The following is a 144179-nucleotide window of genomic DNA, read 5'->3' as shown; positions in this document are numbered from 1 at the left end:
TAGACTTGGACCATATGGGATACAGGGACTGAACGAGGTCAACCACATGCAAGACAAATGCCCTACTCACTGTGCATCATTCAACCTTTTTTTTATTTTGGAGGGGGTGGTCATATCCTCAGGGTTTACTCCTGATTCTGTGCTCAGAAATTACTCCTGGCAGGGCTCAGAATACTATATGAGATGCTCCGACTCTCATGATCATATCAGTATGTTGAAGGATGCCGGTCTTAGAAATTAGAAAAAGGAGCTGGAGCCAGACTGTTTTGGGGGTTTGGATTGGCTGAATCATTTTTTTTTTTTTTGTAATTTTTGGGTCACACCCGGCAGTGCTCAGGGGTTATTCCTGGCTACAGGCTCAGAAATTGCTCCTGGCAGGCACGGGGGACCATATGGGGCTCCGGGATTTGAACTGATGACCTCCTGCATGAAAGGCAAACGCCTTACCTCCATGCTATCTCTCCGGCCCCCTGAATCATTTTTTTAATTTTATTTTATTTTAAAACTTTACTTATTTATTTATTGGTTGGTTTTGGGCCACACTCAGCAGTGCTCAGGGGCTACTCCTGGCTCTGCGCTCAGAAATCGTTCCTGGCAGGCTCTGCGGATCATATGGGATGCCGGGAATCAAACCTGGACCCTCCCAGGGTCCATCCTGTGTTGGCCGTGTGTAATGCAAATACTTTACCGCTGTGCTATCACTCCAGCCCCTGAAATTATGTTTTTGAGTCCTTGTGGTTGATACCAAAAAGTGAGATTGTTGGGCTTGGAGAGATAGTACAGTGGCAGGATGTTTGTCTTGCATGCGGCCAACCGGGAGAAACCCAGTTCGATTCTCAGCATTCCATATGGTTCCCTGAGCCTGCCAGGAGCAATTTCTGAGCACAGAACTGGAGTAACCCCTGAGCGCTGCCAGGTGTGACTAAAAAATAAAAACAAACAAACAAAAAAAACCCCAAAAAACAGAACAAAACAAAAAAAAAGTGAAAATGTTGGGTCATATTTATTTTGTATTTAGTTTTGGTTTTGGTTTTTGGCCCATACTTGGCAGTGCTCAGGGCTTCTATTTTGTTCTGTGCTTAAGGAACACTCCTCATGATACTCCAGAAACCATACGTGGTTCTGGGCTTAGAATTCAGGTTGGCTATCTGCAAGGCAAACTGCTTACCCACTGTACTATCTCTCTGGTTTCTGGATTCTTGGCTTTTTAGAAGACTCCATTTTGTTTTCCAAAGAGATTAGTCAAGCTGGCATTCCCAAAAACAGGGTGGTGAGGGTTCATTTCACCATATTCACACTGCACTTATTACTTTTGTTCTTTTTTTTAAATGCATGTCAGTCTCCGTGACATGAGTTATTCCTTATTGTTTTAATTTGCATTTCCCCAGTGATAAATGAGACAGCACACATTTTCCTATTCCTATTGACCATCTATCTGTATGTTTTCCTTGGGGACATTTCTGTCCATTTCTTCTACCCATTTTGGATGGAATTGACTTTTTGTTGTTAAGTTTTACAAGTGTTTATATAGCTTTCGTATTAACCCTGGTCAGATGATTGGTGGGTAAATACTTCTCCCCAGTCTGTAGAGCGTGCTTCTATTCCAGGCATCATTTATTTTGTGGTCCAGAAACCTCTTAATTAGATGGAGTTGAGCACTAGTCACAATAGCCCAAATCTGGAAACAACCTAAATGTCCAAGGACAGGTAATTGGATTGAACCAAAAACCAAAAACCAAAACCATTGTATATCCAGTGAGACACTACTTGACTCTAAGACAAAATAATGCACTTGGTTGCTGTGGGGATGTAACTAGACGGTATTATGTAAGTGAGATTCAGTTGCAAGGTGAGGGACAGACACAGAATGATCTTTCTCATATGTGGGATAGGAAGAAACCTAGTAAGGCGGTTAACTAGGACCACCCAGAACTTGGGAACTGGCCTATAGACTGGGCTTTCCAAGGGCAAGTGGAGGTCTGAGAGAGGACCTGGGGACAGTGGTGGAAGGAAGGAGACACCCGGGTGGGAGAGCCGCATACATGAAACTGTGCAAAGCAGTCTTTGAAATCACTGGGAAGGTGGCCGGGACACACACCACTTGCCTCACAGATGGGCCTTTTTCTCTGTAGCTCATGCTCGTGGATACATTTGGCTTGGGGGAAGCAGGGGACCGGCTGGCACAGAATGGATCGTTCCAGCAAAATGGAGTTCTTCAGGAAGCTGGGCTATGGCCACCACGACGTGCTTCGAGTGCTGGACAAACTGGGCGAGGGTGCCTTGGAAAACGACGTGCTGCAGGAGTTGATCCAAACGGGCAGCCGGCCAGGGACCCTCGAGGCCAGCGATGTGCCCCGTCTGGTGCCCCGGGGTTGTGGGGCTCCAGCCTCTGCACCCCTTGGGCTGAGGGCAGACCTGGAAGAGGAGAGTGGAGGCCCCGCTGGTTACCTGAGACCCATCGTGATTGACGGCAGCAACGTGGCCATGAGGTAGCTTTTGGGACCCTGGGGAAGCAGAGGAGGGGGTTTTGGATTCACTTCTTCTCTCAGAGTGTGGCTTGCCCTAAGCCATCTAACTCCTGGCCACTCGCTCGCCTCTCCTCAGAAAGGGCAGGTGGTGGTAGCTCCAAGGAGCCAGGACAGCAGCCTTAACATCTAGGTATCCATTGTCTGAGTATCTCAGCAGGGCCACAAGGAGCCTCAGGCCTCCTGAGACTGTTTGGGAGGCCCCAAGAATACAAAAATATCAAAACACCCAGGAAGAAAGCTGGAGGGTGCACAGTATACTGAGGAGAGAGGGACATAGAATACTGAGGAGGGAGTGGGTACTGTGTACTGAGAAGAGAGGGACACAGAGTACTGAGGGGATTAGTGGACACACTACTGAGGAGAGTGGGCATGGAGTATGGAGGAGAGAGAGAGAGAGTGAACAAGAAAGGGCACAGAAATCTAGGAAAGGGACCGGAGAGATAGCACAGCGGTAGGCCGTTTGCCTTAGATGCAGGACGGTGGTTTAAATCCCGGCATCCCATATGGTCTCCCGAGTCTGCCAGGAGCGATTTCTGAGTGTAGAGCTAGGAGTAATCCCTGAGCGCTGCCGGGTGTGACCCAAAACCCCCCCCCCCCCCCACACACACACAGAAAGAAAGAAATCTTGGAGAGAGGGCAGACATGGAGGAGAGTGGACACAAGAGATGTGTTTGGGACAGGGATTTGAAGGTTGTTATTGGATGTTATTGGTCATTATTGGACAACCTCTCCCCATACACTCTCTCCTCCACGACTTTCTCCTTCCCCACACACTATCCTTCCCACACTCTCTTCTATCCCCACAGGCTCTGTCAGGATCTTGCAGGGCATCTCTTCCTGGAGCAGTGTCCCAGAAGCAGCAGCTCTGCGCTCTCTTAGTTACTATTCTGGGCTCTGTTTTCAGTTGCTGGGAGCAGCCTATGACTTTCAGGGATTCACTACAATTCCCCCTCCCTCCACCCACCCTATTTCTTTTTAGGCACTGTTTGTCATACTGTTACTGAAGGACTATCATGCATATCACTTTGCTTCCTTTCAGTTCCCAGTTCTTGTCCAGAGGGATCATTTGCAACTATTATTGTCATATTGATCCCTTTGTCCCCTCATCGTTTATTTTGTCTTTGAGTATTATTCTCCTACTTGTGTTGTTGGTTTTATATCTTGTAGTAAGTGTAATTATTCTATGTCTGTCCCTCTCCCTCAGACTCAAGTTGCTCAGCATGAGAGCAGGAGACTTCTTTTTTTTGTTTTTTGGGTCACACCCGGCAGCGCTCAGGGGTTACTCCTGGCTCTATGCTCAGAAATTGCTCCTGGCAGGCTCAGGGGACCATATGGGATGCCGGAATTTGAACCACCAACCTTCTGCATGCAAGGCAAACACCTTAACTCCATGCTATCTCTCTGGCCCCAGCATGAGATTATGTCTCATATCTATTAATGTATAAGCAAATTTCATGACTTCATTTTCTCCTAACAGCTGCAGAGTATCTCATGTGTAGAAACACCACAGTTTCTATATCCACTCATCTGTTCTTGGGAACTTGGTTGTTTCCATATTGTGGCTATTGTGAATAGTGCTGTGATGAATATGGGAGTCAGATGGATTTTCTGCATTGCATTTTTGGGCCCTTAGGATATATTCCCAGGGACAGTATTGGGTCAAATAGAGGAAACTCAATTTCTATTTTTTTTTTTTTGAGGAACGTCCATATTGTTTTTCATAGAGGATGGACCAGTCTACATTCCTACTATCAGTGTATGAGAGTTCCTTTCCCCCAGCACTGGTTGTTCTTATTCTTTTCTTTTTTTTTGAATTTTTTATTTTTAATTATGAGAACAAAGATGCAAAGAAAGAGGACAAGGTAAAGTTATAGTGGAAGGACAATCACCCATAACATAATTCTCAGAAGTCTCCTTGCTGATATCTTAACTTTGAAATTTCAGCCATAGAACATTAAGATAAATAAGACAGAATCCATGTACAATTACTTTGTCCCTCAACTTCCCAGATTGTAACACATTATATTTCTTAACAGCATTCAAGGCAATCTAAAGCCATAAAACTTACGTAACTCCTTAAACATTACAGGCATAGTATTTTTCTACATTTCCATGTACATGCATATTAGCTTCAGTTAACCTCAAATTTTAAGTGGGTTCTGTTTAAAGATTAGAGTCAAAGAAGCACAGTAAAAACGGTGTTAGAGTGGCAATTGTTGTTCGCATAGGCCCACCAAAATATGAGGGACATGGAAAGGAATAACCTTGGCCTAAATACAAAGAGACCCGACCCCTGAAGTTTCCTGGCACAAGACCAACTCTAGGCTCCAGGCAAGTTAGATTGTCCAATCCAAGACATTGTAGTGCCAACACACTTTTATTTTTCACACAGTCTCTGTTGTTGGTATCGTGTTTCTGTATTAAAGATCCTGGAATCTGCATATCCTACAGTGAAGTCAGGATGTGGAGTGTCCTCTCCTTTCACGTCACAATCAAAGGGCAATGCAGGGAGCCCTGTCCTGTAAGCAGGTTGTTGTTGTTGTTAAGTCTTCTCAGTGTTAAGGGAAGTCTCTTTGAACAGGTCGATGTCTAAGCAGTGTAGGGTCTTCCGTGGTAGAGGATTACTTCCAGGTGATGTTATAGACAAGCCTGGATGTTTCGTGGATGGCTTCCCTGGTTCAGGGGTGAATGGAAAATGCCCTTTCTTCTGAGGTCTGTGCCAGGTCGTTCTTTCAATGTTCAGGGTGTAAGGTCCCTTTGCACTACAAGATTTGTGTGTTCCAATCTCTATTAGATAGGATCTTATTTGTATGTATAGTATTTTCCCACCTTAATGTGCCTATGCAAAAAAGGAGCAATGCCACGTGGTGTTATTGGCGCATATGGGAGCCATAAGAACAAGTCCAATTGATTCCCATGATACGGTTCAATCATAAGCATTAAACTGGGGGACTCTTTCACCAAAATTCCTTGTTAAACAGCTCATAAAGAGAAGATAAAAAGTGGTTAGAATCGTCACTGTATAAGACAACATTTAGTAAGAATTATAGCTGTCAGAGAAAAAACACAAAATATTCTAAAGAAATACGTGTCCATTTTATGTATCTTGAAACAGTTTGGGGTTGTTACACACAATGCACAGCTTTGGTCTGTGATTAGGATTGTACACTACTGAAGTTAAAAAGTAATGTAGGTTAGTGTGTTCTTATTCTTTTCAATGTGCACCGATCTCTGTGGTGTAAGATGGTATTTCACTGTTGTTTTGATTTGCATCTCCCTGATGAGTAATGATGTGGAGTGTTTTTTTTATGTGCCTTTTGGCCACCTATATTTCTTCTTTGAGGAAGTTTCAGTTCATTTCTTCTTCTTCTTCTTCTTCTTCTTCTTCTTCTTCTTCTTCTTCTTCTTCTTCTTCTTCTTCTTCTTCTTCTTCTTCTTCTTCTTCTTCCTTCTTCTTCATCATCATCATCTTCTTTTTTACTCTTCTCCTTCTCCTCCTCCTCTTTCTCCTCTTTCTCCTCCTCCACTTCCTCCTTCTCCTCCTTCTTCTATGAACTAAGTGTTCCTCAGTAGATTTTCTCCAATGCCATCTCTCACTCACCTAGATACTTTCACAGACAGTGCTGTAATATAACTTTTTTGTTTTGTTTGCTTTGTTTTGGGGCACTCAAATATTCTTGACAGGGGCTGGAGTGATAGTGCAGTGGTAGGGCATTTGCCTTGCATGTACCCACTCAAGACAATGGTGGTTTGGTTCCTGGCATCCTATATGGTCCTCCGAGCCTCCCAGGAGTGACCTTCTTCTTCTTCTTCTTCTTCTTCTTCTTCTTCTTCTTCTTCTTCTTCTTCTTCTTCTTCTTCTTCTTCTTCTTCTTCTTCTTCTTCTTCTTCTTCTTTCTTCTTCTTCTTCTTCTTCTTCTTCTTCTTTTCTTCTTCTTCTTCTTCTTCTTCTTCTTCTTCTTCTTCTTCTTCTTCTTCTTCTTCTTCTTCTTTTTCTTCTTCTTCTTCTTCTTCTTCTTCTTCTTCTTCTTCTTCTTCTTCTTCTTCTTCTTCTTCTTCTTCTTCTTCTTCTTCTTCTTCTTCTTCTTCTTCTTCTTCTTCTTCTTCTTCTTCTTTTCTTTTTTCTTTTTCTTCTTTCTCTTCATCCTCCTCCTCTTTTCTTCTTTCTTCTTCATTTTTAGGCTATCTTCTTTTTGATTTTTAGGCTATATCTGGTGTTCTCAGGAGTTAGTCCTGGCTCTGAGCTCTGAAATTTCTCCTGGAACCTGGGTTGGCCACGTGCAAGGCAACCACGCTACCTGCTGTGCTGTCACTCCATTCTCTTCTCATTTTTTGATGAGGTCAGATTGAATTTTTTTTACTTTTTTTTAAATTTTATTTTGGGCCACACACAGTGGTGGTCAGGGGTTACTCCTGGATTTGTGCTCAGAAATTACTCCTGGCAGGCTCGGGGGACCATATGGGATGCTGGGGATAAACCTGGGCCCATCCTAAGTCGGCTGCATGCAAGGCAAAGGCTCTACCGCTGTGCTATCATTCTGGTCCCTGATTTTTCTTGTTAAGCTCTATTAGCAGCTTATGTATCTTAGATTCTGAGTTTGTAGATACTTTTGTTGTTTATTGTTCAAACAATTTTGAAAACTCCCATTGGTCTGAGAACATGTCTGATAATTATGACTGATAATTCACGGGGAGACTCACACCTTCTCGTTCCTTCTCTGTGTCTGAAGAACTTTTGCTTTGCTCTTATAGCCATGGCAACAAAGAAATCTTTTCCTGCCGGGGGATCCAGCTGGCGGTAGACTGGTTCAGGACACGAGGACACACCTACATCAAAGTCTTTGTCCCTTCCTGGAGGAGAGCCTCCCAGATCTGACACTCCTATCAGAGGTAAGCTGGCGCAGGCATGTGTTCATGATCAAAGGCTTTTGCTGCTGAGACAGAGCTCCTCACAATGAGCTGTATGTGTTGGGTGTCATTGTCTGCTTGGTAGGAGTTGGGGTGTCCTCAGCTCTGTGAGGAACTATAAGGTCACAGTGCCTGATTGCACTCCCACACCTCACATCACTCCTGGCAACTAGGGCCTGAATGAACAAATGACTTCATTTTCTAGTAAAAATAATCAAGCTTCATCAGGGGTAATATCATCAGGGAAATGCAAATCAAAACAACAGTGAGGTACCATCTCATGCCACAGAGATTGGCACACATCACAAAGACTAAGAACAGTCAGTGCTGGTGGGGATCTGGAGAGAAAGGAACTCTCATTCACTGCTGATGGGAATGCCGTCTAGTCCAGCCCTTATGGAAAACAATATGGAGATTCCTCAAAAAACTGGAAATTGAGCTCCCATACAATTCAGCTATACCACTCCTAAGTATATACCTTGGAACTAAAAGCGAAATACAAAAATCCCTTTCTCACACCAATATTCATCGCACTATTTACAATAACCAGACTCTGGAAAAAAACAAGATGCCCTTCAACAGCTGAATGCTAAAGAAACTGGTACATGGGGCTGGAGTGGTGGTGCAGGGCGTAAGGTGTCTGCCTTGCATGTGCTAGGCTAGGACAGACCGCGGTTCAATCCCCCAGTGTCCCATATGGTTCCCTATGCCAGGAGCGATTTCTGAGCGCATAGCTAGGAGGAACCCCTGAGCATTACCAGTGTGGCCCAAAAAAAACAAAAAAAGAAAAAAGAAAGAAACTATGGCACATATACACAATGGAATATTATGCAGCTGTCAGGAGAGATGAAGTCATGCATTTTCCTAAACATGGATGGACATGGAAACTATTATGCTGAGTGAAATAAGTCAGAATGAAAAGAGAGACAGACACAGAATAGTCTCACTTATCTGTGTATTTAAGAAAAATAAAAGACATTATTGTAAGAATTAACAGAGACGGGGCCGAAGAGATAGCATAGAGGTAAAGTATTTGCCTTGCATGCAGAAGGATGGTGGTTTGAATCCTGGCATCCCATATGGTTCCCTGAGCCTGCCAGGAGCGATTTCTGAGCATAGAGCCAGGAGTAACCCCTGAGCAGTGCTGGGTGTGACCAAAAAAAAAAAAAAAAGAGAGAGACAGAGACAATAGACATGAGAGCTGGAAGGACCGGCCCATGATATGAAGCTTACCACAGAGTGGTGAGTGCAGTTAGAGAAATAATTACACTAACAACTACCATGACAATGGTAGTGAGTGAGATAAATAGATCGCCTGTGATGAATACAGGCACGGGGTGGGGGAGGAGGAAGATGGGGGGCAAATGGGGGGCACTGGTGACAGGAAAGTAGCACTGGTGAAGGTGTGTGTGTGTATTTATTATGACTGAAATCCAACTATAAACATGTTTGTAACATGGTCCTTAAATACATTATTAAAAACAAACAAAAAGGGCGCCAAAGTGGTGGTGCAGTAGGGTGTTTGCCTTGCATGCAGCTGACCCAGGACAGACCGCAGTTCAATTCCCTGGCATCCCATATGGTCCCCCAAGCCAGGAGCGATTTCTGAGTGCATAGCCAGGAGTAACTTCTCAGCATCACTGGGTGTGACCCCCCAAAAAAAAAACCCACAAACAAAAAAACCCTCAAAACCCAACATTCAAGGTCTTACAACCTTTTTTTTTTTTTTTTTTTTTGGTTTTTTGGGTCACACCTAGCTGTGCTCAGGGGTTACTCCTGGCTGTCTGCTCAGAAATAGCTCCTGGCAGGCACGGGGGACCATATGGGACACCGGGATTCAAACCAACCACCTTTGGTCCTGGATCGGCTGCTTGCAAGGCAAACGCTGCTGTGCTATCTCTCCGGGCCCTTACAACCTTTTTTTTTTAATTTTGGTTTTTGGGCCACACCCAGTGGTGCACAGGGGTTACTCATGGCTTTTTGCTCAGAAATTGTTCCTGGCAGGCCCGGGGACCATATGGGATGCTGTGGATCAAACCTTGGTCTGTCCACAGTTGTCCATGTGCAAGGCAAATGCCCTACTGCTGTGCTATAACTCTGGTCCTGGTCTTATGACTTTTACTTAGTACTACTACTACTATTACCACCACTACCACCACCACCACCACCACCACTACCACTACTGTTACTACTACTATGGTTTGGGACCAAATCTGGTGATGTTTCAGGAATTATGCCTGATGGTAATTACGCCTGATGGGAAACCAAAAGATTAAAGAAAAACAAAAGGTCAATAGGAAGACAGGCTGACAGGCGACTTTCTTTTTGCAGAGGAAAAAACAAAAGGCTGATGGGCATATGAAAAGCTGCTTTATCTTATTAGCAACCAGAGGCAAGTGGGGATTAAAGCTTAGTAAGAGGCGTCTTTCCATCTACCATATTGAGCAATATTATAAAACCAGAAACTTCCAATTGTTGAGGACCTAGTGAATTCAATGGGTGGGGACAGGCTTTGGACGTAGGAGGCCCAGATTCAATCCCTGGCACAGCATAGTCCTTCGGCACTGCAAGGAGTGATCTCCGAGCACCACCGGCTTTGGCCCCTTCCTCCCCCCTATTGTTCTCTCTCTACCAATGAGTTGGATTTCAGTCATAATATGTACACACACCCCTTCACCAGTGCTACTTTCCTGTCACTGTGCCCCTTCCCCCCATCTCCCTCCTCCACCACCCCTTACCTGTATTCATCACAGGCAATCTATTTATCTCACTCACTACCATTGTCATGGTAGTTTTAGTGTAATTATTTTTCTAACTGCACTCAACACTCTTTATGGTAAGCTTCATATCATGGGCCGGTCCTTCCAGCCCTCATGTCTATTGTCTCTGTGTATTCTTACAATAAAGTCTTTTATTTTTCTTAACGCACACAGATGAGTGAGACTATTTGTTTTGTTTTGGGTCACGTTTGGCAGTGCTCAGAGGTTACTCCTAGCTCTATGCTCAGAAATCGCTCCTGGCAGGCTCAGGGACCATATGGGATGCCGAGATTCAAACCACTGAACTTCTGCATGCAAGGCATATGCCCTATCTCCATGCTATCTCTCCAGCCACAACCTGCTGCACTTCTTACATTTTAGGGTAAGGGTGGTTGTGTTGGCCTTCATGGATTTATGGCTCTATAACTTAGCTAACCCCCCACTTCCAATTAAGCTCTTTTATAAAGGTTTGAAAGCCTTTTCATATAAGAAGGGTCAGGCTTGGCTAGAAGAGATGCTGAGTTAGTAAGACACCTGATCCCCTACATCCCAATATGGTCTCCTAAGCACCATCTGGAGTGATTCCTGAGTTCAGAGCCAGGAATAAGTGCTAAGCACCACTAGGGGTGTGGCCCACCCTACAAAACAGAACAAAACTGGCAGCAAACAGAAAGAAAAATAAAGGCTAAGCTTAAGGGAGAAACCATTTTTGGTGAATAAGTTTATATTCTTCTTCTGAGTTTGTGCAGAGTTCGTAGCATTTATTAGGAACATGCGGAATGTTCTTTTGCACAGTTCCATAGGCAAAACAGATCAAAGCACAGGGCTATAGGGATGTGAAATTTAGCTAGGGCTAAGTAAGTGCTGTAATATAACTTTTTTGTTTTGTTTGCTTTGTTTTGGGGCACTCAAATATTCTTGACAGGAGCTGGAGTGATAGTGCAGTGGTAGGGCATTTGCCTTGCACGCACCCACCCAAGACAATGGTGGTTTGGTTCCTGGCATCCTATATGGTCCTCCAAGCCTCCCAGGAGTGATCTTTGAGCACAGAGCCAGGAGTAACCCCTAAGAGCTGGCAGGTGTGACCCAAAAACAACAACAAAAAAATTACTCTTGGCAGGCTTGGGATGCCAGGGATTAAACACAGGCTGGCAGCATGCAAGGCAAATGCTCTCCCCCACCCCAAATAGCAGATCCTCTTGGACCTGGAAGGGAGGGCATATGCCTTGCATGCTGCCAACCTGTATTTGGGACAGTCCCAAAGGGGTTTGCTATTTTTTGCAAGGGGATACACCTGGCAATGCTCATTTCAGTCTCTGCACTCAGGAATTACTCCTGGCAGTGCTCGGGGAACCATATGGGATGCTGGGGATTGAACCCAGGTCGTCTGAGTGCAAGGCAAATCCCCTACTCACAGTGCTATCACTCCAGCCCCTATGGGGGCTGTAACTTTGTACCTGATCTGGATTCACCTTCTCAACCTCTTTCTCTTTTTATTGCTCTTCCTTTTCCTCTTCCACCTCTTCGCTTCACACACACACAGGGAGGTCTGAGAAAGGTCTGGGAGAATCTTTGAAAATGAAAGCCCCATTTCTATGAAAGGCAGAGAGAGGGGTCCGGAGAAGAACTCAACAGTCTGAGCACAGGCTTTGTACACCGGAGGTCTGGGGTTGGTCCTTGTATACACAGCTCCAGACAATGAGTGTGGTCCCATCTCTCAGCGATATAAATAAGTTAATAATGAGTAAAATACCACAGCAGAAGAGTCCAGGCCATGTACTCTCTACTATGGCAGCATCGCCTTGGGAGAACCTTGGGGATCTTGGTTTCCTTAAGGTGCTGTCCTGGGCCTGCTAGACTGGGCCAGAACCCAAACATTGGCCCTTCCCTCCATATCCTTCTGAGCTCCCAGTTATGGCTTGTCCCATCTCAAGTGTCGCAGGCAGACTCTGATTCAGGGATCTTAGGCCCTCAGAGAAGGCCTTCCTGGCTCGAGGGTGAATGCAAAGCTCCAGCAGTTCTGCAGCAGCAGGGCTAGGAAGTCCCAGAGCAAGGCCTCATGTGCCTTCTGTGAACCATGGTGGAGAGCGAAGAAGGGTCTCCTCTACCCCTCTGTGGCTCTATTCCTGGAACCCCTGTCCTGCCTCCTGGCTGGCCCCAAGCCAAGGTTGTGCTTTGCCTTCCCACAAGCTCCTCTCTGGTGTCTGCAGGCCTTTGGGCAGCTGGGCCACAGAGGATGCTGAGTGCCCCAGGAGTTCGGCATCGCCACAGCCTTTTGGGGTGCGGGTTCCATGCCATCTTGTCTCCCTCCTGGCACCCTAGAGCAGCACGTGCTGGCGGAGTTGGAGCGGCAGGCGGTGTTGGTGTACACCCCGTCTCGTAAGGTCCAGGGCAAGCGCGTGGTCTGCTACGACGACCGCTACATCGTGAAGGTGGCCTTCGAGCAGGATGGCGTCATCGTGTCCAACGACAACTACCGCGACCTGCAGAGAGAGAACCCCGAGTGGAAGAGGTTCATCGAGCAGAGGCTGCTCATGTTCTCCTTCGTCAATGACCGGTGGGTACAGGTCTGGGGTTCAGGTTGGGTTTGTGGGGCAAGAAGCAGAGCATGACCAGTCCTGGAAGCAAGCAGGCTTGACCCAGCCCCTGCACCCCAGACCCACATCCTTGCCTTTCTTCCTCAAGCAGTTGTCCCCAGCTGGACTGTTTGCTTTACTCACCTTGAGCCACACACCTAGGGGATGCCCACACATGAGTTAGGGGTGACCTTGATTGGCTGACTTTCTTGTTTAAGGGGCCACATCTGGTGATGTTTAGGGGATACGCCTGGCTCTGCACTCAGAAAGTATGCCTGGCAGAGCTCAGGGGGACCATATGGAATGCTGGAGATGGAACCCAGGTTGGCTATGTGTAAGGCAGATGCCTTTTCTACTGTGCTATCTCTCTGGCCCCTGTTTATTTTATTTACAGTGTGAGGATTGAATTAGGGCCTCACATGTGTAAGGCAAGTGCTGTTTTATGAGAGCATGTCACAGGCCTATTTATTTTATTTTATTTTATTTTATTTTATTTTATTTTATTTTATTTTATGGGAGTGGCAGGAGGGCCTGAGCCAAATCCAGGTTGTGCTCAGGGCTCACTCCTGGTTCTGTGCTCAGAGCTCACTCCTGAGTGACTCAGGGCACCATTGCTGCCAGAATTTGGACCAGGGTCTTGCTGTGTGCCAGGCCTTAACCTTTGTACTCTCTCTCTGACTCATATTTTTCTTTTTTTGTATTTAGAGTTTCATTTCTATTTTCTTGGTTTTGTTTTTGAGTTAAACCCAGTGGTACTCAGGGATCACTCCTGCAGTGCTCATGGGACCATAGGGTGCTGAAGGAGGGACATTTACCTTTGAGGAGCTATGGCAGCATTCCCTTTGGGAAATCTTGGGGATCTTAATTTCCTTAGGGTGCTATCCTGTACCTGTTATATTTCATGCCAGGAGGAGGAAGGGGGCAGCATGGATGGTCCAGGGCCCGAGTGCTGGAGTCCTCTTGCTTCACTGTGAATGATAGTTCTACCCTGAGATGTGGGGCCACGCTCAAGAGAAAGGGGATCTCACCTTTACTCACTCACAGTACCAGGCTGGATGTGCCTGTAGAAGGTCTCTAACCTCCCATACAGAGCACAGGCCCTTCCAGACTAGAACCTGGAAAGAGAGGCGCCATGATGCTTGGATGCTAGTGGATGAAAGTCACAGGGAGGAGCCAGGAAAGGTCCAGCTTTGCTTGTGGCTGACCTGGGTTCAATCCCCAGCACCATACAGCGTACCCTGAGCTTTAAGAGTGATCCCTGAGCATAGAACCAAGAGTAGGCCCTGAGCACAGATGGGTGTGGCCCCCAAACTCAACATTCCCACATCCAAATTACTGGGAAATAGCAGCTTCCAACCAACATCAGTTTCTTATTAGCTGGCTTGCATTAAAAAAACAAAAAACGGGGCCCGGGCGGTGGCGCTAAAGGTAAGGTGCCTGCCTTGCCTGCGCTAGCCTTGGACAGACCGCGGTTCGATCCCCTGGTGTCCCATATGGTCCCCCAAGCCAGGAGCAACTTCTGAGCACATAGCCAGGAGTAACCCCTGAGCGTTACTGGGTGTGGCCCAAAAACCAAAAAAAAAAAAAAAAAAAACCAAAAACACCTGCATTAAAATTTTTTTGTTTTTGAATTTTGGTGCCTGGGATCAAACTCAGGGCCTCATGCATGAAAGATTACTAAGCTGTATTTCTGGCCTGGAACCTTTTTTATTGGGGGGTTTGTTTTTAGGCCACACCAGTGGTGCTCAGGGTTAACTCCTACCTCTGCTTTCAGTAATTACTCCTGGAATGGCTTGAGTGGGAGGAGGGATGCAACATGGCATGCCAGGGATCCAACCCAGGTCTGTGTCATGCAAAGCAAATGTCATACATGCCCCCTCCCCCAGATCTTTCTCTCTGGCACCGGAACCTGCATTTTATAAAGTGGTGCTTGACTCTGAAGCTGCTCAGAAGAGGTTGCCAGGGGCTGCTCTGCTCTGGATAGTGGGAAGGAGAGCTGAGTGGCTTTAAAATGCTGTGACGGGGCCAGAGAGGTAGCATAGTGGTTAAGGCAAATAGCCCCGTTTCCAATCCTGGACAATGACCTCATACCAAGCTGGTGACCCCAGGCCATTCAGGGTATCTCCTCCCCAAACAGTGAGAGCTAGTGCTTTGTCCCTGTAGTCACCCACCCTGATGTTTGTTTTCTAGGTTCATGCCTCCTGATGACCCCTTGGGCCGCCGGGGCCCCACCTTGAGCAATTTCTTGAGTAGGAAGCTAAAGCCCCCCGAGCCATCCTGGCAGCATTGCCCCTACGGTGGGTGACGCCTGTGCACGGAGACCCGGTAGACATGCTGTAGATGTGTGTGTGTGTGTGTGTGTGTGTGTGTGTGTGTGTGTGTGTGTGTGTGAGAGAGAGAGAGAGAGAGAGAGAGAGAGAGAGAGAGAGAGAGAGAGAGAGAGAGAGAGAGATAGAGAGAGACTTGTATGTGACCCCAGAGACATATTGTGTTCTTGGTCAATGCTCATCCCACTGGGTTACTCTGAGGGTAAACTGACATCTCAGAACCTGACCTGGGGAAACTGACAACGGGTTGCTGGCTTGGCCACTGCGATCACACAGGGATGACCATCAAGCCTGGGGGAAGTTTGCACATCAAGCCCCACATTCTCAGGCCTCTCACCTGGCATTTGTACCTACATTGGCCCCCTACACCGGGTTCCTGCTCACTGCTGCTCATCCCCGAGAGTTAAGAATTTGGGACCCGAGAGTACAGCTGGTGGGCACTTGCCTTGCAAATAGGTGACCCAGATTAAATCTCTGGCATCTCACCCAGTTAGGATCTGCTAATGCCATCCCAGGAGGAATCCCTGAACACAACCATGTGTGTGACTCCCCCCACTCCCAGCAAACAAAACCAAATGGAAGACTATCTCGGAGCCCACTGAGACAAGATTTCCACTTTCATAACTTGCCCCATCAAGTTACTTTCTGACCCATTGAGTGCTGGGTCTCTGTGTCTGGAAAGTTCAGTAAAGCCTTAGGTGAGAGCCAAGCTCAGTGACACCCAGCGCGTCCCTCCTGCCCCCTTGTAGAGGGGCTTGAGTTTGGATCAGAAACCTGATCGTCTTTGGGAGCTCAGACTGGGAGGATGGTGGACGTAAGTGGAAACTGAGGCAGCCCTGGATGCACACAAGGTCCATGAACACTCAATCCCCAATCCTCCCTGGATGAGAGGCTGAAGGTTGCTAGCCCCAGAGATGTATGTGCTCGGAAGGAACCCACATCTTTCAGCACCCACCCTTGCTGGAGTTTCTGTGTCAGGGTCCTGAGCTCCAGGGATGGGTGCGTGCTGCATCTCTCAGCCCTCCTGCCCTCCAGGTCACCCCTGGACACCTTGCTGCAAACATGCCCAGTCCTGATGGGTCTAAATAAGTGTGAGGGATTGGCAGAGAGAGACAGAGACAGAGAGAGACAAAAAGATAGAGACAGAGACAGAGATCTCTGTGCATTCTCCCTTGGAGAGAGACAGACAGAGGGAGAGTCAGTGTGAGAGACACAGAGAGATCTCATCCTGTGCTTTCTCCCCATGTGAGAGACACAGAGAGAGACAAAGACAGGCAGGCAGGCAGACAGGCAGGCAGACAGGTAGACAGACAGACAGACATATTTCACCCTGGCTTTCTCCTCGGCCCCGCAGGCAAGAGATGCACCTACGGCGCCAAGTGCCGCTTCTCCCACCCAGAGAGGCCTCAGGGCTCGCGGCTGGCGGTGGCGGATGAGCTGCGAGCGCAAAGGGGAACCTTGGGGGTCGGGGGGGTCTCGGTGGCACCACCGAGGGGTGCGCAGGCAACGGGCCTCGCCCGGGACGCCCCTGCCCGGGACTGGGGCTCCCGCTACCTGCAGCAGGCCGATGTGGTGAGCCTCGGGCGCAGCTTCGCAGGGTTGGCCTGCAGCGAGGACTCGGACTCGGACTCGGGGGTCCTGCGGGCAGCCCCTCCAGCCACCAGCTCTGGGCCCGACTCCAGAGGCCGCGACCAGGGCGCGTCAGGCTGGTCCCCGTCTCTCTCCCACCTCTCCTGCACCCCGGGACCCCGGGACCCCGAACTGGACGCGCTCCCTTGGCACAGGACACCGCCTGCTACGTGGGCCCTGGAGAGCTGGGGGGACAATGTCATTGGGGGATCCACGAGGTCTCTCCCCAGCGCCTCCCTCGAGGGGGCCGTGCGCTTTGGGGCGCGCCCTGCGCTCTGCAGCCCTTTCCAAACGCAGCGAGGGGACAGATTCCTGGCTCTGTCCCCTGTGCTCAGAGACTTGGACAAGATCGTCCCCAGGTCTGGCCAGGCCCCGGGTGACTCCTGAACTCACAGCCAAACCTTCCCGAAGCCAAGTGCCAGCCTGGCCTTGACTCCACCATCACCCCCCCGGGCCTGGTGAGCTGCGCCTCCAACCTGGCCCACCTCACCTCATCTCACTGTGCCATTTTCCTTTGAAGATTGCCTGTTTTCTTGCCCTCTGGGGAGTCCAGGGAGCATGTGAAGACTTACCAGGACCTACCTGCCCACCACGGATGTGCTGGTCCTCTCTGAGGAGGACAGGAGACATCCTGCTCTGTTGTGGGCACCTGCATTCATTCCACAGGGAGCCACAGGAGAAAAAGGATGCAACTGGGCTTTCGGGGCACACAGCAATGAGGCCGAAAATGAGCCACCACTTACTTGGGGGATCCACGCTCTGTGCCTTCTGGCCATGTGCATCCGGGACGCAGGTGCGAGCAGGGACCCACGTCGCCAAATGGCATCTTATGGCATTACCCGGTGTTTTGACTCTCGACAGTTGGAGGGTTTGGACATCTGTGGGCTCCATTCACGAGCCATGGAGATTGTGTGAGATTGTGTGGTTGTGCTGGAGGAGGAGTGGCAAGGGGCATAGTGTTCCGAGGGACGGCTTTTCCCTGTGACCTTCGCTTTTCTCACACAATAATCACACACCTAATGTCACAGCAAACTCATAACCCAACTCATACCACCTACTAGTGTTACCCCTCACACTCATATACATGTACAACATATGCAGATATTGACATATTTCACCTACCATACAATGAATCCCATGCCCACCAGTATCACAGTGTGCACACACCCTTAGACCACTGGACTTGGTCCTCACCATGGTGCCTGGCACAGGGCCATAGCTCACAGAGTCTCAGAAGCTGGACTAAACCTTTGCCGTGGAAGCCTGTTGTTGTCCTCCAGACCCCTTTGAGATTAGGGCCAGAGACCCTTTGCAATGAATAGGGAAGGCCATGGAGCTGCCAGAATATGAATCCAGCTACTGGGGGAGATGGGGTAGAATTGGGGGCCCCTGGTTACTGAATTATGAGTTTAGCTCTGCAGGTCTTGGTTGGCATGTTCCTAAGGTGACTCAGTAGCTCTGCTCTTGGGGAAAGTACCAAAGACTGGCTGGAACTGTGGGGGCGTTCTTAGCGTGTTAAGTGCCAGGTGCATTATGGGTATAGGCTGCAGCTATGCATAGCATATAGCTGCAGAAGTCTCTTTCAGTTCTCTATATCCTGCTCATGCAACCATTGAAGACCTGTGTGTGGGTGCCTCTCTCATGTCTCCCTTTCCCTTTGAACCAGAAGTTTTGTTTTTTTTTTTTTTTTGCCTTTCTGTTCTTTTGGTATTACCAGGCATGTCCAGGGCCTACCCCTGGCTCAGTGCTTGTGGGTTGCGCTGGGTGGACCTGAAAATGAAACCTGGATCTTTTGTCTGTGAAGCATGTGTCCCTCCTTGAACCAGGTTCCTTTTGTTTTTGTTTTTGGGCCAGACCTGGGGTTATTCCTGGTTCTGCATTCAGGAATCACTTTGGGTAGACTTGGGGGACTAGATGGAATGTTGGGGATCAGACCTGGGCTGCTACATGCAAGGCAAGTGCCCTACCTGCTGTGCAATCACTCCAGCCTCTTGGATCAAATTCTTAGCATGGTTTTAACTTCCTCATTTTTTGGTTTTGTTTTTGACCAGTGCTTACTCCTGGCTTTGTTCTGAGGGATCATTTTAGGCACCCTGGTGCTGACACCGAAATTGGGTTAAGTGTGTGTAAGGAAGGCTGTACTATATCTCCATCTATTTCTCTTTTCTAAAAAGCATATTGTGCCCATAATTGGACCTTATTACTTGGGAACATCAGCCCTAAAGAAGGACATCTCATACTAGATTGGTTGCCTTTTCCTGTGTTTTTGATTTACATGACAATCTCTATGTTAAAGTTGCTTTTGTTGTTTGAATCTGCTGATGTGGGCAAATCACTCTGACTTCCAGTTAGGAGTGTTGAAACTGCTTTGAGGATAACTTTGAATGTTCGTAAGTGGTAAAACTGTTTTAATTAGTTCCCTCTGATTAGAACAGGCACAAAGCAAGTGAAGAAACAGATATTTCAAGTGTTATTCCCTTTGATATGTCTTGGTGACACAAAACATGGGACAGTGAGGGGTCCTTGGTTGTATAGTGTTACTCTATCTCCCAAATAAACTTCTCTCACTCATTTCTTTATCTGCTCCATGTTGCTTTTTGGCTTTTGCATCACACCCAGCCATACTCAGGAGTTCTACCTAGAACTTAGATAGAGGGCAAGAAGCCAGCGGTGGCTGCTGGGTGTAGGGACAGTTCCTGGCCTTCCAGGAAACCACCTTCTTGAGGATACAAATAGTTTAAGGCACACAAGTGTGTTATGGTAAGCTCTGGGAATTGCTGCAATTATCTGGAATCATAAATCCATGCTGTGGAGGGAGTGCTTGAGCCAGGACCAGCAACACAATTTTGTGGGGTGCTGTGAGGCTTTAAAAGGCCACACAGCCTTTTAAAGCTGTGTGGAGGACAGCACAGAATGTAGAGTATTTGCCTGGCACATGGCTGACCTGGTTTTGATCTCCCGCATCCTCAAATGCCCCTGGAGCCTACCAGTAATGATTTTTGTGTTTGTTTTTGGGGCAAACCCTTCGGTGCTCAGTAGTTACTCTTGATTCTGTAATCAGAAATTGCTTCTGGCGGGCTCAGGGGACCATATGGGATGCCAGGAATAGCACCAGGGTTCATCCCAGGTCAGTTGTATGCAAGGCAAACACCCTACTGCTGTGCTATCTCTCTGGCCTGCCAGGAGTGATTTCTAGTACGAGCCAGGAGTAACCTCTGAGCACTGCCAGGTGTGGTCCCCCAAATAAACAAACAAAAGAGTGAGCCCGCTGGCTCAAAAGGTATAAAATAAAAACCCACAAGTTGTGAGATCATCCACACACCATGTTTCTAACACCTTTTGGACGGGTCTGAAGCAGAGACACTGTATGAAATAACCCAAATCAGGCTGAGGGTAAACATAATCTGACAATCTCTACCTTCTATTCTTCAAGCGAGAGCTTCTTGCAAGAATTGTTGCTTTTATTGAGTACAGAGATCACCTCGGGTGGGGGAATAAGGACAGAGTAAGGACAGATAGCCCAGGCTATCTGAGCCAGTCCTGTCCAGATTTTCATGTAAGACAATCTCTGTTTTGGGGGTAAAACCAAAATTGTAAACAAACAGATACAAAGGAACCAGGGATGCTCTTTGTTTTGGATAATAAAGGTGTAACGTAGCAAAAAAGGATCCAGAAATGTAAGTCAACAACAGCAGAGCCTTTGGACTGAAACTGGGGTTTCCAGGACACTATTTTATATGATCCTCAAAGGTCTATGAAGTGACCTTGATCATCAGGAGGTGGTGGAAGTGGAGAAGATAGCACCTGGGGGAATCAGGACTCTAGGATGTCCTCTGAGGAAGCAAGTGTCCTTTCCCGCAGAACAACCCGCTCTGTGGCACTCTCCAGAAGGTCAAGACACAGTCTAGGGTGGGGTAAGGTCCAGTTCTCCTGCAGCTAGGCTGAAGTGAAGTGAGCTCCCTGTTGAAGCTCTGGAGCTGGCTGAGGTGAGGGGTTGAGAGGGACCAGGTCTGGGCAGATAAATACCCACAAAGGTGTTTAGCGTTGGACCAGGGGCTCAGGATGGCCCCTGCCTCCTTGGCCTCCCCAAGTCTGGTCTGGGGTAGGAAGGGGGAAGGAGCTGCTGATCATTGCAGATGCTGGGCCAACCTTGGCTGGCATCATGGAATGGAGGAGGGCACTGAGGGTTGAGCCCGACTGCCAAGAAACCCTGCAGGGAACCTAGGTGCTTTTCAGCGTCCAAACTAGCTCCCAACTCTCCCTTCGTCTCACTTCCAGATTGAAGGTCCTCAGAGCTCGGGGTCTGGCAGTTCTCAGAAACCTGTGCTCACACATTCCCTGTCCCTGCAGTGCAGCAGGTGATGAGGGACTGACCCAGTTCCCAGTTACTATTATCTATTATGGGGAGCATCAGGGCCTCTTGTCGGTTCTCCTATGCAACCTCCCGTGGGGGACCCCCGACCCGCGGGGGTGTGGAAATGAAGGTTGCTAGTTATTTGTGGGTTTGTCCGAGCAGAACCGACCTGTGAAGAAAAACTTGAGAAGTTAGTAAGAGAAGCCCTCAAGACAACACATGCTGTTCAAAAAGGGCGTTTATTGTCGGGTGATCAGCTTTTAAGGGCTGAAATATGTCAGAGGGTGTTACGAGTTCTCCACCAATTACGATTGCAAGCATTCATTAGCATAAGCTGGGGCAGGTAATAGGGAGGGGCAAAGAGGTAGACCTGAGCACATGTTTATACTAAAAGAGTTTATATTGAAAGCACAAGATCCAAACAGAGTCTTATAAATTTTACTCAGCAAGCATAAATAAAACATCAGCTGTAATCCTAATAATCTTTTGCTAACACAAAGGCAAGTTGCTCTATATTTTCTTTCTGGCTGGATGTATTGGGCTGCTTTGAATTACTTTAGTATTTGTCTATTTTCTTTGTTCTCAGGGCATGGGCGCCTTTGGTCACGTGGGTGACAAGACCAGGGATTACTGAGGTGTCCTAGTTCTAGGTTTTGTCAGCTAGGCTCCCCACACTCCTAGAGAAACAGCCTACCAAGAGGCTGGGCAGGAGCCAGAGAGGTAGGGCAGCTGGCAGGTTGCTTGCCAAGCATTAAGCAGACTTAGATTTGACGACTCCCACCAGGAGTGATTCCTGAGCTCAGAGCCAGGACTAAGTTCCGAACACTGCCTGGTGTTAAATAGCTGCCCCCTAACACTAACATCACCAAAGGGGCTGGGCAGATGAGCAGAAAGAGAAGTGGGTACAATGCTCAGGAGTCAGCTGACTGCTACATGTGTGTCCACGTGGTGATGGATTCACATGCTCAGACTCTGACTGGGACACAATGTTGGATGCATCAGGGACAGGGGTGGACTGTCCATGACTAACGATAGTTGATGATCCAAGACAGACACTGGCTGCTGACACTGTCAGAGCTGTTGGTGATAATCAGCGACAGACTCCAGCTGCCTGATGGATAACTCACTTAGTTGCAAGTGTGCCCAACATCTGCTGTGCTGGGAGGGACCCTTCAAAGAGCAAACTGCCACACTTCTCAGAGAACTGCCACACTTCTCAGAACGCTGCCTCTTGCAGAGTTGAGCTGACGTGCAACTCGAGTGTCTGTGTGATTAAAAGCCACCAAGGATGGCATCAAGGCTGTTCCAGAAAGAGACAAGACAGCTTTTAATTTACTGACTTACCCTAATCAATTTTTATAATCCACCCTAAGGTGTGATCTGGGGATGGGATATTGGATTATTCCCTACTTGGTATTCTTCTCCCACCCTAGGATGGGGCCTGACTGTTGTCAATAAAAGCAGAGGTCTGGGGAAGGCAGGGGTTCATTCTTCGGTCTTCTTTCACTGAGCTGCATTCCATCTTAGGAGCAGAAAGCTTGGGTGGTTGAATTCCTTGACTTGAGCACTGAATTTTCTGAACCCATTCTTGTACCTCTTCACTGTGTGGATTATTTCCTGCATCAATGTTTGCTTCCAGACCAATCACTCACCAGATCCTTGTTTTGGAGCCCTAGGCTCTACTAGTAGCCAATGGATCCTCTGTTCCTCATAGAGGGATAGGGAGGACTCCTCTATCAGTGATTTTGTTTCATTGACTTCCTTTCTCTGACAGTTTCTAGTTTTCATTTTCTCAAAAACCTTGCTTCACATAACACCTAGATAGCTTCAGGGCTCCCTCGTTCACTTGATCAGAAAGCAATTGGTCCCTAATCCTCGTCCATTTCTTGCCCCAGCCCCCAATACTTTTTAAACTCTAGCCCTTCATGGGGCTGGAGAGATAGCACAGCTATCGGACGTTTGCCTTGCATGGGGTTGGGGAGGGATCTGGTTCGATTCCTAGCATCCCATATGGTCCCCCAGCATGCCAGGGGCAATTTCTGAGTGCAGAGCCAGGAGTAACTCTTGAGCACTGCTGGGTGTGACCCAGAAAAATCAATGAATGAATGAATGAATGAATCAATTAAACAATTAATAAAGTTGAAAAAAATAAACTGCCCTCCACACTTTCCTCCAGGTCGACCAACCTGCTTCTTTGTCTCCTGCTCCGGGCTGAACAGACCTGCTCTACAGTGCTCTTGAAACTGTTTTCAGTCCCATGGGGAAGCTGGACTTCCCCAATAAGACCACATGGCATGGTGGGAGGGATTCTGGGAGTCTGTCTGTCTTTAACCTTGTCTCTCCATGAGATTGGAGGCCAGGCAGTCAGAAGCTTCTCCATTATGGGTTAGAAACAAGATCTTCCTGCATCCCAGTGGCAAAGATCTTTTGCTTTCAGTGGCATGTCTGAAATTTGGGATGAGGGATTTCCAGCTTTGCAAGTGTGCAGAAGAAACAGCACAAGAAAATATACTTTGGGTACACTGGCTTTCAAAGCTTCTGCCCATAAGTCATTGGCCAACACAAGTGACACCACCTAACTTCCTAGGGGCCAGTACATTCCCTCCTACTATGCACTCCTGTATATTCACGAAGGGGCCATATTTGTAGACTGCTACTATGACAACTTGCTTGTGTGAACTAAAGCAAAAGCATTTGTGAACAGTAAATCTTTTTTTTTTTTTTTTTTTTTTTTGGTTTTTGGGCCACACCCGGCGGTGCTCAGGGGTGACTCCTGGCTGTCTGCTCAGAAATAGCTCCTGGCAGGCACGGGGGACCATGTGGGACACCGGGATTCGAACCAACCACCTTTGGTCCTGGATCGGCTGCTTGCAAGGCAAATACCGCTGTGCTATCTCTCCGGGCCCGTGAACAGTAAATCTTGAATGATTGAGTTAAAGGAAATATGGCACATTGAGGGGAATAACTGTAAGCCACTAAAATGATGTTGTAGGATGATGTTAGTAGTATAGAATTTGTTTAGCATATATTTTGAAACAGAAAATCATATAAAAAAAGCTTGTCCCATGTAGTTTTAAAAAGCACATTTCTAGGGCTGGAGAGATAGGACTGTGGGTAAGGTACTTGCCTTGGTACCTTGGTTCAGTCCCTGGTAGTATATGGTGTCTCTCAAGCATTGCAAGGGCCAGTCCTGAGCAGAGTCAGAAATAGATCCACCAAAGGGCCAGAGAGACAGCACAGTGGCAAAGCATTTGCCTTGCATGCTGAAGGATGGTGGTTTGAATCCTGGCATCCAATATGGTCCCCAGAGCCTACTGGGGGCTATTTCTGAACGTAGAGCCAGGAGTAACCCCTGAATGCTGCCAGGTGTGACCCAATAACCAAAAAAAAAAAAAAAAAGAAAGAAATAGATCCATCAAGAAATAGATCTATCAAGCACCTGTATAGAAAAGAACCAAAAGAGGGGCCGGAGCAGTGGTGCAAGCGGTAGGGCGTCCTCTTTGCACACGCTAACCTAGGATGGCGGTCCCATCCCCCCGTGTCCCATATGGTTCCCCCAAGCCAGGAGTGATTTCTGAGCACATAGCCAGGAGTAACCCTGAGCATCAAATGAGTGTGTCCCAACCCTGCCCCCACTAAAAAAAGAAAAAGAAAATGTACCCTGAGGTGCCAGAGCTGTTGTGTGGGATTAATCGAATCCCATCCCACTCCATATACACCTTGTTACTCATTGGTTGGAAACATCTTTTATTTACTTATTTATTTAGTTTTGGTGTCACACCTGGCAGCGCTCAGGGGTTACTCCTGGCTCTACGCTCAGAAATCGCTCCTGGCAGACTCGAGGGACCAGATGCCAGGATTCGAACCACCGTCCTTCTGCATGCAAGGCAAATGCTCTACCTCCATGCTATCTCTTTGGCTCCCTGGAAACATCTTTGAATGTAGCACTTGGATTGGTGCTTAGACCACTTAATCCCACCTCCGGGTACTATCTGTTCCTCCCTAATAAATATTTCATGTTTCAGGGAAAAAAAACAAATAGCTTTCTTGCATTTCCTGACTTCCCACTGAACTTCCTGCTTCTTAGGAGCAGAAGGTTAGGTGCTGGAACTCCTGACTTGTGTTACCCTCTTTAGTGTGTGTGGATTATTTCCTACATCGATGTTTGCTTCCAGACTTGTGTCTCTCCAGTGTCCTGGCTTTGGAACTTGAGGCCTGATGCTAACCCTGTAGCATGTCAGGTCAGACATTTGCTTTGCATGTGGCTGACCCAGGTTCCATCCCCTGTGGTCTCTGAGCACTTCAGTGAAGATTCAGGAGTAAGCCTTGAAAATCACTGGTTGTGACCCAAAAACAAATAAAAAAAAAGAAAAAAAAAGAAGAAAGAAAGAAAGAAGGAAGGAAAGAAGGAAAGGGAAGATGGAAGGAAAGAAAGAAGAAAGAAAGAAGAAAGAAAGAAAGAAAGAAAGAAAGAAAAAGAAAGAAAGAAAGAAAGAAAGAAAGAAAGAAAGAAAGAAAGAAGAAGAAGAAAGAAAGAAAGAAGAAAGAAAGAAAGAAGAAAGAAAGAAAGAAAGAAAGAAGGAAAGAAAGAAAGAAAGAAAGAAAGAAGAAAGAAAGAAAGAAAGAAAGAAAGAAAGAAAGAAAGAAAGAAAGAAAGAAAGAAAGAAAGAAAGAAAGAAAGAAAGAAAGAAAGAAAGAAAGAAAGAAAGAAAGAAAGAAAGAAAGAGAAAGAAGTGCTCTGAGGGCCCGGAGAGATAGCACAGCGGTGTTTGCCTTGCAAGCAGCCGATCCAGGACCAAAGGTGGTTGGTTCGAATCCCGGTGTCCCATATGGTCCCTCGTGCCTGCCAGAAGCTATTTCTGAGCGGACAGCCAGGAGAAACCCCTGAGCACCGCTGGGTGTGGCCCAAACAAACAAACAAACAAACAAACAAAAGAAGTGCTCTGAGAGGTTCGATGTGCAGTCTTGGGAGTTGGGGGTACCTTCTCCCCATCCTCTGCTCTGTCCTAGAGCTGGCCCAGTCCAACAGGAACTTCTTTTGTCCTATCTGTGTGTCCTTCTTTGCCTGAGCTGCAGACATCAGGCCCTCTGTGAGCTTTGTTCTCTGTCCTGGCCATGCCAGGATCCTCAAAGGCTGAGTTTCCTTCCTTCCCCCAGCCTCTTTCTCTTCATGGCCTTCCCCAACCCTTTAGGGATACTCCAGAGAGAAACTAAAGGTGCAGCTCCTCCTATCTCAGACCCAGCTTCCTGAAGCCCCTGAAAGGCAAGCAGCCTTCCACATATGTGCTCTAGGAACAACTGAACGTGTGTGTGTGTGTGTGTGTGTGTGTGTGTGTGTGTGTGTGTGTGTGTGTGTGTGTGTAGGGGAGTGAAAGCAGAAGAAAGAAAACACCAGAAGACATTGCACTTCTACAGCCCAGGACAGGTGCAGACTCCAATCTGAAGGCCACCAGGGGGACCTCAGTAGTGATAATGACCAGGTTGCCTGCACTTTCTAGGGTCTAAACTGAAAGACCCACACCCCCAGGGAGCTCTGAAGGACTGGCCAAACTAAGCCACTTGAGTCCTCAAAGTCCAAGGTCTTCAAGGTCATCATTCAGGTCCGGAAGATTCCAGAAATGACTCCCATTCTTCTGCTTCCACAGTATCCACACAAAGAAGAGAAGGAGCAGGAAGAAACAGGGTCTTGACAGGAAAAGGAAATGAACTGTTCAGGAAGAACCAGTCCTCAGCCAGGCAGAGTGGGTCCCCTCAATCCTCGAAGGTGAGGCCTGCAGTTCAGTATCCAGGGGGTGCACTTTTCAGGGGTCCTGGACTCCCTTCATTCCTCTTCCCTCACCCAATCACCCACATTGGTTGTTGACAACTGTTGTCGCAGCTTATTGTTTCTATTTGACCTAATGTTATTCTGGATGTGTCTGGGAAAGGAGATTCTGGAGGAGATAAAAATATATGGGCAGAGGGCGGAGGTGGGGAAGGCCTGGCACCTTAGCACAGCGAGTAGGACATTTGCCTTACATGTGGCCAACCCAGGTTTAATCCCTGGCATCCCATATGGTTCCTGAGCCTACCAGGAGTGATTTCTTTTCTTTTCTTCTTTTATTTATAATTTTTATTGTGACCAATGTGAATTACAAGTCTTTCACATTATATTTAAGGTACATAGTGACAGTGAATTAGGGCCATTCCCACAACCAGTGTTGTCCTCTTTCCACCCCTGTTCACAGCATGCATCTGATACCTTTGCCCCCTGGATTGCTAGTGTAACAGGTCCCCTTTGTGTATAGTTTATTGTAGATTGGAGAGTCTTGGTTCTGTTGTCATTGACTTTGGGTTTGGTGTTTAGGTCTGATAGTTTATTATTTCCACTCAAATTTTAAGCAACTGTTTGCTCCTGGTATCATCACTCCCCCCAATTTATGAGGCAGAACAAGATGATTCAAGTTCTGTCGTTCTGTTGAAAAACAAAACAAAGCAACCAGCAAAGCAAAAAACAAAAACAAAAAACAACACAATAGTAACAAGAAAAAAACAACAATAAGAAAGAAAAAAAGAACAAAATTAGAAGGGCTAGTGTGGCAAGGTTTTTTTTTTTTTTTTTTGGTTTTTGGGCCACACCCAGTAACGCTCAGGGGTTACTCCTGGCTATGTGCTCAGAAGTTGCTCCTGGCTTGGGGGACCATATGGGACACCGGGGGATCGAACCGCGGTCCGTCCAAGGCTAGCGCAGGCAAGGCAGGCACCTTACCTTTAGCGCCACCGCCCGGCCCCCCCCCTTTTTTTTTTACACAGGCACAGTAAATATTAGGGATCTTAGAAAGGGAATTCCCTTGGCCTAAGAGATACAGAGTTTCTTCACCCTTGAAGCATACTATCATGAGACCGACTAGAGGCTCCTGATATGTTCATTGTCAAACCCCAATGTCTTTTTTTATGGCGCCAGGAAACATTCTGCTCAGTTGCAGCTGTCAAAGTCAGTCTTTTGTAATTAGAGATTTTAGTATTTGCACAGATTCTGGGATGAAGTCTAGGATAGAGTTTTTATAGTTCCATAAGGACTGTTCAATCATGGTTGTCAAAGTCAGACCTCTGGAATTAGAGATCTTGTTTTTTGTTTAAATCCTAGGCTGGAGCCTAGACTAGGGTCTTACTTATTGGTCCCAGGAAGAGTTCTGCTCAGTAGCGATTGTCAAAGTCAGTCTTCTGTAATTAGTGGTCTTGGGTTTTTTTTTTTTTTTTTTTTTTTGGTTTTTGGGTCATATCAGTGACACTCAGGGGTTACTCCTGGCTATGCGCTCAGAAATCGCTCCTGGCTTGGGATATCATATGGAATGCTGGGGATTGAACCCTGGTCCATCCTGGATCAGCCTCATGCATGGCACAAGCCCTACTGCTGCGCTATCACTCTGGCCCCGTGGTCTTGATTTTTGTATAGATCAAAGAATGGAGTGTCTTCTGACTTTATCTTACTGTTAGGTTATGAGGTAGGGCAGGGGTCTCAAACTCAATTTACCTGAGGGCCGCAGGAGGCAAAGTTGGGGTGAGGCAGGGCTGCATAAGAGATTTCACAAAAAAAAAAGTCCTCAAACGTCATTATTAACAGTTTTAATTATTTCTTCTGAACATGAATAGAACATTGAGTGAAGATCATGAACAGTTCTTCTGAACATGGCATCTTTTGCCTATTCCTTGCTGCCAGAGACTTGACAGCACTTCTCACAAATCTGAACCACATTTGGCTTTAGAGAGGAAGCAGTTGAGACCCTCAGTATGGCTTGAAGATGATCATCATTAAGTCTAATCCTGTACTTTGACTTATTGAAGTTCAATGTGGAGAATAAATTTTCACATATGTGAAAATATGTGCTCCCAAAAAAGGCACATGGTGCGCTTGAACATTCGGGAAAGCTCAGGGAAGCTGTGGAGCAATTCTCTCAGAAATTGCCCATGCATGTCTGCTTTTCCACTAATCTCCCTGAACTTGGCTTTGAGATCAGAGTTGCATTGCAGGTCAATGAGCTCCATTTGAAGCACAGGAGGGGCATCTTGCACATCAAAGGAAAAGGGGTCCACAAAAATTTGGAAAGTGGCTCTGTGCTTTTTGAAGTCTGCAAATCTGTGATCAAATTCCTTCTCTAGCTTAAAAATAGCATCAACATATTTCTCACCACTGAATGGTATGCCTGCATCCACAAGTTCCTTGCATGCTGGGAAATGGCAAAGGTTTGTCTGAGAGAGCTGGGATTTCCATAACATAAGTTTTGTGGAGAATGCTTTCACGTTGTCATAGGCAGCACTGATAAGCTGCCCCGGGCCTTGTAACATCTTGTTTAGTACATTCAGCTTATGTGTGATGTCAACAAGAAAAGCTAAGTCCATGAGCCATTTGTGATCACTCAACTCAGAAACAGCATTCCCATCCTTCTCCATGAAGGCTTTCACTTCTTCTCTCAACTCAAAAAACCTTTTCAGGACATTTCCCCTGCTGAGCCAACGTACCTCGGTGAAATAGAGCACATCTCCATATTCTGACTCCATTTCCTCTAAAAAAGCACAAAACCTCCTGTGCATTAAGCCCCTAGATCTGATTTGTTTGATGCATTTCCCAACAACAGACATCACATTGTCACACGGCAGGCATTTACAGCAAAGGGCCTGCTGATGGATAACACAGTGAAGAGCAATGGCCTTCTCTACACCCTCCTCTTCAAGTTTTTTTTGAACAAGTGCCACCAGTCCATTTTTCCTCCCTGTCATCGATGGTGCTTCATCGGTTATTATTCCAACAAACCTCTTCCATGGCAAACCTGCATTCTCAATGGCATCACACAGATGCTGAAATATCTCATTAGCGGTGGTATGACCATGCATTGGAATTATTGTGAGCAGCTCCTCTGTCAATTCCAAATTGCAATCAACACCACGGACATAAATTGTGAGCTGCGCAGTGTCTGTTATATCTGTGCCCTCTTCAAGAGCAACTGAGTATGCATCAAAAGCCAAATGACTTTCTCACACAGTTGATGATAAATCTCACTTGACATGTCAGAAATGTGCTCTGCCACAGTGTTGGCAGAAAGGCTGATTTTGCTAAACTGACCTTTCTTTTCCAGACAGATAATAGTTACAGCCTGTAACATGCATTTTTTTTTAACAAACTCTCCTTCTGTGAATGGTTTCCCTGCCTTAGCAATCATCTCACTAACCATGTAACTAGCTTCGACTGATGCAACATTCTCTTTGGTTGCTTTCTTGAAGAAATCTTGTTGCCTCATTAGACATGCTTTAAGACTGGCAACCCGCTTGGCTCCCTCATTTCCTTGATATTTTGCACATTCCTCAGCATGTTTAGTTGAATAATGGCGTTTCAAGTTGTATTCCTTGTGCACTGCAACTTTCTCTGAACAATAAGACATGTGGGGATGCCCCTGTGCTCGACAAAGAAATTCTGCGTCTCCCACTTTTCCTGAAATTGTCTGTGCTCGTCATCAATCTTTCTCTTCACTGCAGGCTTTGATGAAGTCATGATGAAGGTATGACAAAATCTAATTCTATAATAAACTTCTCTCCCTTCTCTTCCTTAGGCCTCCGATAATGCAAGGGACAGCAGGCAGGAGCAGCAGAAATGACGTCTGTGCTAGGCGCAAAGTATTTGCGATTATTCGCTTACCGAATATTTGCAATAAAAATCGCATTAGTAAGAAAAAAATCGCAAAAAATTGCATTAAACATTTGCACACCCCTAACGGAACTGCTCGGGGTATGCGAATGTTTAATGCGATTTTTCTTATGAATGCGATTTTTATTGCGATTATTCGGTAAGTGAATAATACGAATACTGCGATATTTGAAGGCCGGCCGCGAGCCACAAAATGTTGTACAGAGGGCTACAAATGGCCCGAGGGCCTCGAGTTTGAGACCCCTGAGGTAGGGCAACCTGCTCCTAGATCAAGCTATTATTTTTCTCATCCTCAGGATGTCATATCAACCTGGTACAAATTGATGCCAGAGCAGTATTAGGAACTCCCTGGGGGGAGATTGGTTCTTGGTGCTGTTGCAGGAAACTATATCGATTATTTTTTTGGGGGGGGTCATACTCTGCAGTGCTTAAGGGTTACTCCTGGCTCTATGCTCAGAAATTGCTCCTGGCGGGCTCGGGGGACCACATGGGATGCCGGGATTTGAACCACTGTCCTTCTGCATGCAAGGCAAATGCCTTACCTCCATGCTATCTCTCCAGCCCCCTTATTCTTTATTTGGGATCTGGGGTTTGGGGTTGGATGGTCGCTGTCTGAACGCATGGAGTCTAAGTTGAGTTCCCATGATAAGTGTTCAGGGTGGGAGATGACCCTGTATTATAAAATTTATGGGTTCTTATCCCTAGTAGAGAAGAGCTTGTCACTATACATAAGATTTCCCTTTCTTTAGTATGCCTATGCAAAAGGAAATGGTGTCATATTATATTGCTGGTGCTTTTGGGGATAAGAAACAGGCTATAATTCTCTGTGCCCTACCAGGAATGATTTCTGAGCACAGAGCCAGGAATAGCCCCTGAGCGCTGCTGCGTGTAACCCCAAGACAAATTAATAAATAACTGTATTGTTTACAACAGTGTTGAGGAACTTGACTATATTTGAGGCAATGTGTTCCAGGAAACCCAGAGTCTGTAGAAATGGGCCAAGAGCAGCGGCTATCAGAAGTGGGTATGGCTGCTAGAACTTTGGAAATATGGGGTGGTTGGAAAGATTCCAACTTTCATCCATCCAACTGGTGTACTTGGAGTTTCTTGTTTCTTGTCTTTGCAGAGCTTAGTCATGAAACTGAAATTGGGCTGTCGCCAGGGTGTGACTGTGGCGTATGGATGCTGCTGGTGGGGCTTGGATAGGTGGGGACTTGGCCTGTCCTCTCTACTGGGGATGACACGGATGGAGTTTTGGCATTTTCCAGAGCTTCAGACTGTGGACCTAGAAAGTGCTGGAAGAGTGTATCCCAGACAGAGGGAAGGTGTAGCTACATTAGTTCCCAAAAAGACACTTGAAATTCTCTGGACTAGTTAGGTGTTCTGTGTTTTGTGAGGAGTGAGGTTGCTGCTGAGGCTGATCATCCTCCTGTCACGGGAATCCTCTTTACTTTCTCACAGATATGCCTGCAAGAAAAGGCCATGAAAGCCAGTTGGTGGCAGTGTCTTCCGAGCCACCACGACACACAAAATCGTTCACTGACCAGTAGCTGTCGCTGTTGAACAGAAAATGTGTTATCCCGCCATCCTGGCAAGTGTCTGGTTCCTTCCTTTTTTTTTTTGGTTTTTGGTTTTTGGGTCACACCCGGCAGCGCTCAGGGGTTACTCCTGGCTCTACACTCAACTCAGAAATTGCTCCTGGCTGGCTCGGGGGATGCCGTGATTCGAACCACTGACCTTCTGCATCAAGGCAAATGCCTTACCTCCATGCTATCTCTCTGGCCCTGTCTGGTCCCTTCTTCCTCCAACCTGCAAAGGGCTTCTCTCTTGGGCTAGCAATGCTCAGCCCAAGGTCACGAAGGTAAAACCTTCAGACAGCCAGTTTGAGTGAATGGAGGTAAAACTTGAACTGCACCAGCACTCTGGCAGTTATCTTGCAATAAAATGCTTAATAATACGAAAAGAGAAAAATTTTCACCTTGTTTATTTTATTGTTGTTGTTATTGTTTTTGGTCACACTCGGTGATGCTCAGGGGTTACTCTTGTTTAACTTAGTAAATTCTAAGATAATGGCATAAGGACCCATTGTACGATATGAAAATTTGCACGGATTTTCTTTTTAATGGAGATTTGTTTTGGACAATTCTATTACCATTTAGTAGTAACAAACAATATTAAGTAAATTTTCATCCCTGCCAAGGGGCAGGCCTGGGGGTGGATGGGACAGTGTGGACAATAGTGGAGGGAAAGTCACACTGGTGGTGGCAGTGGTGTTGGAACACTGAATGCTAAAAATAAAACTGTGGGGCCGGAGAGACAGCATGGAGGTAAGGTGTTTGCCTTTCATGCAGGAGGTCATCAGTTTGAATCCCGGCACCCCATATGGTCCCCTGTGCCTGCCAGGAGCAATTTCTGAGCCTGGAGGCAGGAATAACCCCTGAGCACTGCCGGGTGTGACCCAAAAACCAAAAAATAAAAATAAAAAAAAATAAAACTGTTATGAGCAACTTTGAATTAAACTGAAAATTTTATTTTTTATTATTATTATTATTTTGGTTTTTGGGCCACACCTGGTGGTGCTCAGGGGTTACTCCTGGCTATCTGCTTAAAAATAGCTCCTGAGGCACAGGGGACCATATGGGATGCCGGGATTCGAACCAAGCACCTTAGGTCCTGGGTCGGCTGCTTGCAAGGCAAACGTCGCTGTGTTATCTCTCTGGCCCCTGAAAATTTAATTTTTATAAAATTTCTTTATGTTAAACACCATAATTTACAAAGTTGCTCTTTTTTTTTTTTTGCCATGTTACTTGAATATACATAAACATGACTCTTGGAGTGAAGTTTTTCTGATTATTAATAGATACTACAGCAAACTGGTAAATCGAATACCCAGATTTAAAATTCCTCTGCAACAAACAAACAAAAAATGTATTAGCTGTAAATTACAGATGTGAGTGCAACAACAGTGAACTATTTGGAGGTCACACCCAGCAATGCTCATGGGATCCTCCTGGAGAGTAGCTCAGCCATCAGTCTCTAGGGTGTGGGACGTGGAACAAGACGCTAGAATTTGTGCGCAGCCAGTGGGGCAACTGCAGCACAGGGCCTGGACTTTGTTCTCCACGACAGAGAATTGCACTGTTTTTGTTTGTTTTGAGCCACACCCTGTAGTGTGGCCAAATCCCTGATTTACTCTTGACTCTGCCTTCAGGGATCATTTCTGGAGGGGCTCAGGGGACTATGTGGAGTGCTGGGGACCAAACTCTGGTCTGGTGTGTGCAAGGCCTTAGCTAACTCTCTGGCCAGAACATTGCAATTCTTTGGAGAGACAGCCCCTGGGATGCTACTGGGCTTGATAAGACAACAGGAGGCCATATTCATACAAAACAGACAGCTAAGTGCTGGACTTGATGGGATCCATGAAATCAGAAAGGAAAACCAACTAGGTGGCCTGGTTCTGACACCTACTGTCCACTTATTTGGAAATGTGCACATAGATCTCCGGCTATGAGGCTGTGGTGTCCAGGGACCTCGGGACCTCGGGAAAGGTTTGGGTGACATCATCAGCACATTGGAGACCAGTGGAGGTGAGAGCGGAGGGTGCGAGGATGAGTGGGCCCAAAGCTGCATGCAGAAATAGGGGCTTTCGTTTGTCCCACCAATCATGAGAAAGGGGGGGCAGAGATAAGAAAGAGCTGCTCCCTAGACCTCAGGGAGAGGCAAGACCTCTGAAGTTCAAAGGTGGTTGGTGGTCCTGGGAACCAGAATCCATTGTGGTCTGCTGCGAAAGGACTGAGCTTGACCCCAGGTTTCCCATCAACTGTGCCCAGCACGGATGGAAATGTTTAGGACCCATTCATCTGCTCTGCTTGGGGACCGCCCCCTGCTCCAGCTGAAGCTCCGTCCATCTGTGCTGAAGGCTGAGTCAGCCCAGTTCTTCCTTCTGCCTTTCCTCACCAGTGCTCAGAACAGCCTGGGAGCTGGCAGACTGGCCCCACCTTTCCACACCCTCTCCTGATTTCCTAGTCCTAACCTGGCACCCCAGTCCTGAGCCTGCCTCTTGGAGGGTGTGAAACAGTCTTTGGAGTGAAAAGCTCTGCTGTGAGGCCCGGGAGACTCTAACAGTGACATGGAGCACCTGCCTTGCATGTCTTCAATTCAAATCCCTGGGATCCCACATGAGCCAAGCACCATTCCTGCAGCTTTGCTGTCTGTGGATCCTTGGACCTGCAAGCAATTTCCAGCTGTATCCCAGCCAGATGTGTGTAAGAACTTCAAAACAAAAGTGTGACCTCTGGCAAGCCCCACTATCGGGGTGGGGGAGAATGTACAAGTGCTATAGCTTATTAAATGCAACCCGGAGGGAGCACCCAACTCCCCAGTCAGACCTGTGTGTGTGGCAAGTGAGAGCATGAGACAGACGGACACACTGCAAGCACCCTAGGGCCAAGGAGTGCAGACCTTGGCAAGCGCCCTTCTCTGGGTGCAGGAGCTTCTCCGTCCTTGCCAACAGCAGTCACGTGTGCCACGCCCACCTCGGAAACATAGCACAAGAAGAAAATTGAAAGGAAAAAGGGAGAAAGCAAAAAAACTTCTATCATTGAATCATTTCTCAAGGGGGTATGTAAACAGATTCGAATACAAGCCAGTTTTTAAAACTTAATCAGCCTCACTCAGTGAAACTGCCACTCACACGGAATGGCTGGCTCTGCTTCTCTAGTTCCATTTGTACATGAGTGTTTTGGGGTTTTGTTTGTTTATTTTGGATCACACCGTGGAGCTCAGAAGTTACTCCTGGCTCTGCACTCAGAAATTACTACTAGAGAGCTCGGGGGACCGGCCTCTGGGATGCCAGGAATCGAACCCAGGTTGGAGGCGTGCAAGGCAAGTGCCCTACCGGCTGTACTTTTGCTCTGGCCCCTGTGACGGAATTTTGGCCAGTGAACATGCCAAGGAAACCGTGCCACCTTGGCATGCTCCACCTCTGCCACCAGAGACTCATGTTGCCTTTCCTGTAATTTCATGTATGTGAAATCAGATGGAAGGAATGCCTGTGTCTGGTTTTTTTCTCTTGGGCCGAAACAGGCATTTTTAGTTCAGTTATACCATATCAGATTCTTTTTTTTTGCTTGTTTTTTTTTTTTTTTTTTTTTCTTTGTGTGTGTGTGGGGGTAATCACACTTGATGGCACACAGGGGTTACTCCTGGCTCTGTGCTCAGAAATCACCCCTGGCAGGCTCAGGAACCAAATGGGATGCTGGGAATTGAACCACCATCCATCCTGGGCTGGCTGCATGCAAGGCAAACACCCTACCACTGTGCTATCTCTGTGTACCCCCCGCCCCCACCCCAGTATCAGCTTCTTTTTTTTTTAATGACAAGAAGCATTACAATGTGCGAACCACACCTGCCTCTCCCTCCACCTCATGATGAGCACATGACTTGTTTCAGAGGAGGCTGCTCTGAATCTAGCTGCTGCCAAAACCCAAGTCCAGTCTTCCCTGCTGTTTTAGCTGTTTCGCTAAGCCAGCATCTGTGGAGGAACTCCCGACCCAGGCTCCCAGTCTTCTTTGGAGCACACATAATCGTCTGCTTTGGGATCACCTTCTCACCTCTCTCAGATCACTCCCAGCTTCCCCTTGGAATGAAAGGGATGGAATCTTCACCACTTCACAGTTGGCTTGGAATTGAATTCGAGCTTGAGGCCGGCTCCTGAGGGATGTGGGTGAGTCAGAAACCCTCTCTGTGTCACTATTTCTATTCTGCAAAAATGGGGATAGATTGCTGACCTCTTTGGCTTGCTGATCCTCTTGGCGGATCATGGAGGTGTGTCCACCCAGGAATCCTACCATTTCACATGGTTCCCAATGTTTCCGCCCAGGAGAAGCATCTTGTTGGATGCTGTCAGTTGTCTTTGTGAGAGAATCAAACATGGCAGTTGGGCACCACCTCTCCCTCCCCCTAGGACTGCACTGCTCTGGCTACTTCGGTGAGTGCTCAGCTTGGACTCCCTGCATGCTTCATTGATTGTTTTATTTTATTTTTTTTTTGATATGGGGGTGCACATCCAGTGGTGCTCAGAGCTTCCTCCTGGCTCTGTGCTCAGGAGTTCCTCCTGGTGGTACTGGGGAACCCTATGCAGGAACAGGGATCAAATTTGGGTTGGATGCATCAAAGATCTAAGAACCTTTATCACTTTGCTATATCTCTGTCCCTCATTGATGGGTTTTATCCACAACAGGCATTGAATATGCAGTCTGTTCTTTTTGGGGACCCACATTCTACCCTCTGCTCCTTCAGATCTCCGAGACTGAATCATAGTGGACCTGAGGTCTTGAAGTAGTATGCTCAGTCTCATACATACCTCCCAAGAAAATACAACACCTAGAGAGGTATTAGGATAGATTGTTCACACAGACAAAGGGAGAAAGGGCATAACAATTTATTTAATTATAATATATTTAAGCACCATGATTATAAACGTTTGTAGTTGGGGTTCAGTCATAAAAAAGAACAGACACCCTTCACTAGTGCAACCTTTCCACCACCAAATGGCCCCTGACTCCTTCCCCACCCTCTGTCTGTCTTTGAGACAGACATTCTATGTCACTCACTATCATTGTCATGATAGTTGTCAGTGTAGTTATTTCTCTAACTGCACTCACCACTCTTTGTGGTGAGCTTCATGTTGTGAGCTGGTCCTTCCAGCCCTCCTTGCTATTGTCTCTGGACATTATTATGTCTTTTATTTTTCCTAAAACCCATAGATGAGGGGCCAGAGTGGTGGCGCGGAGCTGTAAGGCATATGTCTTGTTGGTGCTAGCCTAGGATAGACTGCCGTTCAATCCCTTGGCATCCCATATGGTCCCCAAAGCCAGGAGTAATTTCTGAGTGCATAGCCAGGAGTAACCCCTGAGTGTCACTGGGTGTGGCCCCCAAAACAACAACAAACAAAAAACTCAAACCCATAGATGAGACTATTCTGTGTGTCTCTCTCTCCCTCTGATTTATTTCAAGTAGCATAACAGTTTCCAAGTCCATCCATTAAAGGAAAATTTCACATCTTCGTCTCTTCTGACAGCTTCATAATATTCCATTGTGTATATGTACAAGTTTCTTTAGCCATTCATCTGTTGAAGGGCATCTTGGTTGTTTTCAAAATCTGGCTATTGTAAATAGCACTGCAATGAATATAGGTGTGAGGAAGGGATTTTTGTACTGCATTTTTGTGTTCCTAGGGTATATCCCTAGGAGTGGTATAGCTGGATCATATGGGAGCTCAATGTCCAGGTTTTTGAGGAATCTTCATATTGTTTTGCAAAAAGGCTAGACTAGTTGAAATTCCCACCAGCAGTGAATGAGAGTCCCTTTCTCCCAGCATCCATACCAGCACTGATTTTGTTTTGTTTTGTTTTGGGCCATACCCCGCGGCACTCCTGGCACTCTCTCAGAAATCGCTCCTGGCAGGCACGGGGGACCATATGGGATAACAGGATTTGAACCACCACCGTTGGTCCTGGGTCAGCCGCTTGCAAGGCATTTGCCCTTCTGCTGTGCTATCTCTCTGGCCCTCTGATTGTTTTTGTTCTTTGTAATGTGAGCCAGTTTCTGTGGTGTGAGATGGCACCTCATTGTTGTTTTGATTTGCATTACCCTGATAATTAGTGATGTGGAGCATTTTTTCAAGTGTCTTTTGGCCATTTGCATTTCTTCTTTGAGAAAATGTCTGTTCATTTCTTCTCCCAATTGTTTGATGGGATTCGATGTTTTTTTCTTGTTAACTTCTGTCAGTAACTTGTACATCTTAGATATTAGCCCCTTATCTGATGGGTATTGGGTGAATAGTTTTTTCCATTCTGTGGGTGGCCTTTGTATCCTCATCACTACCTACTTTGAGATGCAGAAGCTTCTCAGTTTAGTACAGTCCCATCTGTTTAACTCCTCTTCTACTTGTTTGGAGAGTGCCATTTCCTCCTTGAAGATGCCTTTAGTTGCAATGTCATGGAATGTTTTACCTATGTGTTCTTCTATGTATTTTATGGTTCCAGATCTGATATCAAGGTCTTGAATGTATTTGGACTTGACCTTTGTGCATGGTGTTGGAGATCTGAGTTTGCTTTTTTGCAAGTGGCTGGCCAGTTGTTACAACATCACTTGTTTCAGAGGCTTTCCTTGCTCCATTTTTCATTTCTTGTCCCTTTATCAAAGATTAATTGATTTTATGTCTGGGAAACATTCTCTGAATACTTAACTCTATTCCGTTGATCTGAAGTCTATCTTTATTCCAATACCATGCTGTTTATTTTTTAGTTTTATATATTTATATATATATATTTGGTTTTTGGGTCACACCTGGCAGTGCTCTGGGGTTACTCCTGGCGTGATGCTCAGAAATCGCTCCTGACAGGCTTGGGGGACATATGGGATGCTGGGATTCGAACCACCATCCTCCATTCTATCTTTCTGGCCCATTTTTAGTTTTTTTAACTTTATTTATTTATTGATCAATTGATTTTTGGGCCATACCCAGCGGTACTCAGGAGTTATTCCTGGCTTTGCATTCAAAAATCACCCTGGCAGGCTGGGGGACCACATAGGATGCCAGGAACAGAACTGGGTCCCTCCCGGGTTGGCTGCTTGCAAGGTCAAAGCCCACCTGCTGTGCTATCTCTCCAGCCTCTCATGCTGTTTTAATGACTATTGCTTTGTAGTACAATTTAAAGTTGGGGGAAGTGATGTCTTCCATTTTGTTTGTTTCTTTGGGTCACATCACCTGGCAGTGCTCAGGTATTACTCCTGGCTCTTCGCTCTGAAATCACCCCTGGCAGGCACGGGGGACCATATGGGATAACGGGATTCGAAACACCGTCCTTCTACATGCAAGGCAAATGTGCTACCTCTATGCTATCTCTCTGGCCCACCTTCTATTTTCTTTTTCCTAAGGATTGCTTTAGCTATTCATAGGTGTTTCTTGTTCCAAATTAATTTTAGTAGTGTTTGAGCCACTTCTTTGAAGAATGTCATGGGTATCCTAGAGGAATTGCATTAAATCTGTACAATGCTTTGGGTAGTATTGCCCTTTTAATGATGTTAATCCTCCCAATCCATGAACAGGGTATGTGTTTCCATTTCCTGTGTCTTCTTTTTATTTCCTAAAGCAGTGCTTTGTAGTTTTCTTTGTATAGATCCTTCACCTCTTTAGTTGACCCGGATATTTGAGTTTGTGTGGCACTAATGTAAATGGGATTTTTTAAATGTTCATAGCTTCTCTATTATTATTTGTTTATAAGAAGGCCATTGATTTCTGTGTTAGCCTGTCTCTTTGCTATATGAGTCTATTGTTTCTAGAAGATTTTTGGTAGTCTTTAGGTTTTCTAAAGATATTATGTCATCTGTAACAGTGAGAGCTTCCTATCTGAATGACCTTGCTATTTTTTTCTTGACTAATTGTTATGGCATGTACTTCCAGTTACTAGATTGGATAGGAGTGGCAAGAGGGCCAGCCTTGTCTTGTGCCGGATTTTAGAGGAAAGGCTTTTAGTTGATCCTCACTGAGAATATTTGCCATAAGCTTGTGGTAAATGGCCTTGACTATATTGAGAAAAGTTCCTTTCATTCCCATCTTGCTGAGAGTTTTTATCATGAATGTGTTTTGGACCTTATCAAATGATTTCTCTATATCTATATGATCATATGGCTTTTTTACTTTATATATGTATATATATATACATATATATATATATATATATATATTTTTTTTTTGTCACACTTGGCAGTGCTCAGGGGTTACTCCTAGCTCTATGCTCAGAAATCGCTCCTGGCAGGCTTGGGGAACCATATGAAATGCCAGGATTCAAACCACCAACCTTCTGCATGCAAGGCAAATGGCTTACCTCCATGTTATCTCTCCGGCCCCCCCCCCCAATATTCTTAATGATATTCCTACATGTTGGGGACCAGAGTGATAGCACAGTGGTAGGGCATTTGCCTTGCATTCAGCTCACACAGGACAAACCTGGGTTCGACTCCAGCATCCCATATGGTACCCGGAGCCTGCCATGAGTGACTTTTGAGTGCAGAACCAGGAGTAACCCCTGAGCACTGACCAGAAATAATTTTTTTTTTTTTTTTTTTTTTTTTTGGTTTTTGGGCCACACCCGGTAACGCTCAGGGGTTACTCCTGGCTATGTGCTCAGAAGTTGCTCCTGGCTTGGGGGACCATATGGGACACCGGGGGATCGAACCGCGGTCTGTCCAAGGCTAGCGCAAGCAAGGCAGGCGCACCTTACCTTTAGCGCCACCGCCCGGCCCCGACCAGAAATAATTTTAAAAATTCCTACATGTACTAATTCCAAAGGAATGTGTCTTATTTCAGTATTCAAATGAAAAATATACCAGTTAATTAGCAGGGTTTCCCGATAACTGACCAGACCACATGAATTGTTGCAATGGGAATAGATGAAGTTCAAAATGGTTGTCCACACTGTGTGTGTGTGTGTGTGTGTGTGTGTGTGTGTGTGTGAGTGTGTGTGTGGTGCTCAGGGACAATTCTTGGCGGGTTTAGCAGACGACATGGGATGCCAGGGATTGAACCCTGGGCCCTTTGCAAGGCAAACATCTTCCCAGCTGTACCATCTCTCCAGTTCTTGACACAGTGGTTTGACTAGAATCATTACAAAGTCAGACCTCACATATTCAGCAAGTACTCTGGGCTATACTAGGTAGATCTGGTGATCCTATCAATAAATAAATGGAGAGCCAAGTAGTAGTAACTGTCAAGTGGGCAGAAGACATAGCAAGTATTAGATGTAATTTGGGCAAGATTTTTTTTTGGGGGTCACACCCGGGGGTGCTCTGGCTACTCCTGGCTCTAAGCTCAGAAGTCATTCCTGGCAGGCTCCGGGGACCATATGGGATGCTGGGATTTCAACCATCATTGGTCCTGGATTGACTGTGCAAGGCAAACGCCCTTACCGCTGTGCTATCTCTCCAGCCCCACCCCATCGACTTTAAAAAAAAAAAGTTATCTTAAGATTTTACTTCTTTGAAGGTTTTTGTTTTTGGCAGTTCTCTGGGGTTACTCCTGGCTCTGTGCTCAAAAATCGCTCCTGGCAGGCCTGGGGGACCATATGGGATTCGAACCCTGTCAGTCCCGAATTAACTGTGTACAAGCCAGCACCCAACAGCTGTGCTATCTCTCTGGTCCCTCTTTGAAGTTTTAAGTAGAAGGGGAAATGAGTCAGACAAAAATACATTGGTGAGAAGTACAAGATTTATAAAGGATACACTATAGTATTTGCTTATTGTACTGAGGACTAATAGAATGCTATCGTTCTATTAGTTTTTAATCTTTATGCCTCATTTTTTGCCTTTGGACTAGCATCATTCTGCACTTTTAAACCACTGACAGAAACCTTTATAAATCTTTATAAGTTGCTGTGCTTCAATGGCCATTGGGGTGAGTCAACGTATTCCTGCCCCAGAAAGGGAGAAAAGAGGTGGTAAAAAGGGGGGAGTCTGGAGACCAGTATAGTAGGTATAAGCATGCAAAAGCTTACCAAGCTTAACTTTATTTCCTTAAAGATAATAAAACCCAATCAAATAGCCAATAGAGTAGTGAAAACCCTAAATTTAAGATTAAAACATTTCTTTGGGGCCGGAGGGATAGCATGGAGGTAGGGAGTTTGCCTTGCATGCAGGACAGTAGTTCGAATTCTGGCATCCCATATGGTCCCCCTTGTCTTCCAGGAGCGAGTTCTGAGTGTAGAGCCAGGAGTAACCCCTGAGCGCTGCTGGGTATGACCCAAAAACCAAAAAAAATTTTTTTAAAGTCTTTTCTTATTTTCTAATTATAGTTTTGTGTAAAAATAACAAATATTTGGGGGCCAGAGAGATAATTCTATGGGTAAGGTGCTTGCCTTGCACATGGCCAAGCTGGGTTTCTTTCCCATGCATCCAATATGGTCTCTAGGCTTGCTAGGAGTAATTCCTGAGTGCAGAGCCAGGAGTAACTCCTGTGCATCACTTGGTGTACCCCAAAACAAAAACCAACCATACCAAAAAAAAAAAAAAAAAAAAGAGACAACAAATATTCAGTCCTGAGCCTTTTTGAGTAAAATATATATGTAACTGTAGCTTCTGAAAAACAGAAACCAAAAGTGTCATTAACACACCCCCAACTATTTCAGAGACATAAAAAAGGACACGAATATATATCTTTTGAATATCTTGTATGTATTCCCTAACAGCTATAACCCTTACTGAATATTCTCTTATACAGTGACAATTTTCCCCACCGTTTTGTCTGTTCTTCTCTTTATGATCTGTTCAATAAGGAATTCTGGTAGAAGAGTCCCTAGATTTAGACCTTATGTTAGAACCAAATTACGGGGATTGTTGGACTGGTTCCAGCAGTCCCCATATGCACCAATAAGCCATGAGGCACTGTTCTGCTTTTGCATAGGCACATTAAAATGGGAAAATACATATAGGCAAATTCTTATCTAATAGAGATAGGAACACATATCTTGTAATGCAGTGGGACCTTACACCCTGAACATTGTCATGACCTGGCTCAGGCCTCAGAAGAATGGGCATTGTCCATTCACCCCTGAACCAGAATGCCATCTACGAAACAACCACGGTTGTTTATAACATCACCTGGAAGCAATCCTCTACCACAGAAGACCCTAACGCTGCCCCAGCATTGACCTACTCCAAAGAGAGGTCCCTTAACACCGAGAAGACATAACAAGAACCTGTTTTCAGGGCAGGGCTATCCGAATTGCCTTCTAATTGTGAAGTGAAACTAGAGGACGCTCCACATCATCCTGACTTCGATGTTGGATATGCAGATTCCAGGATCTTTAATACAGAAACCTGACACCAACAACTGCGACAGTGTGTGTGTGTGTGTGTGTGTGTGTGTGTGTGTGTGTGTGTGTGGTTCATTGGCACTACAATAACTTGGGTTGGACAACCTAGTATGCCTGAAGCCTAGAAATAGTCTTATGCCAGAAAACTTCAGGAGTAAGGTCTCCTTGTATTTAAGCCAAGGCTTTTCCTTTCCTTTTATTTCCTTTAAATAAATAAAAAAGAGGTATTTTGTAAGATCATAGGGGAAACTATGCTAAATCCATTTAAATACTAATTCTGAAATGGCTTTTGCTGTCACTATAGATTTGTTATATAACAGCAGTTTCAATAGTTAAATATTGTATATTACTTATGAAGCCTAAAATCAAAACTGTGGACAAGGAGCTGGGAGAGTGTGCAGGAAATCAAATGCTTCCCTTGCATGTGGCTGACACTGGTTTGAAGCTCCAATACCACATATGGTCCTCCAAGCATAGCCAAAGACTAGTCCTGAGCAGAGCCAAGAAACTTGGGGTCGGAGAGATGGCATGGAGGTAAGGCGTTTGCCTTTCATGCAGGACGGTGGTTCGAATCCCGGCATCCCATATGGTCCCCTGTGCCTGCCAGGGGCGATTTCTGAGCCTAGAGCCAGGAGTAAGCCCCTGAGCACTGCTGGTGTGACCCAAAACAAAAAACAAACAAACAAAAAGAAACAGTCGAAGAGCTTCTGTGACTATCCCTAAACCAAGCCCTACATTATGATATTAAAAAAAAACCCCTGATGGATTGAGTTACCTATTTATAAAGGCTTTGATTAAAATAAAAATAACTAATTTTAGACTACCTACAGATGGTTTTCTACACAGTTCAAATATTCCAAGAGTTACTTTTATTTATTTTTTTGTTTTTGGGTCACACCCAGCGGTGCTCAGGGGTTACTCCTGGCTGTCTGCTCAGAAATAGCTCCTGGCAGGCACGGGGGACCATATGGGACACCGGGATTCAAACCAACCACCTTTGGTCCTGGATCTGCTGTTTGCAAGGCAAACACTGCTGTGCTATCTCTCGGGGCCCCAAGAGTTACTTTTAATATTAGATTGCAGATTGACCCAGATTGTTTTGAAAAGGAGTGACTGGAGATATTGCCTTTTAAGTAACTGAACCTGACTTGATCTATCTCTAGCACTGCATGGACCAGGAGTGATCCCTGCGTAGTCAAGAGTAAGCTCTGAGCACTGTCAGGTGTGGCCCCCAAACTACAACAAAATAAAAATGGGATCCAGAGAGATAGTACAGGCTAAAGTGCACGAGACCTCTGAATACAGTCAGTTGAGGTCCTGGAAGGCCCTATCCAACTTGTCCAAAATAAAAAGGACTAGAGAGATGGCTGAATGAATGGTACAGCACACATCCTGCATGTGTGAAGCCCTGGGTTTCACCTTTGGTACTGTTCCCTCCAGTCCATAAAAACATCCATGAAGAGGCTGGAGAGATAGTACAGCTGGTAGGGTGTTTGCCTTCCATGTGAAAGACCTGGGTTCTACTCCAGGTACCTCATATGGTCCCTCGAGACTTCCAGGAGTGAACCCCGAGAGCAAAGCTAGCTCTGAGCAATGCTGGATTGGCTGCTCCAAAAAACAATACAACATATCTTCCTCCCCTTCCCACCACCCCCCCGCCCCCACCCCAAGACATTACTGTATGCAGAGCTTACTCCTGGTTTTGTGCTCAGGTATCACTCCTAGTAGTTCAGGTGACCATATGCAAGGTAAGTACCCTACCCACTCTACCATTTCTCTGGTCCCCTGCAACATGTATGTTTAGTAATGAACTAATACTTGGTCAGTTTTCCTTACTATTTGTTTTCAGAAACTGCTAATTTCCAAACTCACCTTTGAATAGGGACTATCAGCACCCACAGGTGATTAGTGATGAGGAAGAAAAGACTGTCTTTCCATCTGAAGGTTCACAGACCACCTGTAATTCTAAGTTTATTTCAGGAGTTCCCAAGGGGGTTTTCAGACCATCACCATGTCCAGGACTCATTCACTGGCAATACTATTTCTGTCCTACTAGGGTTCGAAGACCCACCAAGGTAAGACTTTCCATAGTATGTTATAAGCATGTAGGATTCTTTATTTTTCAGTCATAAAAAGCACACCCTCCTTCACCAGTGCAGATCGAATTCTAGTGCCTTTTTTTTTTTTTTTTTTTTTGGTTTTTGGGCCACACCCGTTTGACGCTCAGGGGTTACTCCTGGCTATGTGCTCAGAAATCGCCCCTGGCTTGGGGGGACCATATGGGACGCCGGGGGATCGAACCGCGGTCCGTTCTTGGCTAGTGCTTGTAAGGCAGACACCTTACCTCTAGCGCCACCTTCCCGGCCCCTAGTGCCTTCTTTTTAAGTTCAGAATAATTTCTACTCTTCAGTAATATTCAGTATGAAGTTCCCTTTAAAAGAAATATCGGGGGCCGGAGAGATAGAATGGAGGTAAAGGGTTTGCCTTGCATGCAGAAGGTCAGTGCCTCGAATCCCGGCATCCCATAGGGTCCCCTAAGCCTGCCAGGAGCGATTTCTGAGCATAGAGACAGGAGTAACTGAGCACTGCTGGATTTGACCAAAAAGCCAAAAAAAAAAAAAAAAAAAAAAAACCAACCCAAAACGAGAAATATCACTACCCCAGCAACTATACAGTGTGGGAAAGAGCAGAGCATATTAAATAGCCAGATTAATGAACTGAGCCATTCTTATTTTCAACAATGATGTCGACTTAAAACTACCAAAAGAAACAAAGGGAAAAACTACTTTTGAAAAACGGAAAACTCATTTTCTGGCTTTCTTCCTATTTAGTTAAAAGTAGCTTAAGGGAAATTTATAAAATTAGTTTATGAAATGCAGCTAGATGTAACACCATGAAAAAATGAAAGAGGACAAGTTTTTTGATTTTAATTAACTATCAAATGTGCTACTGAGGTATAAATAAATCTGTCCCACAAATTTTAAAATAAGTCACAAAATCCAAAACAGAATATAAGTTTTTTAATTTTTATAAATAACTTATCTGTTACAAAGATAGTTTACCCAGCTAAATCACAAAACCATCAACTCAAGATATCCAAATTACGTTTTATTAATAAAACAAGTAAAAACTGATTTATCAATCTTCACATAGAATTGCAGATGAAGCTGAAAAACAAGGCCTATTTTTAAAACAAAATGCATCAAATGTAAGGGCATTGGGTCTAATGTTTAATTAACAAGGATTGTCATATTTCTTCTCATATACAAAATGCAAAGCCAAAGTCAAGGCTTTTATATTCATCTAGGTCACCTGTAATACTCGTTATTTAAAAAATATCCATTTGCAAACATTTACAACGGGTGACACTCTACATTCTCTTCCATCTTCACTTTTAGCACAAGTCAGCACTTCCTTAGCCCCATTCTAAGTACTGATAGTTTCATAATTCTTTGAAATGTATACTGTTATTTATTTTTCATGATTTCATTTAGTTATATACATTCCTGATCATCTGAGTATTTATTTTCCTTATAAAAATATATCATAAAAACACAGAGATGTTTGAGGTTGCTTCAGTGTTCAAGTTTGCTTGTTTTGTTTTTATTTTTTCCAGCTTTTCTTCAGTTGTCCTAAATATGACTAGCCTTGTTTTATAAACACAAACAATGTTGCCACCAAGACAGATTTGGAGACAGACTAGCCCAACAGTGAAGCATTTACACTTCTTTCCTCAAATTGGGCCGCAGGCACCACTGCAGTGCTGGCTCTGATACTGTCCTTCCCTAGACAACTGTGGAAGTGGAAGTCCTGTGGGCCCTGGGCAGATGAAGCCAGCTGGATCTGCTGCTCTGGCTGTGAGCTACAATCACCTTTGGCTTGAAACCTGCCTGTGAAAGCACTGTGCTTTCTGTCACCCACTGCTGAAGTCAGTACATAGTGGGATCTACAGACACAGGACTGGTCATCTTTTCTGCAATCTTATGAAGCATCTGTACGTCTTCACAGAACACTGGCACTCATGAGGGCCAAGTACAGAATAAGTAGATGAAAAAGTTATTTGTGCACAGTTTCATTAATGCTTTTTTATTTTAAGGCATTGCTTCTCTCAGGTAAGGCTTAAAAAGGCACATGATCGTGCTTAATCACTAAAAGGAAAAAGAAAATTAGTTAACAAAAAGACTATTACACTATACATATAGAAATATAAGAAAATAATAAAGAGGAGAAATCACTTAGGCAGATTTGAGAGATCTGTACAGTAGGAAAAGCATTGGGATATTTCACTGCGTGTTTGTACAGATAATGCATGCTGCTTCCCTTTCCTTTACACTCCAGATGCTGGGCTTCACAAAATGGACACTTTCTGGGAAGACAAGACTAGGTCAAGAGTACCACAGGCGTGTGCAGTTCTTCCCCTATCCAATTGGCACTATGAGGCAGCAAACACTTTTTAAATAGTTGAACCTTGTTCCTTTTACTCATGTTCGTAGTGTTTCACCAAAAGCTTAAAAAAAAAAAAGCCAGTTTTATTCCTTCCTCCTGTCAAAATTCAGTAGTGACACGAGGGGAAAAGGTATTGGGAACACCTCAACAGATGAGTGATTCACAATTGGCTATTGGTAACACTGTCCGTGGTCAAGCAGCGGGCAACTGAGTCTCTCAGCAGATCACCTTCCATATGACAAATTTTAACTGCCCAGGACTTTAGGCTGAGGTATTACTCGCTCTGTGGCTTGATACTTAACATTAGTACGATGCCATCCTGTCACGCCTTCAATTTGACAAAATTCTGTGTAAAAGTGAAACTTTTCTCCTGATGATAGACTAGATCTTGAACTTCAGACGTGGCTTTAGAGAAAATACAGGGCCTTCTGGCTCAGAAATGCCTGGGCATCTCACACTGTTCACAGCGGATTAAGGCTGGATGGTTCAAGAAAGTACAGGCAGTACAATTCCATTGAGCCCCCTCATCATCTTCTGTGTCCTGAGTCTTTGGTGTTTTGGTGGTGGACCTCTGATCTGTAAGGAAGTCAGGAAATTATTTTAGAAGAAAAGTGAGTCATAAACTTGCTGACAACTAAAAAACCATTCATACTACACAGCATGAAGTAGCTTGTTAATGACCAAATGAAGCAATACACACGCTTAAATTAAAAACAAAAAAACCCCCTAGGGGCCAGAGCAGTGGCGCTAGACCTAAGGCACCTGCCTTGCAAGCTCTAGCTTAGGATGGACTGTGGTTCGATCTCCTGGTTTCCCATATGGTCCCCCTAGTCAGGAGCAACTTCTGAGCACATAGCCAGGAGTAACCCAAGCGACACTGGGTGTGGCCCAAACAACGCCCCCCCAAACCAAAAAAACCACACCAATCCAAATCCCTCCAAAACAAGTATATAATTAAGTAAACAAATGATAAAAACTCAAGGAAGGCCTGACAATCTTAGTAACCTCTATAATTACATTAAAATAAATGATTAGAAAAAAAATTGGCTTTTTAACAATCTAAACTTATTCCATACTCCATACTTAAGAAAATTTTAGTTTAATTGTAAAATACATTCTACTTACCTGAAGTTTGGTCTACATTTTTCTATTATCCATATCAGAAAATATTCCTACTTGGTACATTTTTAGTAAAACTATCATTTTTTATTAAATTCCAAAAGGTATTTTTAGGAAGCAGGCCATTTAATTTATATTAATATTTCTTATTATTAAATGTCACCATCATCACCAGTATTTTAGTAATATCTAAAGTAATTAATAGGGAGCTTAAAATCTTTAAAAAAAAAAATGGGGCCTGCAAGGTGGCACTAGCAAGCGCTAGCCAAGGAAGGACCGAGGTTCGATCCCCCAGCGTCCCATATGGTCCCCCCAAGCCAGGGGCAATTTCTGAGCTCTTAGCCAGGAGTAACCCCTGAGCATCAAACGGGTGTAGCCCGAAAAACAAAAACAAACAAACAAAAAAACTTTAAAAAAATGAAAAATCTCCAATGCTTTCCCAATATTTGCACTATTTTATTTGGCACTTCGAATGATAATTTTATTAGATTTAGGAACAAAATAAACACTAAAATTAATGAAGGAGGAGATGAGACTGCATAGTAATTTCCTTTTTTGGGGGGCCACAAGTGCTCAGGGGTCATTCCTGGTGGTGCTCGGGTGACTATATGAAAAGTGCAAAGCAAACATCCTCCCTACTGTGCTATTACTCTGGTCTGTAATTTCCACATTTCATTTTAGCTACTTAAGAACAGCACTGGAGGGGCCGGAGAGATAGCATGGAGGTAAGGCGTTTGCCTTTCACGCAGAAGGTCATTGGTTCGAATCCCGGCATCCCATATGGTCCCCCGAGCCTGCCAGAAGTGATTTCTGAGCGTGGAGCCAGGAGTAACCCCTAAGCGCTGCAAAAAAAAAAAAAAAAAAAAAAAAAAAGAACAGCACTCGAGGGTGGGGGAGATAATACAAATGGTTGGAATATATGCTTTACATGTGAGAGGCCTGGGCTTGATCCCCTGCACCCCATGATCCCTAGAGAAGGGTTGAGGAATGACCATTTCTTTAAAACCTGCATTTGAAGCTTTTTTTTTTTGGTTTTTGGGTCACACCCGGCAGTGCTCAGGGATTACTCCTGGCTCCAGGCTCAGAAATCGCCCCTGGTAGGCACGGAGCACCATATGGGATGCCTGGATTTGAACCACCGTCCTTCTGCATGAAAGGCAAATACCTTACCTCCATGCTAGCTCTCCGGCCCCTGAAGCTAATTTTAAGAATCAGTAAATGGGGCTCAGGGTTGGCTCAATGGCACGGCCTTAGAGGTCCAAGGACTTGCCTCTGATCCTTGTACTGCCCCACAGGCAGAGCTCGGTCCTGGAGCACTGTTTGGGATTCTCAGTGCCAAACAGTGTGCAAAATCAGGTGCTCTCCAGCCAAGTGTGTACCACACTGCAACCACAGTTGTGCTCCTTGGCAAGCACCACAACTAAGTGTGTGTGATCCCTAGTTACTGCAACAACAACAACAACAACCACAAAAACTAAATCAATTTCTGGAAACAAACTATTTTAGTTAGCAGAGAAGTGATCATTTCTCCAAGAATCAGTATGTAAGTTCTATCTTCTGAGAAAAGACAGAAGATCATTGGTTTTGGAATTTAAGCCATGGTCTCATATACATAAGGAATATATGCTACCACTGAACTACAACCCCTGACTCTAAGAGAATTCCAAATAATGCATTTGCTTTTTATCCTGAAAAAATTTGAAGATAAAATAATAAAAATGATGAAATACTTATCCTGCTTCAGCAATTATCAAGACCATCTTATCTGTATTTCAGTTTTCTCCTATGCCTAAGAAGGGGATTATGCTGAGACAAGGCAGGAATGTTCCTTTTACTTTTTTTTGCTTGTTTTGGGGTCATAACAGGTGATGCTCAGGGGTTACTTCTGTTTCTGCCTGCAAGAATTACTCCTGGTAAGCTTGGAGGACCAGATGGGATATCACAGATTGAACATGGTTTTGACTTCATGCAAAGGCAAATGCCCTCTGTACCAAATACCTGCGATACTATTGCTGACCTCAAATTAGGAATATTTCTGTAAGAAAAATTCTAAAAAGATAATTAAAAAAAGATCTTATCAGGGTGGGAGCAATAGCACAGTGGTAGTGTGTTTGCGTTGCACGCAGCCTACCCAGGATGAACCTGGGTTCGATCCCCGGCATCCCATACGGCCCCCCTCAGCCTGCCAGGAGTGATTTCTAAGTACAGAGCCAGAAGTTACCCTGAGCTCCACTGAGCTTGTCCTAAAACCCTAAACCAACAATAACAAGACTATCTGTTCTTACAGAGTGGTCTCTATACTCAATAAAAACAATAATTCTAGCAGGCAGCTTGCTCTCCATGAGATAAGACTGCCAGACTACATGTGTTTCAGCTCCAGCCTGGTCTGATTATTTCATGTGGTGACCTGATCCCTGCTTCACTTGGAGTTGCAAATACGGCATGTGGAGCATACTCACAAATAACATTTTCTTTTCTTTTTTTCTTTTTTGGTTTTTGGATCACACCTGGTGGTGCTCAGGGGTTACTCCTGGCTCTGAGCTCAGAAATCGCTCCTGGCTGGCTCAAGGGACCATATGGGATGCTGGTATTTGAACCACTGTTCATCCTGGATCAGTTGTGTGCAGGCAAATGCCCTACCACTGTGCTATCTCTCTGGCCCCAATATGTTCTTTCTTATTCCTTTTCTTTTTATATCTATTTAATGATTAGTCATTAAAGAAATAGACATCTCCTAGTTTGATGTACCAAATAGTCTGTGAAAATCAATGATATAAAATAGTATGTATAAATTTCAAAAACCACTCAACTCAAATTCAAAGATTCTGATTATAGAAACAACTAAATAAAGCAGACACCCATTACCCATTAGCTTCCCTAATATATCTATACTCACCATTGGTCTAAGATTTTAAAAAGAAGATTTTTACTCTGATTTTTTCCCTCAAGAATACATTTTGGGATTCTGTAATAAACCTGAATATAATTTACTTTTTCTTTTTGGTTTTTGAGTCACAACCGGCAGTGCTCAGGTGTAACTCCTGGCTCTACGCTCAGATATAGCTCCTGGCAGGCTCAGGGGATCATATGGGATGCCGGGATTTGAACCACCATCCTTCTGTAGGCAATGCAAACACCCTACCTCCATGCTATCTTTCCGGCCCCTATAATTTACTTTTATTTACTTTTTTGGGAAGTAGTGGTGCTGGGGCAATACCCAGAGCTGCTTGAGGACTATTTGGTGCTCCTGGCAGGCTGAAAGGGTGAGGAGGACTATGTGGGATGTTGGGGAACAAACCTGGGTTGACTGCATGCAAGGCTATCTATCCAATGTGCCAACGCTCTGGCTTGGCCTTATTTTAAAGAATTAAATTAGTGGTGCCGGAGAGATAGTATAGTATGGAGGGCGTTTGCCTTTCATGCAGAAGGTCGGTGGTTCAAATCCTGGCATCCCATATGGTCCCCTGAGCCTGCCAGGAGCTATTTCTGAGCATAGAGCCAGGAGTAACCACAGAGCGCAGGCGGGTGTGACCCAAAAACCAAAAATTAAAAAAATAAAAAAGAACGTCACACATTTTGCATCCTTCTCAATCCCAAGCATGTACAAGAAAATAAAGTATTTTCCTAATCAATCAACCAAGAACACCAAAATTTCAAACATTTTTTAGAGTGGTAGGTTGCTAAAAAATAGTATCTACAGTCTTGTTTTTCAAAATGTAAATTTTCACACTGAACGGATAAACTAACCTTTGGGTTTTGGTGGCACAGGACCTACAAATCCAATATTGTCATAAAAGTTATGAATAGCGCTGGGATTAAAATGTGGTCCTGAAATATATAAAAAGTAAGTAAATTAATGTTCATGGTTCAAAAATATCCAATTAAATCTTTTAAAAAGCAAATATTTTCTTTCTAAAATATATCACAGTATAACGAGGAGAAATGCATTTCATTTATTTGGTACCTCTAATCTTAAATTATACATATTTCCATATAGCTGAGGGAAAATAAGTAGTCTCAGTGACTAAGTGACTGGTAAACTGGGAAAGAAGTAAAATTTTAATGCTACTAAACAGTAACAGAATTAGACCTAAATCTCTAGTTCAAACAAGTTAAAATAATTTAACAATTTAAAATATAACTGAAAAACTATCAAATATGCTCTTAAGCACTAAATAGCTTTGAATTAAGTACAGAAACCTTGCACTGTGTATATAATGATTCAGATTTTAAACAAAACAAAGAAGCTCAAGAATGATGTTTCTAGAGTAGCATTAATTTTCTTTTTCTGTCCAAAATTATATTATAACATTTTTAATGAGTATTAGAAGAGAAGCAGCTTGTTAACATTTTAAGAGAAAAGAAAACAAATCATTTTTCAGTTTAATGGATTCTGGCACACATTCAGCATGTGATTAAAGCCTTCTTTTAGTCTCTTCCTTCCCTTGTCCTTTTCCATTTTAAATATTTCCACTATTTCCCTAATCTTGGAATTAGGTTTAAATGCTAAAATACCTTTTAGCTATATGGAACTGAATCAAATTCGTAAACTTTTATTTATTAATTTATTTATTTATTTAGCCTTTTGGGGCCACACCCAGTGACGCTCAGGGGTTACTCCTTGTTATGCGCTCAGAAATTGCTCCTGGCTCGGGGACTATATGGGATGCCGGGGGTGGGGGAGGGAGGGTGGGGTTGTTGAATCAAGGTCCATCCTAGATTGGCTGCATGCAAGGCAAATGCCCTACTGCTGTGCTATTGCTCTGATCCCCAAATTTGTAAACTTTTATTGATTTATTTTTACTACTCATCACTAGTAGTTTAAGTAAAAAAAAAAAAATTGAAAAACAAAAACACCTAAAATGTGTAAGCCAGTACTTTTATTCTAGTTTATTAAGAGAATATAATTATGGTGGAGCTATCTTTTAAGTTTTTTTTTAAAAGTACAATTCTTGAAAGGTAAAGAAAAAATATATATTAAATACATTAAAAAAATTTAATTTTTATGTAACAGATTTCACCAATATATCAAAGCAATATTGACATACTAATAACTGTTTTCCCTAACAAAGCTAAAGACAACTTCAAAGTTGTAAATGTTAACAAAGCACAACTATATACATACTTTTTCTAACAAAAATTGGGGCTAGGGAAAAAGAAAAACCATGGACATTTATTTATACACACATATATTTTGGGCATTATATCCAAAACCAAATCAAGTACAGTAAAACATGATTTGAAAATGGGGCCGGAGAGATAGCATGGAGGTAAGGCATTTGCCTTTCATGCAGGAGGTCATTGGTTTGAATCCCGGTGCCCCATATGGTCCCCCGTGCCTGCCAGGAGCAATTTCTGAGCCTGGAGCCAGGAATAATCCCTGAGCACTGCTGGGTGTGACCCAAAAAACAAACAAACATGATTTGAAAAATTATTTTTAGTCACAGGAAAGTAATCAGTAAATTAATGAAATGAATTTGAGCTGGATATGCACTGAACTTTACCTCGGGCTTGAAACAGGTCAATTTCTTTGGTTAAGCAGTCTATGTCGATCTGGAGCTGTCTATTAGAACTTCTCAACTGTTGCATTTCTTCAAGCTAAAAAGTCCACATGAGAAAAATCGACAGTGAATTCTCATGTCACTAGTAGGAAAGTCTGAGAAACTGGCAAAGGAAGGGATAGCTAGAAAAGCATGTCTGAGTTAACGAACAACGTTGTAATCTCACGTTCAAATATAGAGGTTATAAGAGTTCTAGTCAGACTTACTGAAGGTATTTGGGATATGGAATTGGACCTCTTTAGACGCCTTCGAGTTAGATTATTTTCCATTTCATTGACCTCAGATTTTAGTTTATCCAGCTTTTTCTTTTGCATCTCAAGTTCTCTTTGAAGTCGTTCCATTCTGGCCTTCTGGTGTACCAAGAGAGCTGCAATACATAGCAGTAAACATGAGGACCCACCCACTTAAGTCAATTAACCTTTAAGCAGTCTTGGGAAAACAAAAATATTTCTGTGACAAACGAGTTTGCCAAAAATCCCAAAGATAATTACAACAAAATACTGTGAGTTTAACTTTCTAAAGTCTTTGACTCGAAAATGGTTTTCTTCATTGAATTAGGATAATGTCTCTCAATTTCCTTAGGATCTGAATAATCCATGTCAAGGCTGAAGACAGCAGTTTCTGGGGTAGTGTATGAGGCTCCTAACTCGTGCTCAGAGGTATCTAGCAGTCACTCTGAGACATGTGACAACTGCTGTGGTGGCCTGACATAGGCTAGAAGATGCAGTGCTGCTTGAGCGCTATGGTAGTGGGACCACCAGCAATACCCCTCATAGCACGGGGTCAGGCTGATGCTAGGTATATGCCCTAATAGCTGTTGTTTCCTGGCTCCTAAAGACAACATTTCAAATATATTAATTCTTTAAAGGCTTTGATTTAGTCAATTAACCTATGTACTACTCTGAAATTAATTTCTGAATCTTCGAAAGAACAAATCCTTCTAACCCAGAAAGTCTGACATATTTAGACTATATGTAAGAAATTAAAATATAAACAATCTACAAATATATATATATATATATATATATATAAAATTAGTTTTTGTTTTGTTTTTGGGCCATACCTGGTGGTGCTCAAGAGTTACTCCTGGCTCTGCACTCAAAAATCACTCCTGGCGGGCCCGGAGAGATAGCACAGCGGCGTTTGCCTTGCAAGCAACTGATCCAGGACCAAAGGTGGTTGGTTCGAATCCCGGTGTCCCATATGGTTCCCCGTGCCTGCCAGGAGCTATTTCTGAGCAGACAGCCAGGAGTAACCCCTGAGCATCGCTGGGTGTGGCCCAAAAACCAAAACCAAAACCAAAAACAAAAACAACAACAACAAAAAAAATCACTCCTGGCTAAGGTGTGTCCGTCCTGGGTCAGCCCTGTGCAAGGCAAACCACTACCGTTGTGCTACCGCTCCAGCTCCAATTTACAAATATTTTAAAAGGAAATGTGGACAAGGCCATTTTGATATATGATGCAAATAGAAAGGATTTATTTTTAGTCTCCATAGAATGTAATATTAAATTGTTCAATTACAAAGTAAAAATAAGGGCCCGGGGAGATAGCACAGTGGCGTTTGCCTTGCAAGCAGCCGATCCAGGACCAAAGGTGGTTGGTTCGAATCCCAGTGTCCTATATGGTCCCCCGTGCCTGCCAGGAGGTATTTCTGAGCAGACAGCCAGGAGTAACCCCTGAGCACCGCCGCGTGTGGCCCCCCCCAAAAAAAAACCAAAAACAAAACAAAACAAAACAAAAACAGTGAAAATGATACTATTTGTAAAATTAATTTCCAAAAAAAATGCAAAGGATATATATACTCCTGCTTTCTGGGCTCTCTCTAGCCTTGTCTTCCAAGATTAAAGAAAAAAATAAAAAGAAAAGAAAAAAGCAATTAGTTTGCATCTTGAATGATAAACTGCTTAGAAAACTTAAGACAGCTATAAAAATTCTAGTGGACCATCGTTGGCAGTGTAAGTCTGAATTTTTAGGGTACTGAAATGAATTTACTTCTATATACAGGCAGTTTGAGATGATGTTACTGGGAGGAAACAGGCAAATTTGGAAAAATACAACAAGATCCTCTAAATAAAAAAAAAAGAATGAGGGGCCGGAGAGATAGCATGGAGGTAAGGCATTTGCCTTTCATGCAGGAGGTCATCGGTTCGAATCCCGGCGTCCCATATGGTCCCCCGTGCCTGCCAGGAGCAATTTCTGAGCCTGGAGGCAGGAATAACCCCTGAGCACTGCCGGGTGTGACCCAAAAACCAAAAAAAAAAAAAAAAAAGAATGAAAAGTCAGTAAGCAAATTGGATCAACAAAGCCATCATCAACTACACAAAAATGTCTATGGATCTAAAACAATAAAAAAAAAAAAAGGTTACAGCAAACTTAGATATGGGCAGGACATTCAAGGGCCTTAAGACAAATTTAATTAATTTTTCCTTCCTCCAAGGATAACTTACAGGTATGTCTTTGCTTCCTTCTTATTTACTCAAAAGAAATAGGATACATAAACCCTGGCTGATTTGGATGAACACTAGCCTTTCTTTTTTTTTTTTTGGTTTTTGGGTGGGTCACACCCAGAGGCACTCTGGGGTTACTCCTGGCTCTGTGCTCAGAAATCACTCCCGGCAGGCACATTTGACCATATGGGATGCTGGGAATCGAACCCAGTCCGTACAAGGTCGGCCATGTGCAAGGCGAACCCCTACCGCTATGCTAGCTCTCCGGTTCGCCTGGTAGCCTTTTCTCATTTCTAGTTAGGTGAATGAAGGTTGGTTTTTTGGGAGATCAAACTATGTTTCCAGTTGAAATCTTTGCATATCCTTGTCTAACACTTGTTTACTTGTTTTTCCTCTTTTTGAGATTTTTGGACTACACCTGGTGGTGCTCAGGGGTTACCTCCTCTCTGCACTGACAGGGCTCACTCCTGGCAGGACTCAGGAGATGATATGTGGTGATGGGAGTTGAACCTGGGTCAGAAGAGTGCTAAACAAGCGCCCAACTGACCATACTCTCTCCAGCCCCCTACCTAATGCTTGTTTGGTCCCTCTCTCTCTACACTCAGGGCTCACTCCTGGCAGGGCTTGGGAGATCACCTGTGGTGCTGGGAGTAGACCCTGGTTAGCAACGTGCTAGACAAGCACCCTACCCACCATACTCTCTCCAGTCCCTTACCTAATATTTAATAAGGAGACTCCTTCCCTTTAATAGTTTATTTGTTTAAAATAAAATCACCTTAAAATAAACATCTTTGTTTCTGCTTTTGGGCCAAATCTGGCTGTGCTCCAAGCTTACTCCTAGCTTTGTGCTCCAAGATCACTCCTGGTGGGACTTGGGACAACCTCGGGTAATAGGGATTGATTGAATCTGGGTTGGTCGCATGTTCAACGTAAAGCAAGCACCTTATCTTCTCTCCAGTCAGTTTAAAAAATTATTTAAAATGTACTTTTATTCTGTTATAAACCTTTTTGCACTAGTGTTTATTTGATATTCTCCAAAAGAATATGATGATGTGAGTTGTTAATTTTTTGGGCCACATCCAGTGGTACTTGGGCAATCATATGCAGTATTGTATTCCAGAAAGAAGTGCAAGGCAAGTGTCTTACTTGCTGTATGATCTCTCTGGCCCCTGAGCTATTTTATTTTTCTTTAAGTGGAATATAAAGAAATGAAATAGTAGACTGATGAAGAAAGGAGTAAAAAGGTAAGACCAAAGAAAAGTGGCAGTAATTTATTTTTCTTCATGTTTAAACTCTGACCACTTATCTCCTTAATTTCAAGTTTGTTCAAATTAATGTTTAATCTTCATTTAAAACATGGTTAAAAATGAATAACACTTGAGATTTTTCCCCTTTAAAGATTTTCTTGAGTAACCCCTGAGCAACTCCGGGTATGGCCCCAAAACAAAACAAAACAAAAAATAAAGATTTTCTCTAACTATGTTCTAAAAGTAAAAATAAGTCACATTAATTTAGTGATCCTAATGATCAAATGATGGCTTATGATAAAATTAAAAGATATATTTTTTTGGTATTTTTAATATACTATACAAATAACTAATATAAGAAAAGATTCCCTAGGAAACCAGGGCAGTCCATAATTGAGTGTGTCCAAATTTATACCCAAAGGACAGAGATAATACCAGTATAAGAAATGAATACCCCATGGGCTGGAGAGATAGCATGGAGGTAGGGCATTTACCCTGCATGCAGAAGGACAGTGGTTTGAATCCTGACATCCTATATGGTTCACTGAGCCTGTCAGGAGCGATTTTTGAGCATAGAGCCAGGAGTAACCCCTGAGTACTGCCAGGTGTGACCCAAAAACCAAAAAACAAACAAACAAACAAAAAAAAACCCAAACCCCCCCCCCAAAAAAAAAACAAGAAAAAAAAAAAGAATACCCCAGATATATATCATATATAATACCAATCTCTAAGAACTATTAATTACTCTATTAGTGCCAGGCTGGTGCTGGGCAAAATCAAATGTACAGTGCTCTTATTTCACTGCAGAGCTACACACACAGCCTTAAAGTGAAACATTTGGAAAACAGAAAATACGCAACTATAAAGTATAACCAAAAGAGAAAATGACCTACTCAAGAATCAAGAACCAAAAGGGGCCACACAAACTTAAAGGTTACATAATGATGAGATGATATGGACAGTTCTGCTCAACATTAATAGAGTCAATACAAGATCAAAAATATAATCAAACAAGGCACCTGAACTGAAGAGACTTGGAAAATAATAAATAAGCTCTAGAAATGAAAAACTGAGGGGCTGGAGATAGAAGGTTAAAGTGCTTGACATACATATTTGTGGCTAGCTCCAATATCCCCCACCCCATACATCTAATAATAAATCCTTTAACTCAAAGGAGATGGAAAAGAAAAGGGAAATAAAATTTAAAAAATGCTTGCTAAAATTTCTCCAAAACTGAAGATGAAAAATAATAAGACTCCTTAAGAAAACATTATGACAAATATATGGATATCATTGTGTTTCATTGCTTGTCATTATCTGAACGCTCTCCAGGAGCTCGTTTTATTCCTTTACTCCCTCACTCCCATCTCTTGTTACCCCACATTTAACCATTTTTCTGTACTAATGATTTTTGTTTTGGCCAAGGTGGACTACATATCTTTCATAGTAATTTTTTGGGTGGAGTCTGAAGCTTCAGCAGGCAACACTTCAAGGCAAGGTTTCATGCTGTAGGCTTTTTGGCCAAGATAAGATGAAGATGCAGCCTTCCTTGACTGCCCCCCACAGTCTTCTCTCTCCTTCCTCCCCACCCCCCGGGTTATTCCTGGACAAGTGCTCAGGGTCCCAGCAAGTGGGTTCCTGTGAGGTGCAATTTAAAGGAGACCCCAGATTCCTTGTTCCTGCAAGAGGCTGGGAAGGGACTGCTGAACTTTCAACTTCCAGCAAGAGGAAGGAAACACCTCTCGGGGAGTCAGAAGCTTCAGCAGGCAACAAGGGAAGGACATGGCTCCATGCTCTTTTCGCTTGTCTAAATCGCAGACCAAAGTGCTGTCTCGGAAACACCTCCCTCCCTCTTGACTATTTTTAAAACATAAAAGGGTCACGTGTATCTCCTTTGTATATCTCAGATGTATTCCCTTAACATCTATTACTCTTTTCGAATATCCTTATATAGTGACAATTTTGCCTACTGGATTTGTTAATTGTTTGATTTTCCCCCTTTGAGATCTGTTTTATAAGCAATACTGGTAGAAGAGTATCTGTATAGATTTCATGTATGTACCAAGTTACGGCGAATGTTGGACTTTATTCGTCGGCCCCCAGATGCACCAACAATATCTTGTGGCATTGCTTCTCTTTTGCATAGGCACATTAAAATGGGAAAATAATACATATGCAAACAAGTTCTTATCTAATAGAGATGGGAACACAAATTTGATAATGTAATTAATTAGGCCTTTTACCCTGAACATTGGCATATGATTTGGCTCAGGCCTCAGAAGAATGGGCATCGCCCACACACACCTGAACAATGGATACCATCTATGGAAACAACCACAAATGTCTATAACATTACCAGAATCCAAGCCTCTACCAGGGAAGACCTATCACTGCTTTGGCATTGACTTACTCCAAAGAGTGCTCCCAACACCCAGACCACTCAGCAATAGTCTGCATGCAGGGCAGATTGCTCCACATTGAATGGTATGCTGAAATCAGAGGATGCTCCACATCAGCCTGCCATCGATGAAAGAAATGCACAGAATCCAGAGTCTTTAAATATAAGAATCTGATACCAACAATAGCTAAAGTGTGAAAAAGTTTCATCGGGACCTTGAGAATGATTCGAGTTGGACGGACTGGTATGCCTGGAACCCAGAGTCGGTCTTATGCCAATAAACTTCTGGGGTGAGACCATTTTGTAATCAGGTCAAGAATTTTTTTCCGGGGCCGGGCGGTGGCGCTGGAGGTAAGGTGCCTGCCTTGCCTGCGCTAGCCTAGGACGGACCGCGGTTCGATCCCCCGGCGTCCCATATAGTCCCCCAAGAAGCCAGGAGCAACTTCTGAGCGCATAGCCAGGAGTAACCCCTGAGCATCACAGGGTGTGGCCCAAAAACCAAAAAAAAAAAAAAAAAAAAAAAAAAAAAAGAATTTTTTTCCATTTTTCCATTTTTCTGGACCTATGCAAACAATGGCGATTGCCACTACCACATCTTTACTATATTTTGCCACTACCACATCTTTACTATATTTTTTCACTCATCTTTTAAGGAAAAAAAATACAACTAACTGAACTTAAAAACAAATAACTGTAGTAGAATGCCTGTCTCGACTACAGATGGGAAGGGGGGAAGGGGTAATGTTACACTGGTGAAAGGGGGTGCTCTGGTTATGACTGTAACCCAACTATGATCATGTTACTTAAATAAAAAATATATTAAAAAAAAAGAAAACAAATTATTTTTGGGCCACATCCCATGGTATTCAGATCTTACTCCTGGTTCTGCATTCAGGAATCACTCTTGGTGGTTTTCAGGGAACCACATGATGTAACAGCTACAAGGCAAGTGCCCTGCCTGTTGCATTATCTCTCTGGCTTAAGGTACATTTTTTTTTTTTAAATCTAAATAATCAGTTTGGTTAAATAAAAAGGCATTTTCAGACAGGTTAGGGAAATCTACCAAACAATGGTTAGTGACACAAGTATTAAAGATTTGTTTTTGATAAGGGATACTAATATGAGAGGAATAAATAACACAAGCTAAAAAAAGTTCTAATTATAGGCCTGAGTGATAGCATAGAGGTAAGGCATTTATTTGCCTTGCACACAGCTGATCCATACTGCCAGGTGTGACCCCTCCCACCCCCCAAATAAACCTCTAACTATAAGACAAAGAAGAATAACTATGGTATTGGGTAGAACAGCACAACTAAAATGAAAAAATGGGGCCAGAGTGATAATAGGATGGTTGCCTTGCAGGGTTGATCCTGGGTATTATATAAGGTCCCTGAGCTCTTGGAAATAATTCCTGAGCACAGAGCAAGATGATGCCAGCACAGAGCATGCCAAAATAAAATACTAGAAAATAAAATATTGGAAACATTAAGATGAGAGATGCAGCAATTTGGGTCCTAATAACAATGAGAATGAATGAGGGAAGTAGAAAGCCTGTCTAGAGCACAGGCGGGGGTGGGGTGTGGAGGAGGGAGATTTGAGACATTGGGGATGGGAATGTTGCACTGGTGAAGGGGGGTGTTCTTTACATGACTGAAACCCAACCATAATCATGTTTGTAATCAGGTGTTTAAATAAAGATATTAAAAATTTTTTTGGGTCCTAAAACATTTAGATAGAATACTCAAAGGCTGCTAAGTATGGGGCCAGAAAAACAGAACAGCGGGATAGGGATAGGGTGTTTTGCCTTGTACACAGACCTGGATTTGATCCCCAGCATTCCATATGGTGCCCTTAATCTGCAAGGAGCAATTTCTGAGTCCTGAGCCAGCAGTAGCCCTTGAATAATGCTGGGAATAACCCTCCCCAAACATAAGCCCCCACACCGAACGAAAGTTGTTGGGCTAGAGCAATAGCACAGCAGTTAGAGCATTTGCCTTGCAGGTGGCCGACCTGGTTTTGAACCCTGTCATCCCATATGGTTTTCTCAGCCAGCAGGAGTAATTTCTGAACACACAGTTAGGAATAATCTGAGTGCAGTTGGGTGTGGCCCCCCTAAACCAAACCAAACTAAAAGTTGCTAAGACAAGCAAAAATTGTGATATTTTTATGGATCACTGCTTAATAACACAAAACAGAACACAATTTCTAATGTAAGACAACAAAAGGAAAAGTAAGGGAAACCTGCCTATAAAATATTTTGGGGGTCCATATTCAGTGGTGTTCAGGGATCACTTCAGTGACCCACATATGGTGCCAGGGATCAAAACCAGGCTAGCTGTGTGCAAAGCTAATATGTAATATACTATCTCTCTGGGAAAGTTTATAAAACTTAAGATGGCCAGAAAAGGAAGAAATTGAAAACAAAATACAGGAAGGAATAATTCCAAAATCACAATAACTGTAATGCAATTTAAACATATTGTTTGGATCTAACAAGAGATCAGACTACATTAAAAGAAATGTATGTATACTGTACTCAAAATAATTCACTCATCCATTTTGCTAATTATTGAGAGCCTATTATGATGTATCAGGAACTGTTAGAGGTATCTGGGAAATCAATGAACATAAAGGGCACAAACCCAAGACCTTGTGAAGATTCTATGAAACAAGAAAGGGCTTGAGACATGGCTCTGAGCACTGAAGTACAGGCTTTGAATGGGGAACCCTGGGTTTCACCCCCAGTATTACATGATGTCCTTAAACCTTAACGGGCACATAGCTGGGTGTGACCCAAAACAAAAACAAACAAATCAGAAGGAGGAGAGATGGGTGGAGAGAGAGGAGAGAGAACAAGTTTATTGAAGGGTGGCCAGATAAAGACCACTGGCTGTTTTGCAAATAAAGTTGTGCTGGGATACAGCCATGCTCATCTGCTGACTTTTTGTGTGAAGGGATCAGCCTTGCAAAAGTGGCGTGCAAAATTCTACATAACTTAATACTGACTTTATCATATCATGCGGGGACTTTTCAACCATATTAAGGACTTTGAGTACCTGGGGATCCACTGCTCAAAAAAAAGCTTTCAGAATAAAAGGACTGTAAAAAAGGTTTCTGTACAGAAAGATTCCCAAGTAAAAGGACAAAGTCAAACAATTACTACGCCACTTTAGGCAAATCTCTAAGAGATAAAGGTTCTTAATTGTAGAAAAAAAATGAGGAGGGGGAATCTAGCAAACAAATTTCACACTATATTAAAAACTATGAAGAGATTATTCTAATTTATTTTCCAATAAATGTACCTCAGAATATACATTCTAAGTTAAGGGCTGACATTCTCCTAAGTTAAGTTCAATTACTAATACCCAGTAGAAAAGCTGACAGCAGAGTAAGCGCTGAGTGGACTACTCAGGAGATGGCTTTCAATACTAGGAAATAATCGATGGAAGATATTTAGAAAAAAATGGAGACATACTGCTGAACTGCTTGCTGTGGATATATATATTCCCCCCACCCTGGTTTTTGGGTCACACCCAGCAGTGCTCAGGGGTTACTCCTGGCTCCATGCTCAGAGATCACTCCTGGCAGGCACAGGGGACCATATGGGATGCCGGGATTCAAACCAATGACCTTCTGCATGAAAGGCAAATGCCTTACTTCCATGCTATCTCTCCGGCCCCATCTGTGGATATTTTTAAAGTTAAAGCAAAGTATTCTGAATTTATTTTCTTAGACTTTAAGAGATATCAATTTCCTGTAAAAACAAAATCTGAGAGTAGAGTTATGATGACTATGTTTCTTAGAAATGACAAAACTAGTTAATAGACTGGCTGAACTTTTGTGTATCTAACTCACATTTTATTTGTGGTTTAGGACTTGAGACTCTAATCTACGACAGATGAATTACAATGAAAATAAAGGTGTCAAAATGAGCTTAGGAAAACCACTATGAAAATTCAGCTGCATTCCATTTGTCTAGCTGTTCATTTTGTTTGCATTGTATCTTATTGTATAAAAATATTATAAAAGTGGCCGGGGAGATAGCATGGAATTAGGGTGCTTGCCTTGCATGCAGAAGGATGGTGGTTCAAATCCTGGCATCCCATATGATTGCCCGAGCCTGCCAGGAGCGATTTCTGAGCGTAGAGCCAGGAGTGGGCCCTGAGCGCTGGCAGGTGTGACCCAAAGATCAAAACCCAAAAAAACAAAACCCAAAAAAACCCACCACCACCACCAACAACAAAAACAACCTGTCAATTTAGAAAGCTTTTTAAATTCCTGATGATGGGTAATTTGAGAGTTTATGCCACCACTAAATGAAAAGGAGAGGGGTACTGATTGAAGACAGAGGGGACAGCTTGGAATGATAAAGAAAGCTCGTAAAACAAGGGCTACAATAGTGGGGGTGAAGCTAGAACATTTTACCTTGGTTTGGGAAATAACTATGAATGAAAGGAAATGCCCTACCAGCGCCTTTTAAGTTTATTTCTTTGTTTTGGCATGTGAAGGAACTTTGTTTCGGGGCCACAACAGAGCTTACTTCTGGCTCTGCACTCAGGAATTTTCCTGGCAGTGTCAGTGGACCATATAGGGTGCCAGGGATCGAACCCAGGTTGGCCTCATGTAAGGCAAGTACTCTACTTTTGTGCTGGTCCTAAAATAAAGACAATTATAAACAAAATTATACTAACCAAAGATGAATTAGGATCAAGCACAATCTAACAGTATATTCTTATACAGGAGAAGGGATGAGTTATTATTAGTATTAGTCTTCAGTGAAAAAATTCCCTTCATGCTTATAATTTATTTAGATATAAATTAATAAGGACTTATAAAGCCAAAGAATGAATTTAAATATTATTGTCTGGTACTGTGTATTACATAATCTTTCTCACTCCTTGCAGACAATCATGGGATGCCGGGGATTGAACCTGGTGGGTTGTATGCAAGGCAAGCACTTAACCTGCTGTACTATTGCTCTGGCCCAATTTCATTCCATTTTTAAAAGTCAAAGTTGACTAACAGGCACAAACTAATGAAGGAAGGTAAAGACAACCTAGTGCTACAAGAAGAGGAAGCATTGCAAGCAAAGAGGGCAACCAATTTGCCCTGTAGAACCTAACTGCCTCGGTAGAATACTAAAGAAAGGGTCAGAAAACAGTCTTAACAGAATGTCCATTTATAAAAAACAAAACAAAATAAATCCAAACCAAAAAAACCAAGAAAACAAAACCAAAACCAAAAACCTCCTTTCATCCGTAGAAGGACCTATTTGCTGTTGCTATTTCTTTATTTTTGGGCATAAATGGTGGTATCAAGGTACCATATGTAGTTCCAGAGGATGAACTGGGGGCTAACTGATACTGAGTGCAAGGAAAGTGCTTAATCTCCAGACTGTATTTTTCAGCCCCTGTACAGAGGCTTCCATGCATACTTTTCAAGCACACACTTTTTTTCACCTAACGATAAACGATGGCAGTGGTGAGGATCAAGAACGGAACCAGTTGCCTCCTCACAGGGAAAGCCACTGACTTTTCTTTACCTTTCTTTTTTTTTTTTTTGCCACTGTCTTTTCTTTTGGGGGTTGGGAGAGGTGTTTTGGGCCACACCTAGTAATGCTTGGGACTACTGCCAGTTCTGTGCTTGGGACCCATGGATGCTAGGGGATTAAATCAGGGTTGACTATATGCAAGATATATAATGCAATTCCCATACTAGATCTTAGATCCTAGAAGTCTTCATGCCTAAATAAGACTCAAACCTCAAGGATTAACACATTTAAGGGGTATTTGACAGGTAAATGATTTTACAGATAAACAGAAAGACTAAATCCAGAGTCAATAAAGATAATTCAGGAGAACTTCACTTCTAATAACATCACTAAGAAACTTGAGACAATAATATACCTATAAGACAATTTGTGATGTTAAAACAATTAGAGATAGTTATCAAAAATTAGTTGTGGCCAGAGAACTAGCACAGTGGGAAGGGCATTTGCCTTGCACATGGCTGACCCATGCTTGATCCTGGGCATCCCATACGGTCCCCTTGAGCCTGCTAGGAGTGATCCCTGAGTGCAGAGCCAAGCCAGGAGTGATCCTGAGCATCGCCAGGTGTGGCCCCAAAACAAAAAAACAAAACAAAAAACTACAATTTTATGAATCAGAACATGAATATTAAAAAAAATCCCATAAACTTAAGATATATCAATGAAAAACAAATACTGCAAATAGTCTAGGATGAAAAATTGAAATTATAGAAATTATAGGAAGATATAGAAATTGGTAATTACTTCCGGAGCTTATGGGAGAAACTTTTTGTTTTTTGGTCACATCCCATTGTTCTCAAGGCTTACTCCTGGCTCTGAGCTTAGGGACCACTCCGACTGGAGTTTGGGGAGCCATAGGGGGTCCCAGGGATTGAACCCAGGTCAGCCATGTGCAAGGTAGATGCCCTACCTACTCCAGCCCTAAGAAATTAAGTGAGGTTTAAACCATTAAACCTCAAAAAATTAAATTTAAATGAAAGGCTCTGGAATTAGAGGGACAGTAGTTGATGAGACTGGGACACTGCATATGATCCCAGAGCACTGCCAGAAGTGATTCCTGAGTTCAGAAGTCAGGAATAAGCCCTGAACATTGCAGAGTGGGGCCCCAAATTAAAAAAAAAAAAAAAAAAGGAAGGCCCTACTGAACGTGGAGCTAAAATGATTAGAAAATAAATCCTAGACACGTTGTGTTTATGTATAGATACATTATATAGATCATAGATATAGAATATGTAGCATCACATGGATCACAACTATAGAATATATAAACATATACTTATACATAATTACCGTATTTTTTGCTCTTTAAGACACATTTAGTTTTGAGATACTCTCTCCTCGCCTGCATGCGGGCTTCAGTGCTAGGTGGCATTCGCTCCCCAAGATGCACTTTTGGGGGGGAAATGTGCGTCTTATGGTACGAAAAATACAGTGATCCCTACTAAGGTATGGGTAAAGATTGTGTGGCAGCTTATGATATTTGCACTAATAGTTTTATTCAGCCAAAAGATACATCAAATTTTTACTGCTATGGTATTTAATACCATTTAAATAGTAATGGTTACAAGTTCATTTTTATCTCCACAAGGAGAATTGTATTAATATCATGAATAAAAACAATGAAGCTTATGTATTTCTAAAGGCTTGAATACTATTATTACCTTGTATTTATATATTATTACCCTAAAGAAGAATTCTACTTTTCCTTGTTAGATGAGTCCATTTCACACTTGAACAATCATTTTAGATGTTTCAAACTCTCCATTAAACCTCAACATCTGAGGGCAAAAAGGGAAAACAATTTTGTATCACTTGGTATCTAATACCATGAAATCTCAAGACTTGTGGCCAGAAAAGCCAGGCATTTGATACTCATATATTCAATGCAAAATGACATCAATTTGACTTGAAAAGGCTAGCAAGGGGCTGGAGAGATAGCACAGCACTGTTTGCCTTGCAAGCAGCCAATCCCAATCCAGGACCTAAGGTGGTTGGTTTGAATCCCGGCGTCCCATATGATCCTCTGTGCCTGCCAGGAGCTATTTCTGAGCAGATAGCCAGGAGTAACCCCTGAGCACTGCTGGGTGTGGCCCAAAACCCAAAAACCAGGGGCCCGGAGAGATAGCACAGCTGCGTTTGGCTTGCAAGCAGCTGATCCAGGACCTAAGGCGGTTGGTTTGAATCCCGGTGTTCCATATGGTCCCCCGTGCCTGCCAGGTGTGGCCCAAAAACCAAAACAAAACAAAACAAAACAAAAAACAAAAAAAAAATACTGATGAAACAAAAACCTTAAGTTGCTGTTATTTTTACTTTCTGAACTGGCAGTGCTCAGGAATCATTCCTGGTGGGGTACAGTGTAGTGCTTGGGATTAAACCCAGGTCACTCTGCATTCTCTCTGTGGTTTCCTTTAGTTTAAAGTCTGTTTGGAATGTCCAGGATTTTTTGTTTGTTCTTTGCTTTGGATTTTTGAATCATACCCAGCAGTGGTTAAGGGCTTACTCTAGATTACATTAAGGAATGTGATACCAAGGGATTGAACCCAGGTTGGTCATGGGGAAAGGCAAGCGCCTGCTGTATTCTCTCTCTGGCCTGGAATGCAATTTAATACATTTGGAAATATGGGAAGACTTTAAGCTGCTGTCACTGCACATAGACCTTTAGTATATGGTAGTTCTTTTTGGGGGTGTGTGTGGTGGGGGCGTCACACCCACCTCAGCGGCACTCAGGAGTTAATCCTGGCTCTGCACTCAAAAATCACTCCTGGCAGGCTCAGGGGACCATATGGGATACAGGGATTTGAACCACCACTGTTTGGCTGCATGCAAGGCCAAAGCCCTAACACTGTGCTATCTCTCCAGCCCCAGTAAGGGATTATACATCTAATAACGATTATGTACTGACTGACAGCCACCTGTTAGTTTACTTGACAAATGCCCTACGGATGTGCTATCTCTCTTATCCTCTTAAACACAGACTAAAACCTAAAACCAACACTCTCCCATCAAGAAAACAAAACACGGCAGTTTTAAAATTCTCTTTCACAAAAACTAGTATTATATTTTATTTTTTGAAGACAGTTTTTACTGAAACTTATTTAGAAAGATCTGAGGGGAGAAAAAGGGTAAAGTTTGTGTTATGGTTTAAGAGAAAATACAGGTGTTTACAGAGCAGAAATAGGCAAAGAAACACAGACCAAGCAGGTGAGATACACACACGTTCAAGGGAGGACAAAGGCTGATGAGAGCTGACAAATTTACACACATTCACTCGGATTTTGGGCTATACCCAGTGGTGCTCAGGGGTTATTCCTGGCTCTGTGCTTAGGAATCACTTCTGCTGAGTTCAGGAAACTATAGGAGATGCTGAAAATTGAACCTGGATCAGCTGTGTGCGAGGCAAGTATACAACACTCAAGCTCCACAAAACAACTATTAATTTTTTTTTTTTTTTTGGTTTTTGGGCCACACCCGGCGGTGCTCAGGGGTTACTCCTGGCTGTCTGCTCAGAAATAGCTCCTGGCAGGCACGGGGGACCATATGGGACACCGGGATTCGAACCAACCACCTTAGGTCCTGGATCGGCCGCTTGCAAGGCAAACGCCGCTGTGCTATCTCTCTGGGCCCAAAATTATTAATTTTTAATTGTAAAGGTAATACAAGCATGCAACTCCCTCTTGTGGTTGTTAAAATAAGTAAACAGAAGTTTTAAACAGAGGTCAAGAAGTATTCTAGGGCCGGAGAGATAGCATGGAGGTAAGGCGTTTGCCTCTCATGCAGAAGGTCATCGGTTCGAATCCCGGCGTCCCATATGGTCCCCCATGCTTGCCAGGAGCGACTTCTGAGCCTGGAGCCAGGAGTAACCCCTGAGCACTGCCGGGTGAGACCCAAAAACCAAAAAAAAAAAAAAAAAAAAAAAAAAAAAAAAAAAAAAGAAGTATTCTAAATGGTTCATATAGCAATTTCAGAAAGTATTTACCCCACTATTTTCCGTCTTCAGTCAGCAAAATAAAACGATTAGCTAATTTCATTTGTAATTAGGAAAACATCTTTAAATCCAGGTGGTGTGAGACATACTACCTTTTTTTTGGGGGGGGGGAAGGGGCACCACACCAGGCTGTGCTCAGGGGCTACTCTTGGCACTGAGTTCAGAAATTGCTCCTGGCAGACTCAGGGGACCATATCGGATGATGTGAATCGGACAGATTAATCCTGATTTAGCCATGTTCAAGGCAAACGCCCTACCTGCTGTGCTATTGCTCAGGCCCCAATTTTGGGGTTTTCTATAATGAAAATAAAACAAATTTTCCTTAAGTTAAAAAATGGAGTAGCTCTGCACTATTTACAATAGCCAGATTCTGGAAACAACCAAGATGCCCTTCAACAGATGAATGGCTAAAGAAACTGTGGTACATATACACAATGGAATGAATATTATGCAGCCGTCAGGAGAGATGAAGTCATGGAATTTTCCTATACATGGATGTACATGGAATCTACTATGCTGAGTGAAATAAGTCAGAGGGAGAGAGATAAGACGCAGAACAGTCTCACTCATCCATGGGTTTTAAGAAAAATGAAAGACATTTTTGCAATAATTCTCAGAGACAGAATTGATGAGGGCTGGAAGGTGTAGCTCACGACATGAAGCTCACCACAAAGAGTGATGAGTGCTGTTAGAGAAATAACTGCCTTGGGAACTATCCTAACAATGTGAATGAATGAAGGAAGTAGAAAGCCTGTTTCGAGTACAGGCGGGAGTGGGGTGGGGTGGAGGGAGATTTGGGGCATTGATGGTGGGAATGTTTCACTGGTGAAAGGGGGTTTTCTTTACATGACTGAAATCATACAACTACAATCATATTTGTAATCATGGTGTTTAAATAAAGATTAAAAAAAGTTAAAAAAATGGAGTAGCTGCATATTAAAAATGTTTTTATGGATGCAGATAGGGATATATAGGGATACAGATACAGAAAATTTGCCACTGGAAATATAACAGTTACTTCTAGTAACATAGATAATAGTTATTTCTAGTTTGTGTGTATCATGAAAATCCAAGTATCCTTAAAATCTTAAGGGTGCTTCCTGAGGTGCTGGAGCAGATCCCAGGTCCTCCACATGAAAGGCACACAGCTCTGCTGCTGAACCACATCCTCCGTCCTTATGATTATTTCCAGTGTCAGCCTCTAAAGTAAGGTTTTTCTGTTAACAGCTGACAGCCAGTGATGTCTTTTTTTTTTTTTAAACTGTATAATTATCTTTTTTGGTGATCAAGTCACAAGATTCAGATACCAATTATTCTTTTAAATAAGTTATCTTGCTCTCATCACCAAATCAAGTAATCTTGTTTTTATTTTGTTTTTTGTTGTGGACTTGGAGGTACACAGGATCACTCCTGGTGGGGCTCAAAGAGATTTTATGTAGGATCAAATCTGGTTGGCTGCATGCAAGGCAAAAAAGCCTTACCTGCTGTAATATTTCAAACTCTTATTTGCAAAAAAAAAAAAAAGGTTCACCCCTTTTTTAACTCATAAGCTCATAAGGTTTAAGAGATAAAGGGTTTTCCTCCTGTGTGATTTTTGTCTTGCTTCTTCATGTAAGGGCAATTCAGCATGACCATAGACCAAGAAAAACTGGGAAGTGTTAGGATCTGAGGTAAACGAATAAGCAAACAAACCAGAATCTATTATTCTAAAAATTTGGAAACTTCTATAATAAAAAAGGAAATCCAGAATTTACCTGCAACATCGGTGCCTCCTACGATAGCATTGTGGCAACACTAAAACGGTGAGCTAGTAATTCAACAAATAGCCACTTCTGCAGTGAAATCAAATGCATGCCCCCTATGCCAAGCATGGCAAACGACCCCAGTCTATATTATTACCTTGTGTGTAGGCAGCATCATCAGATCCCATACTCAACTTCCGTGCTTCACTTATTCTATCCACATGTGCTAAGGCAGGGTCCGTGAGGTGCTGGATGTTTTCTGTTTCTACATAATGATCGGGATGGTTTAGAATATTTGTAAGTTCAAAGGTCGGGGACACCACCCCCGGTGAGACTGCAGGGGGCTTGTTGGGAGAAACTGTGATTTTGAACGTGTATTTTGTATTGGGTTGAGTAACCACCACTCGAGGAGACGTTGCTGAGTTACCGCCCATGGCCCGACTTTTGGGGGGATGGTGATGAATAAAGGCCGGACCCATGCTCACTTGCCCAGACACATTCCGGGAGGCAGCAGAGGCACCCGAGTTTGTGGAAATGAAGAGGGTAGGCTGATTCCGCATCATCTGCTCATCTCCTGTGGCATTAGCTGAAATATAGACTTTAGGTTGGCTACGGGACATCACCTCATCAGTACTTGGGGGGCTGGCAGCTATGTAAACAGTGGGCTGATTTCTATTTAAGGTTTGGCTATTGATGGAAGAGGAGGTGCTGGGGGTCCGAGCTCCAGACGAACGCAATTTTGACGAACTGTTTCTCTGTGGGGGTTCAAGTTTGATTTCAATCTGGTTTTTTCGAGGTCCTGTTGAAATATTCTGAATGTTATACTGGCTATGCGCCGAAGCCTGTGAGCTACCAGACGAATGGATTGTTGGTGGTTGTGGAGTAGTAGGCGAGCTGATGGGCATGTAGACATGAGAGGTCTGGTGGCCTTGCTGGTTTGGCTGCTGGGCTGAGGTATGTGACAGAGGATTAGATGTAGGGTAAGTAGTCCAGGGAGCTGGTTGTGAAGGCTGATAGACCTGTTGAGAGTTCATGGGATTAAACTGAGATACCCAGCCAGAATGTTGCTGTGTCTGTCGAGCTGTACCACTAGGAGTTGTAATGTAAGGCCTAATATAGATAGAATTTCCCTGTGGACTATTAAGTACAGGTGGAGGTACACCATGTATGTGCAAAGATGTTGGAGTATTACGACCAGTCTGGATATTTGGGGCTAAGGTTACCATAATGGGATTAAATCTGGGAGTCTGAGAAAGGTTAGAAGTTCCTTTGCTGCCTAAGTGAAATCCAAGATGTGGTGTGGAATTTGAAGCACCAGATGTACTGGATATCCCAAAAACATTAAAGCCTTGAGGAACTTGAACTGGTGCTGTCTGTGGTTCCTGCTGAAATAGTTCATTACTGGGCTGACCGCCTTGAAGCTGTCCATCACTAATGCTGTGCATCAGAGTCCTACTTCCATTCATTCTATTTCCTTCTCTCCCCTGGTGGTAAACATTCTGTGACTGTAAGTCCAAGTTGAGAGAAGTCATGTGATTGCGTAGACCAGAAATTCCAGAATCATCCGAAAAATTCAAGTCTCCTTCACCATAAAGATATCTTGTACTCTCCTGAGAGAGAACTGCACAGCAGGCATCCAGGTTATTATTATTCTATTCAAAAAAAAGATAGGTTGATGTCAATAGTCAGAATTTTCATGCTCTAAATCATTTTCATGTTATATGATTAGCAAGTGATGACAAATACAAGATATACTCAAAACTCTGAGAACTATTTTTATGCAAATGAATCAATAAAAAAAACTTCACTAACCTAAAAAAACAATTCTTTAAACTAGTAATACCTAAAAGTGATCCAAGTTATTGTTGTTCTAGGAGAAGGAGCCTGCCAGGAGTGATTTCTGAGCATAGAGCCAGGAGTAACCCCTGAGCGCTGCCGGGTGTGACTCAGAAAACAAAAACAAACAAACAAAAAGTTCCAATTCCCTACATAAGCCATGACTGTGGAATACACTCATATTTATATAAAACTGAACTGTTCTCTAAGGAGACTGTATCTTTTTTTGATTTTTGGGTCACACCCAGCAGTGCTCAGGGGTTACTCCTGGCAGGCTCGGGGGACCATATGGGATGCCAGGATTTGAACTACCATCCTTCTGCATGCAAGGCAAATACCCTACCTCCATGATATCTCTCTGGTCCCAGGAGACTGTATCTTAATAATTAATAAGCATTTCTGAAAAGGTAGTAGGAGTAAAGCATATGAGGAGTTAGTAATATACTAAGTTGTGATGAATTTCAACAGTTACTGTTGAAAGGGTTATGTTCATGAGGGAGGTAAAGTCTGAAGGATTTCATAGTACACAGAGGATGACTTAGATTAGAAAAAAAATATATGTGTGTGTATACACACACACACACACACACACACACACACATATATTTTTTTTTCCTTGACCACACCTGGTGGCAGTCAGGGGTTACTCCTGGGTCTGGGCTCAGAAATCTCTTCTGACAAGCTCTATGCCAGGAATCAAATCCTGATTCATCCTGGGTAGGCTGCATGCAAGGAAAATGCCCTATTGCTGTGCTATCTTTCTGGCCCCATTTTAATTTTTAATTCAATTTTATTTTATTGAAACCATTATGTACATTTTTACTTCTTTCTTTCTTTCTTTCTTTCTTTCTTTCTTTCTTTCTTTCTTTCTTTCTTTCTTTCTTTCTTTCTTTCTCTCTCTCTCTCTCTCTCTCTCTCTCTCTCTCTCTCTCTCTCTCTCTCTCTCTCTCTTTCTCTCTTTCTCTCTTTCTCTCTTTCTCTCTTTCTTTCTTTCTTTCTTTCTTTCTTTCTTTCTTTCTTTCTTTCTTTCTTTCTTTCTTTCTTTCTTTCTTTCTTTCTTTCTTTCTTTCTTTCTTTCTTTTCTTTCTTTTCTTTCTTTCTTTCTTTCTTTCTTTCTTTCTTTCTTTTAGTTTTTGGGTCACACCCGGCAGTGTTCAGGAGTTACTCCTGGCTCTACGCTCAGAAATCGCTCCTATCAAGTTCGAGGGACCATATGGGATGCCAGGATTCAAACCACGGTCCTCCTGCCTTTAAGGCAAACGCCTTACCTCCATGCCATCTCTCTGGCCCCAGTACATTTTTATTTATTTATTTGGGTTTTTTTTTGGGGGGGGGCACACCTGTTTAATGCTCAGGGGTTACTCCTGGCTAAGCACTCATAAATTGCCCCTGGCTTGGAGGGACCATAGGGGATGCTGGGGGATCGAACTGCGGTCCTTCCTTAGCTAGCGCTTGCAAGGCAGACACCTTACCTCTAAGCGCCACCTTGCCGGCCCCGATATTTTTAAAAGGAATTTACACATTATTTTCCATAGTGGTGTTACAATTTACATTCCCACTGAAGTACACAGAAGTTTGAAGTCTGTTTTTCTCTACATCTTCCAATCCTTTAATATAGGAAACACTTTTCCCCAATCCTTTTTATAGGTAGTACTTATGGATGAGAACAGGGCGTCATTGTGGAAATTGTGCAAATAAAGCATTTCAGAAAGTATTTTGGGGCCTCCCGTCTCATATTTTTTTAGTTTAAATCAGGATCTGAAAAAGGTTACGTGCTCGCTTCGGCAGCACATATACTAAAATTGGAACGATACAGAGAAGATTAGCATGGCCCCTGCGCAAGGATGACACGCAAATTTGTGAAGTGTTCCATAAAAATAAAAAAGGTTTACAAATTTCACCTCACTGCTATGTTTTTTAGTTTTTTTTTAATACTTTTCCCCTTTTTAAAAAAATATTATAGCTATTTGTTGAATATCATTTTCTAGAGTATTTCATTTGGAGGGGTTTGAGAGGTGGTAGCATTTTGCCTCGCAAGCACCAGGTAAGATATTTACAGGATTATCTTATTATAATACAAGAAGGTACAATGATGCCTGCCTCTCTGTGATCTTTTTTTTTTTTTGGTGGGGTTTTGAGTTTTGGGCCACACCCAGCCACGCTCGGGGGCTACTTCTGGCTCTGCGCTTAGAAATCACTCCTGGCAGGCTTGGGGGACCATACTGGACACCGGGAATTGAACTCAGGTCTATCCCACGTTGGCAGCTTGCAAGGCAAATATCCTACGGCTGCTATCTCTGTGATCTTAAAACAGGTGGACTGTGATGCTGTCAACTTGATTCAGCTTATAATTTTTCAAAGACACTAATAGTCAATGGACAGAGACTTAATTTTATTAAGGGTTGCAAAATGATGATACTAATGATATCCCTGATACATCCCTGATTATAAGACTGCTTATACATAGGGCAGGTTAATAATTAAAAAAAACTCAAACTATTTGGTTCTTTGCACAAAAGAGGCAGGCATGTTAAGTTCTCTCTTATAGCAGGTTTTTATAATAAATAACTAGTGTTCCAAAAGGCCACTAAAATTTCAAGTACCATTTCAAGTACTATTATAAACTCTCTTGAATATTCATTTTTAAACTGTTTCAACTGATAATAGCCACAATATTTTTTATTTGGGGGGGGGGGTCACACCCGGCAGCGCTCAGGGATACTCCTGGCTCTATGCTCAGAAATAGACCCTGGCAGGCGCAGGGGAACATAAGGGATGCCGAGATTAGAACCACCATCTTTCTGCATGAAAGGCAAACGCCTTACCTCTATGCTCCGGCCCCAGTAGCCACTATATCTTTAAGATTATAGGAATGGGCCCAGAGAGATAGCACAGCGGTGTTTGCCTTGCAAGCAGCTGATCCAGGACCTAAGGTGGTTGGTTCGAATCCCGGTGTCCCATATGGTCCCCCGTGCCTGCCAAGAGCTATTTCTGAACAGACAGCTAGGAGTAAGCCCTGAGCAATGCCGGGTGTGGCCCCAAAAAACAAAACAACAACAAAAAAAAAACAAAACAACAACAAAAAAAAGATTATAGGAATGGTTTCAGTTGGCTCCTTTGTATATATGCTATGAAACCATCCATTTTATAGCTCACTTGAAAAGATGTACAAGATCACCTTTAAATTTTAAGGGTGCTGGGAATTGAATTCAGGGCCTCGCACATGCAAACACATGTAAGGCAAACAATCTACTATGAGCTATCTCTCTGGCTCTCTGAATTATTTTTATTATTTCCTACCTCAGACTTGGAATCAGTTATTTCTCTAAGAAGCCCTGGGAAAATGAAGAAGTCTCCTTTAAGTGTATCAAAAGAGGCAGAATGAATTTTATGCAAAGTTGAGAATTACTGCTTTAAAGCTGCAATCTCTTTAAAGCTAAAAGATTCTGAGTCGTATTTTCAGTTCCTCTTTCAACTTTTCTCAAACTTCCGCAGAAACAGATTAAAACCAAAACCAAAACAAATCCATTCTCTGATAGATGATCATCTTTCTCAAACTTGCTTATTAGGCAAATAGAAAGAAACACAATCACTCTTTTAACTACCTTACAATATAGTAGAGATTAATGTGTGTGTGTGTATAAAATTTTAAGACAGATTTCCTTCTTTCTTTCTTCTTTTTTTTGATTTTGGGCCACACCAGCAGTGCTCAGGGTTACTCCTGGCAGGCTGGGGGAGGGGGAGGTGAAGGGTTCAAACCTGGGTTGGCTGCGTGCAAAGCGAAAGCCCTACCACCGTGCTATTGCTCTGGTCCCAGAATGGTAGATTTCTTAATAGAAATATGGCAAAGGCCTATGTGGGTAAGTTATCTGAGAAGGTTTCAATTAAGGTCATTAAAAATGATACCATGACAAAAATTGAAATATTATTTTATATTTAAAACAGTGAACAAATTCTGTTAAAAACTGCTTGGCAGTACTTTCAAAATACTCTAAGTTGTAATTATAAATATAAATAAATGTTAAGGATAAGAATTACATTTTTGGGGCCCGGAGAGATAGCACAGCGGCGTTTGCCTTGCAAGCAGCCAATCCAGGACCAAAGGTGGTTGGTTCAAATCCCGGTGTCCCATATGGTCCCCTGTGCCTGCCGGGAGCTATTTCTGAGCAGACAGCCAGGAGTAACCCCTGAGTACCGCCGGGTGTGGCCCAAAAACCAAAAAAAAAAAAAAAAGAATTACATTTTTGGATACTTGAGAGAATCTACAGTTCAAGAAAATGATGCGAATCATTTCCAAAGCAGGAAAGTCAAAAGAGAACAGATAACAGTTTTCTTCCCAGGAAGCAAGAATATGCTCCTAGAAGGATCCAGCAAGAAGGTACAAGTGAAGAGGCAGTATGACATGATCCTGTAACTCCTAATTTCATTTAGTCAAGTTTTGAAATAGTATAAATTTCTCTTAAAAAAGGGGAGAATTAGTTCCCATATAAGAAAAGGAGTGCTGCATAAAAGGAAGCTGTCAACTTGCTCCACGTCATCCTGACTTTGATGTAGGATATGCACTGGGACCACAGAGAATGACTCAGGTGTTGGATAACCTAGTATGTCAGGAGTCCAGAGTTGGTCTTATGCCAGAAAACTTCAGGGGTAAGGTCTCCTTGTATTTAGGCCAAGGCTTTTCCTTTTCATTTCCTTCATATTTTGCTGGGCCTATGCAAACAACAATGGCTACTCTCACACTGTTTTTACTGTATTTCTTTAACTCTTATCCTCAAAAAAAAAAAAAAAAAAAAAAAAAAGAGCTTACTAAACCTTCTGCTAGTGCTTTAATGAGTTCATTACTGAGTCAATGATTTTCTTTTCTTTTTTCTTTTTTTTTATTTTTGGGCCACACCCGGCGGTACTCAGGGGTTACTCCTGGCTATCTGCTCAGAAATAGCTCCTGGCAGGCACGGGGGACCATATGGGATGCGGGATTCAAACCAACCACCTTTGGTCCTGGATTGGCTGCTTGCAAGGCAAACGCCGCTGTGCTATCTCTCCAGCCCCTTTTGGGATTTTCAAAAATATACTTGCTACTAAACTTTTTTTTCCTTTCCTTTCTCTTTCATCTCTTTAGTTTTTCTATTTCCTATTTTTAATAACTTTGGTTTTGGTCTTCCTGAAACAAATGTATTATGATCAGTTATGTCAATTATGTGATGCATTTTCTATAACTAAATTTAATAAAAAAAGGAAGCTGCCACCAAAGGGACACTTATATTATTCAGCACTTTGATTTATATTTAATTCTTTTTTAACTACGTGCTGTTATGTGGCTTAGAGGTAAAGTACATGCTGGAGACTTGAATTCAATCTCTAGCACATGCATACACATGCGCACCCAGAAAAACAATCCCCTCCACTCCCAATGCAGATTTGTGAAGAACCTAGTTGTATTCTTCCTAAAGGAAACATCCCCATTCTTTTCTTGCTTATATTACTATACTCTTAATTTCACATATAAACACAGTAATCACCCTATATAGTAACTTACCTTTTGGGGGGGGGGACTTATTCAGTGATGCTTGTTGGGGGGTTCATAGGGAATGCTGGGGATTGAACCTGGGTGAGCTGCGTGCAAAAGCAAATGCCCTACTCACTGTACTTCTCTGGCCCTACACCTACACAGATCTAAAATATATTTTCCTTGAGTTTTTTTTTTTTTTTTTTGGGTCATGCCTGGCAGCACTCAGGGGTGACTCCTGATTCTGCACTCAGAGATTGCTCCTGACAGGCACGGGGGACCATATGGGATGCTGGGATTCGAACCACTGTCCATCCTGGATCAGCTGCGTAAAAGGTAAACGCCCTATCACTGAGCCATTGCTCTAGCCCCTCCTTGAGAGTTTTTAAGATCTACATTGAAGTATTATTGTCACTTTGTTTCATATTACAGCTATGATTTTATATCTGCAAGTTTGCCTTTTTTAATTGCCTTCTTTCATTTAAACCCCACCCCCCATTTTTCTGTCTCACTTTTTGTTTTAATCAGCTAAATAGTGTATTACTCAAATACCTGCTTGATGACCAACTCAGTTTACAGTGTGGTCTTCTTTCTTTAATCATCACTAGGTGTTGGGAAGCAATTTTCTTTTATAAACCTAGAAACCTTCATAACATAATGAAGGTTCTATTACTGAATACCCAAAGGAAATGAAAAATAAATTTTTCAATACCAAAATATTCTATTATTATTGTGCCTCCCCAGTAGTGTTTGGGGTGCCTAGAGGCCACTCCCTCACTTTGATATCTGGCCAGCAGGGGGTACCTGAGTCTTCAGTGCTATCAGCATGCTGATGAAATATTGTGGAGGCCCAATGGTGCCAAGGGCCATGGGGGTCACATATGGGGAGCTTGGTGAGTGGGGGTGATGGTGTATACTATGTTGGGAATCAAACTGAGGCCTTCTGTATGCCAGGCATGTCTCCAAATTTCTGAGCATTCATACTGGCAAGAAACACAAAATTTTTTCCCCTTTTATTTATTAAGTATACTTTTAAAAAAGTACACATTTAACATTACAAAAATGTAATTTGGGGGGAGGGGAAGCATTTTGTGTTTTTATTCCCATTCTTTACAAGAGATATAAGTTTTACAAGTTTTCATAACTTTAAAATTTTTATTTTATTATTTAATACATTTTAAAATTTTAATCACCTGAGATACACAGTGACAAAGTTGTTCATGAATGAGTTGCAGTCATACAATATTTCATAACCCATCCCTTCAGCAATACACATTTTTGCCAACAATGTCTCCAGTTTCCCTTCTAGTCCCCTTCCTATACCCCTCCCCCTACAGCAGAAACAAAATGTAATTTTTTCTTTTTTTGGTTTTTGGGTCACACCCGGTGGTGCTCAGGGGCCATATTGGATGCCAGGATTTGAACTATCATTGGTCCTAGATGGGCTGCATCGGCTGCATGCAAGGTAAACACCCTAACACTGTGCTATCTCTTCGGCCCCACAAAATGTAATTTTTAAACAGCTGGGGCGGGAGTGATAGCACAGCAGTAGGGTGTTTGCCCTGCACGTAGCCTACCCAGGATATACCTAGGTTCGATCCCCCAAGCCTGCCAGGAGTGATTTCTGGTTGAGAGCTATGAGTAACCCTAGTGTCACCGGGTGTGTGCCAAAAACCAAATAAATAGACAAATAAAAAGTTGTACAAAGTGGTGACCATCTACAGTCAACACTTATATTTTTTTGTGGGATAAGAACACTTAGTATGTTTTACTTGAGCAAATTTCCAGCATACAATGTAGATTCCGTTATGTCAAAAGCTATGCTTTTACTACTGTACTGCAGAAAGAGGCAGGCATGCTTTGGTGACCTGAAGACTAACAGCAGCACAGGGTATGACCAGGAAGAACTGGATGAGATGGTCAGGCTGCAGGAAAAGACCACATACCAGATCATATCTGTAAGCCTGGTCAAGATACATTAGCTTTATTCTAAAAGGCATGGGGTCTAGCCAAGTGGTTTTAAGTAAATACTGTATGATAAATTCTGCATTTAAGAAAACTAAGAATATACTTGTCACGAGTAAATATGTCTGAACCTAAATTACCTTTGTGTAAAGATGTCCAATTTGAATAGGTACGGATATCACAGAATACAAAGGTATAATACTTGTCACTATGCTTATGGGAGTCCACTTAACAATCAACGTTTCTTGATTTATTTAATGATTTTATTACCTTTCATATGAAGAACAGAAATTCTGAAATGTTCTTCTAGCAAAATATAAAAAAGTAAAGCAAATTGTAAGTACAGGCCACGTATCAATGTTTTAAAATGAGACTAAAAAAACTTCTCATAGTACACGGTACTATCCAGATGACTTTTTGGGGTTACAGAGAATCTAGTTACGTTATCAAAGGCCACAAGACTCTCAGACACCAAAGTTGACCGTTTTTCATCATAGCCCATTAACATCAACAAGAAGATAGTTTAAAAGAGTGTTTTCCCAATGATTAAAAGACTCCCATTCAGGTTTGCATTAGTAAATTCAGAAATCATATTGAACACTGACCTGTAACATGCACCTGGATACAACAACTTCAGGTACCTCAGGGAATTTTTGTCGCAGGTCATGTAAAACCTGAAAATCAATTTGGTGGCTTCCTTGGGCCATTCGTATATTGCCTAATCAAGACGATTTATATAGTAGGCAATTCTAGGCCTTAGCAGAAATAGTACTCATCTCTTCTGTCCCAAGCATTTTCTGTGAAAGAGAAAAAATTTTTTTATGAGAACTGATTATAGAATGAAATTCTTTTGAATCTAAAGTTCTATAAAACATGTGCTTTAATATCTAATATAATCAAATATTTAGTTCGTTAATGCTTTCAGATAGTAACTGGATTTTTCATTTGTATCTCCCAATAGGTAAATGTTTAGACTAATTCCATCTAATGACACAGGCATTCAGAATACATTCAAATGAGAAGTTATTTTCAATACTGTCTTCCTTCCTTCTTTTAAAAATGAAAAAATACTGCTACTTATCTTTCCCTACCTTAATAATCAGAGGACTGCCTAAGTACTTTTATTTACCATGCCTTCCTTTTTATTTTTATTTATTTATTTATTTGTTTGTTTTTATTTTTGGGCCACACCTGCTGATGCTCAGGAGTTACTCCTGGCTATGCGCTCAGAAATCCCCCCTGGCTTGGTGGGATCATATGGGATGCGGGGGGGATCGAACCTCAGTCCATCCTAGGTCAGGTGCGTGCAAGGCAAATGCCCTACTGAGCACCACCGCTATGACCCCACTTTTTATTTTTTGTATTAAGGATCCAACCCAGGGTTTTATACATGCATGGCAAATGTTCAATCCCACAGCTATATTCCTTGTCCTCATTTCTCTCCATCTCCCTCTCCACTCGTTTTTGGTTGTGATCCAAAAACCAAAACCAAAACCAAACCAAAACAAAAAGACAATTATAAAGACAAATTTTAGCTAATTGCGGCACTACAAAAAGATTATTTGAAGGATTTTTTCACACTTTATTAGTTTTTTTTAAAATAAAAACTACCAGGTGCACAAACAGAAATACTGTTCAAATGTACAACTGTATTTTAGAGCTCAACTTCCACCGATGACTAAATAATGTCTACAGAATAAACCTCTCACAAATAACTAGAAACACTAGACAAAATATAAATGACAACTATTTAAAGGCAGAAACAGTAATGAAGAGTACATATTGAAGTCAGGGGGAAAAAGGTATTTATAACATGCAGAGATGGAAACAACTTGAGACAAATTTCTATTTTTTAAAACAGACTTTTAGCCAGAGCAGGTCCCCGCTGGTGTAGCTAAAATCCATACTATCTTAATTGCTTAAAGAACCAAAAGACAGACTACAAGAAACCACAAAAGCTGAACAGCTGAAACCTAGTAACTGAGTCACCAGAGAAAATGTTGCCCCGAATATTTGTGTAAATTTTGCACATATCTCCAATTCCCAAGCTACAGTCACATGTTGCTTTCTGAAGTGGACACCATCTGATAAATGTGCTCTGAGGCAGTTTTGCTATCATTGTGAAATGTCATTGACTATACTTAAACGTAGATGGTACAGGACTTGAAATGTCCAGGATATAATTACCAAACATAAGAGGAAAAGCCAAGACATAGTCAATACATAAGACAACAAAGAAGACCAAGTCCAAACTGATGCAGAAGTTAAAATAAGTATATAACATTATATAGAAATATAACTATTGTTATAGTAAGTATTTGTTTTTATTTTATGGTCACACCAGGAGATGCTCAGGGAATCATATGCAGTCTGAGGATCGAACTGGGGCCTTCCAAGCATATGGCGAGTGTCTTAACTCCTGCAGTTTAACCCCACATATAAGGATTTAAAAGCAGATACCGGGGCTGGAAAGATAGCACAGTGGTGGGGTGTTTGCCTTGCGAGCAGCCGAACCAGGACCAAAGGTGGTTCGAACCCTGGCATCCTATACAGTCCCCCATGCCTACCAGGAGCGATTCTGAGCAGAGTCAGGAGTAACCTGAGTGCTACTGGGTGTGGGCCAAAAACCAAAAAAGGAGATACCCCTGGATGAAGGAAAGGGTGTTAAAGGAAGAAATGGTAAAGGAAAAAAGGAAAAGAGGAAGTTAAACTAGAGGAGAAACACATGCAAGTTAAAGATCTGAAAAACAGGACTGAAGAGAGTTTAGGTGGTAAGGTGCCTGCCTTGCATGAAGCAGCCCTGGGTTCGGGCCTGGCACCATGTCTGTGTCCAAGCAACAGTACTAAGTACTGATATGATCCTAAAACCAGCCTTCCATCCACCCACAAAAAAAAAAAAAAAAAAAAAAAAAAGGAAAGAAAAATGCTTGAAATATAAAACTTACTGGATGTACTTAGCTCCAAACTGGGAATGACTAAGAGTCAATAAATTTGAAGACAAAGCAATAAATGAGCCCAACAGAAAGGATTGGGGGAAAAATTATCTGGGGCAGGGAGGGGAGAGACAAAATTTCAGGGCACTGTTGCAAAGTATTAAAATGTACAAAAGAACCTGGAATTAGAGCTCCAGAGGAAAGGAAATAAAGTAGAAAACAAACCGGAAAAATAAAAGAAAAATTAAAATTTCTAAAGCACAAAAACATAGCACATATAGAAAAGCAGCTTGAATAAATGTGACTTTTTATCAGAAAAATGCAGGCCAGAAGATAAATGAAATAAATAAAAGCCAAGGGAAAAACAACCAGTCAACTCATACTCTATACCCAACAAAAGTAAAAATTACGTACAAAAGAACTATTTATTTTTGCAGATTCCATCTTCCGATCTACTGTTTTTTTTTAATTGACTGACTTTAGAGCCATGCCCAGCATAGTTCAGGGGTTTACTCTGAGGCTCTGCACTCAGAAATCGCTCCTGGCAGGTGGGGGATCATATGGGATGCCGGGAATTGAACCGGGACCCTTCCAGGTTGGTCACATGCAAGGCAAACACCCTACCATTGTGCTATATCTGTGGCCCCAAGAACTATTTTTTAAATATAAGCTTTGTGACTAATAAGTTTAAATTTTTGAAACTTAATCTTAAAAATTATTTTAAGCTTGTTTGGGGGACCAAGCAGCATTCAGGGGTTACTCCTGGCAGGCTCGGGGAACCATATAGGATGCTAGGAATCGAACCCAGGTCTATCCTGGTCAGCTGTGTGCAAGGCAAATGCCCTACTGCTGTGTTATCTCTCGAGCCCCATGTATTTTTTTTTTTTTTTTTTGGAAAGCGGCAAAATGACTTCTGAGAAAGTACTAATAAAGTCATTTTTCATTAAATTATTTTTTAGCACTGGGGCCATCTCCTGATAACTACCTAAGATACTGGGTATTATTTTACATGCAGTTGACCCAGGTTTGATCCCCAACATCCCATAGCCCTTGAACATTGCCAGTAGTAACCCCTGAACATTGCTGAGTATGATCCAAAAACAAAATAAACAAAATATTTCTAATACTAGGTACACAATTTTGGCATCTTAACTGCATCAGTTGAAATGACCTGGGATAATAAATTCCTTAAGATTTTCAAAATGGGGGCCGGGCGCTAGAGGTAAGGTGTCTGCCTTGCCTGCGCTAGCCTAGGACAGACCACGGTTCGATCCCCCGGCGTCCCATATATTCCCCCAAGCCTGGAGCGACTTCTGAGCACATAGCCAGGAGTAACCCCTGAGTGTCACCGGGTGTGTCCCCCCCCCAAAAAAAAAAGATTTTCAAAATGTCAGTGTGCGTATGTGTGTGTATACATACATACATACATACATACATATATATATATATATATATATATATATAGCCACAAAATCTGAACATATTAGAAAGATTTGGACTCTTCCTTTAAGAGCATATTTGACCTTTCAATAATTATGATGATCCTGAGCACTAAGAATTTAAAGGCTGGGACTGGAACAATAGCATAGCAATAGGGCATTTGCCTTGCATGCGGCCAATCCCGGAATCCCATATAGTCCCCTGAGCCTGCCAGGAACAATTTCTGATCGCAGAGCCAGGAGTAACCTGAGTAACCTGAGCGCTGCCAGGTGTGCACCCCCTCCAAAAGGATGTAAAGGCATTTAACTATTCTAGTTAACAATTCTTCCATGTTCACCACCTGTGTCCTTAACATGATTAACATGTCCTTTAAATGCACTCACTAAAAGAGAACAGAGACTCTTCAAGTTCAAAAGAACAAAAGAAAAAACAGCAAGATCTCCAGGTTTGATAAAAATTTATGCATTTATGACTCAACCAGGTAAGAGTATTTAAAATACTCATGTTTTTATCTACCACCCACACTTTTTTTTTTTTTTTTGGTTTTTGGGTCACACCCGGCATTGCTCAGGGGTTGCTCCTGGCTGTCTGCTCAGAAATATCTCCTGGCAGGCACGCCACCCACACTTTTAAGGAGTGCATAGTAGGCAGTAGATACTAGTTGGTGCTACAGATATTACAGACAATGCCCTTGTTGTGAAGGTCACAGACATTCGTGAATTAGAGGCTTATCAATGCATGTTCATAACTTAGGAAACTTCTAATATTGCCACTAGTATACCATGTCTTCTTCCTGCTACTAAATCTACTGCCTGCCGTTTTTCTAATTGTTATCACAATTATCCCCTTCTCCCCCATTTTTTTCTTATCTTTTCATTCAAAAACATAGGCTGGAATGAAACATAGTATATGTAGGAAAAATAGTCGATATCAAATGGCAAGAAAAAACAGGACCTAAATCATGTATTGACTTACAGGTCACTAGAATTTGGAGATCTGATCTTTAAAGTAAAAGAAGCTACTCAAGTATTTGAGCTCTGGGCAGGGAAGGTGTTATAATCAGGTGGGGGATAGAGAGAGAGAGGGAGTGGAAGAGAAAGAGAAAGAGGAGGGCCCGGAGAGATAGCACAGCGGCGTTTGCCTTGCAAGCAGCCAAGCCAATCCAGGACCAAAGGTGGTTGGTTCGAATCCCGATGTCCCATATGGTCCCCCGTGCCTGCCAGGAGCTATTTCTGAGCAGACAGCCAGGAGTAACCCCTGAGCAACACTGGGTGTGGCCGCAAAACCAAAAAAAAAAAAAAAAAAAAAAAAAGAGAGAGGATAGAGAGAGGGGGAGAAAGAGAGAGATGGTAGTTCGAACCCTGGCATCCCAATTGGTCCCCTGTGCCTGCCAGGAGCAATTTCTGAGCACAGAGCAGGAATAACCCCTAAGCAATGCTAGGTGTGACAAAAACAAACAAATAAACAAACAAAAAAAAAAACCAAAAAAGAAAAAATCTTTCGCCATCTAACTACACAAAATATGTTTTTTTCCAATTTTATAAACTAGATTTCTTATTGTGGAAAATAAAGACTGATCTTAGTTCAATTCTTATTCTTCCTCCATAGAGATACATATATATTGTAACATGCTTCTCCACTCCCATGCTTATGTGTCTAACTACTTTACAATTCATTAAATCGATTCAAAAGATCTCTACTTCAGTCCTCCCTCACTTCTAGGAAATATACAAGCTTTGCACTAAGGAATGAACTATGAGTCCAAGTCTCCTTTCAAACTAGTGTTCTTGAGAATTGTGTTTTTTTTTTTTTTTTGGGCGGGGGTCACACCCAAATTGCTCAAGGTTTACTCCTGGCTCTATGTTCAGAAATCACTCCAGGCAGGCTCGGGGGACCATATGGGATGCTGGAATTCGAACCACCGTCCTTCTGTGTGCAAGGCAAACACCTTACTTCCATGCTATCTCTCCGGCCCCAAAGGAATTGTGTTCTTTATCCTTCTTATCCTTAACATTTTTTTGAGCTGAGGTATAGCTGACTAAATGTACTTTTTTTTTGGGAGGGGGGGCACACCCGGTGAAACTCAGGGGTTACTCCTGGCTATGTGCTCAGAAATCGATGCTGGGGGATCGAACTGTGGTCCGTCCTAGGCTAGGACTTGCAAGGCTGACGCCTTACCTCTAGCGCCACTGCTTCAGCCCCACAAAATGTATTCTTAATGAAAACACTTAACAGTGATTGAATATGGCCAAAACCTGTCTATCAAATCCAGAAAAATGACCCAGTTTTTATGTACAGTTCAAAGCCTGGGAAGATGGACTGAACAGGGAGAAAGGAAGGAGCCAGAGAAACATGATTACTCTAACATGGAGGTTATAAATTTGGATGAGAAGAGATGCCTTAGAAAGTAAACGAGGGGGGCCGGGCGGTGGCGCTAAAGGTAAGGTGTCTGCCTTGCCAGCACTAGCCTAGGACGGACCGCGGTTCGATCCCCCGGTGTCCCATATGGTCCCCCAAGCCAGGAGCGACTTCTGAGCGCATAGCCAGGAGTAACCCCTGAGCGTCAAATGGGTGTGGCCCAAAAACCAAAAAAAAAAAAAAAAAAAAAAAAAAAAAAGAAAGTAAATGAGGAGGCTGGAGAGAGCACAGCAGGTAAAGAGCTTGCCTTGTACACAGTCCACCTGCTTTGATCCTGCACTGCATATTGTCGCCCAAGCACTACCATGAGTGGTCCCTGAGGACAGAGCCAGAGCACATCCCAAGCAGTCATCTGTGGCCCCTAACCCCCATATTTCCTTCCCCCACAAAATAAATGATGACACAAAGCTAAAAATTTCTAGAGCTGACTTTTAATATAAAAGGGAGAAATAACTGGTAATATCTTATTCAAACATGACTTACATTTCCATAAATGTGAAAAAATAGTAGCCAGTGAATATATTGTCACTCTGAGAGACTAAAATTTGGTAAAGATCATTTATTTTATTTTATTTTGGGGGGGGGGGTCATACCCAGCGGCGCTCAGAGGTTACTTCTGGCTTTATGCTCAGAAATTGCTCCTGGCTGGCTTGGGGGGCTGGTCCCATATGGGATGCTGGGATTCAAACCACTGTTTGTCCTGGGTCAGCTGCGTGCAAGGCAAATGCCCTACCGCTGTGATATCTCTTCAGCCCCGGTAAAGATCATTTCTAAGTAGAATTTAAATAAGCATATAAATTTTCTTTGGTAGAAAGGATGCATTAATAGTTAAAAATAGCTAACATTACTAAATTTTACTAAATTACTAAACATTACTAAATTACTACTTATTTATCTCAATTAATGAGATGAAATGTATTAAATGATATATGGTGCTATAAGTGTACATTATCTGATATAGAAGTATCTGGGTAAGTACACATTGAGAATATTTAGAATATTTTAAGTTGTGTTCATTTACTTATGAAAGTTAATCTACTTACTTTTAATGTCTTCTTGGGTTAATCATTTAGCTTCTGTATGACCCGGTTTCTCATCTATAAAATGAGAGTACTACCTCAGATAACTTACATTTAAATGAATAATAAAGGTAGCTAGTAGGTAAGAGCACACACACAAAAGATATACAAACATAAATGTTATCTATTAATATCATTTCTTCTTTGAAAAGAAAGGCAACAAAGAACTTTTATTAGTGACAACATGGTAGATGTTAACTGTATTGCATTTGTACAATGGTCTGTAGCAAAAAATACAATCACTGGTATTAATCATTATTTCTTTGACGTATGATTTCCACAAAGGGACAAAATCTCAGCAAAGAAGGTGCATGCTACCTCAGCTACAGAAATATTAAAGGGAATGATAGACTCTTTCAGGCCTTCTGTGTATAGGATACAATGAACTGTGTAAGTGGAGACGGACATACCATCTATCTCCAAGCAGAGATGAAATTTTTCCCAAACCAAATAATGTTACAGTCTACTACATAAGCAGCATACACTATACCAGAGGTGTTCAAAAGGCTCTTTGAATGAAGCTGCAAAGCACAGGTACTTATTAGGATCAGGCAGGAGGTTCAAGGATAAGGCAAAGCAGCAAGTTATCAGGCAGATTCTAAAGATTATGCATCAATCATGTCTGACTAGGAGATTGGTGGAATAGGAGAAAGGGATTATGAAGCAGTAGGTGTAGTTCTCATATGCCCATCAGATGAGAAAAGATAATTAAGTCTGTAAGTAAACAGTGAGTGACCTTCATTACAGAAGACTCTGAGATATACTTACATAAAAGTTTTAATGTTATCGTGAAATTAATCATCCTACCCAAAGTATGAGACATGTCTAATACAATACACAGTAAAATTCTAATGATACTTTGGAATAAACTCTACTAAAATTTGTATAAAAGCATATAACTTACAGAATAGCCAAAGCAATCCTACAAAAATAAAAGAAGATGGTAAACATTGCATTTCTCAACTCTGAACTATACAAACCTGTAATAATTAAAAACTGCCTGGTGCTGCAATAAAGACAGATCTGTATACCAATAGAACTGAACCGAAAGACTTGAGTGAAGTCCCAAATTTATGGCTAATATACAACAAAGGAGCTAAATAGATAAGGTAGAAAAGTAAAATCTGTTCAACAAAGAGTGTTGGGAAAACCAGATAACCAGATGTCAAGAAATGAAATTTGAAATTACTTCACACCATTCACAAAAGTAAACTCAAGACATTAAGCCTGGAATCCAGAGTCCGTCTTATGCCAATAAACTTCTGGGGTGAGGCCTTTTTGTAATCAGGTCAAGGATTTTTTTCCATTTTCCCATTTTTCTGGACCTATGCAAACAACGGCAATTGCCATTACCACATCTTTACTATATTTTTTACTCTTATCCTTTAAGGAAAAAAAATACAACTAACTGAACTTAAAAACAAATAACTGGGGCCGGGCGGTGGCGCTAGAGGTAAGGTGCCTGCCTTGCCTGCGCTAGCCTAGGACGAACCTTGGTTCGATCCCCTGGCGTCCCATATGGTCCCCCAAGCCAGGAGCGACTTCTGAGCGCATAGCCAGGAGTAACCCCTGAGCGTTACCGGGTGTGGCCCAAAAACCAAAAAAAAAAAAAAAAACAAAAAAAAAACAACAAATAACTGTAGTAGAATGCCTGTCTCGAATACAGGCAGGAGATGGGAAGGGGGAGGGGGTAATGTTACACTGGTGAAGGGGGGTGTTCTGGTTATGACTGTAACCCAAATATGTTACTTAGATAAAAAATATATTAAAAAAAGAGTTAGAATAGAATCTATAAAACACATTAAAGAAAACCTCTAAAAAAAAAAAAAAAAAAGAAAGAAAGAAAATCTCTGTAGAACTATCTTGGAAACTGATAGTAGAGTTATCTTCCATGAGTGACCCCAGAGGAAAGACAAACAAAACCAAATACAAACCAATAAATGGGACTTTATAAAATTAAAAAGCTTCTGAACAGAAAAACACACACCACACACATACACAAAGCTAAGCTATAATAAAAAGATATCCAAGTGAGGAAAGGGCTGATCTCCAGTATCTATAAAGCACTTGCAAAGTTCAAACAGTAAAACCCAACAACCCCATCCGAAAATGGGTGAGAAGACATATGGATGGCAAATAGAAAAATAAAAAACAGAAAAATATAAAAAAATTGAAATGCAAATCCAAACAATTTTGAGATACTGGCATATATCAAAGTCTAGAGATACTGGCATATATCAAAGTCTAGAAACAGCAGGGTTAGGGTGAGAAAGAAACCCTTATCCACTGATGGTGAAAATACAAGTGGTTCAGCCTATTATGAAAAGTGATATGAAGATCTTTCCAAAACACACACACACACACATACACACACACAGAACAAAACTCCCATATACATCACATACCACACACTCCCCCCGCCCACAGAACAAAATTCCCATATAACCTAGCTTGGCATGTATTCCCCAACTACAAAGAAGTTAATTTGGAAGAATATGCATATCCATATTCATTGTAGCACTTAGAATAAGGCAAGATATGGAAACAATCCAAAGGCTCAAGTACAGGTGAATGGATCAAGAAGCTATAAACCCCATGGAACACAATGAAGCTCTAGGAACAAAACCATGCATTTTGCTGTGGCATGGAAGGAACTAGAGGCTATCAGGTTGGGTAAAGTCAGTCAAAAGGAAAGGATTACAGAAGGATTGCTCTCATATGTGGGTCTGAAACACACACCAAAGTAACAAAGAGCTGAAGGCAACACAACAGGAGAATTGATCCACACAACTGGGGGAAGCTGAAACGAAAGGGGTGTTGGGGTCTTTAGGAAGGGAGGTGGGTACACTAGTGATGGGTGTGCGGTATTGATATTATGTACATGGGAAATCATCGTCAACAGAACTGTAAATACAGAATCTCAATCTATACAAAAAGTGAAAAGAAGTTTAATATTTTGCTAAATTATTTACATTTTTTATTTTTACTAGTTCCTAGATCAGCATTTTTCAACCACTGTGCCTCGGCACTAGTGGGTCGTGAGATTCCAATTTCATCCGTAACATGCGGCTTCGGCTCACAAATAGACCAATCATTAGATTATTTCATAATAAAGTAATTATAAAATAATTTCTTTGTGTTTATTTGATTCTTATTTGAAAATTAATTTATATACAGTCAATATAGGCACAGAGTTAATTTTTTTTTTTTTGTTTCTGGGCCACACCCGGTAATGCTCAGGGGTTACTCCTGGCTATGTGCTCAGAAGTCGCTCCTGGCTTGGGGGACCATATGGGACGCCGGGGGATCGAACCGCGGTCCGTCCAAGGCTAGCGCAGGCAAGGCAGGCACCTTACCTTTAGCGCCACCGCCCGGCCCCCCCCCCCTTTTTTTTGTTGAAATATTCTCTTTTTTTTTTTTTTTTGGTTTTTGGGCCACACCCGGCGGTGCTCAGGGGTTACTCCTGGCTGTCTGCTCAGAAATAGCTCCTGGCAGGCACGGGGGACCATATGGGACACCGGGATTCGAACCAACCACCTTTGGTCCTGGATCGGCTGCTTGCAAGGCAAACGCCGCTGTGCTATCTCTCCGGGTCCACAGAGTTAATTTTTTTAAAACATTTTCTAATGGTTGTGTGCCTCGTGATTTATTTTTTTCACAAAAAAAGTGTGCCTTTGCACAAAAAGGTTGAAAAACACTGTCCTAGATGACTGAATTTTACGGAAACTTAAATTACTCTAGAAAAAAAATTCATGTTGAATGTCAACAAGAAATAGGATGAACTATATAAAACTAAAATTCACTTTTCAATTGTATTAGGCTTCATCTTTAGTATACGGAGAAGGTAAGTAACTTTTGCCAAGTTAACATATAATATGCTAAAATGCAATTCTGATTTCATTTAGAGGTCTTATTTTAACCGTCTGGAAAACAATATAATCTTAAAGCAAACAAATGTAACTTGCATGTGGAGAACCTGAGATTCAACGGCCTAAGCACAACAGACACATACACACACAAGAGAACCCTTAGAAATTATCTTGGGGGAGGGCCAGAGCGATAGCACAGCAGTAAGGCATTTGTCTTGCATGGGACCAACACAGGCTGGAACCCGGTTTGAATCCCGGCATCCCATATGGTTCCCTGAGCCTGCCAGGTGCGACTTTGGAGCAGAGTCAGGATGTGACCCCAAAACAGACACACAAACAAACAAAAAGAAATGATCTTGGGGGGGAGAGAAAGAAAGAGAGAGATGCCAGAGGAAGGTGTAAGAGAAGGATGTGGGGGAGAGGATGGGAGAAGACTAAGTATACTGGTGGTGGGAAATGTGCACCAGTGAAGTGTGTTGTATACTATATGACTGAAACTCAATCACGAACAACTTTGTAACTATCTCACAGTGATTCAACTACAAAATTTATTAAATAAAGACATTATCTTGAAAAAATATGTAATTTAAGAGGTATGAGCTACAGATATAGCAAATAATGTGTTTTAAGTGATTTTAGTTGTAAATTTACATCAAGAAATTATGGAAATCACAGTAGAAACAAGCTATACATGGATGCATAAAATGTAACATGCAAACATTTCAAACATCCACCTTCACTCAGAGCTTCTATACCATCAGTCACCTCTACATACGTATTCACTTATCTTTTGATTTTAGGTCATTCTTTGATGGCTTCACAAAACACACAAACTTCCACACCAAATTTATTTTCATTGCCTAAGCTCAGGGTCCCCCCCCCCCCCAAATTGTATAAGTTAGGTATTTAACCTTTTATGCGACTATCATGACATCCTTCCTACTCTTCAATCATTAAAAAAACAAAACTGAAGCCGAGGGTCGGAAAGATAGTACAATGCGTAAGGTGTTGGGTTCAATCCTCTGATCTGGCCAGGAATAATCCCTGAGTGAAGAGCCAGGAGTAAGTCTTGATCACTGCCAGATGTGACCCCAAAACAACTAAAAAACAAACAAACCAGGGCTGGAGAGATAACATAATGGTAGGGCATTTGCCTTGCATGCAGCTGACCCAGGACGGGTGTCCCCAACATCCCTTACGGTCCTCTGAGCCTGCCAGAAGCGATTTCTGAGCAGAGCCAGGAGTAACCCCTGAGCACCACCGGGTGTGACCCCCCCCCAAAAAAAAGACCACAAACAAACCACACACCAAAAATCAACCTCTTCCTCCTGAAAGAAAAGTCCTAGGGGTTGGAGATTGAGTACACGGGGTTATAGCACTTGTTTTGCATGACGCCTATCCCTATAAAACTCTGGCACTGCTAGGACTTAACTGGGGGGGGAGGGGGTTATTCTACTACGAAGAAAGTAGTCCCTATTATTTTCCCCCAACCTCACAGATAGTGTTTAAGTGCTGAATTTCAAGTTTCATTTTTTCTATAGCCCATGATTTTTGGGTGTACATAAATAACTTGGTAATTTTTGAGGGGAGTGTTATAATTTACCATAATTGTCTCTAACCTCAGTAACTATTAACACTAATTTCCTCAGAAATGCCTAATGGGGGACCGGAGAGGTGGCGCAGCGGTAGGGCGTTTGCCTTGCATGTGCTAACCTAGGACTGACTGTGGTTCGATCCCCCGGCATCCCATATGACCCCCAAGCCAGGAGCAATTTCTAAGCGCAGAGCCAGGAGTACCATGAGTGTCATTGGGTGTGGCCCAAACACCAAATATAAATAAATAAATAAATAAAAAGCCTAATAGGAACGCAGAATGATTCCATTATCTCTTGAGTTGCCAAAGGCTAACTAACCATTTCTTTTCCTTTTTGTGTTGTTTTTGGAATTCACCAGCAGCACTCAGGGTTACTCGTGGCTCTGCGCTCAGAAATCTCTCTGGCAGGCTCAGGGGACCATATGAACTGCCAGAGTTCTAACCAGCTCCTTTGGTCACGTGCAAGGTAAACAAACGTCCCATAGCTGTGCTATTGCTCCAGCCCAAAAGACAGCTTTGTTTTCTTTTTTTGGGTATCTAAACATTTCTTACTTCTAATTTTTTTTTCTGTACCATAAAAAGTGGTTTTGGTAACCTTTACAGGATGCTATAATTTCAAATATTAAAATTATGGCAAGTTTTTGAAATCTTTTGACATCAAATTTACTAAAAACTAAAACTGAATCATATCACCTGTCTAATTAGGTATGATATTTTAAATCTTGTACATTATTGATATATTATACAACTAACTCATTATGTGCCAGTTAGGTAATGGTTGGTACATATTGTATTTGGTAAACATTAAAAGCACTTAAAAAGGGGGCTGAAGAAATAGCACAGTGGTAAGATGTTTGCCTTGCACGCAGCTGATCCAGGACAGTGGTGGTTCAAATCCCAGCATGGTCCCTGGTGTCTGCCAGGAGCGATTTCTAAACAGCCAGAGTAACCCCTGAGCGCCGCTGTGTGACCTCCACCCCCCAGAAAAAAGCACTTAAAAAAGTAACATAAATGATTAAAATGAGTCCTAATAATAAATTACTGAAAACAGATTTCTTGGAGCATGCTATTACAATTTACTAGAGCAGAGGCTCCCAACTTATCCTGTTTACCACCTTTTTTTTTTTTTTTAGAAAAAGTAACCTCCCTTTCACCCTGGAAATCTGCCTTTTTTAACTGAACAGAGTAAGTGTCACCACATCCCCACCCTCATCCCTAGAGTTGTACCCAAGACAACAAATACTATCAGTATAGTTTCAGGGGCCCCAAGATGCCATACTGCCCACTTTGGAAACACTGAAAAGTACTTTGGGAAACAATGAAGAAGCAAGGCAAAGTTCCCCCTCAAAACTTATAGTATCAAATTATTTTCCTGTGGTTAAATATAAGAGTTACAGCTATGCAAAACTGAAAATTCAAAATACTATCATTTAAGATAAAAAGATTAAAAGTAGATCATCTTTCAGCATAGACTTAAGCATGTATCAGAGGTAATACTGAATCATTTTACAAAGATGATCATTTGCATAAATAATCAAATATCTACATGAAATTACTTTCATATTCATATTCAGTGTTACTTAAAAGTTTAAAAGCAAAAAACTGCGTCATCTACAACGATCTTTTTAACAGTATGGTTAGTTAAGAGACTTAGTGATCAAAACTACTGCCTCTGAAAAAGAAAACTCCCTAATTTTTTCATCTAATGCACTGTTTCAAGCCCATGAATGCTGTTCATTTCTGGGCTTACCATTTATAAGTTCGTCTAAAAGAATGTGCAAGTCAGCTTCACTTGGCAATTTATGTACTGTGGTTTTGTGGCAAGTGCTACCATTTTTTAAGGATCAAGAAAAGTGCAATAAATCTAAGACAGGATTGTTAAAATTCATCAAAACATATTATATAACTACCTACTGTGTATTTTTCAACTCATATCACATTATTTTCCAATGCATTTAGCTTTAAGATGGAAACAAAGCTGCCTTTCAGCACCTTTTGCATTGTACTGTTGTATAATCTATCCCATGCAAAGATTAAAAATAATCTTTAAAAGAAAAGAGGTACTACATATTATAAACTCCCATTTATGGATAAATTGGGAGGGAGGAGACTAGGCACTTCAAGCACTAGATTTTATCTTACACTGAACACAAAAATTTGTAACAAATGTTTTGAATTCAACATGAGAAAGTTATAATTTGGTTAAAATGTTATTTTTATGGCATCTTAACACGAAGTTTCAGAGAAAATCATGTGACATTTCACTGATCCCCATTCCATTTTGCCTTTTTTTTTGGTTTTAGGGTCACAACTGGTGATGCTCACGGGTTACTCCTGGCTCTGTGCTCAGAAATCGCTCCTGGCAGGCACGGAGGACCATATGGGACGCCGGGATTTGAACCACCGTCAGTCCTGGATAGGCTGTGAGCAAGGAAGACGCCCTGCTGCTGTGCTATCTCTTCACACATACACACAGACACACACACACACAGACACACACACACACAGACACACACACACACACACACACCCTATTCCATTTCTATTCCTCATGTGATCCCATGTTTTTTCTGCCTGTATCCTATCACTGGGCTTCTCTATTCTTTCTAATATGCTCCTCAGTTTATTTTTTCCCCAGTATGCTGCTTTGCAGCTGCTAGGGGTGCTACTGCATTGAAAGAGGGACAATTAAGTGCATTAATTGTTGTTTTTACTGTCCTTCAAACCTTTAACATCAAAAAGTTAAACTGTTAATTTTACTATTTAAAAAATTTAAAACTGAATCACTGTGATAGTTCAGAGCTTACTGATGGTTGAGTTTCAGTCATACATTGTTCCAAACATTCATCACTTCATCAAAATACATTTTCCTCCACCAAAGTACCCAGTTTCCCTCCCACCCGAACCAGCCTGCTAAGGAAGACACTTATTTTTTTTTCCTCTTCCCTCCCGCCTTTTCCTTTTAGGCACCACTGTTTGCAATACTGTTACTGAAACGTTATCATGCATATCACTTTACCTCTTTTCAGCACCCAATTCTTGTCCAATGATCATCTCCATCTGCCACTGTCATAACAGTCTCTTCTCTGTCCTGACACCCTTCCCCTTTGCAGTAAGCTTCCCATGGTAGACTAGGCCTCCTAGTCCTTCGGCATTACCTTTCTATTGTCTTTGGGTATTAATCTCCTATTTTTTTATATCCCACAAGAAACTGCAAAACATTGTCCCTCTCCAATTCATTTCATTCAGCATTATATTCCTCTCTATTCCAAATAAGTTTCATAAATTCATTCTTCCTAATGGCTGTGTAGTATTCTATTGGATAGATGTACCAGTTTCTTTATCCACTCGTCTTTTCTTGGACACTTGGGCTGTTTCCAGATTCTGGCTAGTGAATGAACATTCAATGAATATAGGAGAGCAGATGACTTTTCTGTATTGTTTTTGGCCCACTACAGCATATTCTCAGGAGCAGCATTGCTGGGTCATATGAAGTAGAAAGCCTGTCTCGAGTACAGGTGTAGGGGGGTGGGGAGGAGGGAGATCTGGGAAATTGGTGGTGGGAATGTTGCACCGGTGAAGGGGGGTGCTCTTTACATGACTGTAATCATACAACTATAATCATGTTTGTAATCACGGTGTTTAAATAAAGATAAAAAAAAAAAGAAAAAAAGAAAAATCAGTTTATAGTTACTTTAAGGAAATATCTATATTGTTTTCTAATAAGGTTGGACCAGTCTACATTTCCACCAGAGTGACCAAGAGTCCCTTTTTCCCTGCATCTAATCCAGCACTGGTTGTTTCTGTTTTATGATGTGTGCTAGTCATTGTTGTGTTGATTTGCATTTCTTCGATGATTAATAACATGGAGAATTTTTTTTTGGGGGGGTGCCTTTTGGACATCAATTTTTGTTCATTTCTTCTCTGGTTTTGGTGGGGTTGAATTTTATTGTTGTTAAGCTCTACCAATGCCTTATATATCTTAGATACTAACCTTTTATCACATGGGTATTAGGAAAATTATTTTTTCCATTCTGTGGGTGTTCTCTGTATTCTGGTCCCATTTAATATAGTCTCATTGGGTGTTTGTTTCTATTTGCTTAGTCAGTGGTGTTTTATCACTGAAGATGCTTTTAGCTTCAATGTCATGGAGAGCTCTGCCTACATTTTTCTTTATGTACACCTTATGGTTTCAGTTCTGATGTCAAGATCTTTAATTCATTTTGACTTGACGTTTGTGCATGTTAGAAAGAGGTCTCAGTTCATTTTTTTGCATGTACCTGGCCAGTTTTCCCAAAATCACTTGTTAAAAAGGCTTTCCTTCTTCCACTCCATATTTTTTGCTTCTTTATTAAAGATTAACCAGTTGATCATATCCTTGAAGTGGCAATTTTAGAACTAAATATATACACTTGATTGAAAAACTGGCAACTGAAGTGAATCATGACTCTATTATCTATGTGCAAAGAACAACATATAAACCAAAGATTCCATTGCTATAATAAGTATTCAGAATCCTAAAAAATTAAAAGGACTCAAAAGGAGTAAAATTAAAACTGGGGCTGGAGAGATAGCACAGCAGTAAGGTGTGTTTGCCTTGCATGCAGAAGGTCAATGGTTCGAATCCCGGCATCCCATATGGTCCCCAGAGCCTGCCAGGAGCGATTTCTGAGCGTAGAGCCAGGAGTAACCCCTGAGCACTGCCGGGTGTGACCCAAACAAACAAACAAACAAAAACCAACAATAACAAAAAATAAAACTGGTAAAACTGTATTAAGTTACTCAACTCTAAAAATACAACAGTGTAGTATGGTACAATACTTTTCCTATATGTGTCAGTCTTCCAATCTGTTGCTGTGAAATTACTGTTAGGCCAATGAGCATATCTAATATGAATTTCATATTAGATAGCAAAAACGATGTTGAAATTGTATGTAACCATTTACCTTGGGTAATAATTTTCAAATCAATGATAAATTCCCTTAGTGAATATTCAATTCAGTTTGGTGTGCAGTCTCTCCCAAGTAGGACTGAGAATCAGTTCTTGTGACAGCTAATTGGGGCAGAGAGTTCAATCTTGGATGTCCTAATGCAGCACATCTTGAACCTGAAGATGCTGAGATCCACCAGAGCCATGCTTCAGGGCCCCCAGACTCTATTTGCTCAGAGGATTCTGTAATGTAGGACTCAAACTTGGGCAACTGCACATGAAGGCAAGTGCCTTGATTAGTCAACCATCCCCCTCCCCATTAAATATTTTAAATTGCATTATATAACTGAAGATCCAGAAATCTCATCTTATTTTTTTTTTTTTTTTTGGTTTTTCAGGCCACACCCGTTTGATGCTCAGGGGTTCCTCCTGGCTAAGCACTCAGAAATTGCCCCTGCCTTGGGGGGACCATATGGGACGCCGGGGGATCAAACCATGGTCACAATTTTTCCTTGGCTACCACTTGCAAGGCAGACACCTTACCTCTAGCGCCACCTTGCCGGCCCCAGAAATCTCATCTTATAACTCTTACCCATAATTTCAGACTTTCCTAATGAAACAACATGAATGGCAAAAATGAAAGTTACTGAACATTTTGATTTATGAAGTATTTTATAAAATAACACTTTAAATTTAATATTTTAAATAACATTTTAAAATGTTACTATTTTAATATATTTTTACATATAACGACTCTATAAATATTTGCTAAGGTACTTACTATTTATTCTACTATAATAGGTGCTATAAAATTCTGAATGTTAGAAAAGTTTTTTTAAAAAATGTTATTGAGCCTGGAGTGGTTGTGCAAGTGGTAAGTCGTCTGCCTTGCCCGTGCTACCCTAGGATGGCCTGTGGTTTGATCCCCCGGTGTCCCATATGATTTCCCCAAGCCAGTAGCAACTTCTGAGCACATAGCTAGGAGTAACTCTCGAGCATCAGAGTGTGGTCCAAACGCCCCCCCTCCCCAAAATGTTATTAGGGGATGGAGACAGCCCTGCTGCTGTGCTATCTCTTCACACATACACACACACACACGCTCTGCTGCTGTGCTATCTCTCCACACACACACACACACACACACACACACACACACCCTATTCCATTTCTATTCCTCATGTGATCCCATGTTTTTTCTGCCTGTATCCTATCACTGGGCTTCTCTATTCTTTCTAATGTGCTCCTCAGTAGGGCATTTGACTTGCATGTGGCTGATCTGGGAGGGACCCGGTTCCATTCTCAGCATCCCATATGGTCCCCCAGCTTGCCAGGGGCAATTTCTGAGTGCATAGCCAGAGTGACCCCTGAGCGCTGCTGGATGTTGGCTCCAAAGCAATCAATCAAAACTTAAATAAAGTTAAAAAAATAAAATAAAAATGTTATTAAAGCACAATTGTCTATGTTTTAGTAATTCTTCTTCTGGCAAGAGAAGAGAAACCCATCAACAAATTAATGTAGTAACAGTTGTTACATATATACATAGGGGAAACAAATGGGGGACTAGTACTGTTGAAGGGTTACCAGGGACTTAGAATAAACACACACACACACACACACACACACACACACACACACACACACATATTTTACACAGAGGTAGTTGCCTTAGTAAAGACTTAAAGAAATAAAACAAGACTTCTTGGAAAACTACAGGTAGCTGACTAATGTTGAAATGTAGAGATTAAAAGGGAGACAATGTGACAGAAAACGAAGCTGAAGAAGTAGATAGGAAAGGTACATAACTGAAGATACCAACCTCCTCTTCATTATATACGCATCCTACAAAATAGCAAAAACAATATCCTTCTCACATGCTCACTTCAGACTGTTCATCACTATTGTTCTAGGCACCACTAGGCAACAAAATATGTCAGATGTTTTAAAAGTAATCTTGGAACACAATACAAAAATGGCCCCTGCACTCCTATGTTCATTACAGCACTATTTACAATAGTCAGAATTTGGAAACAACCCAGGGTGACCACCAACAGATGAATGGCAAAAGACACTGTTGGTACATTACTAAGCAGCAGTTAGAAAAAAATGAAGTCATGAGGTTTGCCTATTCATGGATGGACATGGAGTTTATTATGCTGAGTGAAATGAGTCAGAGGGAGTGGGATAGACATAGTCTCACTCATCTGTGGGATTTAAGAAAAATAAAAGATAGAGTATGGTAATAACATGCAGAGACAATAGAGATGAGGACCAGGAGGATCAGTCCATGATACGAAGCTTACCACAAAGTGGAGGGGAAGGGAGAGAGGGGGAGAGAGAGGGGAGAGAGAGAAAAAGGGAGAGGGAGAAGGAGAGAAAGAAATGCCTGTCTCAGAGATAGGAAGGTGTGGGAATGGGAGGGAAATGGGGGAACATTGGTGTGTGGTGGAAAGTTGCACTGGTGAAGGGCAGTTTACATTCTATGTCTAAAACTATTTACAAACATTTCTGTGAACACAATTCTTAAATAAAGAAATTTTATAATAAAAATTAATTTTGGCTGATAATCGTGGTCTGATTAAAATTATTTAGGTCTGAAATATAAAGGAAGAACTTCAATTTTCTAATATTGCAGAAAAGAGCAAAAGCAAAACAATATTTTTAAGGTGAGACCAGTCTGGGTTATGATCCCTGAGTACTGTACCACAAGTATCAGAAAATACAGTGAATATACAGGGTGAGTCCCCAAAACAAATGAAATAAAATGGTGAAAACAGAAATGTTGGCTAGTTGATGAGGACTGAAGTAATAGCAGTGTGGAGGGTTTTTTTTGCCTTGCACACGGCTGATCCAGTTCAGTACCCGGCATTCCCTATGGTCAGTCCTCCAAGCCTGCCAGGAGTAATTTCTGAATGCAGAGCCAGGAATAAGCCCTGAGCACCACCAACCATGGCCCAAAAACAACAACAAAAACACAAACACAAAAAAGAAATATTGGCTGGTTCAGTTATTAGCCGAGTTTGTGGAAGCACTTGGCAGTCGAATTTTTTTAAGTCCCTATACTGTCACGCCAACATATGATCTGAGAATGAGGATGTATAAGCCTGAACACCACGCCCCCCCCCCCACTTCCTTGTTAATACTTTATTTACACATAGCTATACAACTATAAGCTTGGACAAGAATAAAACAATGCAATCTGTGAAAAGCAAAACGAGGGTCAGAGGGATAGTGTAAAGGGCTGGAGATACAGAAGCCTGAATTTGATTCCTGGCACACTGTCAAGATCCGGGGTACCTGACCATCAGGCCTGCATTGCTCGCCAAGTACTGCTGAGCTGCTCCAATGATTCTGAGCACAGCAGGGGGGAAGCTCTTCTTCCACAAAGAAATGGAAACAGCCAAACCTAATCAAACGGCGATGAGAGTAAGTGAAAAAAACTAAGGGGCTAGAGAAGAATTAATACAATAGTTAAGGGCACTTGATTTGGGTTCAATCCTAGCATCACTTAAATTATCCTAAACTCATCAGGAATGAACCTTAAGTATACAACTAGTATTAAGCCCAAGGCACAGTTGGGTGAGACCCAAATAAAAACAAAAAAACCCATGAAAGACATACCCAAATCATAATCCCACCCCCCATGATCAAATCTTTAGGACCAAGTATTTGGCTACTGAGAAATCTGGTACTTTTTATATTAAAGTGAAAACCCAAATAAACTAAAATTGCAGAAAATGGTTCAAGGACATTCCACCAAGTCTCAGACATGGGCATGTGTTCACTCAGCAACAATCACTCTATCAGTTAAAGTAAATAATCTGCAAAGAGGTCAAGAGGAAGAGGTGTGGGCTGGAAAGCGAGGCTTTTGCCCCGATAGCTGGTAATCCTGGTCCCACTCAGCACCATATATGGCCTATTGAGTGCCACCAGATGTTACTCCTGAGCACAGAAGCAGAAATAGCCACTGAGCACTGCCCTGACCAAACCTCACCCCCTGTCTCCTGCCCCCTTCTCCCACACACAAAAAGATGTGCTAAGGAATTGAGAAAACACAGGAATAACTTCACAAAGGACCTGTAGCTTGAGATAAAGCCACTTAGCTAGGAGAGTCCGAAAGCATATTATTGACTCATGTTCACATTGGCTAAAGGTCATAAAGCTCCATAATAAAACACGAAAAATTATGACAGGGAGGAAAGAAAATAAGGTGTGGAAGATGGGGGATGTTTCAGCTAAAGTACATTTTCCGACTCTGTGAAAGAAAAAGGAAAAATTCTTACCTGGTTGTCTGGTACATTTTGAGAGCTATATGGTTCACTTTTCTAGGCTGCCTTCATCTTCTGGATCCATTCCACACACACAATGCCCCACTAGCGGCAGGCTCTGAACTCTAAATATGCGAAAGATGAATAAAATATAGCGCATGGTTTTGAGAAGTTGCATAACTTAATAGAATTCAGGTTTATACTGGATTTCTTATGAGACATCATGTTACTTCTCTGTGAGGGATCCCACATGTGAAAGGGAGGATGACGGTTATACCAATTTTTAACTGAGAAGAATCATGCAGAGACATCTCTACAGTTTAACAAGTCGTTGGTTGATTGGTTTTCCAAGCCAATAACCTCTCAGTTGAGAGGTGGTTTTATTACTATCAAACGTAAGTGTTTCATTTATCTAAAAATAAGACTGAATCTACACTCAGAGACAAAAGAGAGGAGGGCTGGAAGGTCCAGCTCACGACAATGAAGCTCACCACAAAGAGTGAAGAGTTGCTGTTAGAGAATAACTACATTGAGAACTATCCTAACAATGTGAATAAATGAGGAAGTAGAAAGCCTGTCTTGTGTACAGGCGGAGGTGGGGTGGGGAGGAGGGAGATTTGGGGACACTGGCGATGGGAATGTTGCACTGAAGAAGGGGTTGTTTCTTTACATGACTGAAACCCAACTACAATCATATTTGTAATCAGTTGTTTAAATAAAGATATAAAAAAGAAAATAAAAATAATATAAAATAAAATAAATATTAAAAAAAGACCTAGTCTACCAGAAATACATATTTCAAAGAGTATATATGAATTGCATATACTCAATAAGTATCCTAAAAACAACCTAAATGTACTGAGGCCCCAAAACTAACTCAGTTTGAAATAAGCAGCTCTCAAACTGAGAAATAAGCAGAGTGGTCTAAAGGGATAAGAGTGGACAGGGAAAAGGAGGAAGTGAAAGTGGAGAGGGGAGGTAACAGGCTTATCGAATGCATTGTCTATAGGGATAGCCTGTATTAGATTCATTGGTACCACCCTGAACCCTGAACACCACTGAGCGCATTGCTGGGATGTTGCTCCCTAAAAAACAAGTCCAACCCAAACAAAAGGAGGAAGTAGTAAAATAAGTTTGGAAAGTTTAAGAACAACCCAATAATACATCCCGTACCGAAAAGTTATACATATATTCAAGTGGGTAAGATAAACTTTCTTTGAGCTTAATAAAAGTTGTAATCACTTTATGAAGTGATTAACATTCCTAGAGTAAGGATTAAATCATAAATTTCAGGTAAAACTTTAATACATATTATTACTGAGTTCTTTATTAGGTATCTGCTAAGTTCATCAAGTCAACCTTTAATACTTTTTATAGGGCCGGGCAGTGGCGCAAGAGGTAAGGTGCCTGCCTTGCCTGCGCTAGCCTTGGACGGACCGCGGTTCGATCCCCCAGCGTCCCATATGGTCCCCCCAAGCCAGGAGCAGCTTCTGAGCGCATAGCCAGGAGTAACCCCTGAGCGTTACTGGGTGTGGCCCAAAAACAAAACAAAAAAACAAAAAACAAAAAAAAAACTTTTTATAAAGACTCAGTGATTTAAAATGCATATCCATGCTAAAGTCTTCCATGAGCCTCATTATTTTATCAATTAACTCTGAGCCCGTTAACTAATATTTGAAAGGATATATGACACACCTTTATCTTAAATGTACCCAATTTAGCCTACTTCTTCCTTTTCAGGAAAACAAAGCCAAACAAAATAAGCAAAACACCAAAACCAAAAGTCTCGCCCTAATGGCACCCCAGGAACTCTACCTCCTTAAGTGAACACGCATAAAGTGATATTTAATTGCACCTGAAGTTATTGGCTGACCCCCTCCCCCCATTGTTCCATGGTGGGGATAGGCAGGGAGGGGCACAGAATCAACCACTTTGGGAAACAATGCTTTATTTTCCATTCTGGACCGTACTATTCCTTCAGGTATAATGGGCTGCTCACAATTTCTAAAATACACTATATACTCTATATACTTTTACTCCAAAACTTAGAAACACTCCTGTCTTTGAAGAAGTATATCTTCAGGAACTCTTCAAGGCTGGGAAGGAAGTGTTCCATCCCCACAAAGCTGATTCTCTCTGGCACTCTCAAAACAGGGCTTGTCTCTGTATTAGGGTACCTTCTTTGATTTGTTTGCAAACTCACTGAAGGCATGGTTTAGTCATTTCTGGACCTCTACCATGCAGAGCTTAGTGTTTTACACATTTTGTATTTAGTAGTGTAGGAAAATCCATTAATTCTTCAATGGTAACTAAAAGGACTTAAACCTCAGATGTGAAAAAAGCCTATGATGTGATTATTTTTAAATTTATCTTTCAATTCACCCAACAGTGGTACTAACCTGCGAAATATGCTAGTAGTCCCTTTTCAGAACTTACCATTTTTCTAATTCCACATAATATAGCATATAGCATACATTCAGTGATTTTTATGCATTAATGCTGGAGGAGGGGTTTTAACACAAGACTTATCTTTTAAAAGTCAAAAAGACACATAATTATCTGGCTTATTAACTTTTGTAAATTCACTAATTCTAAATTGATACAAACTGGAAAAATATATATCCGTAAAAGTTTCAAAATCTTCTAGTTGTTCCCAGCTCCCTAACACTTGATTTTACTTTCACTTGGTTAAAATCTAAGGCAGAAAGCCTCATTTTTCAGTTCTATTTATAATTTTCTTTTCTGGTTCCTTATAAGCTATTAAGTAAAATATTTAAGAAACAGGAGCCAGAGTGGTAGCACAGTGGTAGGGCATTTGCTTTGCACATGGCTGACCTAGGACGAACCAAGGTTCGACGCCCCCATCAAACAAACAAATAAAAAGAAACATTAATCCTAGGCCAGAGCGGTAATACAGCAGTAGGGCATCTGATTGCACATGGCTGACCCAGGATGGATGCAGGTTCCATTCCCGGTATCCCACATGGCCACCCCCACCCCCCCAGGACAGCAGCGTGTTGCCCAAAAAAACCAACCAACCAATTCTTCAGATAAAAGTATATTTGGTTCTATGAAGAAATCTTTAAAATTGCTTCCCTTTATTGAAGAATATTCAGAGAATAGAATAAATGGTTCAAGATCTTAGAATGGAGAATTAGTCTGAATTAATTCCCTATGCCTTTACTTACAGGGCTTAACTAAGTAGTAATTTTCTTAAAAATGATTTTTTTGCATTACTTTGCCACAACTAGCAAACAAGTTAGATTAGAAATATTCAGGCAGAAAGGTATGTTAAAGTCAGTACTAGCCGCATGTTACCTAGGTGTTAGGGATGTTACTGTACTTTAAAGCAAGATAACCACTAGTTTTGAGAGAAATGTTTCATTCGCTATATATTTTATAGTAAGGCAAGTTATAGAGGCTAAGCTTGACTAGTGCCATGGACTTGAGCATACCTGGAAATAGAAAATTTCAAATTGTAGCTGTTCTTGACTGGCCCATTACCATTTTTGCAGCTTACAAATTTTTAATTAAGTAACTGCAGTGAGCTCATCTCTACTGGATACTTCTTTTCCAGGGCAGGTCCAGGAACTGGGTCTGGAGCCTTGAAAGCAGAAGAGAAACTAGAGTAAACTAGAGGTAGGCAGAACAATAAACTTGACCAGATAACATGAGATCTAATAGCAGAGAGGTAGTCCCCAGAGTTGCTTATATAAAGTACTCTTAAGTAGAAAAAGGGTTTCAAGTTTCCTGAGGTTGTTTCTTATATTAAGACATTTTCTTAATCTACCCAGAACTACTTAATTCTGCATTTTGGATAAATTCTTCAAAGATTTTTAGCAAAAGACTGGCAAATATTGGACCACAGAATGTAACAGAGAGAAAAAAAAGCAGTAAGTCTATTTTTATGGGCAAAACCGGAATCATAATCCTTCAGGTGATTCTGACTTTTTAAATTTTGCTATCTTAGTTCCGATTGTCTTTTAACTACTCCCATAATTTCTTATAATTTCTAGAAGTTTCTTAAGAAATGCTTTAGAGTCATCCAAGCATTGAAATGAATTTCAAGTTGCAATTTTTAAAAATACTTAGTAATTCTTAGAGAAGGAGGAAAAGAACAGCTCATAAGATGCGGTTCTTAACCACATTGGAAATTTTTTTCCATTACTAAAATAGATTCAAATCATTCTTAAAAATTTGTTAGGTTCATATTAAATACAAAACAAACTTGCAACTGCAAAGGTTATAAAATGGCAGGACATTAAACTTGGTATAGACTGCTGTACTAATTAGATTACCAAGGAAAGTCTGGGCACAACACCCTTACACTTGATGAGCTGGCTCTCTTATGACCTGCTCTAAGAAATGAATCCCACAGCAGACAAACTGTAACAGAATGTAAAAACATAGTGATGACAGGAATCAAGGACTTAACTGTCTGAATTTCTAGTAACAACATAACAAAGCATAAAAGAATAGTTAAGAAAAATGTGAATTTTATATCTTCTATGACAGCACATTATAAGGAAACTCTGGAGATATATGACACATTTTTATTCTAATTTGGCTTCAGTATGATCTTGGTCTAATTGTTCTAGTAAATAGAAGTGGATTGTTAATAATATGAAAAGTATATAAAAAAAAAACTTAACTGCCTAACACAACCCACAGTAGAAGAATGAAACAAGGAGCAACCGCATAGGAGGTCAAGTGTTTGCCTAGCATTCAACCAACCTGGGTTCAATTCCCAGCATCCCATTATGTCCCCTGAGTACTGTAAGGATTGACCTCCAAGCACTGCCTGGTATGAACCCCCAAGACAAAACAACAACAACCTCCCCCAAATGAAACATTTTGGCATTAACACATGGGTATACTTAGACTTTCATCTTCATAATGGTTAAGGTATATAAAACTTGACATTTATAGAATTTAAATTCATTACATCCTAAGATAACTGATGCATCAATATTGATATCAGAATAGTTACAAGCAAATATGTTATAAAGTTCAATTCTGAGAGCTGATAAATGCATATATAACAATTTGCATTAAAATGTAACAAGAGGGGCCGGGAAGGTGGCGCTAGAGGTAAGGTGTCTGCCTTGCAAGCGCTAGAGTAGGACGGACCGGACCGTGGTTCGATCCCCCGGCGTCCCATATGGTCCCCCCAACCCAGGGGCGATTTCTGAGCGCATAGCTCAGGAGTAACCCCTGAGCGTCAAATGGGTGTGGCCCAAAAACCAAAAAAAAAAAAAAATGTAACAAGAATTGGGGCCAGAGTGATGGCGCAAGCAGTAGGGCATTTGTCTTACATGCGCTAACCTAGGATGGACAGCAATTCGATCCCTCGGCATCCCAGATGGTCCCCCAAGCCAGTGGCGATTTCTGAGCACATAGCCAGGAGTAACCCCTGAGCATCACTGGGTGTGCTCAGTAACAAGGACAGCATTCTCCCAACAAGTAGATAACTTTTTCAACACAAATCTTGTCAAAAGGCTATGTCTGAATTACAAAACTTTAAATAAAAAGCAAAAAATAAATCCATGTACCAGAGAACTTAATCTTTATGTCAGGAAATGCATTAAAGACAAAAATAAAACTCTTACAGTTACAATAGGGGATTCTAAATAAAATCATTTATCAATATGTTTCAGATCACACCTTCCCAGGCATTACTACACAACAGAGCAACTATCACAGACTTGAAGAAATTAGGAATGATAGGAAAAGGAAAAAAAGGATTTGCTTAGCTTTGTTTTTTTTGTTTTTTGTTTTTTTTTTTTGGGGGGGGGGCTTCCAAGCAATGTTCAGGAGCCCTGGGGGTCACAAACAGAGATACTCAGCTAGTTGGGTCAAATGATTAAATGCCCAGATCCAATAGTACTAGGGACCATCAGAACCAACAGAACCACCAGGGGGTTACTTGGAGTTTACCCTGGTTATGTTTAGAGTGGGTTTATACAGATAATGATGAGGGATTAAACTCAAGATCACAAATATGCTCCAGTCCTTTGAGCTATCTTATCAGCTCAAAATAATTTTAAACATAACATGGAAAAGTACTTATTTAAACTAGACTTCAATTTAAATATTAAAATCTGCATTATCTCCAGAGAAAAGGGGAGATAAGAATGGCAATTTATTAATCAATATGGACATGATTTTAGTTTAAAGATCATCAAGAAAAACATTTATTAAACCATCATTTTTTTCCTAAATTGCGGTGGGCACCACACAGGTAGCACTCAGGGGACCTCAAGGCTGGAACCAAGGCCCAGCTATCATACTGACACCTCATTACTCATAGAAATATTTCACTTGATTCTTTGGCATGATCAAGCATACAAAGACATCTACATAAAACAGAACTGTGCCCGGATTTTTAATAATTATACTTCCAATTTTGGCAGGATAAGGGATCTTATTACAATGAATAGTATTTCTAAGACAATATAATAGTAATGTAGGCCAGGCCTTTTCTGATTCATGACATTATAAAAAGAATTGGGGGTAGGGGGAAGAGATAGCATGGAGGTAAGGTGTTTGCCTTGCATGCAGAAGGACGGTTGCTTGAATGCTGGCATCCCATATTGTTCCCCGAGCCTGCCAGGAACGATTTTTGACCGTAGAGCCAGGAGTAACTCCTGAGCACTGCTGGGTGTAACTCAAAAAAAAAAAAAAAGAAAAGAAAAGAAAAAAGAATTTAGGGAGTCTGGAGAATATGGATGAGTGGTAGAGTGCCTACCTTGTATACAAGAGGCCTCATATTTGATCCTGGTTCTGCAAACATGATCCTTGATGCTACAACTAACCAAGTGTGCAAGCACAACGACCAAGTGTTTAAGCCACACTTCATCACATCAATGGCAAAGAAAAATACTTGTTTTTCAAATTTAGTATTTACTAAATATCAGAACAATTCTAATAACTTACAATTTCGAGACACAGTACTGGCTTCTGGTCTCTAAGAGAAATCTAGTCCTAGGAATAGCTACTTATTTCACTATGCCATTTTATTTCACTAATTTTGTTTGGGGGCCATACCAAAGGTGGTCAAGGTGTCTGGCTCTGTGCTGGGAATCCAACCAGGGCTGGTGCAGGCAAGGCAAACACCTTTACCCTGATACTATCTCTTCAGCTCCCTTATTTCATTTTGCTAAAGACCCACTCTAAAACATGGTATGTAGATGACATCATCAGTACATGTATTTATTTATCTAAATATTGGGGGAGAGGAAATCACAGCATGGCAATCAATTCCTCCACCACCGAGTTTATTCAATCTTTCATGCATTAATCAGAGCTCAGAAAAACACAAACACAAAAATTGTCCTTATTTTAAAAATAAACTGGGAATCAAAATCATGGCATTATTTAAATGCCAATATTTTCCACTAAAAGTCGATTTCATAATCCAGTCATGCTATGCTTAACACCCAATACAAATAAATCCAGGACTCTAAAAATAATAATTTGGGGTGATAATTTATATAAATCCAGATATATCCATAAATGCAGAGCTATATAAAAAAAAATCCAACCTTTTCCTGTTAGTAATTAAGTCACCAAAACTTCTAATACTACTGGACTATAATGAGTCAGCACATGACATTTAGAAGTATTATTACTGAACCTATCTATAAGGCTGTGTCAATTTTTCTCATCTGAAAGCTAGAATAAAATTATACAAACCCATATATTTTTTATTTCTACTAGTCTCCACACCCACAGGAATCCAGTCAGGCTTGTCTGAAAATGCTCAACTACTTTCTTTCCTGACTCTCCCTGCCCTGCACCTGCCATTTCTCCACCTTTGATGCTTATCAAAATCTTCCATTTCTTTCTGAAAGGGAGCCTCATTTCCTTTAAAAAAAAAAAAAAAGACATATCTGGTGTGCTCAGGGATAACTTCTGAGGGCTCCAGAGGTTTAGTGGAGTATTGAGGTAGTGGGGACTGAACCTGGGGTTTGAATGCATGTAAACACCCTACTATCACTTTGGCCCCTCCAACTCCTATTTGTTGTATCTTTTTTCCTACTGTTTCAGACCACATACATTTCTGTATTTCTAGAACTCCTGTGGGTTCATGCATGAATCATAAGAAGTCACTGAGATGTGGACAATTTTCCTCGTGTACTACCAATACTAACAGGCACATATTCAACAATGTAATATCGACACTAAGAGATACATTCAATAAGTTCCTAACAAATCAACTGTTAGAGCCACCAGTTCGGATGTAACAGAACATACATCAGGAAAAGGCTAGACATGCCACTAAGGAACTAGAACAAAGTCATCCAAACAATTCACCAGAAGTGACTTACAAGTAAGGTAGGTGGTGCCCTGGAGGAGAGGAGAGGAGAGGGGAGGGGAGGGGGGGGGAGAGAAGGGGAGGAGAGGGGAGGAGGGGGAGGAGGGGGAGGGAGGGGAGGGGAGGGGGGAGGGGAGGGGAGGGGAGGAGAGGGGAGGAGGGGAGGGGGGGAGGGGGAGGGGGGGGGGGGGGGGGGAGGGGAGGGGAGGGGAGGGGAGGGGTAGGTGGGAGGCCTTGGGAATGTGATACCCTTTATGGCAAACCTAGAAGCCTAGAACTTGTTTTTTCAAAGACTGCTTAGCTCTCCTGCCAACAGCAAAAGCAAAAAAAAAAAAACAAAACCTACTCCTTCTCCCCACCTCCTCTTCACGTGTGGTGGATATGCTCCATCCACATTTATAATTTATTACGGTCTTCACTTTGGTTTGGGTATTGAAAGTACAGTGTAATTTACCTTTAGCATCTAAGAAAAAACTAAGTAAAAATCTCAAATAAACCCCAACAACACAACAAAACAAAAACAACTTGGTCTCATCTCAACTGGAACAACAGAAGCGTATTTACTTGGCAATACTGCATTAGACTCCAGGTAATATATCAGGAAAAGAGTGCTACAGTAGACATAAAACCATTTGCTGAACACCAACTACACACATCAGGCCCTTCTTCAAACCAATTCAGTGATCACAAAACAACACAAGAATGTAGTATCAGAATAACAAAATGAAACAACAATGTACTGTCAGAATCTGTACTAGATCCTCGTATTCCTGATTCTCATTCTGAAGCTATAAAACAAAAACTCTATGTCCAGGAAAGATCAAGTATAAAAGTAGGAGGAGAATGTTCCCTATTTCAGAAGACAAAATCAGAAAAAATGTTACAAATACATTTGGGGCAATTAAAACTATGTATATAAATAAAACATCACATAATAGCAAAATCCATAAGATTTGAGGACAAGATTCAAGAATCTATGCAGATTAGGTAATGGTAATGATACCAGATGAATGAAATGTTGCTGTACTCATTAATATTTTAATCACATATTTCACAAAGCTTTGCTTCTCCAGGCGCGCTCGAGTTCTCCCTCCCCTCCCCTCCCCTCCCCTCCCCTCCCCTCCCTCCCCTCCCTCCCTCCCTCCCTCCCTCCCTCTCTCTCTCTCTCTCTCTCTCTCTCTCTCTCTCTCTCTCTCTCTCTCTCTCTCTCTCTCTCTCTTTCATTCATTTTTTGGGCCACACCCGGCAGCGCTCAGGGGTTACTCCTGGCTATCTGCTCAGAAATGGCTCCTGGCAGGCACGGGGAACCGTAGGAACCATATGGGGCGCCGGGATTCACCTGCAGTGATCCCTGTGCCACAACAAAGTGTGTGACCCAGCAAACACTACAATCTGGTGTGAGTGTGACCTTTGCTCAGTACTACAACAAAGAGAAGGGGAAAACAAAATCTTGTCCTGGAAGTCGAGATAGCACAGTGGCGTTTGCCTTGCAAGCAGCCGATCCAGGACCAAAGGTGGTTGGTTCGAATCCCGGTGTCTCATATGGTCCCCGGTGCCTGCCAGGAGCCATTTCTGAGCAGACAGCCAGGAGTAACACCTGAGCATCGCCGGGTGTGACCCACACACCAAAAACAAAACAAAACAAAACAAAACAAACAAAACCAAAAAAAACCCCAACTTGACCAGTGTTCTGAAGGCGGGGAGGGTGACATACTATTCTAAGCAGCATTTTAATTCAAAGATGGGTCAAGAAAGTAGCAAAAGGGAATGTGAGTCAGAAACATGGAACTGGTCTTTACACATCTGAGTCTCTCCTACTGATAACGATAGAAAGGAGTTTACTTTTCCTAAAGGTAAGATCTGAGACAAACTGCAAAGGAATTTGAAGTCAATGTGTAAGTGAAAGGAAAGGGGACTGGAACAAGTTAAAAACGAATTGCTGGCAGTGCCATTCTAGCAACTGCAAGTTTTCTTGTCCAAACGTCCAACTAACTCACTGCCTCCCACTCAAAACTGTATCTGTTAATTATTAATGATGGAACAGGATTTTGAAGCCAGAAATCTCTGGGTCTGCAATCCTACTTTTCCTTGACCTATATAATCAGCAAAGTTCTACTACATCCTTCCCACACGTTTCTTGCCTTAATCCCCTTGTCTATTTCTACAGTATTTGTTCAAGCATTGCTCCCTAGGAAAGTTACAGGAATACAACAATCTTATTCCACTCCTAAGCCCTGTAAATCTGTATTTCACAGATTTACTAGCTTCTCAGACACAGCTTGTTTCTGTTATCTCCCAAAGAAAAGTAAGAGACTGGAGTATACCAAGTTTTGGGAGAGGGTGGTGACACTGGCCTACAGAATAAATAATGGAAAACAGGTAAAACAGGAAGAGAGAGTTGAAGACGAAAAGCTTAGGGAAAAAAGCCAGAAAATTAGAAAAAGTGCAGGAAAGAATGGCATCATGAAAGACAAATAAAAAGAGATAGCTATTATAAAATCTGAGTTGGAATAATTAAAAATAAAAGTCTTCTAGGTATCAAACACTTATGTGCCACTTAAGCTCTGGGCCAAATAATGCATTCACTCAGTTAACTCCCAATAATGTGAGGTTACCTCTAACTCAAAGATTCAATGTCTTCACATGAAGTGAGCATACTTGGAGGGGAGTTAGATTTGTCTTTCTACTCATTTTGTAAATGGATTCTTACCATTTCCCCTTTATTACCAATTTATTTCTGGTTCTAAATTAGAACTCCTTGTTAGTTACTTGCATAACTAGTTTTAACTTTTGTTAAATTATCTTTGGTATTTTCTGTTAACTATGTATCTTTTTTGTTTTGTTTTGTTTTGTTTTTGGGCCACACCCGGTGACGCTCAGGGGTTACTCCTGGCTATGTACTCAGAAATCGCTCCTGGCTTTGGGGGACATATGGGACGTCAGGGGATCAAACCATGGTCTATCTTAGGTAGCAAGGCAAATGCCTTACAGCTTGCGCCACCACTCCGGCCCCTGCTAACTATATATCTTAATCATTTTGTTTTTGTTTCCCCAATCCAGGATTTATCATACTTGTTAAAATTTTGTATTGTTTTGCGGCTATACCTGGAGATGTTTAAGGCTTATTTTTGGTTCTGCACACAGGAGTCCCTTTGGCAATGTTGGGGAGAACTGATGGGGTGTGGGGGATTCAATGTATATTAGCAGCGTGCAAGGCAAAAAGCCTGGCCTTACCTGCTGTATTATCTCTCAAGCCTCCAAATACTACTTTTCTTTTTCTCCTATAAATTTTTGCATCATTAGTACAGTGCCTTGGCACTTACAACTCTGTCAACATTTATGAATGAGTGAGTTATATTACTAAGGTTTAAAGTTAGTAGACATATTTGTTTTTGAAACTATATAAGATTTTGAAGTACTTCCAAATAGGCAACAGTTAAAAGTCTGAGTAAAACCTTGAGCTTCCAAATTCTAATCCCTGCATTGCAGAGCAACATCACTAACTCCAGGTCATTGAGGCACACATTTTGTTATGTATAGATTTATGTACAATCACTTAAACTTTAACTCAGACCTTATAGTAAATGGAGCATGCAATATGAAGAGCTAGCTTGACTGTGGTCTGAATTTACCACAGTGGTAGGAAATTCCCTGTGCACATTTAAGAGAAATGTCACCTTTCTACTTTCTCTTAACTAGTCCTGCTCTCCATTTTTCAAGTAGATGGTAGAGGTATAGGCCAAGTTTCTCATCACTCAGTATTATTTTTGAAAAATAATTTTCATATTCCTTTCTCCTTTGAACCTTACAATACAAAAAATTTCAATAAGAACGTCAATTTTCTGGCGCTGGAACGACAGCACAGTAGTAGGGCATTTGCCTTGCACACTGCTGACCTGGAATAGACCTGGGTTCGATCACTGTGCCCCTGGCATCCCAGATGGTCCCTGAGCCTGCCAGGAATGATTTCTGAGCACAGAGCCAGGAGTAACCCCTGAGCACGGCAGGGTGGCCCCCCCAAAAACCAAACCAAAACGAACAACAACAATAAAAAGGTCTATTTTTTCCAAACCTGACCCATGGGTTCAATGCAGTTCTTAATAAAGCACAGCAAGATTTACAGCAAATTCCAGTTTTACATGGAATTACAGATTAATAATAACTGAAAATGGAGACTAAAACTGTAAGAACTTCACTACCTACTGTCAAGATTTACCTAAAATATTAAGATTTGTTAGTCACAATAACAAGGCAGTATGCAACTAATGGAGTGATAGATACAAAGACCTAACTCAACAGGGAATATAAAAATAGACCCTGGAGAGGATGGAGGATAGCACAGTAAGTAGAGTGCCTGCCTTTCACATAGCCCACTAGAGGTCTATCACTGGCACCATATATGGTCCCCCCAGCACAGCCTGAGCACCTGAGTACTGTCCCCCCCAACATAAACCAAAACAAAATAACAGGCTCTCATGAAATAACTGATTTTTGACAAAAGTACAAAGACAATTCAGAAAATAAAGGATAATTTTCTCAACAATACTGAATCTGGGGATTCACAAATCAAAAATAAAACAACCCCAACCCCACCCCACCCCCAACAGACACACCTCCAGACTGGAGTGGAGAATTGGTGGAGAGTGGAGACAGTTAAAAGAGCAAGTTTGGGGGCCGGGCGGTGGCGCTAAAGGTAAGGTGCGCCTGCCTTGCCTGCGCTAGCCTTGGACGGACCGCGGTTCGATCCCCCGGTGTCCCATATGGTCCCCCAAGCCAGGAGCAACCCCTGAGCGTTACCGGGTGTGGCCCAAAAACCAAAAAAAAAAAAAAAAAGAAAAAAAAGAGCAAGTTTGGTTTCTATCCCTGACTACTACGGCTTTTCTCCTGGATTAGACCTTTAGCTACTTTCGACTGTATCCTTTTACTTTACCTGGTCCTCAATCTGACTGTAACCTGGTCCCAAACCAGCTCTCTCTCCCCCTTTCTCTTTCTCCTGGCCTAGGGGTTTATCATAGGTCCCTAGGCTTCTCTAATGAATAAGAATAAGGTATTTGTCAGAGTCCTGCCGCAAGGTCCCATGGATACCAGTAGTGTGGGACCATCTTCTGCACCTGGGCTCTGACAGTTCCGCAAAGCCCATTAAGAAGTTAAAAAGATAAGCTGCAGACCAAGAGAAAGTACTCACAAATTTATTCTCAACTTAGCAATTATAACTTAAATTAAATTACAAATTATTATTTAAATTTAAACTCAACAAAAGATAATCTCTTTAGAATATGAATAACAGACCACTTGAGATATACAAAGAGCAAAGTAGCACATGAAAACAGTATGATTAGCCCTCATGAAAATGAGTGCTCTGAAGAGATGTCACCACATACCTATTAAAATGGATGAAATTAAAAAGTACTGAAAATACCAAATGCTGACAACAGCAAAAGAAACAATAAAAACAAGACCAAAGGCCCCAAGACATAGTACTGCAGGTAAGGAGCTTACATTTTATGGGCTGGTCCTGGTTCAATTACCAGTACCAGAAATGGTCTCCTGATTCCGAGGAGAGCTTGGCTTAAGCCTAGCTAGATGTAGCAACCAAACCAATAAATAAAAAAAATAACTAAGACTAAGTTACACCTCATTTTACCTAAAACAAAGCTTATCCCTGGTTTCTTTATATGTTTGTTTACAACTTGGTTTCACCCAAAACAAAGATTGTCTTTTTTGTAAACCTAGGTGGGTTTACTGCCCCACCCCAGGGGTGATCTCTGTACTCAATAAAAACACAGCAGTTCTGGCTGGCAGGGAGATCAATACTAGACTAGGTAGAAGACTGCCAGACTACATGTGTTTCACCCTCAGCCTGTTTTATTTATGTATTTGGGGGGGGGGGTCACACCCGGCAGCACTCAGGGGTTACTCCTGGCTCTGTGCTCAGAAATCGCTCCTGGCAGGCACGGGGGACCATATGGGGTGCCAGAATTCGAACCACTGTTGCCTGCAAGGTAAACGTCCTACCGCTGTTTGGACTCGTTTACCTGGGGCTGGAGATACAGCACGTGGAGTGATTTTACATAAGACCAATATACAGACATCAGTTTTTAGGAAATAATGCTTATCTGATAATTAATGGTTGGGCTTTTCAACACCACTTGTGCTTTTAGTTTTATTTTACAAACTGCACAAAAACTGCGCGGATGCAAGAATAGAGTATTTCCTCTAGGACTAGAGATTTCACATACAAACTAGAAAATGTTACAAGCATACTTATTATTAATAAGCAATCATTACATTAAGAACATTCGCTTTGTTCTAGTTGAAAGCTTGTTAAAAATTAAAACATCACTGAAAACTCTCAAAATTAAGTTACTATAGAAACTGTGGTGGTGGTCGTGGAGGAAATCGCTGAAAGTGCTAGTGTCTAGCGCCGGCCTTGTATTTGCAAGGCAGAGTTCTTTCTCTTCCAGGCACCATGTCTCCCCGCCAAAACCACCACCAGATATAGCCCTGGTGCCCCCCACAGCATATCACCTGGACCAAGCATATCACTCTCAGGCTCTGTCCTGCAGACACTTGACCTGCTGGGAGAGTAGAGTGTACCCCCACCATTCTTCCAAGCTGGTTGAGGATAGCTGGGAGACTTCCTAACTCCAAGAAAGTTAAAGAGTTGAAAAGCTGCCTTTTAAAAGCACTAGATACAGGGCAGGAGAAGACGCAGGTTGGATTCCCATTTAATTCCAGCACTGTGTGGTCTCCAAAGCATAGCTGGGAGTCAGGAACTCTGAGCACACCTGACTGCTGCAAAATAAGCAAGTAAGCAAGCAATGTATTTATTATAGGACATGTTTTACACTTTTACTATTACCAATGACTACTTGATTCCAGGTGGGGACTGCCTGTGATATAAAAAACAGAACTGCTGTGATCTACAGATTCACTTAGTGTCACAAGATATGCCAGCTAAGCCACAAAAATTCACGGGAGCATCAATCTTCCTGCTGAAAACTCTGGGGCGATTTCAGGAAGGGGGCAGGCTGAGTCCCTGTCCTGCCAAAGACCCAGCAGGGCAGCCAGACCCACACACACAGCCACCATCATCATGCCAGAGTTTGGCCCAACTTCATTGCTTCAAGACCAATTTCTGTAGATAACAAACCAACAAAATGCCCAGGTACACCAGTTTGGGGCCTGAAAAATCTGGAATCTTCTGGAAGAGGGGATGGGCAGTCTCCCCTTGCTTCCCATATGTCCACAAATTACAGCAACAGTCACACCCACATCTCACAGCCATGTCAGTTCATAGAACCCATTTCTATAGATCCTGTGGTTTCTGGGACATACAGCCTCAAACTCGATGGAATTCCTCAATATGAACAGCTCAGTAAGGGCACACCGAATTGGATGGCAAAGTAGTCTAGAAGCCCAATAAGTGCAAATAACAAAAATAGCACAATACTCAACTAGCAATAAACCCTTAGTAGACCCTTAGTCAATGACTTGATCCCATTGTATAATAATTTTCATAAATTTTCTTTAATGAAGTACTTTCTGATAATTCCATTAGCCATTTAGTTCTAACAAGCAATGTAAAATAGTCTGTGCCCACCAATGGGGCAGGCTTTGGAGGTTGGGGGGAAGACATGGTGGAGGGAATGTTGCACTGGTGGTGGGGGTTGGTGTTGGAACACTGAATGCCAGAAACTGTATGTCATGAACTTTGTATGCTATGTGTTTAAGGAATTAAAATAAAAAAAGAAAACACAAAATAAACCTAAGTGAGACTAATATACAAGGCTAATATTTTTACACATATGCACACTTTAAAAAGTGGGGCTGCAGAGATAGGCAGGAGGTAGGGCATTTGGCTTGCATGAGATAGAATTCAGCTGGAATCTCCATCCAGCCCCCATATGGTCCCTAGAGCACCACCAGGAGTGACCATTTAACAGTCAGGAGTAAGCCAGAGGGGTTCTACATTAAGAGTTTCATTTAATAGCCTAAGACCTAAGCAGCTATAGTTAAAATAAGAATTGTGATTTGAATTTTGGGCTCATCTGAATTTAAACCTCAAAGTTTTTGATTTTTAATTACATCTCATGAACTTCCACATGGTAAAAAAAAAAACAAAAAAAACAGCTTAAGAGATTAAATCAGGGGCTGGCGTGGTGGCGCTAGAGGTAAAGTGTCTGCCTTGAGAGTGCTAGCCTAGGACGGACCGCGGTTCGATCCCCCGGCATCCCATATGGTCCCCCAAGCCAGGAGTGACTTCTGAGCGCATAGCCAGGAGTAACCCCTGAGTGTCACCGGGTGTGGCCCAAAAACCAAAAAAAAAAAAAGAGATTAAATCAAAGTCAAAAATACTATTTCCTTGGTTGCTAAGTGAAATTAAAGGAGGAAAATGCCTTTTTACCACTACTTCCTCAGTTCATATCAGAATTCTTGTTTTTGTTGGTTTCTTACTAAATAGAGTTTGCTTGGTCTGTGAAATCTCTGGGAGTCAAGTTGCTGATCTGATTTTACATTTCATTTGTATTGGCAAGCAATTTTCTCTCATTGCTAAGAAATAAGAAAACAATTAATTGGAATTGCCAATTTCTCTATACTGATTGAAAGAAACAACTCTTTGGCTTGACTGGCAAACTGACAGGAAACAAATTGTGCTCGATTTTGCTAGTGCTAAAAAGACTAACATGGGGCCGGGCGGTGGCGCTAAAGGTAAGGTGCCTGCCTTGCCTGCGCTAGCCTTGGACGGACCGCGGTTCGATCCCCCGGTGTCCCATATGGTCCCCCAAGCCAGGAGCAACTTCTGAGCACATAGCCAGGAGTAACCCCTGAGCGTTACCGGGTGTGGCCCAAAAACCAAAAAAAAAAAGACTAACATTAGGATATTAATGGTCAAGGGGCTGAGTGCATGCTTTGCATATAGATAGGTAAGTGCCACCGGGAGTAAACTCTGAACAAAACCAGAAGCAGATTCCAAGTACTATTAGTACCTCAGATATAAAAGCTCAAAAGAAAAACGTGAGTAAAATTTACATAAAACTCTTTAAGAGTATCATTTAATAATTCAGATACAGGGCCCGGAGAGATAGCACAGCGGCGTTTGCCTTGCAAGCAGCCGATCCAGGACCAAAGGTGGTTGGTTCGAATCCCGGTGTCCCATATGGTCTCCCGTGCCTGCCAGGAGCTATTTCTGAGCAGACAGCCAGGAGTAACTCCTGAGCAACACCGGGTGTGGCCCCAAAACCAAAAAAAAAAAAAAAAAAAAAAATCAGATGCAGCAAATAGTCAATGAACTAGGGAATAAGTAGAATTTTACTAATAGTTTCTTTATTTTGGTTTCTGCGCCACACCTGGTGACGCTCAGGGGTCACTCCTGGCTATATGCTCAGAAATCGCTCCTGGCTTGGAGGACCATATGGGACACCGAGGGATCGAACCGCAGTCTGTCCTAAGTTAGTATTTGCAAGGCATAGGCCTAACTGCTAGCACCACCGTCGCGGCCCCTACTAATAATTTCTTTACATTTTGGGTGGTTGGGGGACCAATATCTCAGTCATTTTTCTAGAAATTGTCCCCACCCCTACCCCAATTTCCAAGTCTAACCTAAGATGGCAAAATTAATCTCTACATTATGCTAAGGACTATGGCATTGCTTTGAAGTTACTGTTTTGGCAAAGTTAGGTAGGGGACTAGTTGCAGGGAAGATAAACTTCCTTACAATGAATTATCTGTTTTGAATAAACTTCCATTAATAATCAACAGCACTCATACATTTCTATCAAAATCTCTGCCAGTAGTCTACATTTCTTTATTCTTGCTTTTCACCTGTTCTCTTTGGTGAACAGGTTCTCTTTTGTTCTCTTTTCCAACCTCTTAATACTCGACTTCTATGACTTGTACTTGAAGTTTTTAAAGTGAGACAAGAATACCATTTAACATGGCAATTAAAATGCACTAGCTCTTATAAGGCTCTCTTCTAGTCCACCTACTTGTGGATAAGCCAGACTTCAAGTGACTCAGCTGACACCCCGCTGTAGTGTCCCTTTCCAGTCATGTTGTTACTGTTCGTTACAAGTGAGCAAACAAAACCCACGAAAGTATTAACTATTCTAACTCCTTTCAAAATATGTTCTATCATACCAAATTTGAACATAAAGCAATTTGTACTTATATATCTGAGTTGTGTTTTTCTGTTTTGTTTTGTTTTTTGGTTTTTTGGGGGGGTCACACCTGGCGGTGCTCAGGAGTTACTCCTGGCTCCAGGCTCAGAAGTCATTCCTAGCTGGCTCGGGGGACCATATGGGATGCCAGGATTCAAATTTGGGGTTCGTCCTGTGTTAGCTGCATGCAAGACAAAAGCCTTACTGCTGTGCTATCACTCCACTGAGTGTTTCTTTTTTTTTTTTTAAAAGCCAAGAACTACTGGGCTGGAGTGATAGTACAGTATGTAGGGCATTTGCTTTGCACGTGGCTAATCTGGGTTCAATTCTGGCATCCGGAATGGTCCCCAGAGCCAGGAGTAAGCTCTGAACACTGCCAGGTGTAGACCAAAAACCAAGTCTAAAACCAAACCAAACCTAACAATAAAAGCCAAGAAATACTTTATGTGCCTGTGTAGAACTTGAAGTAAATCTTGAGTTTTCTGTAAGATCATTATTTTTAAGCAGGTGATATACCTTTAACATACAAAGGGGAAAAAGTTGACTGTGCAAAGACAAGATATCAAGTCAGTGGGGGTAACTAAGTATTTCCTCTTTTCTGTGAAATGACTGATATTGCCCAAACCATTAGACTATAAGAAAATGACCATACCATTTTATTCACAAATCCAGTTTCAAAGAAATGGTATTCAAGAAATAAAACAGCTATGATCATTATAGCCAAATTACTGTTTCCTATTTTGCTTTTAAAAACTGCTCACTTTTCACTTTCATGCCAACACTATAGAGAAAAATCTAGACCAGCGAATATTAATTTAACTGCCAATAATTTACTTCCTTTAATTTCTAGAAATATTTTCTATTTTTGGCATGACTAAAGAATCATATTCAGGGGCTGGAGAGATAGCATGGAGGTAGGGTGTGTTTGCCTTGCATGCAGAAGGACGGTGGTTTGAATCCCGGCATCCCATATGGTCCCCCGAGGCTGCCAGGAGTGATTTCTGACCGTAGAGCCAGGAGTAACCCCTAAGCGCTGCTGGGTGTGACCCAAAAACCAAAAAAAAGAATCATAAGCAGAAGATTTTGCATGGCATTGCGAGTCAAAGATTTAGAGTCAATGCCCTTATTTATTAGACTCAGAAGGTGTCCACCACCCAAAAGAACTGTGATACAAAGATAAAACGAGTGCTAAGAACCATTGAACATTTTAGTACGTAAGCTCCTAAATACATGTCAGGCACTGAAGATAGGGAGAAGTCAAAACTAAACTAAGATATGTTCTGTCCTTGGGCAGCTTAGGTTAGTGCTCTCCCAATCTGAAAATTTAAAACAAGTTCTGCAATTTTATTTTCCTCAAGAAGTTCACTCAAAATGTGCATAATTTTATTTGTTCTTTGAGAAAAGCTTTTATTGTTATTTGTATATTATTTGAATTGACCCTCTTCCCAATAGGAGTAGCAAATAATAACAAAAGTAGGAAATATTTATTGAATATTTACAGCATAGCAGGCACTGTACTGTTTACAAATGCTTTAATGAACAGGAGTCTTATATCGTATTTGTATCTACTTGTTAAAATGTGGATCTTAGGGGCCAGAGAGATATTAAGGTGAGTAAGATACTGTAGCTGCCTACAGCTAACCTGGGTCTGTTCTCTGGCACCCCAATATTGTTTCCTGAGAAAAGCCAGGAGAGATCCCTGAACACAGAGGCAGAAGTAAGCCCTGACAGGAGCCAGAAACAGCTCCAAAACAACAAACAAAAGCAGAGACATAGTCTTCAAACTACATAATATGGTATGCCACTAGTTTCCTCAGCCAAAAAAAAGGGAGAATAAAAGTGTACCTGTATACTACAGTAACTAGATAACAAGTATAAACTCCCTACAAAGTACCTGTGACTATAAATTACAGTGGCACTGATTTGTATTTTTTCCATCGTGGAATGTAGGGGTGGTGGTGGGTGTTTGGGTCAGACCAGAGCTATTTGCACCTTTGTGTTCCTGGTCATTTCTGGCAGAGCTTAGAGGTGCTGGGATAAAACTAGGTCAGGCCACATGCAAGGTACTGCCTTCTCCCTTGTACAATCTCTCTTGCCCTTATAATAATTGGGTTTTAATTTATCTAATGCTAACATACAAAACTGCTTCAGCGGTTCATATGAAATGTTTATCATACAATGTCAAATACGTATACTACTATGAGAGTTACTTGAAAGGATGAGATTTCATCAAAGTTTGTTTTACAAAACCGTATGCATTAAATAGAAGAACAACAAAATGGCAATTTATTGAAGCCCTCCTATTTACCAGATAATTTACAGGCAATAAGTAGTTTATCATCACAATACCTTACAGATATTATACTCATTTCGAGAACAAATTGAGATACTAAGGGATCATTATTGGCAGGTCTGTACCGTCACTAAGTTCACAAGTGACCAAGTTTGGATTCAATCCAAGATAGTAAGATTCCAAATTTTCTACTGAGCCACAAAAGTTTTCATTACCACCACCTAGAGAAATCATCATTAACTGAAACTCTATGGCCTTGCCTGACGTAATAAAAACATAGTGCTATTCTTAAGTTATGAGTTAGTCTGATTCAAAGAAAATACTATATATGGGATAGCTTTTGTTTTTGAAACCAATGATATACTCCATTATTTATTTTTCAAAAGAGTAAATATGCAATGACCATTCCTCTTTACTTTGTGTGTGTGTGTGTGAAGCAAGGTAATTTTTATTGAAATTTAGAGATGTAAAGGGAGAGAAAAAGAAGCATGCGTTTGAGAGAGAACATAGGCTTCTCCAGACTGAGAAATAAGCAAGCAAAGGAACAGAGAGACAACTAAGAGAAGTTCTTCCAGGGAGAACACAGGCTTCAAGAGAGCAAACTCTTATTTTTGTTTTATTTTGTTTCACGGGATCTTTTCTCTCAGACACACTTCATTTTACTCACTTGTTATGGCTGCCACTTGTTAAGAAAGCATAAATTACATGAAAAGAAAACCTATCTATGCTAGTCATTGCTCTACCAGCAGCATCACCTAAGGTAAGTGTCACACAGTAAGTGTTCAATAAATATCCGGGGACTAAATGAAAGCCCTGCACCCAACAGGCATTTGTTAAATACTAGTTTCTTTTATTTTCCTTCCTTTATTATGTAGGAACACTAAAAAGGTCAACAGAAAATCACTATATGATACCAAAAATTGAACTGAACTAGTTTTATGCAACAAAAATTCTTATTCAAGTTATACATTAAAAATACTGAGGCTAAAAATAAAAAATACTGAGGCTGGGGCCAAAGCGGTAGCATAGAGGTAGGGCGTTTGCCTTGCACACAAACGAGCTAGGTTGGATCTGGTTCAATCTCCGGCTTACCATATGGTCCCCCAGGCCAGCCAGGAGTGATTCCTGAGTGCAGAGCCAGGAGTAGCCCCTAAGCACCACCAAGTGTGACCTCAAACCAAAAGAATAAAAAAATTAAAAGATTGAGGCTGATTAGAAAATTCTTTCAGCAGAGCCCAATTTTTCAAGCATCCTCAGGGTATAAGGGGATGTACATATATAAAATTTTGAATAAATATTTTAAAATATATACATTTTAATTAATTTTCACAAGACATTTTTAATCATTTGACTCTGATGTAATTTTGACTTGGATTTTCCTTTTGATCACTGACAGTCACTAAACATTTCTTAGTTTTTTTTTTAAACAGTACTTTTTAACAGTATTCTTTTCTGAGAATCAAGAAATTTGAAACAAAGCACCTTCTATAAAATGAGTCAAAAAAAAAAGTTCAAGTCTAAGTAAAATGTGGAACAAATGCTAGAAGTAGCAAGCACTACTTTTATTTACTATTACTCATGCAGTTCTGGAAGACGAACATTTAGAAAAATGAAGAAAAAGAGTCATTCTTATCCCTATCAAGATCACACTTAGAGGTTAGAGATCACAAGTTAGAGGTTAATGAAGTGAATGTAAAAAAGTAACAGTTTTGGTTGTCTCTAAGTACACTCCATTTTCTTAGCTGACATTAAGCAATGTTCTCACTTTAGGACTAGAATTTTTAAAAACTGTCAAAAAATATCCCAGCAACCTTGGAAATAAGAACTTGAGATAAATAGGCACATCCACTTAAATTACCTACAATTTCAATGTCCCAAATCCATACTTGTAGTACAGTTTCAGCTTCATCTTTTCCTAATTCTATCTAGGCAACAACCATCACTGGCCACATTTCCATACATCAAGCTGCTTAAAGCTTCTCCTTGAACCAGCAAGTTATCTTGTCTCTGTGTTTTGCCCAATCTTTACATTTGCCTATGATCATCTCATAATCTTTTCACTTTAGAGAAAAGATCTTAAATACGTTGAATTAAAACCTGAAACAAAGAAGAGTGCTACTGCTGTTCTCCTGGATAAAGTCTTTCTAAATATCAACTGAAAATTTAGAAATTTTACTGCAAAGATTATCAGAAATCTTTTCTCATAATATGTATAACATGGTAGATTTTACAGTATGATGGTGATCATTTAAAAATAAGTTTTTAATGCTGATCGATTATATACTAATAAAAAGCTGTTTTAGAAAATGTGGGTATTCCCTGGGACTTTGGGTGAAGTGGGAGGAGAAGGGATGGCCTGAAAGTCACAGGGTTTTACATAAAATGGTGTTTGCATTAACTTATTTTTCAAAACAAAACACAGTGAGTTCACAGATGCATGGGTTCCTTTCACTCAAAATGGTCTTCATTTTGGTAAAGAATTTTCCATACAGGTCAAGTTTCAGAAAGTAGAAAAACTTCTAATCTGATGTCCAAGGTGTCACGAAGAGGAACATACAATGTTCAGGTATGGGGGCCTGGGGAATACCCACTCAACTCTGCAGCTTGGATGCCTCCTAATTTCATTTTACGTAATTATATTCAAGTCTTAAAAACAACAACCAGCCAAAGCACAGAGATTTCTATTAAAAAAATCAAACATTGGTCATATTTAAATTAAATGGGACTGATTTAAGTCAGTTTATTTTTTCACGAAATATGTATTAGATGAGACTGTAATCAGTTACCCACTAAATGAGTTACAAAAGCACATATTTTATTAAGTGACAATTCACTAAACAGAGTTTGAGCGGCTGCATTTCATCAGTGTCCTTTGAGAATACTTTTAAACTCAGGAAAAGTTACTCCATTCACCCAAGGGGGGGGGGAGGAATAATAGAGTATATTCAGTGATGTATACACATCTCATTTCAATTAGATCCTTTAAATTTGGAATCTTCAAGTCCCCTCGAAACTGATTAGATTTAAGGAGTGGGAATAAACAAAAACAAACAAACAAACAAAAAAAACCAACCAAGACTAGTTGTGAATCACTGGAATTTTTGTTCCATTTCCAGTTAACACACTGACAGTACTGTCATTTAGTACCTCGTTCCCTATATCTTTTTAAAACAGCTACAGGATCCTTTAAAAAGGAAGCAGGTCCTGACTTACACTCATTTACCCACCATTCAATGGATTCTAATTGGATTGGTTTCCAAATCAAAAGTTCCAAACAGTCAAGAGTTGGGGCTGAAGTGATAGCACAGTGGAAGGACATTTGCCTTGCAGGCAGCTAACTCAGGATGGACCTGGGTTTGATTTCTGGAGTTCCATATGGTCCCCCAAACCAGGAGTGATTGATTTCTGAGCGCATAGCCAGGGGTAAGCCCTGAGTGTCACCGGGTGTGGAGCGCGCGCGCACACACACAGACATACGTTAAAAATCAGTCACGTTTTCATTCTTACTTAAAGCTACACCTCGGATCTAATTTTTTTAAGCTGTCAGTCAATATTCTGTTACTCAGGATGAGTGTGGTCAGCAGCAGTAGTCTAAAAACTGAAACCAAAAAAGAAAAAAAAAATTCTATTGCAAATCCAGCAAAATTCCCGGCCAAATCTGAAATTACACAACGAACACCATATTCTCTGGAGTTTCTGGGCGGGCAAGGGAAGCCTTTCTTTTGATTTCCAACGGGCACAATAAGCCTTGCTGAATTCAGTCTAAAAACCTGGCACTTGGCGAACGAACCTGGACCTGAATTGGCCCACAAGATGGATGCAAACATCAAGTGCCTCCCTCCCCATGGCCTGGGAAGTGGTCTGAACGGAACGTGGGCAAAAAAAAAAAAAAAAAAAAAAAAAAGCCAATGCCTAAAAGAGCCTTGAAAAGTGTCTGACTTGGGGGGACGGTGTGTGTGTGTGTGTGGGACACACGGTCTGTGTGTGTGTATGTGTGTGTCTGGCATGTGTGTGCATGTGAGAGAGAGAACGTATGTCTGTGTGTGTCTCTGTATGTGCGGGTCTGTCTGGCATGTGCAAAGACCTGCATTTCCAGAAGCCTGGAGACACCCCCACTAACCTGCATTTCCAGAGGCCTGGACACGTGTGTGTGTGTGTGTGTGTGTGTGTGTGTCTGGCATGTGTGTGTATGTAAGAAAGTGTGTCTGTGTGTGTCTCTGTATGTGTCTGTCTGTCGTGTGTCAAAGACCCGCATTTCCAGAGGCCTGCAGACACCCCCAACCACTTAAGGCAGCTAGCTCGCCCGCCCTCGCCGTTGCAAAAAATCAATCCCCACCGCGATCCTCCTCCTCCTCCTCCGGCAAGGGAACCCCAGCAGCCATCAGAAGAAACATTGGGGGTGGGGGGGAAGTTTGTCCACCGCAGCAGCCGTGGGCCGCGACGACCGACGAAAGGAAACCCAGCGTGGGGGAGACGAGCTAGACGAGCAGACTAGACTATATATGGCCCGAGAGCTCCGTCCGCGCGTGCGACCAGAACCCGCACGGGGCCTCGGCCGGCACGGGTGGGGGCTGCACGTCGAGTGGGGGGCGCGAGAGCATCGGCCGCCTCGGCAGGGCGAGAGTGACACCTGTCACCTGCGCCGGGACCCCGGGCCGGGCCGGGCCGCGCCTCGCCCCGAGCCGAGCCACGACGGCGGGAGAGTTCTGGCGCGGGGGCGTGGGCGGGGGGCGCGCGCGGGTCCCCGCCTCCCCTTCCGGCCTCCGCCCCTCGGGACCCCCCCGCCGGGGGCCCGCCCGCCCCCTCCCCCGGCGCCCGCCTCCCCGCCCCCACCCGCCGCTCACCCACCCCGGGCCGCCGCCGCCGCCGCGTCGGCCTCCTCCTCCTCGGCCGCCGCTCCCACCAGGGCCGCCGTCGCCGCCAGCGCCGCCGCCGCCGCCTCCGGCCGGCAGGGGGGACGCCTCGGCCCGCCCGACGCCGACTCCGGCTCCGGCTCCGGCTCCCTCCGCGCGGGGCTGAGGCCGAGGCTGAGGCTGAGGCTGAGGGCCGGCGGGGCCGGGGAGCGCCGTCGCCGGGGTGCAAGTGGCGCCGCGCCTCGCCTCGCCTCGCCTCGCCTCGCCTCGCCTCGCTCGGCCTCCGCGGCTCCCGCCCCTCGCGCCCGCCCCCGCCCCCCGCTCGCTCGCTCGCTCGCTCGCTCGCTCTCGCCTCAGCGGCCCGCCGCTCCCGTCACCAACATGGCGGCCGCGGCGGCGGAACTCTCGCGAGAGCTCGGCCGCTCTCGCGAGGCCAGGCGGAGCGGAGGCGGCGCGGCCCGGCCCGGCCCCGGACGGGACGGGACGGGAGGGGGAGGAGAGGACGCGCGGCAGGTGGCGGCGGCGGCGGCGGCGGCGGCTCGCGGGCAGGGCCACGCCCACCGCGGCGCAGGCCACGCCCCGCGGCGCCTGGACACGCCCCTCGCTCGCTCGCGGCTGCGCAGACCGGACCGGACCGGACCGGACCAGACCTGGGGCGCCCGCACCTGCAGCGGACCCTGGACGAGACCCGGGCTCCTCTGGAAGGGAGGAGGCGAATGGAAGACTCGCTCGAAGGAGCGCAGTGGTTCCACTTTATTTATAAATATATTTGTAAACAGAGAGAGATATCATTGCCACTTCATACTTTCTATTTTATAGATATTCCACTTTATGTGCATGTATTTTATATTTATATTCTATATTTAAATAGTTTATGTATATATGTATATTCCTAGTATATGCTCCACTTTCTATATTTTTACATTTATATATTTACATATATTCTTTCCACTATATATTTCCTAGTTTATAGATATCCCACTTTATGCATATGTGTTTTATATCTATATTCTATGTTTATAGAGTTTATACATACGTATATTCACATATGATTCCACTTTCTATATTTTTTACATTTATATTATATATTTATATATATTATTTCCACTTTATATGTTCTATTTTATAGATATTCCACTTTAACCATATATTTTCTATTTTACATATATTCCACTTTATTTATATATGTTTTATATTTATATTATATATTTATATAGTTTATGTATATATTTTATATTCATATTATATATATTATTTCCACTTATGTTTTATATTTCTATTGTATAGTTTATACACATTTTATATTCATATATTTTTTCCACTTTATATATACTAATATCACATTTTCCTAGAAGTCCTAGGAACAAAGCCCAAGATGCTTGGGAACTGAGAGTGAGGGCACCAGGGAAGATTATATTTGTATCTTCTTAAAATTCTTTTTTTAAATAGATTTATTAAAAGAAATTGCATCATAAATGTCCAAAAGACACAAGAAAAAAGGCACCACATCACTAATCATCAGGGAAATGCAAATCAAAACAAACAATGAAGTCTCATCTCACACCACAGAGACTGGCACACATCACAAAGAACAAGAACAATCAGTCCTGGTGGGGATGTGGAGAGAAAGGAACTTATTCACTGGCCTTTATGGAAAACAATATAGAGATTCCTCAAAAAAACTGGAAATTGAACTCCCATATGATCCAGCTATACCACTCCTAGGAACACATATACCCTAGGAACACAAAAATACAATTCAAAAATCCCTTCCTCACAGCAATATTCATTGCAGCACTATTTACAATAGCCAGACTTTGGAAATAACCAAGATGCCCTTTAACAGATGAATGGTTAAAGAAACTGGTACATATACACAATGGAATACTATGCAGCCATCAGGAGAGATGAAGTCGTGAAATTTTCCGATACATAGATGTACATAGAATCTATTATGCTGAGTGAAATAAGTCAGAGGGAGAGAGATAGACACAGAATAGTATCACTCATCTATGGGCTTTAAGAAAAATAAAAGACATTTTTTGTAATAATTCTCAGAGACAATAGAGATGAAGGCTGGAAGGTCCAGCTGACGATAGAAAGCTCACAACAAAGAGTGGTGAGCACAGTTAGAGAAATAACTACACTGACAACTAACATAACAATGTGAATGAATGAGGGAAGTAGAAAGTCTGTCTCAAATATAGACTGGGGGGGGTAGGGAGGTGGAAGATGTGGGGCATTGGTGATGGGAATGTCGCACTGGTGAAGGAGGGTGTTCTTTATATGACTGAAACCCAACTACAATCATGTTTGTAATCAAATTGTATAAATAAAGACATTAATTAAAAAAAGAAATTGCCTCATAGTTGACACGATCTTCTTAAGATTCTTTTTTTTTTTTAAATAAATTTATTAAAAGAAAATGCATCGGGCCCGGAGAGATAGCACAGCGGTGTTTGCCTTGCAAGCAGCCGATCCAGGACCTAAGGTGGTTGGTTCGAATCCCGGTGTCCCATATGGTCCCCCGTGCCTGCCAGGAGCTATTTCTAAGCAGACAGCTAGGAGTAACCCCTGAGCACCGCCAGGTGTGGCCAAAAAACCAAAAAAAAAAAAAAAAAAAAAAAAAAAAGCATCATAGTTGTCATAATCTTAAAATTCTTAAGATGATCTAAAAAGATTGTAAAATCTTCTAAAAATTCTGTTTATATCTTCTTAAAGATTCCAGAGAGAAATTTAGTTAAAGGGAGAAGAGAAATAGGGGTAGGGATGGAAATGGGGGGGGGGGGGGAGGCATGCTTAGCCATCAGAATTTTCTACCAGCTAAAATACCAATTTAAAATTTAAAACACTGCAGCTTTCCTGGTTTCCAGACACCAGGGCAACTTCCTGTCCCTGTCCCAAATGTCCATAGCCCTGCTTCTGCTTTTCTGGAAACTCTTAACTCTCCCCACACTCCATCAAGTTCTGCAGGATCCTTTTGATTCTATTTTTCCAGTATGATTCTGTATTTCTATATTCTATATATATATTTCTATATTCTACATGTAGAATCTATATATACCTATATATAGAACCTATATATATATCTATATATAGAATCTATATAGATCTAGACTCTTCCGTAGTTCCAGTATGAGCGCTAGAGCTGCAGAGTACCCCGAGCATTCCAGAAACGATTTCTGAGCGCATAGCCAGGAGTAACCCCTGAGTGTCACCGGGTTTAGCCCAAAAAAACAAAACAAACCAAAAAATATAATGCTATCAAGGCTAAATAATATACATATAGGGATTTTAATGCAGTAAAATATGAATTATAGATTAAAGTACTTTACCGATGTTAAATTTTCTGAATTTCTTATGCCAAGGGTATTTTTGTTTGTAAAAAAAAAATACATTGAAATATCAAGGGATGAAGGGACATTTTGTATATAATTTCCAATGTATGCCAAATCCTAGTGATTCAAAAAAAATTACATACATAGATATATCACATATACAGGACTTGATAAAAAAATTTAAAACGGGGACCAGAGTGATAGTACAGCAGCAGGGTGTTTGCGTTCCCTGACATCCCGAATGGTCCCCAGAAGCCTGCCAGGAGTCATTTCTTTTTTTTTGGGGGGGGGTCACACCTGGCGATGCTCAGGGGTTACTCCTGGCTGTCTGCTCAGAAATAGCTCCTGGCAGGCATGGGGGACCATATGGGATACCGGGATTCGAACCAACCACCTTTGGTCCTGGATCAGCTGCTTGCAAGGCAAAAGCCACTGTGCTATCTCTCCGGGCCCCAGGAGTCATTTCTGAGGGCAGAGTTAGGAGCAACCCCTGAGAGCCACTGGGTGTGGCCCACCCCCCAAATATATATATATATATGTATATATATGTGTGTGTATATATATAATACATATATAATCAAAGTTACTGAAGAATCAACTTTATTACTATCAGAGTTATGATAAAAAAAGAGGTTATCTAACAACTTTAAATGAGCCGTAAGTTTGGACTTCTAAAATGCAACATTTCCAAATACAAGAACAGATTATTAGAAGAATAATTCACAGCACTAAAGAGAAGTTTATTAAGCTGTAAAATTTTTATTGCAATAATATTGATTTAGAATTGTGTAGTTTATGTAGCAGCATTTTACATATGATTTGTTTGGCCTTGTGTGTACTTCATTTTTTTTGTTTGTTTTTTTTGGGCCACACCCGGCGGTTACTCCTGGCTGTCTGCTCAGAAATAGCTCCTGGCAGGCAACAGGGGACCATATGGGACACAGGGATTTGAACCAACCACCTTAAGTCCTGGATTGGCTGCTTGCAAGGCAAACACTGCTGTGCTATCTCTCCGGGCCCTGTGTGTACTTCATTATGATACCATCCTAAAGAATTGCTTTTGGCATTGCCCTTCAATTGAGAGTTGAAATTAGATGCCGCTCCGCACCATCCTGATTTCAATGTAGGATATACAGATTCCGGCTCTTCAGTAGAGAAACATGATACCAACAACAGAGACTGTGAAAAATATAACTGTATGGGCGCTTCAGACAATGACCGGGGCTGAACAAACTAGTTTGCCTGGAGCCTAGAAATGGTCTTATGTCAGGAAACTTCAGGGGTAAGGTCTCCCTGTACTTAGGACAAAGTTTTTCCTTTCCATGACCCCCATACTTTGGTGGGCCCATGCAAACGATAATTGCCACTCTAACATTGTTTTTACAGTGCTCCTTTGACTCTAAACCTTTAAGAAACTACTAGTAAAAATATCTGGAACTGCATATATGCTTTTAGTTACACTAGCATTCTGGGGGATAAAGGAGGGAGATAAGGGATATATGCTTGGGAACAGGGATGAAGGGAGGACAACACTGGTGTTGGAAAGGCCCTCATTTATTGTCACTGTGTACCTTAAATATCACTGTGTAATATTTGTGAAAAAATAAAATGCCTCTAATAATGTAAGCCATTACAATAAAAAATTGTGTTTTAATCAGAAATGTTCTTTGACTTACATGTATTATTATATTATATTAATTATATTATATTATATGTTATGTTACTATATTATGTTAGTTCACCTCAATATGTTAATCAGTTTTGTCTCTTGAATAAATTCTTTTTTTTTTTTTTTGGTTTTTGGGCCACACCTGGTGATGCTCAGGGGTTACTCCTGGCTATGCGCTCAGAAGTCGCTCCTGGCTTGGGGGACCATATGGGACACCAGGGGATCGAACCGCGGTCCATCCAAGTCTAGCGCAGGCAAGGCAGGCACCTTACCTCTAGCACCACCGCCTGGCCCCTTGAATAAATTCTTACAATAAAAAAATAAATTAAATAAAAATCACCAAATCACAAAAAAAAAAAAAAGAATTGCTTTTGGGGCTGGAGCGATAGCACCATGGTAGGGCGTTTGCCTTGCATGCGACTGACTCCAGACGGGCCTGGGTTCGATTCCTGGTGTTCCATATGGTCCCCTGAGCCAGGAGCAATTTTTGAGCACATAGTCAGGAGTGACCCCTGAGTGTTATCGGGTGTGGCCCCAAAACCAAAATCCACCACACTGATATTCTTTATCAGATTTACCTACCCATCTCCCACCATTTTGATCTCTTAATCTGAGTTCATTTTTGTTTTGTTTCTTTTCTTTAAAAAAAAATAATGTGTGTTGTAGTTAGAGTGATAGTACAGCAGCTAGATTGGTTGTCTTGCACGTGACCAAATGGGTTCAATCAATACCAGGCATCCTATAAGGTCCCCTGAGTCTGCCAGGAGTGATAACTGAGTACAGAAATTGGAGTACCCCCTGATATCGCTAGGTGTGGCCCTCAAACAACAAAATGTTGTATGCACACACTTTTATATTATTTGTTCTTTTATGGGGTGTATACCTCTTTTTACAATATCAGTTATAATGTTTCTCATGCTTGAAGATGGTGGTACTTTTTCTCTGTGTGGGGGCTTACTTAGAGCTTAGGGCTTACTGTTGGCTTTGCACTAGGATCACTTCTAGCTGAACTCAAGGGACTATTGGGGTACATGAGGCCAATCCTAGCACCATACATGGTTCCCCAGTCCCTACCTTCACTTCTGCCAGGAGTGGCCCCTAAGTACTACCAGTTATACCTCCTCCCCTCAAAAAATGTATATTGTTAGTATAAGGATAAATGTATGCACTGAAAGAATAGTTTTCTGGAAATAGCACTTGGCTTCTGACAAAAGCACTAAGAAGTCTTCATGGAAAGGATACGATTTTCAACGGGGTAAATGAGTGGCTGATCATGTCAAAAAACAAAGGAAAACAAACAGAAAAGTCACTGATTCCTGCCTAACAACATGTACAAAAATTAATTCAAGATGGATCACAGACCTTAGTGAGAAGGTTATGTTTCTATTAATCAAAGCACACAGTCCAGAGCCTGGATAGGGAAGAAAATATATTTCAATGTGTATCTGACAAAGAACTTTTGTAGAAAAATATAAAAGTTTTCTACAGAGCAATAAGAAAAACCAAACATTCCTTTTTTTAAGACTTTGTTTTTGTTTTGGGGCCATACCCAGCAGTGCTCAGGGGTCACTCCTGGCTCTGTCCTCAGAAATCACTCTTGTCAGACTTGAGGGACTATATGGGATGTCTGCTATCAAACCCAGGTCAGCAGTGTGCAAGGCAAACCCCCTACTGCTGTACTATCATTCTGGCCCCAAACATCCCCTTTTTTAAAATAGGGGACGTTCTTAAGTCCTCTACAAAGATTTCCAACTGGACAATAATTTCGTGGAAACATGCTTAATGTAATTTTGTATCAGAGAATTGTTTGCAAACAATTCAAACACACACACACACACACACACACACACACACACACACACACACACACACACACAGAAAGTGGCAAAAGAAGAACAGAAGATGTGACCCAATTTGAACTCCCATTCACTCCTGGTGAGAATATAAAGATGGTTAAACTTTGTTACCAAAACTGGTAGTACCTAGTTAAGCTGAATATAGATTCACTTTACACCTAAATTGTGTTGATTTCTTTTATATGGCATTTTGTTAGGGTCAAGCTTTATTCTATTTTGGTAAGGTTTTTTTTTTTTTTTTTTTTTTTTTTTTTTTTTTTTTTTTTTTTTTTTTTTTTTTTTGTAAGACATTTAAAGCCACGAATGGTGAGCAAAGCAGATTTCCTTCCATAATGTGGCAGTCTTCATCAAATTTCTAAAAAGATGGCAGTCAAATAGAAGAGCAATTCTGCCCTGAGAGCACTCTGGCAAAGAGCTTTCAGACCTGAACTACAACTAGGTTCTTTCTGCTTCTCTAGACTAATGGACTTTGAACTAGAAGGGCAGATCTTGATTGTTCGGCTTACTGGCTTTCAGTAACATTGACTCAGTTTGGAATAGAAGCTTTGACCCCAGTCTAGTCCCACAGCTCATCCTATAGACTTTCAATTTGTAAACATTCATAATCACATACACTGATTCCTTCTTTGTAATCTCTGTATATATACATATATATACATACATACATGTATATGTATACATACATATACATAGATATACACAGTATAACATGTGTGTGCTATTGGCGTGTTTCTTGGGAGAATCCTGACTAATACAATTATCCCCAGAGAAAATGTGCATGCATTAATCAAAAACACACCAAGTAATCGTTGTATATCTATTATAGCTCAAACAGAGTCTTTATAGCAGCTTTCATTTTGGAGGGTTATTTTCAAGTATTGCTTAGGAAGCCCTAAGGTTGCTTTCCCATAGTGTCTGTTGTTGCAGTGTGGGTGTGAGTCTAATTCACCACCCAAACCCCCTCCCTCTCTGGAGTGAGCTCTCTGAGGTATTCAGATGTGTGTTGCTATTTCCTTCTTTGCCAGAACTATGCCAGCGACGTTTTTTGGTTACTAATTAGTTGCTTGAAGTTTCTTATGGGGGTTCCATGAAGACTTTAATGTCATTGTCCTGGGGTTTTTCTGGCTTAATTTAGGGCTCTATGGGATCATATGGAACGCCAGAGATCGAACCCAGGTCCATCCTGGATCAGCCGCGTGAAAGGCAAACGTCCTACCACTGCTCTATTGCTCTGGCCCCTAGCTCTACGATTTCTTACCACCATGTGATTTCTTACCTTATAGGAATATATGGTTGGAGCTAGGATTAAGTTAATATTATCATGGTGTGGTTGAGGGCATCAAGTCATTCTGGAGTCTGTGAGTTTACTGTAAGAGTTCAACATGCGAAAAGAAAAAAGAGTTCAACATGTGAACATATGTCCTGTGACATATGAAGGAGGGGAGCAAATGGCTTCATACTTCTTTTTTTTTTTTTTTTTTTTTTTTTTGGTTTTTGGGCCACACCCGTTTGACGCTCAGGGGTTACTCCTGGCTATGTGCTCAGAAATCGCCCCTGGCTTGGGTGGACCATATGGGACGCCGGGGGATCGAACCGAGGTCCTTCCTTGGCTAGCGCTTGCAAGGCAGACACCTTACCTCCAGCGCCACCTACCCGGCCCCAGCTTCATACTTCTTGAAAAACCAAAAGATGATCTGGGGGTGGAGGGCTCAGGGTGTTCTATGTGATGGCCACCAGCCTAGATGAGACTTTTCTGGGCATAGGGGCACACCTGGCTCTACTCAGTGATGACTTCTGACACTACACTCAGGGTTTACTCCTAGCAGACTCAGGGCACGATACAGATACCAGAAATCAAACCCTATTTGGCTGCATGTAAGACAAGCCCCCAACAACTGTAGTCTCTCTCTGGCCCTCAACAGGACTTTTCTCACCTAAACTGAAGATGAAAAGAAAACATCTTGATGCATATTCATAGGTAAAGTTAAATTATGGTTACATTGATGCATAATTTTACATTAATGTTGATTGCAAAATTGCTTCAATTTTGAATGATGCCAAGTTTAAAAAGAATAATGTAGGTCACTTATATTAACATGCAGATGTCACAATATTATATAAAGTAGGTAGATATTTGCTAGATTATAAACATACTTTGATTTACACTTGTTTTATAGAAAAGCCTGGAATTACTATAAAATAAAACACTGGGAGCAACACTGGGAGCAATACTGGGAGGTAAAATTTGCTTTATTCTTAATCTACTAGGTTTTTAGCAATGTTTTATGTGTATGTCAATAAACTATTCAGTAAAAGTTAACATAGAATAAATGATGTGTTAAAGTGTTTTCAAGAAACCTTTAAAAATAACTTTTTTAAACCATCGTTGTGATAGTTGAAATTTTTGTTAGTGCTCTTAGGTTTTGTACAGTGGTGGTTTTTTTTTTTTCTTTCTTAAGTCAGTAAGGAAATCTTTTGTAAATGTTTCAAGAATTTGGAATGAAATGACAATCACAGATTACTGACCTCATTTCCATGATGGTTGAAAGAAGGAAGAAAAAGAAAATAGAGCAGCAGACAAGAATTCTGGGGGGCACTGGCTTCTGCAAACAGATTCTTTGGGGTGGGATGGAAGAGAGCTGGGGTGTGATGGTTTCTTCCAGGCTTTGCCATCCTGTGTTACTTTGCCCAAATTCTGTAAAATTCTGCATAAACAGGCTCTACAGTGTTAGAGAGCCAATCTTCTAGCCTTTGCCATTCTTGTACCATCCTTGTGGGACCTTATCTTTATTCAAACTGTTATCAGAACCCAATGTCTTGCAGCTCTATAGTCCAGTGTTCGTTCTGTTGAGTTTATCATAAAACTCCCAAATGAGTCTTCAGAGGAGTGTTGCGGCCCAATTCTGGTTATATTTGCAACAGAATTCCTCCATGACTCCCAGCTCTGTTTGCCTCTGAGCAGAATAGAATTCTATCTCAGCTCAGATGTCAGTGTGGAAGTAGGGCATTTCTTGAGGGTTAGGGTAGATAGGATGAGGGCACTTCATGATCTTAAGTATGGGCCAAAAATATAATAGACATATTTTAAAGACCCTCTGATTAAATAAGGGTTTTCAAAAGACTTGAGGACAAACTACAAAATATGGGTCATAAGTGTGGTGTGATTTTTTTTATATTATGCCTCCTATGTATCTTAACTCTGCCTGTCCTGGTGAATCTGGAAGGAGCACTTAATACCAACACTCAGTAGGTTTTCAACAAGCCTATGTGGGCCCAATGTTTGTAGACTCTGAATAGTTCTCCTCCCTTTCCTCTTCCTCCTCTTTTTTTTTTTCATATCTTTATTTAAGCACCATAATTACAAGCATGCCTGTAGTTGGGTTTCAGTTATAGAAAAGAACACCCCCTCCCTTCACCAGTGCAATCTTCCCACCGCCGATGCCCCCTTTTTATACTTTTAGAACAAAATTTTATTCCTATAGAATGAAATTCCTGTAGGAATAACAGCAAAATGAAAGCTAATTGTTGATTGTGTGATGCTTGCAGGCTCTGTAGAAGAGAGTTATCACATAATCTTCATGTCCCTAGACATAATTATTGGTTAGTTCTGACTAGAACAATTTGCAGACTTTTCTAAACATCATGTTTTGTTTGTTTTCTAAATAAATGTTAAAATGCTTGCTGCTATAAAAATGGAAAATTCAGAAAGTTCTTGTGAATTTTGAAGAACTTTATAATAATAAGTCTATGTTTCAGAATTGTAGGAAAAAATGACATGGTAAGGAAACATGTGTAGACTCCAGTTTCAGCTATAATAGCATTTCTTTAAATAAAATGTAAGAGAATGTTACTTCAGATTTTTGAATGTTTTTGTCACATAGCTTTGTCTATGCGACACTCAAATTCAACATTTTAGTGGAGAGCTGTGTATTGTATTTTGTTTGTTTTTTGTTTTTGGGCCACACCAGGTGACGTGTAGGGGTTACTCCTGGCTATGCGCTCAGAAATCGCTCCTGGCTTGGGGGACCATATGGGGAATGAACCCAAGTTCATCCTGAGTCAGCTGTATGCAAGGCAAATGCTCTACCACTTGCTGCACCAGCATTCAAGCCTCATGTTGTATTTTTTTTTTATTCCAGCTACCTTTTTCTCCCAAAAAAGATAATGTCAGGATTTTCAGTTTCTAACATCTTTTCTATGACTACAGAGAACAGGCACTACATTTGAGATAAAGAAATGCTTATTTTTTCAGGAGCAGGCCCTGAACACCTATGAACATGGCTCCCTTTGCATATAAAAGGAAGTGCTTTTATATGCATAATTGTTGCTGAGTCAGAACATTCTGATGAGATTGGGATAGAATCATTAAAAAAAAGGAAGTGTGGGGCTGGAGAGATAGCATGGAGGTAAGGAGTTTGCCTTTCATGCAGAAGGATGGTGGTTCGAATCCTGGCATCCCATATGGTCCCCTGTGCCTGCCAGGGGCGATTTCTGAGCATAAAATCAGGAGTAACTCCTGAGGGCTGCCGGGTGTGACCCAAAAACCAAAAAGAAAAAAAAAAGAAAAGAAAAAGGAAGTGTATTCAAAGTGACAAGCTACTGCATTTGAATTTTCAGCCTGTGAGGAGTCAGGTAATATGGGTATGTGTGGTTAGATTGGACATTAAATTATGTTAATAATACACACTTCATCCCTCTTAATCTTGAATATGTATCTTGCTTGCTTGTCTTGATGTTTCTTTGCCTGCCTATTTCCACTCTGGCAAAGCCTGTGCTCTCCTCGCATCTTTCTAAATAACTTTCAGTAATGCACATTCCCATCTCAACTCTAGCCCACTTACACACACTCCAGAAAGGTATTTGAACAGGAAGATATATATTCTATTATCTACAAGATAATTTTCAAGAGACGCATCCATTATGGTTGAAATGAGGGAGATGGGTATCTCTATATATACAATCTTAGTGGGTGTTGGAGAGCTGAGCTGATTGCTCATTTTGGTGTAACCAATCAGATTAAAGGATCTTCCAATCCCGTGTTTATATTGGACATAACCAAGCAGATGATTGGGAGTATATAAGCACAGATCTTGAATGGTGTGTGGGAAGTCGCTATCAGGAGCTGCTGCTGGAGCCAAGCTGTTCTGGACACAGAGGTGGTTGTTGAAGTCTTGCAGGCTGCAAGTAAAGAGCTATAACACTAAAGGCAGCCATTATGACCATTTCTGCTATATCACTTCCACTTCTTACCTGTCCAAATATGACCTGTACTGAGGCTTTCTCTGGTGGCTTTGGACAAGATCAGCCTGAAATGCCAAAAAGAATATTGATAGACGTAAAACATTATTTCTATGATTTTACTTTGTAATATATAGTTTAGATAACATAGTTACAGTAGTGTTCACATTTATGGCATTGTACAAAATCGCTATACCTCTCACCACCAAAGTGCACAAGACCTTCAACCATTGTATATATGTCATCTCCTAGCCCAACTCTTTTTTTTGGGGGGGGGGCCCATTCCCGGCTGCACTCAGGGGTTACTCCTGGCTCTGCACTCAAAATTTGCTTCTGGCAGGCTCTGGGGACCATATAGGATACCGGGGATCGAATCCAGGTCTGCCCCAGGTCTGCTGTGTGCAAGACGAACTTGATTGCCCTACCTCTGTACTTTTGCTCTGCTCTTCCCAACTCTTTTTTTCACCACCCCTCTTCCCACCAAAGGCAAGTATTTGTCATTATCAAATACTGTCTATTTCCTTGTTGTCTCTAAGTTCTACAAGTGAGATCATCCATTATTGTTCTCCCTTTGACTTACTTCACATAACACAATACCTACCAATTCCATTCATACTGCACCAAAATGCAAGATTTCACCTTATAGCCAAGTAGTATTCTATTATATATCTATACCACAACCTCTTTGTCCTTATGTCATTGGACATTTGGGTTAAAATATAGTTCGAAAAGCTGGAGAAATAGTATAGTGGGAAAGGTGCTTGCCTTGCAGGAGACTGAGCTAGGTTCAATTTCTGGCACCCCATTGGTCTCCCACCCTAAACTTCACAGTTTTGAAGATTGAATCTCAGACTTCTGTTACTGGAAGGAGAGCCAACAGGGAAGTAGTTTGCCTGGCAAACCTCCTGTCCCTCCACAGTAGATATGACAGATGTGACCATTAAAAAACAAAGGAACTATTTTTACAGTAAAAGATTTCTTTTAACCAAGAGAAGATGAAATATACCAGATGTTTATAAAGTCAAGATTAAAGTAATTTGGGGGCGGGGGCAAAAAATGAAAGAGTACAGTAACTTTAGATAATATTCCTGGATTTAGGTTCTGATGGGGCACAGGAGATATATGATGGATAGAAAAAAAAAAAAAAGGCATGGGGCCGGAGAGATAGCACAGTGGCGTTTGCCTTGCAAGCAGCCAACCCAGGACCTAATGTGGTTGGTTCGAATCCCCCCGCACCTGCCAAGAGCGATTTCTGAGCAGATAGCCAGGAGTAACCCTGAGCACTGCCGGGTGTGGCCCAAAAACCAAAAACCAAAAACCAAAAAAAAAAAAAAAAAAAAAAAGTCTTGGAAGTGCCATGAACACTGTTTCTTGCCCTGGAACATATGAATGGGCATAAACAAAGCCAGTCTCAAATGTTAAATTACCAATGTGGGGGCCAGAGCGGTGGCGCAAGCGGTAAGGTGTCTGCCTTGCCTGAGCTAGCCTAGGACAGACCGTGGTTCGATCCCCCCCGCCCAGCATCCCATAGGGTCCCCCCAAGCCAGGAGCGATTTCTGAGTGCAGAGCCAGTCACAGAATGAGAGTGTGGCCCCAAAACATAAATAAATACATAAATAAAAATTACTGATGTGGTTTCAACACTATAAAGTTAAGTTCAGATATAGCCCAACAATTGAAAAAATTGGAAATGTGCTTTCTTTCTTTCTTTCTTTCTTTCTTTCTTTCTTTCTTTCTTTCTTTCTTTCTTTCTTTCTTTCTTTCTTTCTTTCTTTCTTTCTTTCTTTCTTTCTCTTTCTTTCTTTCTTTCTTTCTTTCTTTCTTTCTTTCTTTCTTTCTTTCTTTCTTTCTTTCTTTCTTTCTCTCTTTCTTTTTCTCTCTTTCTCTCTTTCTCTTTCTCTCTTTCTCTCTCTCTCTCTTTCTCTTTCTCTTTCTCTCTCTCTCTCTCTTTCTTTCTTTCTTTCTTTCTTTCTTTCTTTCTTTCTTTCTTTCTTTCTTTCTTTCTTTCTTTCTTTCTTTCTTTCTTTCTTTCTTTCTTTCTTTCTTTCTTTCTTTCTTTCTTTCTTTCTTTCTTTCTTTCTTTCTTTCTTTCTTTCTTTCTTTCTTTCTTTCTTTCTTTCTTTCTTTCTTCTTTCTTTCTTTCTTTCTTTCTTTCTTTCTTTCTTTCTTTCTTTCTTTCTTTCTTTCTTTCTTTCTTTCTTTCTTTCTTTCTTTCTTTCTTTCTTTCTTTCTTTCTTTCTTTCTTTCTTTCTTTCTTTCTTTCTTTCTTTCTTTCTTTCTTTCTTTCTTTCTTTCTTTCTTTCTTTCTTTCACCACACCCAGCAGCGCTCTTTCTTTCACCACACCCAGCAGCACTCAGGAGTTACTCCTGGCTCTGCCTCAGAAATTGACCCTGGCAGGTTCAGGGGACATATGGGATGCCAGGAATCAAACCCAGGTCTGTCTCGGATTGGCCATGTGCAAGGCAAATGCCCTACCACTGTGTTATCT

General features: G+C 41.9%; 2 protein-coding genes and 1 non-coding gene across 6 annotated transcripts; 2 read left to right on the top strand and 1 right to left on the bottom strand.

The window, feature by feature from the left end:
- The first annotated feature begins 2187 nt into the window (after window positions 1-2187).
- ZC3H12D (zinc finger CCCH-type containing 12D) lies at window positions 2188-17642 on the top strand. Its single transcript, XM_049787765.1, is given in 7 exon segments — window positions 2188-2489; window positions 7281-7385; window positions 7387-7418; window positions 12518-12752; window positions 14962-15068; window positions 16453-17096; window positions 17394-17642. Coding segments are annotated over 7 exon segments (1674 nt in total).
- Window positions 17643-46633: 28991 nt separating this feature from the next.
- TAB2 (TGF-beta activated kinase 1 (MAP3K7) binding protein 2) lies at window positions 46634-129674 on the bottom strand. Of its 4 annotated transcripts, none has more exons than XM_049789336.1 (7): window positions 129584-129674; window positions 82043-82234; window positions 72288-73782; window positions 54968-55128; window positions 54705-54798; window positions 52948-53028; window positions 46634-48657 (listed from the first exon to the last, which is right to left on the bottom strand). In XM_049789336.1, the coding sequence occupies exons 2-7, from the start codon at window positions 82142-82144 to the stop codon at window positions 48515-48517; spliced, it is 2076 nt and encodes a 691-aa protein (XP_049645293.1). In that variant the 5' UTR covers window positions 82145-82234; window positions 129584-129674; the 3' UTR covers window positions 46634-48514. The 4 variants fall into 4 exon arrangements, with proteins under 4 accessions (XP_049645293.1, XP_049645294.1, XP_049645292.1 ...); XM_049789337.1 differs by lacking the exon at window positions 129584-129674 and adding an exon at window positions 107421-107531; XM_049789335.1 differs by lacking the exon at window positions 129584-129674 and adding an exon at window positions 89272-89291.
- On the top strand, window positions 75739-75845 carry LOC126031606 (U6 spliceosomal RNA). The gene has a single exon (XR_007503438.1). It is a non-coding gene; the product is annotated as a U6 spliceosomal RNA (small nuclear RNA).
- Window positions 129675-144179: the final 14505 nt, after the last annotated feature.

Source organism: Suncus etruscus, chromosome 15, assembly GCF_024139225.1.
Source record: "Suncus etruscus isolate mSunEtr1 chromosome 15, mSunEtr1.pri.cur, whole genome shotgun sequence".
Lineage (NCBI taxonomy): Eukaryota > Metazoa > Chordata > Mammalia > Eulipotyphla > Soricidae > Suncus > Suncus etruscus.
Note: the sequence above shows the minus strand (reverse complement) of the source record. Positions and strands in the feature narration are given on the sequence as shown.

Bases quoted from the DNA above. Each gene is read 5' to 3' on its own strand.
- TAB2 (XM_049789336.1), bottom strand. From the start codon at position 82,144: ATGGCCCAAGGAAGCCACCAAATTGATTTTCAGGTTTTACATGACCTG. The intron at 73,783-82,042 runs GTCAGTGTTCAA...TTTTTTGAATAG, and splicing joins TATCCAGGTGCATGTTACAG to AATAATAATAACCTGGATGC. The intron at 53,029-54,704 runs GTAAAGTTCAGT...TATATATTTCAG, and splicing joins TGACCTGTTTCAAGCCCGAG to GACCACATTTTAATCCCAGC.